This window comes from Anopheles stephensi, chromosome 2 (assembly GCF_013141755.1).
Source record: "Anopheles stephensi strain Indian chromosome 2, UCI_ANSTEP_V1.0, whole genome shotgun sequence".
Taxonomy (NCBI): Eukaryota; Metazoa; Arthropoda; class Insecta; order Diptera; family Culicidae; genus Anopheles; species Anopheles stephensi.
The window spans coordinates 30342474-30448867 of NC_050202.1; the positions used below are offsets into that span (position 1 = coordinate 30342474).

The 106394-nt window shown below is 46.1% G+C and overlaps 4 protein-coding genes and 1 pseudogene across 9 annotated transcripts; 3 read left to right on the forward strand and 2 right to left on the reverse strand.

Moving 5' to 3' along the window:
• The first annotated feature begins 9946 nt into the window (after positions 1-9946).
• On the forward strand, positions 9947-82780 carry LOC118503325 (zinc finger protein jing homolog). 5 transcript variants are annotated; one of them, XM_036036472.1, is made up of 7 exons: positions 9947-10210; positions 14500-15706; positions 69638-74389; positions 74420-75183; positions 75279-75420; positions 77397-77577; positions 77646-82780. In XM_036036472.1, the coding sequence occupies exons 3-7, from the start codon at positions 70039-70041 to the stop codon at positions 78292-78294; spliced, it is 6087 nt and encodes a 2028-aa protein (XP_035892365.1). In that variant the 5' UTR covers positions 9947-10210; positions 14500-15706; positions 69638-70038; the 3' UTR covers positions 78295-82780. The 5 variants fall into 5 exon arrangements, with proteins under 5 accessions (XP_035892365.1, XP_035892361.1, XP_035892362.1 ...); XM_036036468.1 differs by having other exon boundaries at positions 69638-75183; XM_036036469.1 differs by having other exon boundaries at positions 9947-10119; positions 69638-75183.
• Positions 82781-87202: 4422 nt separating this feature from the next.
• On the reverse strand, positions 87203-89005 carry LOC118503326 (NF-kappa-B-repressing factor-like). The gene is made up of 3 exons (XM_036036473.1): positions 88378-89005; positions 87912-88300; positions 87203-87845 (listed from the first exon to the last, which is right to left on the reverse strand). The coding sequence occupies exons 1-3, from the start codon at positions 88930-88932 to the stop codon at positions 87656-87658; spliced, it is 1134 nt and encodes a 377-aa protein (XP_035892366.1). The 5' UTR covers positions 88933-89005; the 3' UTR covers positions 87203-87655.
• Positions 89006-89134: 129 nt separating this feature from the next.
• Positions 89135-91757, forward strand: LOC118503327 (heat shock protein 75 kDa, mitochondrial). 2 transcript variants are annotated; one of them, XM_036036476.1, is made up of 3 exons: positions 89135-89480; positions 89571-91401; positions 91482-91757. In XM_036036476.1, the coding sequence occupies exons 1-3, from the start codon at positions 89360-89362 to the stop codon at positions 91654-91656; spliced, it is 2127 nt and encodes a 708-aa protein (XP_035892369.1). In that variant the 5' UTR covers positions 89135-89359; the 3' UTR covers positions 91657-91757. The 2 variants fall into 2 exon arrangements, with proteins under 2 accessions (XP_035892369.1, XP_035892367.1); XM_036036474.1 differs by having other exon boundaries at positions 89262-91401.
• A 4661-nt stretch (positions 91758-96418) lies between these two features.
• On the forward strand, positions 96419-104470 carry LOC118503330 (V-type proton ATPase 16 kDa proteolipid subunit). The gene is made up of 3 exons (XM_036036490.1): positions 96419-96759; positions 100724-100913; positions 101605-104470. Exons 1-3 carry the CDS (start codon positions 96681-96683, stop codon positions 101807-101809), a joined length of 474 nt encoding a protein of 157 aa, XP_035892383.1. The 5' UTR covers positions 96419-96680; the 3' UTR covers positions 101810-104470.
• On the reverse strand, positions 102653-103255 carry LOC118503331 (annotated as a pseudogene).
• Positions 104471-106394: the final 1924 nt, after the last annotated feature.

The window sequence follows — 106394 nt, forward strand, 5'->3', positions numbered from 1 at the left end:
CAAGCGTTAAGACATAAATTGAATATTAAATAAAAACTTTAGACTACAAAAGTGGTTTGGAATTAATAAATTTTAAAATAAAAAGTTTATATTTAACTATAAAAGAATGTTTATAATAACTTCATACAAAATGCTATTCACAGAAGAAGAGAAAAACCAAACAATGCAATATAAATTATATATTAAATAAACTTTAAACAAGTGAGATGAGACAAAAAACTTGTAATATAAAAAGTATATAGAAAAAAATTTATGAAAGTTGATAAAAACTTGAAACAAAATGCTACTTCTTTATTTAGCAGAAAAAAATAAACCAAACAATAAAACACAATAACACATGTCCGGGATAAGACAAATAACAGGGAGGAAATGCCTTGTTAATTTTTGTGAATTTGTAAAAGTCAACACATGCGGTGTTGACAATACGGCGTCAAGCCGTAATCCTAAAAATATATATAAAAATTAATAAAACACAATAACAATACAACAATAAACAATAAACAATAAAAAATAGAAAAAAGCTTAAAAAGGTGAAAAATTTGTAAAATAAAATGTATAAAAATACATAAAACAAAGTTAATAGAAACTTAATACAAAATGCAATCTCTTTTTATCAGAAGAAAATAAACCAACCAACAGCACATAAAAAGCTACTTAAACGACCATTGAAAAGGAGAGCAAAAATTTATACACTTCACAAGTGTGATACGGGACAACACTGGAGCTAATTAAAAGCACATAATCAAGCGCACCACTTTTCACTTTTCGTTCTGAGTGGAAGGGAGGGAGGGAGGGGGGGAGCGGTCTGGTGCAAAATCTTACCCCCCAAAACCCTCTTCTGTGCTCCCGATGATGATTTCTGACTGTTCCACTGCCTTAATTACACACTTCTAACGCTCGTTCCTGCTCATCGCACTGTTGTTGTCGCCCCTTCAAAAAAGCCCCAACCAATCGGTTATCTTTACTGTCGGCTCGGCTGGCTCGCCCAGTCCGTCCGTCTGTGCATTCCTCATTAAAAGGGCCGGGAAAATTGAGTCCTCCGCTGGCACCATAAAGTCGGCTGACTGTTCACGCTCCCTCCGTTTACTTGCAACTGTCCCGGACCACATGGACGAGAATGACGACGACGACGACGACAATGACGACTTATCGTTTTCATCTTCCGGCCCGGGGTTCACTAAGCCGTTGATGATGTCCAACATAATTCGATGGTTTGTCATCGGCTACCGTTGCCGTTGCTGTTGTTATCGTTATTGTTACTGTTATTATGGGTGTGAAGCCGTATTGTTATTGTTATTATTAATAAACCGTTCGCAAAGCAACACTTACGGCCGATGCCGGATCGAAGACGGTTGATCCGGCAGGGGAGAGACTCCGCTTTGGGATTTGCGTTTCGGCGTTTCGGTTGGAAGGAAGGACTCCGTCTGTGGGAAGAGGTAGGAATTTAAATATTGAATCAATCATGCTTGATTTGGGTTTAATTTTCTTTACACAACGAGATTAAGCAGCCATTTATTGGGTAGGGAAGAATTTTATCCTTGTTTAGAGAAAAAGGGGTCTTGAGAAAGTTGATATTTTAAAGCCAATCTTGAGTTTATATACATTTTTATTATTACTTTCAACATAGACATTTGAGGCGAAGGAAAATTCTTAAAATTTATAGCAAAATCTGTTGTGGTAGTTGTAGTTAACCTGTTCTTATCACGAACACTCTGTTCCTTACCAACTGACAACATTCTGGCAAACACAGGGATGCAGAGTTATAAAATTTAAAAAAGTAGCTTTAAAACCAAACATCACCACTGATGTGATTTGGTTACAGAAAACTTTAAATATGAGTTGAGTTAGTTCTTAAGAAAGCGATTTAATTACTTAAGTGGGGCGGGGTTCAGCAGTGATACAAGCTGTTTTCGGTCTGGGCCAGCTGCAGAAGTCCTTTAATCCGCTCACGATCAAACATCATTCCTTCAACTTAATTTGGTATCAGTGCGTCTTCTCTAGCCATATGAACGATCTTATTAAAAAAGGCGTTATGGATTAGGTCGTACGGTGTCAGTCTCATGATTTTTTTTTTTTTATAAAAATAGTAACATTAGGTCCACTCCTTGGTGGGACAAGGATTGCCAAGCGGCTTTCACCAAGAAGCGTGAGGCATTTAAAGCCTTCCGGGACACGGGCTCGAGGTCCTTATATGAAAAATATAAAGGACTGGAGAGAACGTGCAAAAACCTGTTGAAGGCGAAGAAAAAGGGTTATTGGCGTAGATACGTCAATAATCTAAACCCCACCACTTCACTTAATTCGCTTTGGAGAATGGCTAGAAGGATGCGAAACAGCAACAACATCAATGAGAGCGAAAGCTTTTCTGGCGAGTGGCTGTATGAATTTGCCCACAAGCTTTGCCCCGATTTCGTTCCTGCGCAAAGCTTTACACAACATGCGCCTGGTAGTGACCCTAGGATGGATTCACCGTTCACAATGGTAGAGCTATCACTTGCTCTCCTATCAAGCAAAAATTCCTCCCCGGGTCTGGATCAGATTAGTAGCAAATTGCTTCAAAATCTGCCCGACATAGGGAGGAAGCGTCTGTTAAGTATTTTCAACAATATGTTGGAGGTCAACAGCGTCCCGCAAGAGTGGAGAGAAGTGAAAGTTGTCACTATCTTGAAGCCTGGCAAACCGCCATCAAGACACGATTCGTATCGGCCAATATCGTTACTGTCGTGTCTGAGGAAACTCCTTGAAAGGATGATTCTTTTCCGGTTAGAAGAATGGTTGGAATCAAACAACCATCTCTCGAATACCCAGTTTGGTTTTCGTAAAGCCAGGGGTACTAATGACTGCTTAGCCCTTCTGGTAACAGAAATAGAGCTTGCTCGTGCACGCAAGCAGAACATGGGATCTATTTTCCTGGATATACAGGGGGCATTTGACTCAGTATCACCATACCAGCTGAGTCAAAAATTAGAAAATGTGGGGCTGGGTCCAAAGTTGAACAACTTTCTGTTCAACCTTTTGTCGGAAAAAGCTATGTATTTCAACAATGGTCATATTCAGCTAAAACGGACCAGTTTCCATGGACTAGCCCAAGGGTCCTGCTTGAGCCCCCTGCTATATAACTTCTATGTCAGTGAAATAGATTCTTGTCTAGCTCCGAACTGCAGCATTAGACAATTGGCTGACGACGGCGTCATATCTTTTGCAAGCAGGGACGCCGCCGAAATACAACTGGCTTTACAAACCACTTTGGACAATCTTACCGAGTGGTCTGAAAACCTTGGTATCAAGTTTTCTGCAACGAAAACTGAGATGGTAGTCTTTTCCCCTTTTAGCGACACGACAAAAAACAGGGAGAAAAGACTATTTGACCCGAAAATTGATGTCTTTTTGTACGGTGAAAAGATATCAACTACCGACAATTTTCGATACCTTGGTGTTTGGTTCAATTCAAGGCTAAACTGGAGTACACACATCACCCATCTGGTGCAAAAATGCAGCAAAAGAATCAACTTTCTAAGGACAGTCACAGGATTCTGGTGGGGCGCACATCCATCAGACGTCCTGCGACTGTATAAGACAACGGTACTATCCGTGTTGGAATATGGCAGCATATGTTTCCATTGGGCATCCAACACGCATATCCTCAAACTAGAGAGGCTACAGTATCGTTGTCTTAGACTCGTACTAGGGAGCATGAAATCAACACACAACATGTCCCTAGAAGTGATGACCGGAGTGATGCCGCTGAAACTACGTTTTGAAATGCTGTCGCTTCGCCTTCTAGTCCGTTCTTCAGTATCAAATCCCTTGATCGAAGAAAATTTTAAAGCGCTTCTAGAGACAGGTTCTAAGAGCAAAATCTTGAAGATCTATGAAGATTTTGTTGCCCTACAAGTGCATCCTAGCGCTCCACAGGCATTAAACCGTGCTGCCCTTCCTGAGACCTACAGTTCCCTTTTAACAACAGATTCCTCGTTGCACGAGGAAATTAAGACCATACCGAATGATCTTCGCCCGATGGTAGTTCCGGGCATTTTCAGGGATAAGTATGGTCATTTAGACCAAAGAAGCCAGTATTATACTGATGGATCATCCTCTAAGGAAGGCACCGGCTTCGGCGTTTTTAGTGAGTCCGCCGAAGCATTTTTCAAATTGCGGGAGCCGTGTAGTGTCTACACCGCAGAACTAGCCGCAATCTTGTACGCACTATTGATTATAGCAGCGAGACCTTCGGATCAGTACTTCATTTTTACAGATAGCCTTAGCGCTATCGAAGCACTAAGGTCCCCGAAGGCTGTTAAGAGTCAGGATTTCCTTGTCATTAAAATCATAGAATTGCTTGGCTCCATGTTCGACAAGGCGTTCAGGATTTCGCTAATTTGGGTACCTGCTCATTGTGGAATTCCCGGCAACGAGAAGGCAGACTCACTGGCCAAAACAGGCGTCCAACAAGGCGCATTTTACGACCGTCCGATCTCGGCCCGAGAGTTTCTTCGCCTACCACAGCAACTTTTCCTGTCTCGCTGGCAGAGCATGTGGGAGGCGGACGATCTCGGGCGATTCCTTTTCTCGATCTCTCCGCAAGTGTCCCTGCGGCCTTGGTTCGGTGGGCTCTCTGTAGACCGGGCGTTCATACGCATGATGTCTCGACTTATGTCGAATCATTTCGCGTTGAACGCTCATCTGCAGCGTATAACTCTGGCTCAGACGAAGGTGTGTGGCTGTGGTGACGGATTTCACGATGTGGCTCACCTTCTGTGGTCCTGCGTGGAGTTTGAAACTGCAAGACCCTCCTTGTTAAGCGCAATCGAGAGCATCGGCAGACGACCGGGTATAGAAATAAGGGAAATGTTGGCGACTAGAGACCTCGCCTACATGAGGCTCATCTACCGATTCGCCAGAGACAACGGTCTCATCCTTTGATTCCGCATCCCTATTATCCTTCCAATCCACATCCGCCACTCCTTTTTTGTTATTCGTTGTGTTGTCTTTGTCTTAAGTGTTAAGTTTTTTTTTGTTGTAGTGCCACGGGTGATCCGCTGACGAAGCAACAGCATCCGGGGTCAAAGACGTCACTGTCGTAAGAAGAGAGGCAGAATTTTCTGTAACAGTGTCCATCATCTCTGTCTAGCCTTGATGGAGCGAGTGCGGCCTTGCTGGCGTTGGGTTCGGAGGTGGTCGGCGGGTTCAACCTCGTAATTAGCAGAGACCCTGCTGTTACGGGATGGAACTCGCCGATAGCTTCTGAATTCGGTGCTGGCTTGATCGAGCTCGGGCTATCACTGCTGGGCAGATTGAGGTCCACTGTTCACAGGCAAATGTTTGTGCTGTCACAATTGTTGTTTTCATTCTGTTTTGTTTCAGTCCAGATCCGTTACACGGAAGGATGGAGTCCCGTGTGTACACATCTCAACCACCAACACACTCTACACAGCAATAGACCCGGACCAACAATAGAACTGGACAAACTCACCACAACCTCCACACATCTACAACCGAGCACGCCCGGGATAAGGCGAAATATCAGGGAGGAAATGCCTTGGTAATTTTTTGTGTCATTGAATTTTGTACTTCGTCAGCACATGCGGTACTGACCATACGGCGTCAAGCCGTCATAATCGAAAATAAATAAATAAATAAAATAAATCCTGTAAACTATCCTCAAATCTCAAATAGTATATCTCAATTATTTTACACTTTCCCCTTAGAAATTTAACTTTGTCCCAAATATGTACATGGTCATGGATTCGCCCCACAGTTGTTCGGCGGTTTCCCAGATAGTTTGGATTTTAAGATATTTTCTTTTTTTTAACTACTTTTATCGTTTCAGAAATCACTGCAAACAATTATTTAAGCTTAAACAAAAGTAAATTCTTCCTCAAAGTTCGTTCAAAGTCAAGTGTCAGTTAGGAATTATCCAGCTAGGTGAGAAAACATGAAAAAATATACAAAAAAAAAAATGTCTTATAATTGAATGCTCAGATTTATTTTAAAAATTTTAAAAAGCATTTATTTTAAACATGTATTTTAAACAGTGTAAAGACAAATTTAAAAATATTTGAGCAACAGTCATAAACTTTAGAATGAAACGAAGCATTGTACGCTCTCTTAGATGTTTTTGATTTACTTAATTGCTTACTTATCAGGTCTACTCCAAGAATCCTTGATACAGCTCACGGTCTAACGCCGTCGTCTGTCAATCCACTATCGCGTCATTTCTGGCATCCTCTGCCCATGTAGACGGTCTGGGTCGTTCGGTGCCATTCTCATGACATGACCAGCGCACCGGTGATGGCGAGATTACCGTACAACTCGTAGAGCTAGTCATAGAAGTGGTTCTCCCAGTGTTCGTCAACACATTGACCTCTCAATTGTTCAATTTGCGGGGCCATCATGTATTTGATATAGTCACAAGGTTTTTTAAAGGCTTCCCTTGTATTGATGTTTTCGTCGCGAAGTTTTTTGACGGCTCGGTTATGTTATTCCAGCTCTAATTTTTTAAAAATACTAGATTTGCACATCTTTTTATTATTTTTGCATTATTTTAAGAAAAAAACCATCTATTATCTCCGCAATAAAATGACTTTAAAAGGAAAACGCTGTTTAAAAAATACTATAATTTAAAAAATTATTAGAGAATTGCCAAAAAACCTCGGGACGAAACCAAAAATGTTAAAGCACTGTCAAAAAACAATGGGAAACAGTCAGAAAAACTTCGGGATTACTTATAAATTAGAATATTTTAAATGTAATAAAGAAAATGTGACTCCTCCTGGTCTGGATAGTTTCAGACAACACTGTATGAGAGCTAAAATATTATTTAAACCTATTAAAAAGACTCACAAAACAGGGGCTCAATCACCTCAAATTAAAGTAGCTAGACATAATAAATCAACGTGTAGAATGACAACACGTTGGGGATGCAACTCCTGCTTCCCGGGACAACCTCATCATCCGATGCCCTTGAACCTTGCTCACGTTAGTGTGTTGTAAATTTCGCTGAATTTGTTGTCTCGGCATACGCAGCCGCCACAGTCACCATTAGAATTCGCGGAACTTCTTACGTAGCCGGTCTACTACACGTCACCGGAACCGGAAGCCGATAGCAGCATTCGGCGAAAACAACTGTGGACCATGGCTAGATGAGCTTTCTGCTTCTGCTTATACGTTCCTAGGACGACCGACCAAAACCTCGCAGATGGATGCGTCCGATCGATTGAGCGAGGATTTCGGGAAACATCGCAAGGAAAGCAGGGGGGTACGGGAACCCAACATTATCCCGAACCGTCGTACTGGGATGCCAAAAAAAAAAACGTGCACAGAAGAATAACACAAATGTTGGTTTCACACACCACACTGTTTGGAAGGAGTGTGCTTGTGTGCGTACCATGGTTTTCATCCTCACATCCACTGGCTGTTTGAGTGTGTTGTTGTTGTTCCGGTATCGCTTTTCCACACTTTCCACAGCGGCGAGACCCCGTGCTGCAAAGGGGATGAAATATGAAAACACATCGCCCTTCGTGTTCACGCTGGCGAACCCTCTGTAAGGATGAGCGTGTGTCTGTGTATTGGTGAGCCCGATTCGTACGAGAGCGTACGGAGAGCGAACGTGACACGATCTTCCTTCTCGGGAAGGCTGGTCGATTTTCGCCTCCCGCCAATGCGTCCTCCCACAATTCCCTGCTTCAGCTTCCGGTGGTATGGTTTTTCCAGCTTTTGTGCTGCTGCTGCTGCGGACGATAGGAAGAACAAGAAGAAGAAAAAAACACACACACTCCAAAGGTTTGGCAGCTGGCACGGGACGAATCGTGATTTAATCGAACCCGAAACTTGGGAAAGATTTTTGGCCGACGAAGCACTCGATCGTGGACGGGATGGCAAACTTGAATAAACCCCTCCAATCGATTCTGAATATTATGTTGGTGTGATAAAGCCAGAGCGATGACAGAAGTTTAAGTCGTTGTAGTAATAAGCTGTCAAAGGAATAGATATGTGTGAGGGACTAACACTTCACTGTGAAATGAAACGATCAAGAGGGAATTTAACGTCTACCGTTCATTCCTCAAGTTGCCTTAGGTCCCAATAAGGAAATCCTCACTTTAGCTCACAAATATTCCTAGAGATTTGAAGAAATTAATAAGTAAAAGAGCTAATTTCCCTACTAGACATCTTGGCTCAAATGTAACTTCGAGCCTTTCCGCTACAAATCCATAATTATCCTATCAGCTTTAAGCATTAATTTTACACGATTCCAACCAGTTGACGAGCCGCGCCGCCTAGGAACAGACCGTTTATGTCGTTGTTTAAAGGTTTCCGGTTTGTATTTTTTGTTTTTTTTTTCAATATATCCGCGGTCTCTAGATACTCTGCATCCCTTTGAAAGAACCATTTAATCCGATTTCCGGCACGGTGCCAGAGCGTGCGGTGGAGAGGAACAAAATAAAAATAATAACACCACCGTAAACGGACAGGCCCCACATCGGCGTCGCGTATCGGGGCGGAAGCTGCGGGTTGTGTTTATGGTGCCGTATATCATCATCATCATCATCATCATCATCGTCCAGCACCCATCTTCAGCATGGGTTTCGCCGTCCAGATCCAGCAGTGCAGTGCTCAAACGGTATGGCCCTAAAGGTTATTCGGCTCCGCCTGTACTCCATATTGCTACGGGGAACCATGGTTCCACGGTTCCGCAGATCGATTCGGAAGAGGAGTAGCCCGTACGATACTAGCAGGCGAGCTGTGAGATGAGCTGGGTGTGAGCTGGGTGTGAGCTGGGTGAGAGCGAGAGTGAAGCTGGTGAGGTGCGGCGCAAGCACGTTAAACAATCCGGACAAAACGAGCTAATCGATGATCGGGTTTGAAGCCAAGCGTTCGGAATGTTGTTGGTTCTATTTGTGAAGCAGAGTTAATAGTGCTATCATTTTCATATGATTTTGTCCCAAATTTACCTCATATCTCACTGTCTCACCAATGCTCACTCAGGGGAGCTCATGAACTCGTGAAGCACAAAATGCTTCCAACTTTGGCCAAAAGATTTACCGATTGTTTTGCCCTTAATAAGGTTCATGTCCTCCAGAAGCAGAAAAACCAAACATGGGGTGAATGAAAAGAGAATTCCACCGATGAAATTCGTTGGACATCAGGACAATTCCTACTTCAGCTTTCATTTGCTCTACTCCATTTAGCTCACGAACTCATCCACAGTGTGCTGATAATCCAATCATTTAATTTTCATTTCCATCCAAAAACACGTTTCCGAAACGGTTTGCGAGTGATAGAGAAAAGCCGTGAAAAGTTTTTCCCCCGGTGTCAATTCCTATTCTTGGAACTGGACGTGGAAGGCTGCCCAGTGGGCGGTGAAGGGGACGGGCAGTGTGGGTTGAAAGTGCAAAAGGGCGGCTTGAATGCCTGTAGGGCGGCCGGGCGGGCGGACGAGAGGTCGTCAGCGTACGTGAGCTATCCAACGTGAGTCTCGCGTGCTGCCTGAATACTCGTGGAAGTGCTTTTTTTCTTCCTTTCCACTTTCAGTTTTCCTCTTCTTTACTATCTTCCGAAGTTGAATGATTCCCGCACTTCACGAACGGTGCGATGAGAGCGCGAGAGAGTGCCGAAAGACAAGCTGGTGGGGGAGAGAGACGGCGATACGTTGGGAGAGAGAGCCACCATTGCCTGCGAAATGGCGAATGCGGGAATGAGTGAGCAAACAGAACGTGCGGTGTGTGCGAACGAATTGCGGGAGCAAAATAACGGAAACGTTGCGAGAGAGCGAGAGCGCGATGGTGTTCCAGCGTTGCGAGAGCGAAAAGGGCTCGGCAGAATCGCTGGCGTAAATAAACAACATTTTGTACCTGTTTTTCCTAATGCACACGCACACACACATGCACACGCATGCAGTGAGCGGATCTTTCTCGTGGCCGAGCGTGCTGTGCGCTCTTTCGAAATCAGTTTGCTCAGAGTCACTGTCGGGGACGGGTCCATGCGCGTCCTTGCTCCGGTGCTCGTGTTTTCGACAGCAGGCACAACTCAGTTGCAGCAGTATTTTGGCTTGGCATCAGAGTGACAGCAGGCAAATATCAGTTAGCGAAACCTAATTGAACCGCGTTGTGGATTAAAAGCGTACGTACGTACATGCGTCTGTATGTACACTCATAAATCGTTCGAACTGTTTAAACCTAACGCAGCGCCAGAAGCATTAACAACAGAAAAGGTGTGTATTGGCCGGAGTGAGAATAGTGTGAGGTGATTCGTCCAAGGTGAAAAAACAACTCAACAAGGCATGCCCTTCGAGATTCCGGCCTACTGCGATAGCGGTAGGAACGGCGTCGTCGGCATACGATACCACAAGAGCGATGTGGTAAAATTAGATAGGAATTCTGTGCTCAGTGAATGTTCAGTAGGCTAATTTTCCTGGTTGCGATCAGCAGCGGTTTCGTCATTGGATCGCCTGTGCTTGACAGCGCGTCGTTCTTCAAACACGGTGAAGGAATATCCTAGGTTCTTCAGTGGGATGTGTTTTTGTAAAGAAAAGAAGTAAAACGAATGATGATCGATTGCCGATTCCTCGGAGTGCAATTATTGTTTGTAACTCCACTTCCCGTCGGCTTCAACGCCCGTGGGGTTTGCCTGCGCGTCGACTCCTTGCCGTCTCTTCCCCACAATCATCATCCTTCAACCCTACGGTTTACGTATGTGTGTGTGTGTTTTTTTTTCAACTGTCAAAAGTACTCGGCTTCACACACCAGAACCAAAGTGCGACTCACACACACACATAGGGTGCAAGTACAGTGGAGTGAAGAGAAGAAAAGAAGTTGACAGTTAGAAAGAGAGTGAAGCATGAAGTGTACGAGCGAGAAAGAGAGTGTACCAGCGTGAGAGAGTTCTTCTATCGTGTTCCTCTTCTCAGTTTGCCGCGCACCCTTCCTATTCGCGTGTTTAATGGATGGGAATGTAACTGTGTGTGAGTGTGCGATTCCTCGCGCTTTGCCGCACCTTCTTCGTGTTGTGGGGCGCGCTTGTTCTAGCTAGCCACCACCAACATACGATACTAGACAGAGGAGCAGCAGCTTTCTTCTGGTTACACGAGCGACTAAGCGAAAAAAAGAGATAGCGAATACTCACGGTGTGTGTGTGCGTTACGAGGGGTGGATGATGATGAGCAGTGGTGTTGTTCGGTAGCGAGATAAACCGCCTTATGAATGAGTTGTGAAGTGATAGAAGAACAGTAAGGGGAAAGCGGAGGGTGGTTGGTGCGGGTGAAAGTGAATAGGAAAATGGTCGCACGAGGCAAAAACGTGTGTGCGCGCGCGTGTGTGTTGGAAGCGCACGGAGCTCCCCTCAACCGTGTGTGTGGAGCTATTTTCTAACTCAGCAAGCCCGTGTGTGTACAATGTTTCCTACTACTACACTCCAGATCCCGGTGTGAATATTCTGTGAGCCGCGTCTACCGAAAACACGTTGCTGCAAAGTGTAATAGAGCGCTAAAAATGTACTTATCGAACGGCTACGCGAAATTGTTCTCCAAAAATTTGTTCGCTTCTTCTTCGTATGCCATCTTCCTGTGGATGAGAAATTAACCCCGTCTCGCTACCTGGATCCCAACCCAGGTAGCGTAATTTTCTCATGGTGTTGGTTTTCAACCCACCCCACAGGAGAATAGTTTACTCGGTCCGTCTCTTTCTCTCTCTCTCTCTCGCTCGCTTGCTCGTTCTGACGTTCAAGGGTGTGTGCTGCAAAGCAAAGGAAATTCAAACCATCGTGAAACGTTTTTTTTTTTTTGTGTGAGGTGTGTGCGCGCGCGAGTGTACGGAAGAGATGTTCTCAGAACTCTTTCTCCCAAAGATCAACAAACGCGCGCGACTGTGTGTGTGTGCATGGGTGTGTGGATCCGAGGGCAATCATCTCCGCCCGATACCCTGATCAAAGCCACCCTGTGTTTCGAACCCCTTTCGAGCATATCGAGCATTGAATGTGTATGTGTGTGTGTGCAAGAAACATGGTTATGCGCAGATTTGTAGTGCGCGCCGTTTGCTTGATGAACGGAAAAGCATTCTGGAAAACATTCACGAAGGAAAGAAACAGAGCTAACCCCCAACACATGTGCACCTGGAAGAAGCGTGTTGTATGTGTGCGTCGGTGTCTAAATGTGCGTTTGCTTTACAGAACGATTGCGTACAGAACCACACGCACACGAGATTTAATAGCGGCCGCCTTGGTGCAGTGTGATGCATCGGCCGCATAAAACCATTCTTCCGAACAAACACGCACACTAGCGCAAAGAAGGGATTCTCGTATCGTGCTAGGTAGAGGCACCAGACCACGATCAAACACATTCGTTTGATCATGCTTCATTTTTCTTCGTGCTGCATCTGTGTGTGTGTGTGTTTGTATGATTCTGTCGGGAAGAAAAAAAAAATGATATCGATGAGAGCGGCTAGATAAAGGTAGAACTCTTCCCCGGGAGCGTATCGAGGGAGAGCGTGTAAAGAAAAAGGGAACCAAAAAGGTTCGCCACGGCCACGGCTCTATGCTCGGCTCCTAACATCATTATGTTTTCCTCCCGGGCTGTGCGCCGCTCACTACATTTCCTCCAGCGCAGCATTGTTGTATGCGGCGAATGCTATGCTGCACGAAGCAGAGAGCGAGATGTTTCCGCCGATTATATAAACTTGCTCTGTGTGTGTGTTTGAGTGTGTGTTGTGAATTGGGAAATGAACGAACGAAATCATTTCCAAGCCCGTTGGAGTGGAATTCTGGCACAGCCGGAATGTAAGATCGTTCGTGTTGTGGAACAGGAAAAGTCTCGTCTGAACGTCAAACGCACGCTATTAGTGAACTATTTTCACTATCAATTCTACACATTAGTACGCGCGTTTTTATCTCTTATTCCCTTGCAGAGCTCTTCTTTTTCTTCTTCCCTCTTTTCTCTACCTAAATCATCGGCTTCCTTTGTTTGTGTTAACGCCAGAGCGAGAGAGCGAGCGCATCATAATGCTCACAGCAAGCGAGCGATAGCGTTTGACAGGTCGGTGTGAATGAAACAGATAGCGCTCGCGGGGAACACGGTATGTCGCGCAGGGACTGACGGGGAGGAAAAACTTCTTCCGTGAAGATTGTGTGAAAAAGAGAGGACATTTCCGAGAAAATGTGTGTTTGTGACATTGAGGCGGGGAAGGTTTCGAACAGGGATGCTGACTGAAAGCTGATTCCGGGGCGTGTTTGTGTGGATGTTTATGTGTGTGTGTGTGTGTACGCGCCTCATGAACGTGCCTCCAGGAGATGGCTCTTTTTTTTTCCTTTTTTCCTTGTGCCTGGGTGGGTTTTAATTGTACCATTTTTACCAGTTTGAACATTTAAATCACTTCTGCTGTTTAGCGATTAAATGACAGAAGAGATTCGGTCCGGCTCTCTGTGTGTGTATGTGTGTTTTCATTGTTTTCTTGAATCGTTTTTTTTTTTGCTTTTCGGTTCATGTTCGAAGATGGGAAGGAACATTTCGCGAATAGAAACACACAAACACAAACATACAGAGACTCACATTTTCTTGGGATGTATCCTGCGGGATAATGTTGGGATGATGCTGAAGTAGTCTCGCTCAAATGCATACTTGCGCGAATAGCAGGAAGAATATTCCCATCTTACTTTGCGCATTTCCTACGGGAATTCGGGAATCCACTTCAGAGGTCTTAGCTGTGAAGACTGACGGACTGACTTCTCCAGATGAATTGATTATTATATTTCACAATTCACAATTAAGATGTAAAAAATACCTGAAACATCAGGACTTAGAATTTTTGTTCATCTTTCCTATTTAGTTTAATTGTTGTCTGTAGGGTATGGTCTAAAGTCAGCACCGACAGCTACGTTATTGTAGAGATATCCACAAAGGTGTTGGCCGCCACGCGGCCATATGACAGCCGGAAGCAACTTTTCCACTCTAGTTACATGTCGTGACGGAGCAAGATGGGTATATAACTATATAGTACTTCTTCACATAGCAGGGTTCAAATCCCTTTCGGACCGTCTTTCCAGTTCCAGTGAGAACTAACTGTTTAACTATGTGGTCACACAAGTCGTTAAGCTAAGAAAAAGACACATATACACTTCAGAAACATTGACTCTGACCGCAACTGGCAAATGCCTCTTAGCCACCAGAAAGATATTCAAAAAGACCGAGCTGTGATCTCACTATCGTGAAGCTAATGAGACTTATCAGACTGAAAATATTACGGCTGGTTATGTCGTGAGAATGACACCGAACGATCCATGTATTTTTAGGCAGGGCAGAGAAGGCGTGGCCCCTGATAAGCAATTTATAGCTTTCCGTTGAGTTTAATTAATTGTAGGTTTCATTGCAGTTCTTCTATGCTTTATGCCATTTCACCCATGAAACGTTTAGATTTGATTGTCAAATGAAATGATAATAATTATTCTTTGATTCTTTTTTTTAATAACAGTGAATAATCTTATTCATATACTATTTTCTTCTCCAATCCACAGCATTTACAGCTACCCATTTCTGCCAGATAAAGCAATCCAGGGTGAAAAAAGGATTAAATAATCGATAGCGTTAAAAAGAGAGGAGGTAGAAGAAAAACCTTTAACGACGTACGCCAGCGTCCAGCTACAGTGAGACGAAAGTGTGTTCTATAAAGCTAAGCTAATTTTAATTTCCGTTTCTTCTAAAAGAAAATTATGTGCGATCGTGGCGGTTAGTGTGGTGTGCGCAGGCATGAAAGAATGAAAACCAGAGCAGAGAATCAGTGTGCGGAAAATAGTGGAAAAATTGGAAGTGAAAGAAAATTATAAAAAGTGAGAGTGTGTTTGGGCAAATGGTGGTGCAGAGAGTGTGTGAAGGAAGGCAAGCGAAAAAAGAAAGTAAAAAGTATCTAAGTAATTTGTGTGCCCAGTTTTTAAAGTATGCAAAAAGTGTACAGAAAGTAAGAGGGAAAAGCTGAAGCGAGCTGAAGGAAAACAAAACCGCGAAAAGAGGGGGAAAAAATGCAAGCAAGCATAAGTTCCTCCCGGTGCGTAACGCAGTTTTAAGTTTTTTTGTTGTTCGCCCTTTCCCGCAAGTTATTTCGTGTTGCGAGTGTGTGGAATCAGAGCAGATGACGATGTCATTCTAGTACGAGCTAAAGGGAGGAAAAAAGAGGGCTGCCCCAAGTTCACCAAATTCCTGCGTCGGCGAACCCCCACAGTATCAGTGGAGTAGTAGCTTCGTATCGATTGGGATCCTGTGTAGCAGAACGTGGCAAAAAGTGCATGAGAAAGTGAGGTCGGTGAAGGCTGCACTGGCGAGAGGAAAGCTTCTCTTTCTCTCTCCAGCTTGCAGCATAGGAAAAGCGGCAGCGAGTGGCCGCCACCCACCACCACCCAACTCCTCCCGGGGAATGGGTTGTGCTGCTCCTTCCCAAGAAGCTTCCAGCGTGCGTGCCCGGGAAAGGAAGAGAAAATTAATCTAAATTCTCGCGGCGAAGAAAAGTTCTTACCGCCAGCAGGAAGCAAGGGCCAGTATCGGCAACGTCAAACCGGCCAAAGGCATGGATTACGAGGTGTTGCTATTGCTGTTGCTAGCATAAGGAAAAGCGAGAGCTCCTGAACGCCAGAGGAGGAGTTTACCAGCGCCCCACACAGGGACGAGAGGAGGAGGGACGGCTTATTTTCCTCATCCAGACTTTCCCGACGTTCCCGAGTGTCAAAAAAGGTAGGTACGCTGTTGCTTGTTGCTATTAGGGTAGAGAATAAAACATGGAATTGGAAAATTGGAGACACGTTGGAAGACGTGGCAGGTCATAAATCATGACCCAAAAGCTATGCCTTATCGGAAGTGTTTGTTGTTGCTTTTGGGAAGTTTGAATCCTTTTTATATTTTCAAATTGTTTAAACTTAATATGGATGTATTGATTATCCTTTCTTTATCCAAGAAAATAATTAATGATTACTCTTTAATCATTGCTGATCGGAAAAACAGACTAACTTAGGAGGGAACTCTTCACTGCTTAAAATTGTGATACGATTTTCAACCTGTCATCTGTCATTCCTCTTCCTTGTAATTCGCATTGTTAATGCTCCATCGACATCTTAATCGTGCCTTCTTACAGTGAGATGCATTTAAGTGATGTCCAGTTTACGTACCGCTAGGTCCCTCTGTGTGCGGCTAAATAATTGTTGTAATGATTATGGTTATGTTTATTGCAAAACATTATGCTCCATGCCATTATGTTTGATGGCCCCAAAAGGAGACAGTGTTTTGGGATCTCTTCTTTGTTGATGTGCTCTTTGTACACCGATATTCGTTCCTTGCAAATGTTGGGTCATTTACAAAGAGTTTATTTGATATTTTATTAAAAAAATGTCTCTTTAGGACAATTCAAGTGCATGGCAGAGGTTAACAAGCTCTAGAGTTAGTTATCGAAGATTAAAAAAAACTTTTAAACAATTTTGAGGACTTTTGAGGCACAACAACTTGCACCTAAGCACCCACTGTCTTCGCAAACGAAGCAATTTCGAGTCCGACAATCATCCCGAGGACCTATCCAGAACACGCACCTAAACGTAAAATAATAGGCGGATCGATCTTAAACCGCACCAGAGCACAGGATCATGTCAAAATTCGATGCTACAAGAAACGTAACCAGGACCAGCTGACAACAAACAGAAAACAAAATACTAATTTCGGAAAACACGAAACGAGCTGCCTCTCCCTGCCCTGAAGCCTGGACAGCTCACACATGCTGGACAGGAACCGCAAAACAGGAACAAACAGCTGACTGGTTGTGTTTCAGGATGCGCCTGGAAGATAGGACAACCGGTAAAAAAGGAAAGTCATTTTTCTTGAACAACCAAATACTGACGATCGCCAAACAACCACTTGTGTGCCACATGTGCGGTTAAAACTGAAACTGATGTGTCCGGAATGGTTTTTTTTCTTTCTTCTTTCGTGTCCCCGGTGGAAGGACTATGCGATGAATGCGTCCTGTAGAATTCCTGCAGACCGCTTAATGTGGCTTCGTAGCCTATCTAGCTCTTTTGGCTCGTGTTTCTTCGTGAGTCCTTCAAATTAAAAAAAAAAATGGAAATATCGTGATAACAGTAACGTAATATTATTTTCTTCCCTGATCATATTCTCCCGACGAGCGGTTTGCTTCTTCCCTCCTGCACACAACACTCACTGCTCAGGTGTTTCTGGAAGCGCGCGCGCGCGCTGGACAACCGCCCGCGGCGACCATTGCCATCGCCTCAGTCCTGCGCTCGTCAGGGAATTCGACAGCGAAAGGTGGTCCCCGGCTGCCCGACTGGTGGTTTTCTTTCGACAGCAGGCTTCAGCAGCTGTTGTTTGCCGGGCAGGTTTCACCCGAGTTGCCCTATAATAACAAGTTGGACTTTTAATTAATGTAAATGGTTTTGATTGAAGCGTTCTGTGCTATTAGGAAGGAAGGTTTTTTTTACCCGAAAACAATGTCTCATTTGGTAGTAGGTAGCTCGGGGCGGACGGTGCAATATTACACCCAGGGGGGGTTTTAGTTATTCATTCGATCTAATTAATTTAGATTAATGAGGGCTTAATATGCTAACTAGTTTTGGGATTTTCGACGGAAGGTAACCGATCTTTGAGGGCAATTTTTTGTCTAGTATTTTAAAAGGAGAACTTTATTTTTTAAATGCTCCTTTGAACGCATTGATAACCGTGCTTTTGGATCGAAAAGCCCACGAAGTGACGTAAGAAACGTTACTGGTTTATTGAAACAGCTGTACAAACGAAGTCCTTGACGTGGATTTATTTTTAGCATCTTCATGTAGAATTGCTTCTCTCTTACAAGGCATTTTAACAGACGTGCAACTGCACTTGAAACAATACGCAACCGAAAATTATCAACTTTCTTCCAATTTTGTAGAGTAATACTCGAAGCTTTGCCACACTTCACCACTAACGACGCGTGCATGCCTACGCATAAATCATTAATGCCCGTTTGTTTTATGTTGATTCGTCCTGCGCCGCCTGTCTGATGAAGGTTGCGTTCATTCTTTAGCTTCTCCGCCTTGTGCAAATAGAAAAGCAAAGAAAAACAGAGAGAGAGAGAGAGAGGATGTAGACGTAGAAAATGCATGCATAACAGCGTAGCAATCTTTTGCAGCATCAACAATGGGAATGGCTGGAAGACCTGCGCGCAGCCAATGCATCTTCAATTTTCTCTTACGCCTAAGACGCTTATTTATTCATAAGCTTTCGGTGCTGCTGCCTACACTAGTACACTGGTTGAACAGAAGAATTGGTAAGCTCTGTTAGCCTTAGGAAGGTAACACGAGAAAGGACGCCGCTTTTGCGATGTTTTGAATTGGTTTTCTATTGCCGTTCCCTTTTTATCCTCATTTTGTTGTGTTTGTTGCACTGTTTATAAAGCTATTTTGTGATTTTTGCTGCTTATTTTTATGTTTAAAATAATGGGATGTAGAGTCACCGTTGCAAGCATTAAGTGGAATATTGCAAGCTCGTTGTGGAACTTTGATTCCATTATTCATTATTCAGTCCATAGTCAGGTTCCAGGTTTTGGTACGTTTGCTTCAATTTTTGACAGAAAACAACCAACGAAAATTCTCAGTTTGCTAACTTAAGTCATCATGGACCTCGAATGGTGGAAGCTATTTTTTGGAAACCTTATTGGTGATACTCAATAGAAAAGAACTCATTGTGAGTCATTCAATTTAATTGCTTTGGTTACTTCTTGGCCTAACGACCTCTTAGGTCATGTCTGCCATTTCTGACTTACTAGACTTGATGATACCGCATAGTTGGATAGTCAAATCCTCACTATGAGGGAAACGGCCCAGTTGAGACTTGAACCCCGGTCCTGTCGTGTGAAGACCGGCGCCGCTGTAGCCTCTACCACCGGGCGCTTTGGTTACTAATTTTGTGGTTAGTGCATTTGACGGGTCGTCTCCCTTTGTGACGTCTCACCTTTTGCTGCCTTTTGGTGGTGGTGCCATATAAATGCATAAATGGGCACATCGATAAATAATAATTATTAATATTTATCATCGTTAGCATAACTTGCGTCGCATTGTCGACGGGTCCCACTATAAATGCGTCGGAAGAAGGCGGCCGACCGGTACCGGCACTGCGTCGGTTTTTGATCGGTAGTTTGGCTTTACAGTTGTGTACAAAAATGCTGTACAGAACATTTAAATTAAACTGAGAACTAAACACGGAAAGGAACAATTCGTATCAATCAAACATTTATATATGATAAGAAAAATCAAATCCATTTCCGTGAAAGATTTACGGTTTAAAATATGTCAGTAAGCTACGTTTGCCTGTCACTGTACTACGACTGCAACCAATTGCCACCACCACCATATAATGTCGACGTATTGCTGCATCGCCCTCAAAATACGGCCAACCCTTGCACTGCAGGGGGAAAAAAGAGAGGCCCGACCGAAACATTTTCTGTACGTCACCCCCCCCCCCCCCCCCCCCCGGATGGCACATTATCGAAAATGGGTTTTATTTGCTCGATAAATGCTGTTGTCGGGGCCACATTTCAAAGCCGCTCCAATGACATGCGCGTGTGTGTGTGTGTGCGTGAGCATGATGCGACTGCCCCTGCACAGAAATACCTGCCGTACAACATAAATAAAGACTCGCCAGGGTGGGTTGGAGTTCGTCCGGCAGGCAGGGGCCCGTCTGTGCCATGGACGACGACGCTCCGGTGTGCACATTTGTTGTGCCGTGCGCCGGGAAAGCATTATTGTGTGCAATGTGTTTTCATATCATTTCGGTGTATCTTCTCAACCGCTCTGGCCACACCGTTCCCCGGCTGGAAAAGTTCCTCCCTTTCGCCCGTTCGCCTCATTACATGCGCTGCGCGATGACCAATCGATAAAACTGCTCCACCAACGGGCGTGTGATGCGACGGGGAGTTTGTGGATTTTATGTTGGTTTATTACAGATCGATCTTTGCCATTTTGTCCTTTCCGTGAGGTGGTGGAAAATGGTTTAATGGTTTGTTGATTTTTGGTTTTCGGTACCGACCACCATAATTCTTCCGACGAATGCGTGCGATTCTCCCTGTGCGCTCAGTGTCGTCCTGATGCGTTTTCCTGAGCACTTTCCTGGCGGGAAGAGATTTACGATCATGTTTGGTGCTCGGTGCACTTTATATGATTGTGAAATTCGGTTTGCGTTTTGGTAACGAGACGAAGTGAGCTTTTTGTGGTCTCATGTGGACTCACTTGGAGAGTCGTTTTGTCCTTAAACGTTCACACCCATTAGCTGTGAGTTTAAGGGATGTTACGAAGCTAGATATTTGCCAGATATCTCCTCGATTGAAGTCCTTACGAAGATGGTTTTGTAGGAATATAATCTAGCTTTGATGAATGTCATCCCACCAGAATCAAATTAAATTACAGTACAATAATGATTACTCAATCACCTTAAACTCCCGTTGATTTTGTTACCTTTTGTTTATTGGGGCTATAAACGGCGCACCAGAAAGGTTGCTTTAACTCGGCATAAATTATCTTAAAGCTGCACGCCCGGTTTTTTTTTATGATTGTCTGGCCCCAAAAACGGAACCGGTGAGCAGCCAACCTTCTGCATCCTGCTAATTTTCACAAAAATCCCACTCAAACAATGCGCACACGCGCTCAATTTCTATAAATCAAACAGATCGAAACAGCCTCTTTTTTGTGTAATAAAATTTTATTGAAACGGCAGCTGAAATTCTTCCTTCGTGAAAGAGTATATGTTTTTTTACCTCCTGACATCTTTCGGCATCTCACGTTTTCTAGCGAGCAGGATACACCGAAAGCCTATTCCCGGGGGTATTTTGTTCTTATGCTTCACATAGTTTCCCATTCCGAATGCAGTGCGCGGCACAGAAATATGGCTCCGATCGTCTCTGATGATCATCAATCTACCTTCAGTGGAGGCTTCAGAAAGCTAAAAGGATGTGTAGAGAGAGAGAGAGAGAGAGAGAGAGGTTTGGTTGAAAAATAATACTCAACGTGTGTTTTTTTCTTCCGCTCTCCTTCTCCTTGTTCCTATGAGGTTCAAGGTTTTATTGGAGCTGGCCGGTGTATCGATACGCCCGTACGCACCGCGTCCCATTCTTAGTTTCGAATTCCTCGCTTCAGCTGTTCGTTTGTTCCCTTTTTTTGTGTTGGGTAAAGGATCGGATCGGAGACTCAAAAAAGGTAGCGATCGGAGCGAAACGGCTGCAAAACTTGTTTTCGATGCGAAGGAAATAGGACTTACAAAGTTGCAGCGGCCGGGATGGGAACCTTTCGTTGCATGATTGAGCGATCTTAGTGTGAAATAGAATTTGACAAATTGAGTCTTTATATCCTTCAAGAAATACATCGTTTGGTAATATTAATATTTACAGGATTTTAGTGCATTTTCTAGGCACTGAAGTCTTGGGAAGAGTTAAAGGGAGTCCTTGATGTATTCTTCTTCTTTTTCGGTCTAACGACCACTTAAGGTCATGCCTGCCATTTCTGGCTTACTAGACACCGCATAGTTGATACCGCATAGTTCGATAGTCAGTCCTTACTATGGGGGAAACGGCCCAGATGAGATTTGAACCCCCGTCCTGGTGTATGAGGACCGGCGCTGCTGTCGCATCCACCACCGGGCTGTCCGACACCTAGTCGTCCAAAACACTTTATTGTCTATTGAATATCACTTCGAATTTAAAAACGCTCTGATTAAGGCATTCCATCGAGAAGTTCCTTGAAGTCTCGCCTAATTCAATTTCCCTGTAACACCACTGTAAGAGCTACCTCCTAAAATCCTCATAACTTCACACCACCATCAATAAGAAAAGAATCACTCTTCAAAATCTTGAAGACTTTGCCTACTCAGAGACACGACCTGCTGCTGGATGCCCTTTTTCTCACTGTTATAAACCCTTCCCCCCCCCCCCCCCCACCTTGAATGGTAGCCATTCCGCGCGACTAGAATCACCATTGTGTGGCGTTGAAGGGCATAAAAACCCCAAAGAAAATTGCTTCATAATTGAATTTATGACAGATTGCTTCTTGTCCGTGTGTGGTGGTGCAGCTGGACCAAACCCGAGCCCCAACTTCGATCTCCAATACCACGAATTTTTTTTCACTTTACCGGATTTTCTTCAGCACCGGTCAAAAGGGCCGCCAAATGTCCGGCCTCCTGGCGTTTTCGCTGTTGCTTTTGCTTTCGTCAAATATGCTTTAGCAAAGCCACCGACTCACTCTAACTTGACGACCGTCCTCTCGACAGTCAATACTCCTTCTCCCGTCGGATGGGCTTTACTTGACCCGCACTGGAGAGCTAGTCGCGTGAGCTTGCATAGTATCTGTACGGTTTTTGTTTGTCAAAAGTCGAAAAAGGGCCAACTTCCAGTCGAGGCGGAACTGTGAAGTGCGGACAGTGCGAGGGAGGCATAAAATGGTTCATTAACTTTACGACCCAGGCTCGTAAAACTACAACTTTTGATAGCAATTTTCCTCCAAGCCCCACTCACTGTATATGAGCATGATGAGGTAAGCGTATCTGTACGTGGCTATGTGTGTTGTGCGCGAGTCGCCAGTCGTCTTCATGATAACTTTGAAGTTTAAAGAAAGCGTGTCTCCCGTGTTCCGAGATTCCGCCGGGCGAAAGACGAGAGTTAATATTTGAGTTGAAGGTTTTTTTTTGTTTTTGGAGCAGAATTGTTTTCCCACGTTTTGAAGAAGGGCTTATTCTGTCCTATCTCAGGGTCTCACACTGTTCCGACTACTCGTACAAGAAGGAGCACGTTCTAATGAAATTCTATCGCCGTATGAAATTTACACCCTCCGCCTAACTGAGGGTGCTAGCAACATGATTTTGGGATCGTATTGCTTGAACACACGGACGGACACAAACGTGGTAAGCCTGGGTTATGAATCTTAATAATCCTAATTAAGTGTATGCAGCACAACACGTCCGTTTGGTTAATAAATTTGCAATAAAATCTTCACGGCTGGCATTTTTTAGTAAGTTAAAGCCAAAGGGAAAGTTGAACGTTTTAATGCCATGCCCAGCAAAAAAAAAAGGACGACAAAATTGGGGCAAACCGATGGCCATTTGCGCGTTGTTCAATTAATGTCTCCATCGTGTTGGGTGCAAATGGGGCGCGTGTGCATTTTATTAAATGGGATGTTTAATTCTGCTCCTCAAGCTAACCGGTGCAACACCTGTTTCTGTGGTCTTTTATCATCAGCTGGCGTCTTGGGTCAGCTGCTTCCTTCGACAACGGCAAACCGGGTTTCTTGCAAAAGAAAAATTAATACACAACGATTATGTTTTACGTTTATATTTATTAATATCATCATGTTTGATAGCGTGTGTCACCCATCGTCTTGTGGTGCGTCGTCGATTATGTTTTGGTTGCCGCGTTGTTTCCCCCCCGTACGGTGGTGATAATGGATCGCCCTAACGATGGCAATATGGGACATTAACACATCTGGTGTGAGGTAGTTGGCAAAAGGTTTTTCTTTTCCATTTAATCTAAAATCGATTCGATTGGAAAATGGGTGTGTAAGCGCGCCGTCCCTTTTATCTTGCAACTTTTCAATTCCTCTCTGACATTCCTTTTTTGCTTGAGCCAACGTGACGTTTGACGTGATAGATAGGCGTACGTTGTATTATTGCCTTCCGGATGCCTATATGGCCAGGAGATCGTGTGTGTGTGTGTGTTTGAGTCTTTTAGAGACTAATGCATGATTGAGGCATTTAGAAATCACCTCGAAAATGATGGATCGCGGTGGGAAAATGATAGAGCCAGCAGCACCACTGCACCTGACGCCATCTTTTGCTCAAGGTGTATGTGTTTTACTTAGACTGTAAGAGCTTAACATAAGAATAAGAAATTGGAAATCTGTTCCGGGATGGTGGTACGAAGCTGAAGAAGTCGTTTCGAATATTCTGAGCAGACTGCGCTTTTCCTCCAAACCGGCAGTAGAAAGGATGTTTTTTTTATTGAAGGAAGCAACAAAAAAAACTCCAAAATGCGCTGCCCGTGATGTGTGATGCTCGCGCATTGCGTGAACATGTGCTTCCCGTCTTAAATGCATAATAAACGGTGGCACGCGACATTGTCATTTATTGTTGATCTTGTAGTATCGGTGGATGGTTGGGGGGATTATTACGTGTGGGCCACACATGGCCGGTTTGCTGCCGGTGGTGATCTGAGTTGGCTCCATCCAACTCCCGAAACCCCCCATGCCAAGGGAGACAAGACCGCGTGTAACAAACAAAGAGAGAGAGAGAGTCGCAATGACAAGGAAGGCAGTAAAAGAGAGAGAGAGAGAGGCACACACACACACACTTTGCGGATTGTTCGAGCAGATGTGTTGATAATTGCACTGACGTGTGATTTACAGCCGGCACTTTGCTGAGGTGAACCCTGTGTCAAGAACACCGACCGACCGACCCAACCGAACATGTGCGAGCAGACGAATATCGAAGCAAAAAAAAAAACAACGGAGATCACTCACACACACACACACAATTAAGGCAGAATAAAAAAAACTGAATCATAAAATGAGCGCACATGGTGTGTGATATCGTTCGTCTCGAATGCTGGGATCCGCGGCAGAAGGAAAACGCCGCGCGTCAGAGTGCTATCGACAGCTGGTGTCGTCGTCGTCGCGTCCTTGTGGCACGAGAAGCAGGAACTGGGAAGGAACGCAAGATGAAGCTTACAGCTGAAATGTGTTATCGTTTGTTGTTTTGAAAGCTAGTTTTTTTTGCCGGCGGTTTTTTTTTCCTTCGCCAATTAATCGAGTTTATATGAAGCATCTTTAAATGAGGTGTTAATATTGCGAAAGTGAGGATAAAAGTTTAATATCTTTGCTGATTATCGTTCCAATATGGCACTCGCTTGTGAAGAGGTGTCAAACCGTTTTGGTTGTGCGTTAAGTACTTCAGATCTGGTTCTTTGTTATGTTTCAACAAAAGTTTGCTCTTAATGTGTTATTCTACTAACTAACTTATGAGAACTAAATGGTTTCAAATTAGCTGAGAAGCATTCACTCTCCAGAGAAATTACTACTTCTTTCTAGGCGGTCATAGAGGCATTATAAGGGATATTAGTTATTGTTGACTGAGGATGTATATAAGAGATGCTTGGAGGACTTGAGGTTTTTAAGAGCCTCGAGGCGAATATTTGCTACTTCGTCTTGGTCACAGACTCCCTGTGAGTCGTTGGTCACAGACTCACTTCTGAGATCATTTGGGAGCCTTGTATTCTGCTTGTCACCTGCACGTTCTGAATTCTTGTCACACGGACAACTTGGACTCATACTTGATCGACAAGTTTTGGACATTAGTGTCCATCTTGTCTAGAGTACGCTTCGCTGTTTGAGCCTCGATTTTCCTTGTTAGTTGTACAGTTGTATTTTCCCGGTTGTTAGTGTTTAGGGTAGGGAATAGTGTCCGCTACAAGTCTCCAGAAACTAAAAGTTGTTGTACAATTCGAAGCAGATATCGTCAGGATGTGTCCAACTATTTCCAATTCTCTCGCTCTTAGATTTAACTAGGCGATCAAATCCTATCCAGGTTGGCTCCCCGTACGCAGAACTGACTATCCAGCCAAACCGCGTCTCGGAGAGCCATCAATGGCAGGCCAAGACTTCTCGAGGTTTTAGAGCCGAATAAGAATAAGAAGACATAACTAACAATACAAAGTAATCCTCAATTGCAGTTCCTCGACATATTTTTATCGTAGTTGCTCTAAAACAGTTGAAAACATGGTAGGATTTTACCTGAATCTGTATCTGTACTTGTACCTGTGCCTATGGCAGTTTGACAGATCGCTAGAACTCTACCTTATTGGGTGAACGTTTCATTAAGTTTACATTTAAATCATATTGATGCGTTTCTCTAAACAAACTGCACTGATCGTAGCAAAATGGAATTAAATATCACAGATTTTGTTTACGCGACTTGCATTAATTTTATGACGCTCTCTCATGCTAATTACATTTACGGTATTGTGGTGCTTCCTAGCCATCCAGATTCTTTGCCCTCCATTTCCCAGCGGACTTCAGTCAAAATCGGTTGCTTCGATATTTTTTCCAGCGTATTGAAATTTCGATTTCCATCCTGTTTCGGTTGCAGTTCTTTTCGACTGTCACGATGCGCGACACGGTCATTGGACCGACGATTGCATTTCCAATCCATTTTCAACTGGGGGTTTTATGCACTTTTTCCGAAAAAAAAACTCTCCAATCGCCCCAATACACATACATCGAATCGATTGTTAAAGCGCGATGCTGATAAGGTATCGCAACCATACCAAACCATGCCCGTCGGTGGAAAATCAAAAGCAAATTTCCACGGACGGTTGCACCCCACCAATGGGCGGTGACCCGGATGGGAAATGCATTTGGAGTTGATGTTTGATGTTTTTTTTTTTGTGTTGCTATACATACAAAATGGAGATTAATTTTGCTGCAGTGTGCTAGGGAAAGGGCACATTTCAATATAATTGGAAAGATATTTGCCTCATGCCGGCAACGCCATCGTTATCATTGTTATTAATATGGCGAATGAAATTTGCTTTTTAATCACTAATTTGCGTAACGAAGCACCGAGCTGAAATGGAATACAATTTATTTGTAACTATTTAAAACCAACCGATTCATATTCCTGATTGAAAATATCACATTTATAGATGAACTCATCCAACGTTATATATATTAACAATGGAAGCACAATGGTTGAATTTAATTTAAATGGTAATGATTCCTCTTCCGGTAAATTAATCTCGTATCTTTGCTGCTTTATCCTTTATTTGAACGCACTTCTAACGTTTCTGCGGAGAATGTTCGAGATTTCGATAATGATTTCACCAGCACGTACTAAAAACTGCCTTTTGCCCGAAGTTCATTCGTTGCATTCCACCCGATAATTCCCTTTCAATTAATTACACTAACGTCAATCAAGTCTTGAATCGACGACTGCTCACCATGCACGGGGCTGGGATTTTCTTCTGCTTCCCTATTGTTTTGAGTTTCCTTTTCTTTTTCGCACACGACGGGGGAAACCGAATCCCCGAGACGAGGGCGGCGAAACTATATATAAAGCTCACCGGAAACAGTTGGTATGGGCACACCGCACCATCCGCACGCACTGCCACAGCTTAATTAAATGCCCTTGAAGGGGTGGACCGTAGGGTGTGAGAGGGAACTCATTTCTTGCTCGGGTTTTTATGTGTGTGAGTGAGCAGTATCGGAGGGATTGGGGGAGAAGATTTGTTTTCTGGACCTTCGGAGTTGCTCTAGGAACAGGAAAATGGGATAGTTGTTAGTTGACAGGACACATTTGAAAAGGAGTTTATGCTTCTTTAACCGGCTTTTGGATGTGTTCCTTGAAGTGTTTATAGGAGTTTTCCTGAAAAGGAGAGTACAAATTCTCATTTCAACCTAGTTCTACATTAAGAGGTTACATATCTCCGTCAAACTTGGTTCAAAGATCTATTAAAAGCCTCCACTAACTGAAATGTTATAAGAACAAACTTTCCTAGAATCTGATCCGTGTATAGCTAATAGGTATCTTCCAAATCCGTACTGATATAACTTGTCCTCTTCAATACTATCAAACGGCTATCCCATTTGATGCATCACTTCAAGCTGCGGAAGATTAGTCCTGCGGGACACGCAGGCTTGATATATGTGTTTAATGATGGTCATCCAAACGAACTGCTCCGTTCTCACACATCCGCAGACAAGGATTTATAACCATGCTAGGCGCCATTCCCGTAGCTCGTCAATATTGTGCTTTTGTGTTCCCCTTTTTTTGTTATTTGCAAAACTCAGCGAAGTGAACAGAAAAAAAAAGACAAAAAAAAAGGATTGTTATGTGAGTTTAGTTGTTTTTCTTTTTCCATCCTGCTGCACCGTTTGCCACAAACCCGTAAATCCCATTCGTCGTCCCGGTACCCGAAGAGACTTATCCATCTTCCGTTCCCGGTTGCGAGGGCCGGTTCGTTCCATAACAAGCAGAGGCCTGCCTTTTCGTTCCACGCTTTTGCCGGAAGCGCTGCCTTGCTGTGTACGCGCGTACACAAACCCGAAAGACGCCATTTTATGCGGCTCTCGGGTCGGAAACATTCTGGACCACCCGCAGCAGGCAGGCAGCAGCATCGCTGTTGGAAATGGGAATTGAAGGGAAAAATGGACTAGGAAAGCGAGAGAGAGAGAGAGAGGACGAGAGAAAATTCACTCAGCAGGAGAACAACCAATTCCCGTTGTTCCCAGGGGAAAAAAACCGGGAGGAGGGGGTCGGTGGTTTGCTTTTCATCCCGGTTTGGGCTGATGATCCTTTCGTGTCCATAGTCACCCAAAAACCTTTACACACACACACACGTGCGCAGGCAGCCCAATTGTGACATGGCGTCAATCAAATGCCCCCGACCCGACCCGGGGCGAAGGTTCGTCCATTAGCGTGGGCACGTGCATCTGTTGTGTTGTGGTGCATAGGGCCCAATGTCCCTTTACGCATCCAAGAAGGTGCAGTAAAACGGCCCTTTTCCCAGCGAGAGCAGAAAAGCGAAAAATAATATATTCTAATCAGATGTGTTATTGTGCGCGAGTGGTGTGCTCGAACAATGCAAGGCTCCGCTGACATCTGAGGACTGTTGTGCGCTTAAAGTGCATCGTCGTGTGGCGTGCAGATGCGCCTGTTTTTCCCCCAGGTTGCCCAGCAAAAAGGGGGATGCGATCTGTGTCATGTTTTTTGGGAAAGGGTGAAACGTGAGTGCGGCTTTAATTATGCAAAACTAAAATGCAAATCCGCAACACACACACACACTGTGTGTGCCCTTCGTTTCGTTGTACGGAAACTACGGTGAAAAGCTACGGTTTGAAATATTCAATAGATTAGGAAGCTTGAATTTCGCAAATTTATGTAAACAAAAGCATTATTTGTAAAATTTTCTGGTTGAACATTGCTTTTCTGAGCACCGAAACTGACATCAATTAATCACTATCAAGCTGTAAGAAACAAAAACGAAAGGAGTGAACAAGCATGAGGATGTGTGTGTGTGTGTGTGTGTGTGTGTGTGTGTGTGTGTGTGTGTGTGAGTGTGAGTGTTGCCGGAAACAGCTGGTTGTTGTGGTTATTCAGATTAGTGCCTCTAAGCTTCCCACTCCAGTTACCAAGCTGTCGTAAATCAAATGGACTTCTTTTTTGTTCTTTACACTTGTGACGTTTAATCTTAATGGATTCGATGTTCCGTTCTAGAAGCGTAATCAGTAAACATCCTGCATGTTTTAATCTAAACAAAAGTACAGTTTTTTCGTTCTTTGTTTTATTACAAAAGGAAATTGGTTTTCAGTTGATAAGCAAATGTCATCAACTCTTAAGGCAGATGGCAAATTTTAAATCCACACCAAAAGGCTTAAATCAAGTCAAGTGTGGAACTCTGTAGTATAAACTTAAGAAGTGAAAGGTACTTAAGCCAGGCTACCTGATGCGAGATGCCAAGAAGATTTCGGTTAAAAGGGGGGGGAGGATTGACGATTTTTTTTCCATCAAAATCGTCTCGGTTCATCTACTCGCGTTGTTATGCTATCTCTCTCTCTCTCTCTCTCTCTTCAACCGAAAACTATCATAGAAACGCATAGCAAGTGACAAAGAGAGAGAGGGCTAGAGAGAAGCGAAATCTTTCCGAGATTCCAGCTCGAGGAGGTGAAATCTTTTGGACGGATAGATTTCGCATTACTCTCCCCTTTTTAGCGAATTTTTTTTGACATCTGCATCATGTAGTCTAGTCTCTACAAATGTTACAAGACGGTTCGGTTCCTCAGAGAGTTTGTTATTGAAGTTACTTCTTTATACCTCCGAGTTATTCATTTGACTTGAGAATATGTGCTGTTTTGGTGTTCAAATAAGTAGTGATGATTTCATTAAAATGCATCCACGATTGCACTCCGAATCAGTTCAGTTTGACTACGGTTTCAATTCCAATTCCAAATAAATGGAATCGCCAGTTCCATCCTAAACCGTTCGGAATCGTCGGAGTCGTTAAAACCGTCGGAACCGTCAGAACTTCCCGAACCGTCCGGAATCTTAGTCGGTCGGCCAATATACAGAAAATATGAGCAATATTAATGACTAATACTTTCCGACTACGGTTCCTGATAGTTCCAATGGTTCGAATGGTTCCGACAGTTCCGGCAGTCCTGATGATTCCGACGGTTCCGACGGTTCCGACGGTTTCGGCAGTTCCGATGGTTCCGGACGGTTACCTACCCTCTGGAACTGGTTCCGATTTTTTTAAATCGTTCGGAACTAGTTCCGTTCTTTTGCTAACTATGCCTATCTCTAAAACTAAGATAGAGCTAAATTGAGCTTGTTGCAGATAGGCCACTTTTAGCATTCCATTTGATTGTTTTGACCTTCGATTTTTTACTTTAAAATCCGCCAATCTCTTCTAATGGGTGATTTATACCGATTAATTTTTTATAAATAATTTTTTCACGATAACAAGGAATGTTCACACAGACGGGTTTAAAAATCACGCCGTTTTACTTCTCTGCTCTCAACTCATGATTTGACATGATGGACGATCGATCAATATCACTTCCCATTTCTGCCAAAAGCGAGCACAATTAGCACTTATTGCTCTCATCCCTCAAATTCTCGCGGAACACATCTGTCAATCATACTTAATCTCCCGTTCCGAAACAAATGGATATATGGCTGGAAAGCTAATGTTGTACATTCACAAATCGTTCCCATTGGCTTCAAATTAACACCCATTACGTTTGTCACACTAAAAACACATGACGCGAAGGCGCGAATCTCTGTCATTTCCCGTGTCACATCTTCCGTTTGCCTTTAGGCACTGCTTGATGACTTTAAAATACACCCAGAGAGAGAGAGAAAGAGAGAGGAAAAAAACCCCAAAACAACGCAATCTTCATTCGCGAATTAGCTACGCGTTCTTCCGGCCAACACAGCACAGCAGCAACGGGATGCGCGCGAACAAGCGCAAACTAAACTCTCGATTTCGCATTCACTTTAACCCGTCTCACAAACACACTTCGCGGTTGCTGTCTTTTTTTTTTTTTTTTTGTTCGCTTCATTCACTTCCTTCCTAGACAACGGCAATCGCCTTCCGCCCGCCCCATGTGTGTTACTATTTTCGGACTGTTTGTTTTGATTATTTCGTTCGTAGAGCGTTGCAAAAAAAAAAACGCAGCAAATGCTCGCCAAAATGCCGTTGACTGTGTGTGTGTGTGTTTTTCGCGTGCCAACTAACGGACCGCAGATTAGCGGTGGATTTAGAGCTGAGGCGCCGCTCAGTGTGACACGGACGGGGAAGGAAGTTGTGCTGTCGGAGAGGGGGGTGGTGAGGTGGTTCATTGTGATGATGTGTGTCCGTTGTTTCTTTTTTGCTATTTGCACTACCGTAAAGCAGCAGCCACAGCGAAACAATAATCATGTCATGGTCGTGGGAATAAATTGCGCACACATTAAAATGGCACACGGTCGGAGACGAGCGGCGGTGGCGGGTGACGGTGAGAGTGTTTTTTTTTTTTTTAGCTGTGGAGGGAAGTTGCCAGAGTGTGGCGAATTACAGCCCCCAAAAAAGGTAAATAACTATCTGCCATTTCCCCCCCGTCGCTCGTAATTGCTGTTCGCGTGCGCAAAGTGTTGCGCGAACGGCAGGGGCGCAAGACGATGCTCATCTAAGCTTGCTTAGAATCGTTTTGTGTTGATCACAATCTTATTAATGCTTCGTCGCTAATGGGTGGCTTAGCGTCGTTAATCTTGACGCGTTGTACAAACGGAAATTGAGAGAGTGATGTTGGCTTGGGCCATTTTGAGGCACACTTTCACAGTGTAATAAGATCTGACTTATTTCCGGTGTCGTGACCAGGATAGTTAGAGGCAATGGTTATACAAATTAAACCTAAACAATATCTCTTCCATTTAAGGCATCCAGAATATCTAATGACATAGTGGGTATAGAAATTTTTCCACCATTTTACGCAATGGCTTCAGTGGTTTCTCAATATAGTAATTTCTGGTGCCGTGACCAGGATTGCTTGTGATATGCGTTATACAAATTCAACCTTATATCAGGCCTCCATTTAATGGTTAAATTTTGAATTACTTTAGAAGATATTGCCTATTTTAGATAACTAGTGACATTGGGTATACAAAACATTCTAGCAGTTAAGGCTAGCTTCAGTGTGTAATCACAATATAATAAGTTTTTGTTTAAAAACTTTCCTTGCTTCTGGTGCCATGACCAGGATAGCTAGTGACATGGCGTCCACGACTTCAAGAACCTCTCTTCTAGCAACTTTGGGTATAGGAATCTTTCTACCATTTAAGGCATGGCTTCAGTGTGTAGTAAAACAAATTTTAAGTCTTCTCATTTCTGATTCCGTGTCCAGGAAAGCTAGTGACATTGTATATACAACTTCACCATCAAATTTATCTCATCCAATCGAGACATTCCAGAGGGCGGTCCGGTGGCCGAGGCGACAGCGGTGCCGGTCTTCACACAGCAGGGCCGGGGTTCAAATCTCATTCCGACCGCCTCCCCGTACGCAAGGTTGACTACTTTTCTACGGGTAAAATAAAGTCACAGAAAGCCAGAAATGGCAGGCCGGAGACCTCTCAAGGTTGTAGTGCCAAAAAAGAAGAAGAAGAATCAAGACATAACTGTGGCACTTTACTACTTAGAATACTTTTGAGGATACTGTTTTGGTGCCGTGACCAGGATAACTGCTCACATTGCGTAATCTCAACTTCAAATCTATTTCACCCATTTAAGGCATGAGTTAAGAAGCATTTACCTTGTATAATGAGATTTATTTTGAAGTCTGCTTATTTTTGATGCCGTGTCCAAAAATATCTAGCGACATTGGGCATAAAATTCTCTCTATCTAAGGCATGGATTCAGTTCTTAAGCAATGTAAGAAGAATATGTTTGGAGACTTTCCTCATTTACGGTGCCATGATCAGGATATCTAGTGACATTACGTATACAACTTCATCTTCAAATCCATCTCATCCAATCAAGGCATAACTATAGTACTTTGACACTTGAATTAGAATTCTTTTGAAAGCACTGCCTATTTCTGGTGTCGTTACCAGGAGAACTAGTGACATTGGGTATACCTCTTCAGCTTCAAAAATATCCCTTCTTGCGACATTGGGTATACAAAAATCTTTCCCATTTAAATTATGGCTTCACTGTTTTAACAATATAAGAAGAATTTGCTTGAACACTTTCCCTATTTCAGGATTTCCCCCATGATCAGGATAACTAGTGACAATGTGTGTACAACTTCATCTTCAAATTTATCTCACTTGATTCAGCATAACTGTAATAATTACAGTACTTTTGTAAGTACTGCCTATTTATGATGTCGTGAGCATTCAACTTGGACTTTACCCATTTAAGGCATGGCTTATGTACTTTCCTAATATAATGAGATTTCTTTTGAAGTCTGCTTATTTCTGATGCCATTTCTAAAATATCTAGCGATATTGGGCATAAAATTCTCTCTTCCATTTAAGACATGGATTCAGTTCTTTAGCAATGTAAGAAGAATTGGCTCAGAGACTTTACGTATACAACTTAGTGACATTACGTATACAACTTCATCTTCAAATCCAATCTCATCCAATCAAGGCATAACTATAGTACTTTGACACTTGAATTAGAATTCTTTTGAAAGCACTGCCTATTTCTGGTGCCGTGACCAGGATACCTAGTGACATTACGCATTCAAATTCAACTTCAAATCTATCTCCCATTTAAAGCATGACTTAAGCACTTGCCCAGTATAATGAGATTTCGTTTGAAGTCTTTGCTTATTTATGATGCCGTGACCGGGATAACAAGTGTCATTGCGTATACAACCTCAACTTCAAATCTCTCGCAATCTCTCCCTCCCAATTAAAGGCATGACTGCACTTCATCTCCTTGCTGCTGAAGCACAGTTGCTGCTAATCAATAACCATCCAAATGCAACGGCACGGTTCATGAAACATTCATTAAAAATATTTGTTTGTTTTTGCATAATCTGCACGATTGAGAGTGTGAGGTCGCAAAACGGGCGCAAGCAAGCACGCGGAAGTGTGTGCCCTGAAAATGTAAACCGTCTCTCGCCTAAAGATTATTTCTTGCACCTCCCCATAATCCCACATGGTCCAGCTCCTCTCATCCATGGTGTCCAACTCGCCCCATAACTGGGTTTTGCTAATGCGGCGGCACCCTCACTGTGCAATTTTCCATCACCCATCTCATACATTTTCCAGCCCGCTGTTGTTTGTTGGCAAACTTCATCAATTTTCCATTTTTAAGTACCTTTACGAACCTTCTTTCTCGCCCCACCCTGTATACGGACGACGTGATGTTGTTGTTGAGCGAGCGTGTAGCGGCAGAGTAGGAGAAATAGGACTGTGTGAATCAAATTGCTAAATAATATAGCACCACCCCTCTTTTGCAAAACTAATGCACACGCAGCAGATGCACCACAAGATGCAACTGAACAGTGGTGGCCAAACGGGGGAGGGAGGGAGATTTAAAATTCTTCTTCTATAAAAGCGCATGATTTGCATTCCCTTCTCGAGAAGGGAGCGGTGTCTAAAGCAGGAAATTATGATGAACGCAAGGGCACGTGCCGGATGTTGCATATGTGGCAGGCAGGCAGTGGTCCCCTAGCAGCAGTAGCAGTAGCCCTAATCAGAAGTGCAAATTTTCCGCCAGAGTTTTTTGTGGCCCCCTTCTCATGCTTCAACGTTGTTTTTCTCGATACCCCGATTTTCACAGCATTTGAGGCAGTCGAGAAGTCGTCGTAGGGTTCGACTTGGGGGAGAGACTAGAAGCTGCCGCATGCAAATAGCTGCTGCTGCTGCTGCTTGCTGTCCAGGCACAAAATGCTGTTGTACTGTAACTGGATACAAGCGTCTATCGACGAAGGATCGTTTTATCGACGCGCTAGGGTGTGTGGTTGGTTCTGTCGAAGTAGCGTAGTAATGATGGTCCTCGTGTTTCATTCGCCCAGATTCTAGGAGCTCAGCAGAAAGTCAACTCCAGCCTCCAGAATGCGTACGCCCAATCTGGCCAATCCATTTCCTGACGACCAATCTTTTTCCCTCTTACATATGGCCATCCTGTTGCACTGGTCTGCTGTGGGAAAAGACACAGTTGGAAAATTTCGCTTGACCGTAACCGTAACACTTGGTCCCTTTCTCTACATAAACTTCCCCCTTGGTTTTGAATGCTTCCCATTTCGATTTCGATCGCCCCAGCATTCTGGTCAATTCTGTCCCCCTCTCCCATTCTGGATAGGAAACGGTAAGCGAGGATGACGATGGCCAAAACCAGTGTGGAAAACTATTCTCGAGGGAAAAAAGCATTTTTCCAAAGTGCATAACATACGGGGTTCGCCGGGATCGTAAATTGGCCAACCAGATTTGTCTGCTCATCGTTCAATAACGATCGAAATGCATGCGCTTTGTGATTGTGAAAGATTGATAGGGAAGAAGGGATAACGTGGAATGAAAGTGCTTTCGAGGTGCAAAGCGGCATGTTTAATATGAAATTTTCCTCGTACCATTTGAAAGTTTTTCGCTTCAGTAATGCTTACGATACGATGAACAACTATCGGCCTAATGGGAATTTGGACCATGGGTTTTGTAAAGACCGGACTGTGTTTAATGTACCGTGCAGGACATTCTTCCCGATGTATTGCATTTCCATGATAAATTACCATGTTAAATATGTGAAACTTCCCAAAATGGGACTTCTTTGGTGTCGTTTTATTAGCTCTCCACCAGCAAAAAGTGTAGAATTTAGGTTGATTGGTGGTGCCATGACCAGGATATAAGCAATATTTAGGAATTGGTTGAAGTAATCACTTGATTTAAAGATAGAATTTGAATTGAAGGGTTTGTTTTTCATATGTACAAATCATTTATCGCAATTAAGATTATCGGAAAGAACTAACGACATGCTAAGCCAGTAATAAACTGCTTCAGATCGTGCTGGAATAATTAAAACCTGTCTCCCCTTTGAAATTGGAACTCCCTTCTGGATTCTCTCTGTACGGTGAGCTTAGCTTTTAAAGTAAATTCTTTTAACCGTGAAATTTTCCTTAATGGCGATAGAGGTGTGTGTGTGTGTGTGTTTGCTAAGTTAACCAGCCAAAGTGTTTCCAGATTCTGCCACCCTTTATATGCATAACTTGCAACAACCTTTCTTGAGACGAGTTTGGGAAGAGAAAAAAAAAAGAGTTCCAAAGGGTGTCGATAATTTTATGCAGTGTGATCATAAATTGTTAAAACTCAGCAATTCTTTTTCCAAACACTCACCCGAGGACAGGAAAAAAAAATGGAAGGGTAGATCCTTTCGCATCCGAATGGAAAGGAATGGGAAACGGATAAAGACCCTTTTCTTCGTAGGTAAAGATGATCAGTGGCTAGGTTCTTTGGAATCCCCGGGTCGGTTCACCTTGACTTGGTTCCGGGCTCGCTGACTGTGAGCAGCGTGATAAATTGTGGTAGAGCATCTAAGAAAGGAGCTAAAGCAGCATGTTGTGTCAGCGATCGGATCTGTTTTTGGTCGGGAAACCCTCTCCCCTTTGAAGAACGTCGTGGCACAAATATCTGTAAAAGGGGGTCGCGTTTCCTTTTTCGCTCGGCTGCGTCAAGTAGATGTTTCGGCGCGCCCAAGTACAAGGAGGGAACTGGCACATGCTATAGAACTTGGGAAAGAGGAAACGGAAACTCAGAACTTTGGCAAAAGGGTTGATGATTTTCAACAGCGGAAGAAAAATCCATTTTCACCGACGGCCGACGGAATTTAATCGCAGACATACATATTCTGCACACGTTCCGTACAAAATGCAATTGGCAGAGGGGGGGGGGGGAGCATTTTTGCTTTGCCGATCCGGACTGACTCGGGCGGATGATTGCAATACAATTGTTGAGGCCTTTTCGCATGCTGATGTGATATGCCCCACCCGCCCGCCCGGTCGGATGGTTTTTTGCTGGTTGTGGCATGGCGTCCGACTGTGTTTTGATGACATTTGTTTTGACCACAATCCAATTCACAATATGCGTACTTGTTTGTGTGTTTTCGTATATTGAAAATCCAATCAAATATTAATCGAATTCTCGTGTTTTTTTTATTTGCAGGTACGTTTCATTTGGTGTTGCAGTATGAATTGGGTGAGCTAAATTAAATTATTCTGTGAAGTTTTTTCATAAACTACTCTTAGCTATAATCCCATTTGTCAAATCTCAAGGATCGCAGGACATCCTGTAGCCACTTCAACCGTGGCGGTTAGTTGCAAAGAAAGGGCACTTGTGAGTTTGCGGGACAATGCGGGACAATCTCCTGTGGCTTTATAGGCTGTTTTCTTCTCGAAGCGGAAAAGGGATCTCCACTTCGATTAATGATACCAGCAGAATGCTATCCACTCGAACTTCTTTCTCTGCTGGTTAGAATGACCCTGTTTGGGCGTACCGCAGAGAGCATCAAAGTTGAGCTTAATCCAATGCGGGATGAATAATGATCACTTTGATGAACAGCTGGAGGCTCCACTCCACAGCATAATATCATGCTAATGACAGGCATCATTGAGGAGGCTCGCCTGTTTGAAGAGCATTATGTCATCCAGAATCGACGTAATTAGAGGCACAACTGGACAAGATCTGAAGTGTTTTTAGCACTGCATTTTTTAAGACTCGGTGCTCATACGGCAATTCAAAAGTTTTCAACGCAAGATTCTTGCTCACATCATGGTTTCTTAGGGCTTTGTAAGCAACCTGACTGCGAATGAAGTCTTCGATAATCTTCTTTCGTGAAACCGATCTTGATATTGACATGACGTTGATGACATGGGCACCATTGGTCCCCGATCATCCATCTAATTCTTCTTGTTTGGTTCTGCATGATAGGTCTGCTTGACCTGCTATTCTGGCTTAGTGTGACTTGATTGTATCCCTTGCTGGATAGTCATTCCTGTGTGCGGGGAAGCGATCTGGATGGGATTTCAAACCCAGTCCTGTCGTGTGAAGACCGACACCGCTATGACCTCACCGCCTCACGTCCATTAAAGACACGACAGAAAACGGCTGAATTAAAAATGTGTTCTCTACGTCATTGTAATTCTCTTAAACATGGACGCTGTCACCTCATCAGTAACCTCTAGTAGTATTATATTGTACTGCATATAGCAATGTAGAGCTATAATCTTTCATGGTCAGTCACGTCACGAGAATGACACCAAACAAATTTATTCCGGTGAGACTGATATATTCAACTTTTACACAGTTTTTTTTTGTAATAGATTTTTAATGTATATCTAATTAAAAGATAATAGGAATTGATAGGAGTAATGAAGGCAAAAATGATAGTATGAATGTAGTCCATCAATCAATAATCTTTATCCAATACTTTGTCCATGCTAATGTCCCACCCGACAGTCAATGTCCACTATGAACCGAACCGAAAAATCACCCAATTCAGAGTAGTGTGTGTAGGCTGAACCAATATATGACAGTCCACTTAATCCGCTCCCCATGAAACCATATTTTATCTTCCTCGGTTAAGTAGTTGGTTTCCCATTATCTTATCCTCTCCACTCTGGTTCCCCGTGCTAATGTTGTCACCCATATGAATAAACATAACCGATGGAGGTGTGGTGTGGATGGAGCGAGGGCACTATCACTTTCCGCTAGCAACAACGTAATCGTTCGTGTGGTGACTGAGGTGACAGCGTTCTTTAGGCCAAGAAATATACGAAACTCCTCTAGTTCCGAAGACATGTGAGAGGCGTGTTACGTACGTGCTCACGTGAATATTGATCTGGGGTTGCTTGCGCGACATTAAGCGGGCACAAAAGTTTTGATTAAACGTCAGTCAACGAGAAGCCTCCGAAAGACTAGGTCTGATGGTGAAAAGCTGTCAGGAAGCGTAGTAATGGATAGAACCTATAACAATCTCATAAAATAGATGCAGAAGAACACAGGAGGGAAAGAGCGATGTGTGTGTGTGTGTGTGTGTGTGTCCACACTTTTTTGGGCGGTTAAAAAAACTGACGCTTTGGGAGCCTTTGGACGACAGTCAAAAGGCGACACTCCGGTGGTCATTTGCATATTATTCAAATTGAATAAAGTTTCTCAAAAGCATTCCCAGTTTCTTGGAGGCAAGGGACCGCTGGGATGAGATTTGAATGCTGTACGAGCTGGGAGTGTCCCCCGACGGGGGCAAGAAGAAAACTGGGCTTCAATATCGACCGGAAGTGAGAATCTACACCATCAGCATCATCCTACGCACATTCTTGCATCTCCTTTTCATCCCTGGCGGAGATCTCTCGCATCCGAATGTGTCGCTGAGATTGGAGAAGAAAATTTATAACCCAAGAAGGAAACCAAAATCTTTCCCCACGTAATGACACATCTCCACCGGTAACCGGTTTCTGTGTGAGGAAAAACCATGCTTGGGGATGACTTTTTATGTGTTATAAAGGAAACATCAAGCCTTTACCGTTTAAACAAACATGCGTACAGTAAAATACGTTCAAAGCCATGGCCGGAAAGTGCTTAATGGCTTTGATTGACTTTTCTGTTTGTGACAAAGGCAATCATGAGCGCTATTTCGTTTTTGTTAAGCAGACCAGACATTACGATCGAAATAAAACATGACAAACAACGAAACAAACAGCACAAAAAACCCACGAGCGCATTTTGTAGCGCAAAACTGTGTTTGCATGCGGATGGTAAGCAGCAAAGCAATAAAGCAGCATTATGTGTCAGCGGCAGCAGCATTAAGCGATGAAATATGCTGTCTGCCGGCAAACAAAAAAGAGCGCAACCTGTCAAAAACATCTCAGCAGAATTTCGGGTGTATCAAGTTGCTTCTACCCCGGGTGCTAGAATTACTAACGTTTGTAAGGCGTTGTTTGCAGAAGCTTATTTTAGTTTAAGTTTTAGAATGTTTTATTAGAAAGTCCAATCGTTTTAGTTATGGTTTGGTTGGGTAATTCTAGTATAGTGAAATCTCATCTAAGAGCTAGCAATTTTTGTGTATCTCCCATTACTCGGTTGCTTGAGCGGTCCGGTGGTCGAAGTGACAGCGGCGCCGGTCTTCACACAACAGAACTGAGGATCAAATCCCATCCGGGACTGTTTTCTCGTAGTTAAGGACTGGCTATCCACCTTCATGGTTTCTTCAAGTCTATTAAGGTAAAAATGACAGGCATTACCTTAAGAGACCAAACCAAGAAAAGAGAGAGAAATTATTCAGATGAAGGTTTTATCATTGAACTTCATTTTCTAGCGCTTGAAGTTTGTTTCTTTGTTCAATTGTATATTTGTTGTAAAGACATACAAGAAGAGTTTTTGTTTCTCTCTCTTCAAACTGCACACAAGATGCATCCTAAATACAACAAGGGAATTCGAATTGAAGCATCTGGTCCAATGCGTAATTCGTTAACTCCTCCTCCAGCGTTATGCTACTTGAAGCTTGTTCGGAGGAGTCCGTTTCAGCATAAATCGAATTTCGATAACTGGAAGGTTCGTTTCGATTGTTTGTTTTGTTTGTTGCTGCTCTGTCAAGTTCCCGTATTAGAAGGGCAAAGTTTCAAGTGGGGTTTGTGTGGTCTGGTTGTGAGGCTGTTGTTCAGAATTCTATGTAAATTGTGAACGGAGAGACTACACAGGAGAGAGAGTAGTTGCCATTATTAACTAAGATAAAGTGGGCGGTCCGGTGGCCGAGGCGATAACGGCGCCGGTCTTCACACGGCAGGTTTGGGGCTCAAATCCCATCCTGATCGCGCCTTCCCGTACGCAGGGCTGACTACTTTGCTGCGGGTAAAATCAAGTCACAGAAAGCCAGAAAGGGCAGGCGGGTAGGCCGCTCGGGTGTGAAGAAAGTCGGGTGTTCTTATCGTGTGTAGTAAAGCTATGATTTTGTTACTGTACCCCCGGGGTTCAAATCCCATCCGGACCGTTCCTCCCGGACTTACTATCTAACTATGTGGTATCATTGAGTCTAGTAAGCAAGAAACAGATGGCATGACTAAAGTGGTCGGTAGACCAAGAAGAAAGAGAGAGAAAAAAGAGAGCGATAGAGAGAGAGAGAGATTTTGTCTATAAACTAGTTAAACTCGCGTTACTGAACTTGTAATTAATATGTTCGTAACAATAAGTCTGAATCAAGCAATGCATATTGGCAGCTTATCCACTTCAACTTAAAAAATTAACCACTTTCAGAATCAAAACAAACAGTAACCACCATTGTGGGAGACCAACGCAAAGAATCTTCCCGTTGTAGTTGGGATTTGTTTATCCGATATCCCTTTTGCATCTCAGATTGCTGGTCGTGCGACAACACTGCTTCAAGTCGGTAAGACTTATGCTCCAACACTCTCCGGCATCAGAACGCCGGCATTGGCTGGTGATAAATTTTTTTTATTTTAAAATAAATAAATAAAAAACCCTCCCATACCGGTGAGCCACCGCGACGACAGTATTACGCAATCATCGCGTGTGAGCTTAGGTTCTGGCAACTCTTCCCGCATGGAGCCAGCCAGTCGATAAGCCGAAGGGTTCGCTTCTCTAGCAGCCAATATCACTTTCAATCTCCTGCTGCGTGTGTGCTGCTGCGTACGGGGTTTGAGGACATAACTCACGGGACCGATCGAGCGTGCCCAGGCCTAAATGTTGTGAGCCTGTTGTGAGCGTATGAGCGACGCTTCCCTATAAATCAAGTGACCGACCGACCGATGAGGTGGTGGTCGCCCTAGCACGAGTGGCTTCAGGTTGTGTGGCGTTTTTTTTTATCCACTTTAAATTTAGCCTTAGCGGGAGGGATCCCCAAAAAGACACCACTTAAGACCATTCCCCGTACGCGCTCGAAGAAGAAACATGTTGGGGGGTAATGAGCATAGAGCTGTGTGATAAATGGTTGGTTAATGTATCTTCTTCAGTCCTAAAAGGAGAAATTCAATTATAACCCTAGACCTTTTTTTCCTTGTCAGAAACGAATCGTTTTATATTTAAAAAGATACAATAATCATATTAAATATTTCGGAAGCTATATAACGCTATCTGAATCGAGATTCACACCGTTCCAACTACAAAGTAACGCAACTCAAGCATACGGTTCGCGGCGGCGCATCTCTTGTTGCCTCTTTTGCTACTGCATTACAAGATCTGCAACATTTTGTTGCGTTTGATGAGGTCGTTGTACTTGCTGGCGTGAAAGAAGTACAAAAAAGAATAAACCACAACCGAAGAAGGAACCACCAACAATTTTCAATTCACGAACGTCCTCTCCTCATGGAAAGGAAACCGCAACCGTGAACCGAGGCAGGCGTTAAAAACGAATTAATGATGACAAATTCGGCGGTGTCTGACGACGACGATGGGAGTGTGTAAGGCCGATGACATGTAGCGAAACACTTAAAGACGGAGAGACCCGCGTGATGCAGTTCACCTTCAAAATGCAGCAAAAAGAGCCACTGCAACGACCAACACCAAATCGGAGACGGTGAAGCGAAAATAAGACATTTTTAAAATGCAAACCAAAACCCACCAAAATGGATGGAATTTAAAAAAGTGTATTAATAATTTCCGCGATTAAAACGTTTGAAGTTTTGTATAATCTATTAAATAGTCGTCGCTACATGAGCAAGAGCCAGATAACCCGCAGTTGTAAGTAACTCTTTGTTCTTCTCCGTTGAACCGTTGTGACGACGTGCGTCAATGCACATTTTTGTGTCATTGCAGCTTAAGTTAGTGTTAGTAGTAGCATTAACCCCCTGTAGTGTGCGTGTGTGATTGTGTGTTCTGTTGCGCTGCACCGTGTTGTGTGACGCATCGGCCACATGGCCTTCGAAAAATCGCGGACAACGTTTGCTACGTGCGGTAGACTCGTTCTTTGTGCGATTACATTAGGGAGGTAGGGGTTAGATAGGATTGCGATTAGCATTAAATGCACTCAGAATTGGCCATAACCTTCGTGCCTTTCAAGCTCTCCCTCGCTAGTATCTCGCATCGCATTCATGCACTTTGATTTTCTTTTCGATTCGATTCTGAAACGTTTTCCGCGTGCTTTGATTCACTATCATTATTTGGTCTCCCTCGGTTTTTACGGGAACGGAATCGATCTCCCGAAAATGTGCTTCATTTCATTAGGCGCGTTTGTGATAATGATTCCCTGGCTCGGCGCCGGAGGGATGATCAGTGGGCAATTTTCTTTTCTTTTTCTCCATTGAAAATCATGGATGGGAAATTAAGTGCCATTCATTAGTAATTGATTTTAAAATGGTTGGGGCTTCTCTTCACTTCCAAGGGAACGTTTAAAGCCATAGATTCAGTGGAATGAACTGAGGAAGGTGTTAAAAAGAGTTTGTGCTTCTCCGCTCAAACCAATCGCAATGTGCAAATCACAGTGCAATATCTTTTTTTGCTGTTTTTTATCGCTCAAGCACCATTAACTCCTTCCAGTTGCTGGATATATAGAGCTAATAGAAAAACATTCTTCCGTGTGTTTATGGTCGTCATAAAAATGGAGATACTTGAAGGACTTAACCTGCATGCATATAAAGCGCCTCAGTCACTCACAACCTCAAAAAAAAGAACCTTCCCCACTCGGATAGGGAACAGTCGCAGGCAGCGTCTGAAAAAAGATGCATACACACACACACAGAGACATTGGATGGGCTATGCGAAAAAAAGTGCATCAAGACGTGATGATGATGCACCCAACCTCACCGCAAAAAGGTGGACCACCGATCCGTCCGTTTTCGTCGCCGGGGTTGAAGTTGTTGTATTTATTTTTCCTTTAACCATTAATATGGGATGCAACGAACCTTGGAGGAACGGGCAGAGACTAATGGGAATACCTTGGCATATTATACGGTGGCTGTGTTGCGTCTTTTTTTTTTTTTTGCTTGCTCGACTCTGTGTATCGTGTTCTTGGTTGGGCCACATGGCCAAGGTAAAACAGCCGTAAGCAGTTGATGGTTTCTGAGCGAGTGCATCCTCTACTGCTGTGTGCACGATGCGGATGCGATGATGATGACGATGATGGTGTAGGTTGGATTAGATGACAAGTCACGCGTGTCCTGCAATTAATCATGTGCTGTAGAAGTCGCACTCCGCGCTGTCGCCCGTTTGGCAAATCACCTAACTGGATGTAGTATAATCGGAAAATGTACATCGCTCTTCACTCATTGGAGGTGTCTTTCTTTGAATCGAAAATTAAATCTTATTGCTTCCGCGTATTTGGTGTTTGGATGCTACAATTCATTGGTAGGAGATCAAGATAAGTACCCAATCCATGTTGCTTAGTGCCATTGGCTCTCCTACTCCCACCAGTGCTTTTGGACTAGTTAAGAAGTTCTTTCAGTCTGTTGTTGAGATATTAAGGATCTGTCCAAACTCAAAAGCGCATGTTGTCCTACTTCTTGTACCGCTTCGTAATGTATATCCTCGTCTAGCTGAATTAAGTCTAAGGCTACGAAGTCTCTATACACTAATCAACTAACCAATCTTCGTACTATACGCATACGCTCGCTGCTAGATTCAGGAACCCTTGCAACATGACGTGACATAATAGGCCGTTGTTTATTTTGTACCTAAAAAACATTTACGAGCCCGAGCAGCTTGCCTGAGCATGAGCAGAAATTGTTTTTTACTCTCTACTCAGGATATCCTCTGTCCAGGAAGCAGGAACGGATCTGTATTGTGGACCAATCTAACCAGCCACACTTGTAGTGAAGATAGTTCTGGGAGGCAGCCCGGTGGTGGAGGCACCAACGACGCTGGTCTTCATAGGATAGGGCCGGGGGTTCAAATCCCATCCGTACAGATCTCACGTAGCAATGACTGACGATTACTGACTGAAGGACCTTTAAGAGGCTTTACTTATTGCTTTATTGAAGATCTTTGAGGTTAGGTCGATTCATTCGACTGCAGGAGTATCTGATTAGTAGTAATACAATCAGGTTTAGTGAATCAGTGGTGTTTCCAATACACATAGTCCTCTAACACGATGAAAAATCAATGCCACGTCCCTGATATAATTTGAAGCAAATCAAATAACCATTTGGCAAGGCAAACCTCATTTCCATTTTTGAATCTGTCGAACACCAATTGATGGCTGCCTCATGACATTATGACTTATTAGTTAACTTAGTATATTTTAGCTATCTTTTATTTTGATTAGTGGTTGCCTCAAATTCTACTTTTTTATAATATCAAAAGACATCTCGAGGAAAACCTCTCTCCAATTTATTAACTCGTCCTGTCACCCAGCCTTGTGTCTTGTCAAATTCGATGTCATCAACATGTCACTCTCTTTCCCTTTTTGCTTCATTGTGAATCAAAGATTGCACAGGTTTCATAAAAAAAATAATCCCGCGCTAATTACAATTGACCGTGGTGGTGGCGCCAGCTGTGTTTTGTGGAGTAAAACGAACCAACTCCATTTTGCATACGCACATGAATGACAGTAGGAAGAGTGTGACCTAAACGGAGGCAGATGCAAGAAAAGCAGCATCCCGGGGCAAATAAAATAAAAGCAAAATTACAAAAGCCATTACCGACATAAATGCACTCTCACATACATACGAGGGCGTAGGAAGAATGAACGGGGGAGAAAATAAAAACGAAGCGAACTGCTGTAAGTGGATATGATATGTGGAAGAAAAATGAATTGACAGCTGGGCCGGCGCGCATTACGCGTAAACGAGTGAAAATAAGATAGTCAAGTGTCAAAGAACTTGCCGCCACCGACGACGACGACCATGGTGGCAATGATGATGACGATGTTGTTGGTGACGACAGGCCAACAGAGAACGCACAGAAAAGAAGGTGTGAAAATCATAACCACTCTTGTAGAAAGCAAAGCGGCGGCGTGCAAAATGAAATCAAAATCATGCTGCCGGTGGTGTGTGATGCACTCGAGTGTGGGTTGTGTGTGAGTGGGGGGGTTGGGGTGTAAAAAAGCAAGCAAAAGAAAAAAACAAGATGCACACACACACACTTGTACGCCGCCGCTGTCTGGTGGAGACGCAATCGGTGGAGACGCAAACGCGGGCGAAATGAACATTACATAAATAAATTTCTTGTGCGCTCGGTTTCGCGACCTACGACAACAAAATAAAATTCAATGTACGTTCGCTTCGTTCGCGACGCGGTTTCTGCAGTAGAGGAGGGGTGAGCGACTGCTAGTGGAAATGGAAGGGGGCAACACACATACACAGATAGAGGCACAACGAACATCGGAAAAAAAAAATCACTAACAATCATCAACCCCCACCCTACACCCCACTTTGGATGGTTGATTTCTGTTCTGTCGCGAATCGTGCGTCTCTTTCACGCTCACACTCTCTCGCATCTGTAAGCTCTCTTTCTTTTAAGCGAGCGCGAAAAGTGAAAAAAGCACATGGGAAACAGCACGATCAAAGCCTGTTTCGATGACGTATGACAAAGCGAGTCGAGTGTCAAACGGTGCGCTTAAGTGCGTTCCGCTATGAGTAGGTGTGTGTGTGTGTGTTGGTGAGCAAGAAGAAGAGAACATTCGTGTACTTACTCGACACGCTGTTGGTGGACGCTAAAGAGAGAAGCAGAGAGACCGGTAATAGTGTGCTTTTTTTTTGTTCAAGTATACAACACAGGAAATGGGACTGATTTTTGTCTTCGAGTGACACCACGTGGAGTGACTTCCGGGAAAAAGTAAAATGAGCGTAATAATGGCGGACGTACATTTAGCTGGCCACCGGGATGCGAAAGTATGCAAACTACTTTCAGCTGAGTGTTTAGGCTATAGCTGTTGCGGAGTATTTAAATGCAAACATATTTCAACTAAAAATGAAGCAGGCCAACTTTAATGGCTGAAGAACCCTTTAATGACGAATTTGACAATCTCATATCAGGTTCTTCGGAAGGTAAATGACCTGACCATAAAGTGCAAGGGGTAAACCCATTCCGACACTTCCAAACCCCAACAGGACCCCATTTTCATAGCGTCAAAATTCCAATACGCTGCCGCGCAGAGTACTGTGTCCCGTGGACCTGCGTTCACCCTTCCCAATTTTCAGCGGCCAAGTTCCGGAAAATCAGCACCTGTATCGCATAATGGCAACAAGGAAGAGAAAAAAAAAGCGGACAAAAAAAGGTGTAGATGACGACATGCGCAAAAACAACACTCTCTTCGTTCTCGCCCTTTATGCAATGCTCCAAAATGTCCGCCCCCGGAGGACATGAACATGAAAATGCTGTGTACGTATTCCAAAAATACAGCACACCAAAACTCTGCTCCTCCCCCTGTTAACGACCGGATGTCAAAGCGATTTCCGGGAAAAGACGATTTCCGCCAGACGTCGGTAAAAACGCCGCGCGGTGTGCTACGGTCGTCGAGGTGCAGCAGAATGGCCAAGGCAGAGGACCCGCTGGTGCCCAACCCCCAAACGTGACAACAGTACAACTCTTTAAACTGTAATCAGAACTTTTTAGGGGAGCTAAAAAACTTTTTTTTCGCTTTACGCAGTAGTACTTCAGTTGGCAACTTATCAGATAGAAAGTGTGTGTGCACTACTTTTTTTTTGCTAGTTTTGGGTATCTAGACAGTTCAATGTGCAACAAAACGATATCGCTTGACACATTTTGGGCACTAAAAATAGTTGGAACATAAAATAAAACTCCAACAAAAAAAAAAAAATGCTTCAAATCATCGTGTTCGGCAATCCAGGGATTGGTGCAAAATCGGGCAGCAAACTGCAAGATTCTGATCGTACCTTCTAAACGGGTGTAGCACAAGCAGGCCGTTCGATTTAAAATCACCGTTTGACATTTCCCCATTCGCCTGGTGTGTTGTTGCTGATGTTGCTGATCGCGAAGAATGCCGGGAATGGAATGTCATGCCGTTGCTAACCCCAGAAAAGTTCGATTTTGTTCTTCCCCCTCTTGGGGTTTGCTTACACCCTTTATTTTTTGCGCGCAAAATCTAAATAATCGCTCTGCCTCTCTCTCACACACACACTTACTCTATCTCATTCGTATACAGATAGGGGAATTATTTGATTTCTTTCTTTGGTGCTTTCCACCACCAGCTTGTCGATGTCGCGAAAATGCGACACAGGTTGTTGATCTGCTCAGTAAATAGGTTCCACCACCAACAATGCGAAAAACAAGCGTTTTCCTTCCTCCCACAGGTTCCCTTTCCGTTCCTTCGGTTTACTGCTTACATTGCCGGTTTGCGTTAATTTTGCATCACTTTTAGTTTCGACACCGGGCAACCATGTCCATGTTTTTTGCACTTGCCTCACCCCCGAGTGTATGTGTGTGTGTGTGCCTCCTCTCTTGCGTCTATTGCTATTTTGGAATGAATTCTATTTGCTGTTTTCTGGTTTGGTGTGCCGCACGATCTTTCAACGCAATGTTTGTTTTTGGCCGTCAGAAATTCATCCCGTGGGGGACATCCCTCTCTAGCCCGACTTCAACCTACTTTAGCTGACCAGCAACGTGTGTACAACACGGCAGAGCGAGACGAGGCCAAGGAAGGTTGTTGACCTTCTGGGATTATATTTATTGCGTGTAGAGCATCGCTCACATCTCTCTCTCTCTCTTTTAGTGTGTGTGGAGCTGTGAATACGTTTTGACATTGCGAAATCGTCGTCATCATCGACGCTACCTCGCCAGTGTGTGTGTGTGTCTGAATTCTTGACGGACACTGCTAGATCGATGTGAAATCTCGCAATACTAGCGGGATTTCTGTTTTCATCCCCCAGCAGCAGCTATGGAACCTTGATTGGAGAGATTAACTTGTCTCGTGCAGTGAGATCGTATAGCGGAGGGGGGATTGTAAGTAGTTCACGCGGGGGGTGTGTTCCACCATTCCACCACCCACCGCATTCGTAGGTGAATGTTTATTTACCTTTACTCGCGTGAGATTTAAATAGCTTTAAATCTCTTCCGGGTGGAGAGGGTGAGTGTTGCGCCTGGTGGAGTTGCGATTTAAACCAAACGACGGCACTTTTTTGCTTGCTCCTTCCTCACTTTTGCTCGGGTTAGTCACAGTTATGGAGTGGAAAAGGGAAAACTTTATTTGTATACCGTTTGTGCGATTGATCTGATTTCCGACTCACGCTACAGAGCACAGATGATCACCGTTGATCTGTCAGATGATCGTTGCGATGCTAGAGGAGGGAAAAGGTTAATGTGTGTGGTCATCAGACGGCCCATATGAATGCTATCAATTTCAATTGAAGCTCTCGATTCACTTGGTACTGAGGAGAACCTCGACCATTTAGCACTTCGTTTGCGAGACATTATAATATATTTTGAGAAGAACTCGAATCTTTGCCAATTCCGCAAAAAGATAAGCAAATGTCTTATTACTTAATCTAAGCCGCACACTAACACACCCGAACGCGTAATCAATTTGACAGCGATGAAGTCGACGATTTGACAGTTAGTTGACACGCGTGTGGACTTACGAAACTCCTCACATGTTTACAGTGATGATGTGATGTCATCAGACCCTCCCCCGACCGGCGACGTCTTCTCACGCACAAATGAATCAGTGCCACACATACAGTGCCCGGGAGCAGCTATGAAGCAGCTATCAGTAGAGTGGTCCCTACGCACGTAAAAAGATAAATAGCCGCGCATTGGACTGGCGTAGTGGTGGTGGTGGTGTGGTGTGTATATACACACAGCAGGTGGGTTGTGTGTCCGTTGCTTCTCTACCGATCATCGCGAGCGGTAATAATGTTTACTATGGCGCTATGTGTTCTCCACTGTGTGGCGCTTTGTTTTAAGAATTTGCTCCCTCGCCGCACAAGAGTACGAGCGAGATCCATTTCCATCTCATTCTCTGCCGGCGGTGTGGTGTGTGTGTATTACCTTTTGACAGTGAGATTAACCGAAACAGCACATCAGCGTGCCTGCAATGATGAGCCCTTACTCGACAAGGCAAACGAGAAGCACCAAATAATTGCATTTATCGGAGGTTGTATGGAGGAAACAGTCTGTTTTTTCACCTCTGCCTCATCTTTGGTACCTCATGGTACCGTCTCTTTGTTTCCGATTCCAATACGTTTCTTTTTTTGGGGCCACGGTCATAACCGCGCACTGCATGCATACAATGCTCCGTGCGCGCGCGCGCGCCTGTGTGCGTGGTGCCGTGTACGGGAAAAGACGACCAGACCACTGCTCCGTAATCATCTCCGGGTCTCTACACCCGGTATTATCGCGTATCGGTCTCTAGCGTATCGCTAGTCGATCGAGATTTTTTGTGTTTCGCTGCGTACGACCAAACGTACGAACGATGGAAGGAAAAAAAACGGAGGACGACGACGACGACCCAACACACACATACACACCGATTGCAATGCGAAGGACATTGACATTGTTCGGTTCGCTTTCGACCTCTGCCCGTCCGGACTCGCCGGCACACCTCCCTCCAAGCGCCCCCTAGGCCTGTCTGGCTGACTCTGCCTGGGGTTTTGTTTTATTTTAGCGTCATGTAGCTCATTCCTGGGCCCCGCCGATGCACCAACCGGCGTATAAAATGTTGCGCGGCATCCGTCTGACGGGAATTGGCTCTCTCTCTCTGTCTCAATCAAAATTTGTGATGCATCGAGTTATAGAAAGAATAGAATAGGGGATTAGAGGGTTATAAAAATCTTCTAATTTGCTCCTTTTTTCTCACACACTTAACTGTTATACGCCGTGCTTCTTGTGTGCGAGGATCGATATGTGTTTTTTTTTTTTGTTCCTAAACTGTAAAATTTCCACGATCACATTTATTGCCTGCTATATCGATCGGGGACCCCACAAAATTTAACGAGCGATGAGTTGATCTGATCGATTTGATCGTTTTTTAACCGTCATAAATCTATTTATCGCTTCATCGAGCGATAAAGATCCTGCTGGTTTATTTGTGTGGGTTTTTCATACGTCTATCTGTCATATAAAATCTCCCATTGTTCTACTGGTGCGTCAGGTTAGGATCTGATCGGTCATAAAGATCTCGGATCGGATCTCGTTTGAATAATTTATTCCTCTTCAATCTCTCTGTGTGGCTCTGCTACTTTTTTGGGCGCTGTATTGTTCCCTTTCTTTAATCGACCACCTTTTTTTTACTTTTTTTTTCGTTTCGACCCCCCTCCCCCTCCAGAGAACCCCACTTAGCCCATGATGCATTTCCATCCAGCGGGCCTGCATCTCTGTCTCGGTGTGTTTAGAGTGTGTCAGTGGTGTGTGTTGGGTGGTGGTGTTCTTAGCTTGCGGCTAAGAACTGGTTTTTCGGTTTTTATTTCTTCAGCTTCGAGTTCTAAGACCCAACCAAAGCGGCAACCCAAGCCTGCTGGCTTTAGAAACCCGGTTCGAAGTTTCTAGCGAGCGCGCGCGCTGGTGGTGGTGGCTACTCTTTAACCTCGCTCGGGAAATGGTATAATTTATGTGCTAAATTAACGGCGATCAAATCTTGGCCGTGGTCAATAATCATCACAGCACAAATGAGGGACGGTTGTCGTAAATGTTTATTATATTTGAACAAAATTTCCATCAAGCTTCGGATCGTTTCGTTTTATGGTCTGCTCTGAACGAGAAGAATGATTTGTTGTGGGTTCTAGTGAGACGATTTTGGACGATGATCACATAAGCATAAGGAATGGTTCTGCACCGGTAAGGTTTACCCTCCAATGCATCCTTGTCCTCTGTAGTCCGGTAATGTGTCGTGCTATTTAAATATTAATTTTTATGCAAGTTTCCATATAAGCGGGGTGTGACCTATTTCTGGATTTTTTTTTTGCACACCACCTTCAACTCTCTCTCTCCCTACCTACACGGCATCAACTTCGGCTCAGTTCCAATTCCGTCATCTTAAAAGGTTTTTTGTTCTTGTTATTTATTAAACCCTCAAACGACTTTCAATGTCTGACACGGAACGGAACAGAACTGCACACTTTGGACAGCTTTAGCAGCAATAAACTTTATCCTCCTTCCTTTAACTCCTTCTTTAACTCCATATCCGGATGGCCTGGATTTCATGTTATGAGTTAATTTTGCTGCTTGCTTTGTATCCATTTGTATCTGCATTTTAAATAACATAATGAATCTAATATAGTGTTCTTTTTCTTTTTCTTTTCTCTTCAGGTGAGACCAACTTCGAAAATGGCGTGACATGTTCTTCAGCTTTACTCCAGTCTCCAAGAAACATGTAAGAATGAACCTCTTAGTGTGCATCACTTTATGACTTTGAATCCGGTGTTTATTCCATGGTTACTCAAGATGACGAAATGTCAGTTCAATATCTTTGCCTGGTCTAGGCCTGCGTTAGAAGTCCTCGATGTCCGACACGGTCTAGCACCGTTCCCTGCCAATGCAATATCCCAGTCATTCTGGAGGATGTATCAGAGCCATCCTCTGTTTATATGGACGGGCCTATAAAGGCGTTGCGGACTGGGTCGTCTGGTACCATTCTCATGACATGATCAACCCATCAAAGTCTCTGGATCTATGTTCTACTGTCATAACGTTGCAGTGGCTCCGCCATTGTTCTTCCACAAATACGGGCCCAAAAACTGATTTCTAAAAATAATTCGTCAGCGTATGTCTGGGACTGGGACTAATAATGTCCTTCATGCATCTCGACAGATAATTTTAGTGGAGAGGTATACTCTCCAAAGTAGTTGGCGACGAACATCCACGAATCTTCTTCTTCCTCGGTACTACAACCTCGAGAGGTCTCGGCCTGCCATTGCTGGCTTTTTGTGACTTGTTTTACCCGTAGTATGGTAGTCAGCCAGCCCTACTCAGGGGGAAGCGGTCAGGATGGGATTTGAACTCCGGTTATCGTCTCGGCCACAGAACCGCCCCGAAAGAGCGATCAGTCTGTGCAAACCGGCATTTGTGAGCCGAGTTGCTAGTGATGCCACCAATGTTGAAGTCCTTGCCTTGTTTATATATCGTGCTAGTTTCTTCCTTCGAACATATTGAAAGCTTAGAATACATTTGTACTTTTCGATCAAATTAGGTATTATCTCTATCCAACTGCTGCTGCTGCTGCTGCTAATGAAGTAGTGAAAGGCAATTTCACTCTGTCGCCTTCTTCTTCTTGCGGTAAGCCTTCTAAACTCTTTTCACCACAATCAGCGCTACATGGCAAACTACGTTAATCATCATTAGCAGCAGCAGCAACTGCTACGACAACAACAAAAAAACTCACACAAACCACAATCTAATCACGGTTCGGCAATCGTAGTCGTGTCCCCCCCCCCCCCTCCTTAGGATTTTCCCTTTGCTATCCACCCAGCAGCAGGCAGGCGGCATCGCAAAAGATTTCTGTGCAAAATCATCTCCCAAGGTACGTCATGCGTGCAAAACCACACCCGACCATAATACTACCGGCGGCCGATGCACTTTTAGTGTGCCGACATTTTTCCGTCTGTGTGTGTGTGTCTTTGTGGCCCCAAACACTCTTGTGACGGACGTGATTTGCGGGTTTGTTCCTACGTTCCTTTCGATGTGGGTCCTCATCTTCTCGATGAACACCACCGTTGGAAGATCGTTCAGTTCGTGGTTCTTTGTCTCTCGTTTCGAATTGCAGCACAACCCACCGTTTGCCGGATTTGTTTGTTGTTACCTTTAGTTTTTTTTTGCGTTCCATTTTCTCAAACCATTCCTTCAACCTGAAAACGGTCGTTGAGGTTGCAGTTTTCGAGGCACCAGACGGCATCGACGACGACGGCAACATCTTTTGTTCTGCTCGTTTCGCTGTGAATGCAACGGTTGCATCGAAAACGATTAACATCATGCACCCTAAAACCCTTCCTGCTTTTGTCTGCTTGCTGTTTTTTTTTTGCCTTACTTTGGCTGGTGAGGCCTTGTTTGATATTGTTTATGCGAACCCTCCCTTCCCTCCAACAGTCCCTCGAAGAGGTAATTATTGAAGTCTGGGGGGTTTTGTTTTTGTTACTTGCAAGCAAAATGAATTTTCCTCTTCCTTATTGCACCGAAACAGCAACATTTTTTTTTCTAAATACATGATGCGGCGGTAATCATTAGCTGGGAGAAACAAAAAACCTTTACAGACAAGTATATTATCGACTGGTGCAGCTAAGAACACAGCGCAAGACACTGTTCTCTGCCGGTGCAATTATTGTGTGACGAAATTATTCAATCACTTTGACTGATGCGGCGGAAGGTATTGTGTAGTTCAGATGCGCTTTGCTAGAGGCCTCTCTATCCCTTCTGATGTCATGCATTGTATTGTCATTAACGGATGGTAGAAGAAGCAGGAAAAAAGTGCATCTGTGCATGGTCGTCGCACACATTAAATAGGCATTAGTCGAAGTTTACTGGTAGATGGAGGATGATAGAATGCTTTGTAAGTTCAATATCCTCTTAGAACAGTATATTTCATGCAAGTTTTGTATTTCACTTGAACTTACTGCAAACAATATATCTTAAGAGACATGCTTCGGTTCGATCGTTCCCCGAGATCGTTCGTAGCTATTGGGGGATTTGATGATCACTACTTGAGTCTAACCTGGGATCTCTACAACCTCAAGAGTTCTTGGTCTACTACTGCCAATATTGGCATCCTTGACATAGTTTAGTCGGCCTCGTCTTCGTATTCAGGAGGAGACGGTAGTGATGGGGTTTCAATATCTTCGCCTCCGCATCACCGCGAAACCTAAGTCTTCTTTTCTTCTGCTACTTCCTTGGCACTACACGAGATTTGAACCCCGGTCGTGCCGTGTGAAGAACGACGCAGTCGCCTTGGGAAGTTGGTAAGCCCCACCCAACCTTCCTTCCTACAACGTCGAAAGGTCTCGGTCTGCCATTTCTGGCTGTCTGTGACTTGATTTTACCCGCAGCAATGTAGGCAGCCCTGCGTACGGGGAGATGGTCTGGATGGGATTTGAACCCCGTTCCCGTCGTGTGAAGACTGGCTCCGTTATAGCCTCGGCCGCTGGACCACCCCGAACTCTCTAGAAAATTATCTAGCGATATTCCCCATGTAGTTGAGTCTTACCTGGTTTTTTTTTGTTTTGGCCTGTCACTGTTATTACTGACTTCTTTGGCTTAGTTTACCTATAGCTGGATACGAGGAGATGCTGGATGCTTCCGCATCACCCGGAACCAAAATCTAGAGATAGAGATCTTAAGAACGCAGATCGAGAACTCTAGTGGTCGAGAATTTAATTTTACTGTCCTTGATGTTATACTTCTTTTCGTACAACAAAAGTTTGAAACCTACGATTGCTGGCTTCCTCGACTTGATTTTACCCCGGATATCTGGAGAGTGCCGTTTTAAAGACCGCTGCTGCTGTCACTCACTAAATTCACATGTTCAAAACACATAACGTCTCTCGGCTTCTATAATCGCTACTTCAAGAAGCATCCTGTATGTTCTATACACATAAGCTTAAACAACTGCTTTATCTGCTCCAAGCAATAGCACACACCAATAAGTTCAAAGTACATTCTCTAGCCACGAGGAAACGCACCACCAGCTTTTTGCCAATGTAAACGTAAAGCAAAACAAATCCCACCCATATGCATCATCATCATCATCATCCCCTCGCAGCCGGCATCGTCTCGTCCGTAAGCGCGACACTGCCCAAGTGTACGGCGCGCCATGAGACTTCCTTTTTTTCTTCTCGCGTTTCATTCGCGTTGCATTCGTTGCATCTGTGGTTGGTGGTGGTGGTGGTGGTGGTGCACGGCTTAGCATGTTTTTTCTGTTGTTTAATAATAAACAGAAGAACGCTTCAAAGAGAAGCGAACGAGCGAGCGAGCGAACACGCTACAAAACTGACGCGAGATTCCACCGCATAACATAAGCAAGTGAGACAGCAAACGAGTACGAGTGAGGGCGCTCTCTCTCTCTCTTTTTCTCTCTCTCTCTTCCCTCACGCATGTTGGGGTGGTGTTGTTGATGTTGAGCATGCTGCTTTGGTGTGCGAGGTAGAGGAATGGACGCAGCAAGTGCATCGAACTTTTGACTTTACGGTGAGCGAAAGAGCAAGAGCACTCTCTCTCTCTCTCTCTCTCTCTCTCGCATTCACAGCACGAGCTCGCCGTGGAGCGGAAAAAAGGCGGAAGTATAGAGTAGTAGTATGCAGTTGTGTGCGCGAGCCGCGATGTTACCATGGAAACGTCGCGTACCGTGTCTCGCGTACACACACTGTCAAAAGCGACTTCTTCTGGTATGTGTAGTGCTGGGCCAGGCGAGGAGACCCGAGGGAAGTAGAGAGCGCATTAGGCTTGGGGGATGAAAAATGTATGAGGAATGTAAAAAAGCATTAAACATAAAAGCCTCCAACGTTCGCTCTCTCTCTCTCACTCTCTCTCGTTTGCTGACCATTTAGAAGCAACGCGAAGTTTGAGCCGTGAGCAGATCTCGTGTGATCGATTATTCGCTCTTTTTAGTCGCTCTCACACAACAGCAGCAGCAGCAGCAGCAGGCCTTCCGCCAGTGAAGATAGTACGAGCCTGTGGATTATTTTTAATAGCACTGTAGGGGTGGTGGTGTTTTTTTTTTTCGTCCGCACTGTAACTCCACACTCTGCAGCCGTTCGCTCGGCTGCATACCTTAATGGTGCGTTTGTACATGTAAGAAGAAGTAGGAAAAAAAGGCACAACATTAGAGAAAAGAACCTGTCATTATGTTGGGAAAAGCGAAGGGATGATGTCTGGAAGTCAAAATGAAGGGATCGAAAAGCCAGACGCGCGAGACTGGTGATGATGTTTTCCAAGAAATGGTTGCTCCACTCGCTGTCTCGTTGTGGCGTGTCTACCGAGAGGATTCCAATGAAAAATGGGAATAAAAGTGTATTAACATCAGCAAAAGTCTATTTCGGAGAATCTTTAATCGAACCTCCGTATGATGCGTTGTGCGTGCTAAAATAAACGGCTTACAAATATCAGTCCCTTTTAAACACCATAATCAGGTGCGATTGCGATGAAGAATCCAACGAAAACTAAGTTAAAAACCAATAAACAAACAAACGGCTGCTGATGTGATGCCAATGTGCGTCCGGCCCTACAAGCCAGAAAAGAGAAGTACGGTTGGGAAAGAGTTGCCACGGTTCCGATAAGCATGCAGACCCCAAGTACCGTGTATAAGCATAAGGGGTGATAGGAAAGAGAGGCAGTGAGAGCCGGCCAACGTGTCGATATGTCACGACGTCGCCCAAGCACCCCGGCGAGAGATTAAGACCTTACGGCGTTGACACATGAATGATGTGCTTTGTTCCATGCACTACCGCAACTACTTCTACTTCTGGTGGATGGTGGATGGGGAGGCAGCTCTCTCAGTTGATAACCAAACAAGCCACATTCTTATGCTGCTAACGTGCTTTGGACCACGTAGGAGAGCAGAGTAGAAGGTTACGTTCCCCCCCCCCCCCCCCCCCCCCCCAGTCTCGAACACTTTGTTTGTCCCACATTATCACCAGCGCTCTCTGTTTCGTTTCCGTAGGGCGCCAGACGATAAGGGAATGGCTACACTTTCTGTAGGGAAAGTAAAAATAAAATAGCTTTTAGGTTCCTACATAGAGCCGTCGTATTTGTACAGCGTGTGTTGTGTGCCTCCAAACTGCAGAAGTTTCTGTGCTGGAGCATACCCCACTCTATTGGAGTAAACTCCAAGTTCCCACGGTCTCTCTGCTATGCCTGGTGACGCGATGCTAAGATGAATTTCTTGGAAAAAAATGTACGTGTGTGTGTGTGTGTGTGTGTGTGTGTGTGTGTGTGTGTGTGTTGGATGTTTGTAGAGTTATGTTCCAACGCTAAAGGCGACATGTAGATAAGAACGGTGACGAACGGTGTCCGTGGCACCGAGTTGAAGAAGCAAACCGAGATGTGAGGAAACTTTGTGCAAACAGTGTGTGTGTGAGGAAGCACCTGCCGAGTAGTTTGGGGTTCTAGGAATAGGAATTGACCAACCTGTTTTATCAGTACTTCCAAATCAACAGACCTCAACATTGCAACATGCAGTCTTGTGTGATTGGTTTTAATTTTGGTTTCAGTTATCGCGACTATTAGATAAATGCTACATAAATCAGGCAACTCTGGAACATCAAGTGCTTCGTCTAGACCAGCTTTGAGACCTCAGGAACGAAGAGGCGGTTCCTCACATTAAGCACCAACCCAATCTTTCTGTGCATCTCACCATTGATCAGAAATCGAACGAATTTCTATTCTATCTTCTATATGTCTGGTAAAGTTGCAGACATACTGGATTAACGGAGGTCTTCTAGGAGATGTTGCTGAGAAAATTCATTTCAAACTCTTCCGAACATCGTCCACCAAACGTCACAAACTTCACTTCACAGTTGTCCGGACTTGTACCGTTTCGTATGTTCGCACGGGTCTTCCTGCGTCCTTCCCATACATGCATTTGCAGTTAGAATGCGGTTCGCCTCGTTCGCATAGCTAACCCCCGTTCTTCCAGCTCTCCGTACGTTCTGCTTCGTTACTTGCACCGTTTTCACAATAGCAGCGCAACCGTAAAGCAAAAAAAAACCTTCCCCGACTGATCAACTTGAGCCCTGAGCTGCTTAAGCAGTCACCTACTACACGCCACACAGCATGAAGATGGTGCCCTTCGGCTACAACAAAAAAGGGGGGGGGCTCCATTGGTGTGTGTGTGTTTTTTTCTTCTTCCTCCGTTTTTAAGTAGCCCACCAACAAACCGGGACAATGTTAACCTTGTGCAGGTTTTGCTGGGTAACAAAATGGACAACCACACCAAGACCCACGCGGTTGCATCCGGCGGGGGACATGTGGCTGGACGCTGATGATGCACACCACCAAGAAGTCCGTGTTGGAGACCGTGGTGAAGAAACTCAAGCACGCCAAAAAAAAAAACACACGCACACACTGGCACACAACTGCAGCCTAGAAGTTGTGTTGTTGTAAACCCACACGCGCGGATATCACGGCCAACGGAACCAACCATCGAGAGCGGCTAAGACATGCATTTGAAGCAAGCGAGAAACGAGAGAAGAAGGCCCCCCGAAACTCTCCCCTTCCGCCCACTTCCCACTCGGGTGCGGGGTGGATGGTCAAAGCGCTGAGTTGCATCGGTCGAGAGCAAAACATGAAGGTGAAACTCCAGTTCGAGCGTCGAGCAGTCGAGCCCCAAAACATGATGTGCTGGTGACGGCATGAGTAGTGTGTCGTCAAGCTTAAGTCAAGGCGCTGTTCAGTTTGGGAATGCATCAGTAACTAAATAACACCATCGGCGACTCTCTCCCGCCCTCCCGACAGTTGCTTCGTTGCGTTGCGTAGGTTGAACGATTTTTAACATGCCTCGGAGGTGCTAATAGGGTCGAGTCGGCTCAGGGTGAGTGAATCAAGCTCACTGAATATGGAGGCGGAATTCCGTTGTTGCTAGGCAGGAAATGAAGCGATCCGAAACCGTTCTATCCGAGTTTGACTATCAATATTGGTCCCGATTGTTCTTCTTATGCTGTGTGTGTCATTATCATATTAAACGCATCACAACTCTACTGATGCACCACGTGCTCACTCACTGTTGAGATGCGTTCTCGATCACCTAGAGCAAACCTAAAGCAAACCTAGAGCTTGGCTTTGCCTTTCACAAGGTGTCAAACGCGACCTCCTTTGCGGGGTACACGTGTGAAGAAGAAACGATGGTTAAAAAGACGGGGCAAAGTAGCATTCGGAGCATCGTTTGATGTTTTGCCGCTTGTGAACCGGCTCCGAAAGGTACGAACACCCGCCAACCTCTAACGTTGGTGTGTGTGTGTGTGTGTGGCATTGTATGCTTAAAGGTTCGTCATCATGTTGACGAGTTCATTCGCTTCGAAACTTTGCGGGGTAAGCGTGATATGGATCAACATGATCGAACGAGACTGGGTCGGTCTCCCTTAACCCCGCCGTGCCGGAAGGGTCCTGATGTGGGGTGCGTCTAATCGCGTTCGGTGGCTTTAATTTAAGCTAATTAACTTCTTCGCTGCTAACGTACGGCTCAGTCTTGGCGGGGTGCGGTTTGCCGGTTCCGCGGTGAACTTTGCAGTCGATTTAGTTGTGTGGTTGTGTGCTGCACCTGCTAGCACTCGGACCACCACCCTTGGGGTTGGTACTCGTGGGAGAATCTTTGTGCTTATTGAAGCAAAAATAAACACCCATGCCAGGTGATTGCAGACGTGTACTACAAGTCCATAAGTCTCCCGTTCGGGGGACCCGTTCCGGGGAGGACGTATCGCATTTCACCTGAGCTTTTCATACGCATAGGGCGTTTTGTATCATCATCCCACCACAGTCATCCACTTGTTGTGCCTCCGTCGTCCGAACTTTTGCGATAATGAACGCTTCCTGAACGATTACCTAATGATACACCTTTCTCTAAACGTTTCCCTTTTTTCCACTCCGCTTTAGAATGTACTTTGCAAGCTTCCATGCTTAATTTTACTTCCGCCGTTCGAGGGAGCCGCCGCTGAGAAAAAGGCGTGTGGGTAGAGCGGCCGCCGATCCGAATGAATTATGATGGATTCATTGGAGAGGAAAAGAACAGACACGGGGCTCCCTCTTTTTTCCACAGCACACCAGCAACATCCATCGCCTAGTGTCTGCAGACGACCGGTTGGAAGAAGGGTTGTAAAGACCACTCCTCCATTATTGCTGGGGAGAGAGAGACATAGAATGGTCGGCTGAGGCGCCTCATCGTGGCGGCGGTCTACTACCCCTTCACACAAACGGAAGCAACCAATTAATGAATGGTTCTGTATAATTTATACGCCCCATCGCCGGTACCGCCGTCTACCACCTTCCTTACGAGGTGTTCCCCCTCTTTGCAGCGGCAAACCATAATGTGCACATTATTTTTAACCTCCCCCTATCACCGTCTAGGACTATGTGGGGGGGTGGTGATGGTGAGGTTGATAGTTGTAAACTCTGCAATCGGAACCCTCCTGGATGTGTTGTTATGGTGCACGAGTTTTTGTTTGATTTTCGGTGTGAACTGTTTTTGTCGGATTAATGAAAGAGCGTTCAATGCGTAGACAGACTTCGAACACAAACAGGTTTCGGTTTTTCGAGCGACGAGTGCACACTGCTTCCACGATTTATTTTGTGATATAAAGATGCATTTTGCAGTACTTTAAATGTTATAATTTGGAGCTGCAGTGAGTAGCAGTCACCGAGTTTGTGTGAGCACTTTCAATCGTAGCATTCTTGCGTGCTATTGGACATCAGGTGTTGGAATCCAGAGCATTTCAGGGTCATCTGAAAGTGACGAGAGATCCTCTGTGATCTTTCAGCGTTCAGCTAGATTGGTCCTGGCCTGCTCCACCAATCCTCGATTCGTCTGCCAATCCATTATCCTGGTCAATCGGGCGGACGCATCAACGCACTCACTCCATCTCTTTTTGAGCGTACCATGCCTCCTCTGTCCGTGTGGACGACCTTAAAGAACTTTACGGGCTGGGTCGTCCGGTGCCATTCTCATGACATATCTACCACCCCACTGGAACCTGACGATTTTAATTCGCTGCTCCATTGTCCTGCCACACATTCGGGGCTAAAAACTCTTCTGAGCATCTTCCTCTCCAACGCGGATAAGAAGGTGGTTTGATCAGTTTTGGACAGAGACCATCTCTCAGAGGCGTATGTGAGTACTGTGACTATAAACGTCTGCTTCGTCCGTTTTGAAAGGTATTATGAGGGAAGAAGTTTCCATAGGCTTTAATGTGTCCGGTTGGCAGTCGGTGGTAAAAATTAGTTTCAGTAATATTAATCACAGTGTAATCACAGTGTTTCTTTTAAATCAAAAACTTAAAATTATGATTAAATGCTCTTATTGATGGCTGCTATACCATGAAGCATCATATCCTTACGGTAGCAGTACTTCAGTATAAGTCGTCCCCGTTCGCTGGCCTGACTAAATAAAACTACGGATGTAACCAAGTCAGGGAAGCTGGGATATTGCAGGCCACAAGACCTCTCACGATTGCAGACAGAGTTGTAGAGCCTAATTAAGACAAATTGAAAGCGATTGATTTAAATTAATAACTGATGTCGAGTTCTCAAATAACTATTCTTCCACCTGAACATTCCAGAAAAGTTTCATAAGAAGGTTCCCACTTAAAGTAGCCCACACTTTCATGGCCTACTGTCATCATTCAGGTTGTGGAGCTAATCTTATCGTGACGGCCTCGGAACTATTAATAAAGTCAAACCTATTCATCTTAGTCTCAATAAGAGTATCCCTGGTCCTGGTCAATGTTCGGAACTAGTACATGGTTAAGCTCAAGAAAAAAGTTTCACAAAGCACCATTCTTACACAAAACTTGGCTGCATTGCAAGAATGAGGTGGAAAGAGCACGCACCACAGTGGCATGTAAATTTTCCTTAGTCCCTGTGCACGAATATAAAGCAATGCACTTCTTCTACACCCTGTGTGGATGATGCAAAAACTCTCTCTCACACACACACACACACCCACCCAAAACACTGTCTGACCACCTCCCGCAGTGGTAAGACCGGGAGTGTCTTGTCGGGCAACGCATTTGGAGCGGTGAATTTTGGGCGCTCGACGGACGGCGACGTATCCCCTCGCCCCCTCCCCCCTCGTGTCTCTTTCAACTCGCGCCGGTCATTGGACCGAAAACCAAGGTCATGCATTGACTGTGGAAAACCGATTCCTTTTTGCTGCTGCTGGATCTCTGGCGGGCGCGCTCGATTGTTCGCGATCGTGCCGTGTGTACAGCGGGATCTTGCTCTGTCTTATCTCACTCTCTCTCTCTCTCTCTCTCTCTCTCTCTGTCCTGGAAGTGTTTCGCGCTTAAGGCTACTCTACTCTTCGCAGCAACATGCTGCTCGTGGTGTTGTGCATATATCCTTGCGGCAGCATATTTCTCGCTCGCCACACATCTTGGAGCTCTCTTTCTATCCCACTCTGGCTGGCTGGCTGGCTGGAGTTCCTTGTACCACCACCATTCCTTGCGGTCAGGGCCATCGGAAGGTTTCTTGATGGTGGACGAAGGTGATTCCTCTACTCCTGTGTGCTGATGTGCGGATCTTCCGTTTTTCCCCCCGTGCGTTCCTCTAGTAGCATCCTCCTCACACTTCCTTGATGCTCTTCCCAAACCCAATCATTATTGTCTTCCTCATTGCCCACAACATTGCCCAATTCATTTTTTCTCATTTCGATTAACTTCATAAAATTTTCACCATTTTTTTTTTCGCCTTCCCATTCCATTTTTTCCTTTCTTTCCTTCTTTCGTTCGGCTGGTGCGTGTTGAGTGCCTGTGGTTTTTTGTTTCACATGCTGTTACTTAACATTTTGTCCATTTTACTTAATCGCCACACTTTGTTATGCCTCGTTTCTTGATTCTGTTTTCCTTTTTTTGCCTTCTTTCTCTCTCTCTCTCTCCCTTTTTACTCTTTTCATTTGTAAGTGTGTGTGTGTGTGTGTTTGTGCTTACAGGTTTTGCGTTGATTTTTTGTTCGAGTTTTGCTTTCTTTCATTTTTTGCTTCCCTCTATGCGCGCGCGTTATGTATGTTACGTCGTTCTTTTCTTTTTCTTTCCTTTTTATCCTTCACTCGAATTCGCGCCTTTGTTCATGCATGATATCGCCCATGTTCTAATCGCTAATTCCGTCATGGATGTTAGTCCGCCCGCCCGCCCGCCCCGTCCCCCCGTCCGCTCGTTCTAGCTTAGTTATGCGTTTGTTTTCGAAATTCTTCTGTCTCGTCGTTTCACGGCTAGATCGTTCGCCCGGTTGGCTAGTTAAAATTCCGCGCGCAGCGCTATCCCGGTTTGTGGCAAATATTTTAAAGCTTTATGTCACCGACAATGCCGGGCCACGGATAGTTCTCACATGGCCGGCACTAAGAAGCAGCAAACCGGCAGGAAAACGACGTGCTGGCTGGACTTGGTCGGAATATCTTATCAGTTTACCAGCTAATAGTTTGGATTGCTTTCTTTTACGTTCGTTTTATCTTGACAAATTATCGCATGCCGGCTAATCGGTCGCTTAATCTGTTTGATGAAAGTTTGCGTAATGTTCTGGGCTTTTATTGGTTCGTTGGAGGATTTTACGTGAGTTCCATACCGCTTACTAACGCTCTTAATGAATTTAAATCCTTTAAGAGTTTGGCTTTAAATATGCTCCATTTCGTTATCCATTTATATCCATCGTTACTGTCATTTGATATTCTGTGACGATTTTGTTTAAAAGTTCAAATCAATGGTCACAGATGTGTTGCCTCTTCCTGGTCTTTGGCGATAACTTGCTACACCACCTTGAGGTCCTTCGGTTTGTTCAACACAAAATTTAACGGCCGCTACTGAGGTCAGTTGAAAGTCTCCTTGGTTGATAAAGGATCCAACCAACTTGGCCAGACTGTTCTTCACTATTTACATAAATGCTCTTATATTTGGATCAGAGTTTAATAACGATGAAGACCAATAAATGACAGAATTTCGGTTCTCGTTATCGGTTTGAACTGCATTTGATAGCTACAAAACACTCAGTAGGATGTTAGGAATATATTCCGTATAAGGTGATGTCTTGTTAATTGAGAAATTGTTCTCAAATCTTTAACCAGTGGTCAGGATTAGTGATGTGTCATACGACTCTTTTCACGGATCGAGTTTGTTCATATAGGAATCGAGTTCGACCCTTAGGTCCAACGAGTTCGCGTCGACCCGATGCATTGGAACGAACTCGACGAACTCACGAGTCGACCCGAACTGATTACACCCACGGGTCAACCCAAACCTACAGGTCGAACTGGCTTATGCCTAGCTGCACTTACGGGACACGACCCGAACGATTCGGGGTCGCTTACGAGTGGCTCCGACCCGGTAGGTTCGAGTCGACCCGCCCATCACTAGTCAGGATCTTTCTTGTTGGCCTTTGTGGCCTCTCAGATCATGCCTGCTATTTCTGGTTTGATAGCCACTTATTGGAGCGGTCAGGTGGCCGAGGCGACAGCAACGCCGGTCTTGCCTCAGCAGGCCCGGGGTTCAAATCCCATCCAGACCGCCTCCCCGTACGCAGAGCTGACTACTTTGCTACGGGTAAAACCAAATCACAGAAAGCCAGAAATGGCAGGCCGAAACCTCTCGAGGTTGTAGTGCCAAGGAAGAAGAAGAAGACTCTTATTGATACCACGTGGTTGAATCTTCAGTCCTCACTATCCGGAGGGGAACGGTCCGGATGGGATTTGATCGCTGGTCCTGCCATGTGAAGATCGGTGACTCTGTCGTCTCTACATTCCAAATTTCCAATTTCTTCGTACTTAACATTACTATCTTCAAGTAGCTTCAGCAGCTGAGGCTTTTTTTTTCGGGATTTAACGCAATGATTTGTTCCACCATCGTAAACATAGTAATTGCATGTCCCCAGAACACGTTTATTCACCTCAGTCGCACTAACATATCAAATTCGATCTCAAATCAATATAACTGCACATTCATAGACTTCCGTAATTCCCTTGTGCTGTGCGTGTGTGTGTGTGTGTGCTCCCTTATGGGGATAGTTAATCAAACAAAACCGCCCGTATGCTGGAACGAATCACAAACAAAATGTCGTTCCACCGTGTGGCCCACAAACATAAGCCCACACCCCGCACCCCCCTGTACGTACATTCCGGTACATTCTTGCGTGCATGGGGAGCACTGTGTAACCAAGTCAATTGGGGAGGAGGGGGGGGGGGTATGAGAGAAGGGTATAATAATCAAGGAAAATATCAAATACGCACGCAAAATCCAAAAAGGTTTCCAACCTTACGGACACCAGCCGTAAGCTCCCGGGGTGTAGCACACCCGGTCAATTCTTCCCGTTTTGGACTCGTGTGGGTCTTTTCCCTGCTCTGATCCTCACCCTAAACAGTGTGTGGAAAAGGGGGGGGGGGGCATGTTTTTAATGGGCACGCATAAAATTAATTAAATTCATTTCCTCATAAATTCTACCACCCCCAGTAGCTCTTCCTGGTTGCCACGTCGGCTGCTGCTCCTGGCTACGATTTGTGCTGTTGGTCGGTTTAGCTCCAGAGCTCGTGTGCAGGCAGCTTTTCGCCATCCCTCCGACAACTATTACTCGAAGCTATTTTATTATGCGGGACCGTTTGCGTTCCACCTTTCACCACCGAGGCACACGGTGCGTGCATTCCCCGGGTTTCAGGCAGGACTGACTGACCCTAGGCAGCAGCGCCGTAATGGGGCAGGAATGTGAATTCCCATGACAGTTTGCGTATGGTCCGTTCCGCTTGCATAGGATTGTTGGGACTGCAACCATGCATTTCGCTAGCTGTGGATGACGAGTCACACCAAAGATTGTTGTACTGACTGTCATCGATCAGTTAGTCAATCATGAATACTCTTAAAAAGGATGAAGGAATCTCTTTAGGATGTTTTGTTTAAATAAAGTCCAATTCGGACTATTTCTAGTTAAAAGGCACATGTTCCTGTTCCCCTTCGAGGGAGGGTTGCTAATTATGCGCACGATGAAGAGGATGATAATCATTATCGCCAAGATGATGAGACGACTGGCGTTTCTGTTCAGCTTTCCCACCAGGAATCTGACTGACGCAGACTAGCAAAATCATCCTTTCGATGCGATGAAGGTTAGGGAAGGAAAGAAAAAGTACGTGCAAGATAAATAATGAACTTTTCCTAACTCATCGTGAACTCCTCCCACCAGCCAGGCCCCATCATCCGCTGCTCAACCTGGAACGATCGCATCTGGCTGACTGGCTGGCTGGCTGGCTGGTGGGGGGACAACACCCAGACGTTCCAAAATATTCTTCCGATGATAAATGGTGCTTAAGTGTTTCTCGAGCGCGTAATGAGTTTGGGCTTGAGAAGTAATGTTTGCCATCGAAATAATACACCACCACAACCACCAGGTTCCGTGTGTGTGGATGCTGTTCACCTTCCTCCGGCACACAAGCTGAAGACACCAGTGAAAAGGTAATCGTTTTTCCGTACAGTTTGTTGTCTGCTGCGGTTACGGATACATTGTTTGGTACGGTGCGTGCATGCCTTGTGTCCCGCTTTTCACCTCAAAACCCCCGGGTCGTAAGGGATGGGAACACGTTACGAAAGGGCTGAACACGACACGGTAGATTGAAGGTTGATGTACTCGACTGCTCGCCCTGCATCCAGCAAGATTGGGTTCAATTTTCGTAGATTTGATCCAAGGCGAATGAATGGATCATATGGGTAAAAGAACGCACGAGGGCGCGGCGGTGGAAAGTGTTTCGTGTGTAACATGTATTGGCTTTTGTGGGATATTCTTGAAACCCGGCCACGGTCGGTAGCCGTGGAATGCTGCATTCCTTCCGGTGTGTTGGCGGAGCAAACGGAATACTGCATGTCGTCTGGCTGTGTACGAAACGGATGAGAGTGAAATTCGTTCTAAGCTTACGAATCCACCCGCAGACAAGCGTGCAGGAATTTTCATTTCAATCTTCAACCCCACACACACACACACACACACAACAGCCCCTCACATGGATCGATCTCTGGGGTCGTCGATTGTTGAGTGTTTGGATCGGTGTTTTCTTTAGGTCAACGTTCGCTGAGGAATGCAGTAAGGGATGGTTTTATCTGCTGGTTAATTTATTCAATTATTTTCTTAAACTTCCGGCTTAAAACTTCCAACATTAGAGATTTAGGTCCTTAAAATATTCTAACAAGCAATCGCCAAGAATATAGTTCCGTAACGGTCAGAGCGCTTGGGGAAATCCTAAAATGTAATAATACAAAAAAAACAACGAAGCAAACCCTTCTTTACGCTAATCTGTTGCGTCGTCGGTCGGGAGTCCATCGATGAAATGGATCTGCAAATTAACCTTTCAAAGAACTCGAAAACTCCTCGGCTGATGTGCCCGCCAAGCCAGGGCAGCCTATTGTTGGGATGGAACAATCTTACCATCTGACGGCTTTTGACGCGGCATGTTTGACGGAGGAGAGTATTAACGACCCTCCAAGGAAGCAGCTTCCCCCCGAAAAAAGGCCACATTCCGATTTTGGGGTTTTGGATGGGGAACGCAGGTGAACCCCGCTCACGGGCAAACGGGCAAGAACGAAAGAAGATGTTGCTTCCAATCTGAAGGAGAATCCAGCCACGGCAGACTAATGAAACATCAGAGTGAAACGGGAGGGAATAAGGAAGGATCCGTCTGCTGCATACACACACACACACACACACATGGTGGTTGGCAAGTTGTGTAAGAAGATGTGGAGCCGGACTTGATCTTGCTCCAAGGTATAATTTCCGAGACCGCAAAACCCAAAACTCACACACACACACCAGTCTTGTGGTGCACGTTTGGAAGTTGTGTGTTACTTTGCCGGCGGGGTCAGTCGGAGGCCGATGGAGTTCCCGAGTTCCGGAGCATAGCATCTTGTGAAGTTATGCTGCTCTATCGAAGTCATGCGCATAAACATTGGCTACTTTCGCGCTTCGTTTCGTGCCGGTAGCGAGAGGAGTGAAGCAGAGCAAGAGCGAGCGAGCGAGCGAGCGCTTGTGTGGGGGGTATGTTTTCATGAATAAAACATTGAAATTCTACCACTATGTACGCCCTTCTCGAGTTCCCCACCATATGCACCGTTTCTGGTCGTTTCCGACAGGTATCCCACACATTTCCGGCTGGACACAGGGTTTCACGCAAACGGCCGCCGAACACTCCCGAAAAGCACCGCTCAAAACATTGCCGCGCCTCGATCATCTATCATCCTGTGCGTCGCTGATGGCTGATCTGCTTTGTACTGGGGACTTGGGCTTTCCGAACCGGAAGACGTTAAGATGCTTAATTCTCCGCGCTCCGAACTGCCTCGCCGGATAAAAGCGCTCAGGAGGTCAGCGCTACGGAGAAACGCGAAGCTCATCGTAAAGAAGGCAGCATAAGCCTGGAGGCTGCGTTGGAAGGAATAAAAGCGAAATTGATTTTCTATGGTGGGGAGGGGGGTGGGGCAGTATTGTGGCCGCGAACTTGCTCCATTAAGTGCCCGAAAGAAACCTGTTTCTTCATTTCCTCCGGACGCGCCCGGACGGTACTCGTCGCTCTGTGGTTCGCTCGGTCTGTCGGTCAGTTGGATCGATCAGCGCACCCCCAATGCTCAGGGGGAGGAGAAGAGAGTTGCACACATATACGCCACATTACAGCATGTGCAAGACTTGAACGGGTGACCCTCCCACCGAGACGAAGGACGAAACCAACCACGCGCACACTCACACACACACGCGCGCAGCTGGAGAGAGGGAAAAGAAAAAGGAAAGAAGCTATATCGAAAAAAAAAACTGTATCACGAAAAGGTCATTGAACGGCCAAATATGAGTCGCGCTCACCCCCAGCAGGGGAGGGGAGTTCCGAGAAGAGGGTTGTATACACAGCATAAGAAACTGGAACTGAATGGACGATGGACGATGGACGGATCGGTTTAAAGATGAATCTCTGCCAAACCGGATTGCCTTTTTTTGCGCGCGCTCACACCTTGCCGGTTGTTTCTTTTTCTTCTTACGCGCACTCCGGCCTGGTCCCTCGCAGCCGTTGGAGAATTTACGGCCTTTTCTAATGCATTTATACCACGTTAAACACCTTGCTAATCTTTCCCCTTTTTTTTCTTGCTATCTTTTCAGTAAGCGGTATCGGTCGGAGCGTTAGACAATTTGACTCATCCACCGCCCAAACACAGCGAGACAACGATGGTGTCGACGTCTGGCGGCTAGTAGCGGCAATCATGCATCAGCAGCAGCAGGGGCAGCACCAAGCTCAACGACGACGAGGCGATCGAGGAAGGGGAGGGTGCGTGCAGGATGGATGTCGCGTACAGTGCTGCTAGCTCGAATACTGCACCGATAGCCGTTTAGCCACAGCAATTTTGTCGAACCCCCCCCCCCCCCAATGCAGCATTATTCGGCAGGTGGGAGCCACAGATCGCAGGAGAATCGACGCAGCCGTAGACGACGCGGACGCAAAAAGGAGCAGACAGGATCGCGCTTCGTACGATCGCGGCAGATCAGCTGAACCACGTTCGAGCATGGCACCCCACACACAGACGGCCGGTGGTGTAGGGGGCATTACGATTAAGCAACCATTTCAACGGCGCCAGTGGCCGTACAACACTGTCAACACGGGCGGTACCGGTGGAGCAGCGACGAACGTTGTGTCCACCAGCACGACTAATCCCGCCACTATTGCCGGCACTACGACAGCCGCCGGCAACAGTAATAGTTTAAGTAGTAATAGTAATCATAGCACCGCCGGAACTAATGGCAGCGCTACCGGTCCTGCCCAGACGGCAGCAGCAGCAGCAGCAGCAGCAGGTGCGACAGCGTCAGATCAGCAACAACCGAACGCCACTACCATCACTGCCTTTGCGACGACGACGCCATCACAAACGGGCAGCAGCTTCTCCGCCACCAGCACCGCTACTACCAACAACACTGCCACGGCGGCAGCCGCCGTTGCCCTGCTCCGAGTCGCTTCGGGCGGCGCATCGAGCGGACTGGCCGTGAGTCCTTCGAACAAACTGAAGCGCCTGCAGCCAACGGCGTCGGCGTCAGCGACGGCAGCATCGACAGCCGCCACCGCGCCCCAGCCACAACCACCTACCACCACCGGTGTTCAAACAGACGGAACTGGAAAAAGCAATAGTAGCAACAGCAATACGGGCGGCAATCACGTCGCCGCCTCTGCCAAACGTGCCCGCCCGAGTCAGGATGGGGCCAAGATTGTGTGTAAGTCGGTCGGTACCAATACGAACGGGCCACCGGCCCTGGTTGCCGTGAACAGCGTCAGCACCACCGGCACGCAGAAAAAGCTGACTCAAATGGCCATCGTGGCAGCTAGCTCGGCGTTAAACACCGGCAACCCAAACAACCTCGCGACGATGGTGGTAAAGTCGGCCGGAGCTGGTGTACCCTTGCCAACGACGACGACTGCGTCCACCACCACTGCCACGATGCTGACCGCCGCACTGCCGACGGAGCTGGCCAAAGCGAACAAAATCACCGGGTACTTCAAGTCCCAGCTGAAAACGCCAAACACGTTCAACAGTCTGAAGAAAAGCATCAAAACTGTCGCTGGGCGTGCGTCAGCGCTGCATCAACAGAAGCGGAAGCTGCTCGGTGACGGCACGTCCGATGGCTACCCGGAACTCACGAATGCCACAAAATCACCCGATAACGGGTTGCTGACTACCGGAATCGGCAGTGTCCCGAATCCTGCCCCTCTCTCGGAGGCTGACGTGGAGAAGTATTTGAAGATGTATCAGCAGCAAGCGTTGGCTAAAATGATCCCGAACGGATCATCCTCGTCGTCGTCGTCGACGGCGACGACGACGGCCTTGGAAGCGGTTGCAGTAGCCACGTTGGCTGCATCCGAGGCAGCCGTAACTGCTGCCACTAGCAGCTCCTCCGGTATCTCCGTAGCTTCTTCCTCCAGCACAATCAACAGCAGCAGCAACAGCAACAGCGGCTCTGTCTTGTCGAAGAAGGTAGAGCGCAAAACGGCACGAATAGCTCCGACCGTGTCCGCGACACGCAAGATAAGCCATACGGTGCAGGGTGGCATCGGGGTAGGAGGCAGCGGTGGTCCAGCCGGACAGACGAAGAAACCGATCAACATTGCACCGCGTACGACGACCGTCAGCAGCACGACCGCAGTTTACCAGCACACCATCGTGGCGGCTCCGGTAGGCGGTCCGGTGGTCAGCAGCAACAATACCACTGCCAGTGTGCACCATCATCAAGCGACAACCACAACCACCACCACGCAAAAGACTGAGCAGCACCCCATGATGATGGGCAAACAAGCACAACCATCACCACCGGTACTTCTCACTGCCATACGGCTACCAGGCCCGGCGACTCAACAGCAGTCTCTTCCTAACGTTACCGCTTCTCAGCCGCAACCGGCCACCACAGTCACGCAGGCATCAGCAGCGGCTGCGGCGGCTGCGGCGGCTGTTGTGCCACAGTTTAAATCGATCGTTCCCCAGCAGCAATGCGCCGCATCCACTGTTGTCGCCGGTACGACCAAGTCAGTTGTTGGGTCTAAGCTTGGGACGGCGGTCAGTACGGCGGCCGGTACCGCCACCACGATCGCTCCGACGGCGGCCGTTTTTCAGTTCCACCATCACCACCAGCTGTCGGGAGGGGGCGCACCCGGCCAGATACCAAATCTGGTGCAGATCTCGAACCTGCTTCCTCTCGCGGCTGCCCAACAGCAAGCCAAACTAACGGGCGGCGCATCCTTGACACTTGCAACGGCCGCTAGTGCAGCGGCCATGCAGCAACACCAACAGCAGCAACAACAACAGCAACAGCAACAGCAGCAAGCCTCCTCAGCAGCGGCTGCAGCAGCATTCGCTTCAGCGCTCGGTTCCGGTACACCGACGGCCACAGCCGCCAACCTGCTAGTCAACGCAAACGGCATCAACAATGGTGCGGCTGGGCTGATTCGTAGCGGTGCATCGAATGGCACTACGACGGCAGGCCCCACACCGCAGCTCGTCATGAACGCCACCTTCATCAAGATCCACCAGATACAGCAGCAGCAAGCGGCGGCAGCCGCCGCTCAGCAAGCCGCCCAACAGCAGCAACAGCTAATGGCGGCCGCAGCCAGTTCGGTTGCGAATGCCACCCAACAGCAGCAAAGCTTCACCATGGAGGCGTCGGCCATGAACATGAACTTTAGCGGCATGTTTGCCTCGAAACCGACGACCACGGTGGTGCCGTACTCGTGTCAACCAGCGTCCGGTCGCCCGACCGCTTACCAGCCCCAAAACGGTGCTCCAACACTGTACCCGGCGACGCTCAACCCGTTCGCCGCCCAGCAGCACCACCCTCAGCAGCAACAGCTGATCATGACCCCGACCGGAGGGATATTCGTGAACGCAGCCGCCATTCCGGCAATGATCAGCTCGCAGCTGAGTGCAGCATTCACGCAGGCAACCGCCAACATTCCCGCACTACATCCACTGCAGCCGCCCCCGTTGCCACCCTCTTCGCAGGCGGGCAATACGAGCGGCAACGGTGGCACCACCGGACAGTTACCAAATATCACAGCTATCATCCAACAGAGCAATGGCGGGCAGGCTTCCGTGAATGGCAGCAATGCTGCTACCTCTCAACAACAGCAACCCCACCACCACCACCACCACCACCATCACTCGCTGCTGGCAAACATTTCGCCGGCAATCCTTTCCAACCTGCAGGTAGCGGCGGCCGCGCTCGCCTCGTCCGGCAACAACGGCACTGGTGTGAGTGCGAACAAGCTTGCCCTCGCACAGGCAACATCCTCCGCCGCGACTCAGTTTGTGCCGATCTCGGCTGCAGCACACTACGGCGCAGGAACGACGCTGTATGCAGCGGCACCCGCTGGCATGAGCGCATCGGCCCACGGTATCGTCACGTCCATGCATCACGCGCAACAACAGCAACAGCAAGCAATCGTCTCGAGCGCGGTGCAATCGCTCTCGCCGCCACCGCTCGTGGCCACGGTGCCAACGTTCACCACCACCGGCAAACCGATCATGAACGCGATGCTAAACGGCGTCTCGACGGCAGTGTCCACGCCACAGTCTGGGGCACCTTCCGCGACACTGCTAGCGGCGGCCACCAGCACTCCGAAACCGCTGATCGTCGGTGGCGAACCGCCCGGTTTGGTACCGGTTCAGCTGCCGAAGCAACAGCAGCAAGCCACATCGGCGGCGACGGCGCTCACGGTACCGCTTCCGAAGCTGGTCCGCTCCTCGGCGCTTGCGGCCCGTAGCAATGGTTCCACGCAAACGCCCGCCGTCATTATACCGCCCATTGCGCCTACCTCCCCGCCCGCTCTCAATCCACTAACGCTCGATTGTGGCAGCAGCAATGACAGCGGCATCGTGGCCAACTCGAGCGACAGCGAGGACAAGTCGCTAACGATCGATCTCTGCTCACCCGGTTCACCCTCCGACACGTCCTCGGCCAAGAAGGGCGAGGAAGGGGACGAAGACGAGGAAGACGATCACATTCACGACGACCATCATCATCATCATCATCAAAGGCGTCATCATCTGCATCATCTTCGGCACCGTGCGGCGGACAGTGTCAGCGGCAGTAAGGATGACACACGGACAGCGTCTTCGCGTTCGTCACCGCTCTCTACCTCATCTTCGGAAGATTCCGAGGATCAGCTGATCGTCGACCATTCGGTTCCGGCGACGGTGGCCGCCTCCGTGACGGTGTCCCCGTTCCCGCCTCCGCTGCGTCTTCTGTCGGATGTGGCGGTTGCGGCTGCAGAGGCCGAAGCCGCGCTCATCAACAGCAGCCAGCACAATCAGACCGTGGTGGGCCACAAACATTCGACCAACTCCACCGTGCTGGAGTTGATTCGGCAAAAGCATGAGCAACAACAGCAACAGCAGCAGCAGCAGCAGCAGCAGCAGCAGCAGCAGCAGCAACAGGATGGGGAACGTCATCCACCGATGGAGCAGGACGACGAGGATACCTCGTCCACCGTCAAGCCGGAGGAACAGTCCCAGCAATCGCCGCAGGAGGCCATGTCTACCGCGTCGTCTGCTGCGGATCTGCAGGAAGATTACAGTGCTGCACCAACTCCTCAAAGCACCAGCTCCTCCGACAGTGCCGCAGCACCGCTTCACCAGCAGCAGCACCAGGAACTGGTGGGACAGGAAGAAGGGGAACCGAAACACCCGGGTCAGCCGTCAATCGTCGTGTCACGCACCTCCAATTCTTCTCCCTCTTCCGATCAGTCCCACCTGTCGCCGCCCAGCATCGATACGGAGATGGTGCTCGCACCGGAAGCGACCTGCGCCAAGAGCCCGATCCTTTCGCAGCCGAAAACGATCCGCTTTCCGGCACCGTCCGGTACGGCTCCGCATCACAACTTTGGTCGCAAGGGTTTCCGCCGGTCGGGCGATGGCCGGCTGTACGGGGTTTGCTACTGGCGCGAGTGTGAGAGCAAGTTCGACAGCAGCTCGCAGCTGCTCGACCATCTGCAGCTAGCGCACGTCAACACGCAGAAGGATCCACCGTACGCGTGTCTGTGGGATGGCTGCAAGGTACACAACAAGGAGTGCACCAAGTTTAACTGGCTCGAAAAGCACGTCCTGTCGCATGCCTGCAGCAAACCGCACAAGTGTATTGTGGCCGGGTGTGGAATGCGCTTCGCCTCGCAGGTAAGCCATACTATTGATGCTGCCGTCCGTACACACTGCCGCAGGATTAACCGGAATTCCCCTCCCTCTGTTCTGTCCCTCCTGTCCATCCACAGCCAATGCTGCTCAAGCACGTCAACAGTCACTTCGCGAACGTGGACAGCAACAGTTCTGGCAAGCGGTCGTCCGATCCGCCCGTCCCGAAGGTGCTGCGAAAGACGGGCAAAAAACTGCGCTACCGCCGGCAACCGTGGTCAGGTAGGTGTTCCCAGCGATCGTAAATACGCGTTGTGTCTCCTGTTAAGTGTTGCGCTGCGTTCCGAGGACGATCGGAACAGTGTAAGGGGGTAGCAATATATATACATATAACCATTTCTAACGAAGGAGAGAAGCGGGACTGACTGGGTTTTGACTAATTACTGTGGAAGTGAAGTTACGGAGCGATCATGTTCAAGGATAGCACCATTAAGGCGCGGTGTGGGTAGAATTTTTAAAAGCATGTGCTATTTCGTTCTGCACGCTCGGCACTCATTTGGTTTCGAATGGCAAAATATAGCCTCAGCAAATTTCTTCCAATTGCAAACCCTTGGCATTTTGGGATTTCATGGAACCCGAATGTACAGTAACGATAACGTCCAATTGGATAACGCCAGATTTAGGCATTGAAGAGTAGTAGTAGAGCCGAATCCAAAATGGCTGACAGATTGAAAGCCACCACAAGCTCTAGTGTTTGTTTTGCGGTCAGTGTATCGTACGGGTTTAACCTTTGTTTTGTCTCAAACCCCATCGGCACATGTGCTGGACACGACTGATTTAGATTTCTAATGTAATTTCGAGCTTTCTTTATCGACTTGATAATGGATGAACCCTAGCTTTTATAATGACACTGACGTCATCGACGCTTTCATCTAGCCTATCGTTTGTGGTTGTAGTTAGTCTTGTGGAAGTGTTAGCAGCGATCACATCTTATTCTGGCAGTCTATTCTGTGTGTATTTTAGATAAACTTTCAAATATAGTACCGCGTAATATAGTACCTTTAGATATAGTGCCAGTCTTCACACGGCATGACAGGGGTTCAAAACCCCTTCCAGAACGCCACCCCGTACACAGAGCTGACTGCTTTACTACGGGTAAAATTAATTAGCCATAGCAGGCCGAGACCTCTCGAGGTTGTAGTGCCAAGGAAGAAGAAGAAGCATAGTCTCCTGACATATAGCCCTGATCCGAAAATCGTATTCAATTGAGCGTTTGGATTACTTTACATACGGAAAAATGTTTTAAAATCGGTCCGAAAACGTAAAGTAATGCTTGTTGGTGTCCAGTAGCGTGTTGTAATTTTTTGTAGCAAAATCGTTCCATTTCTAACATCAACTAGTGTCACGCGTGCTTTTTGAACTCGATAAGTTTTGTTCTCTTACAACTCTTTTTTCTTCACATCTAAGCAAACTGCTTGCTTCGTAGCTGTGGTTACATTTGAATGCTCTTGCACGGTTACTGTATGGTGGAAGGTGTCGTCTTTCCAGCATTTGCGTTGCTATGCCTTCTTACCTATCCTGTTACTGCAAAGAGTGTCTATTTAGGCTTCTATGTTTCGATAGCTATGTAACATATGTTTGTGATGTGCTTCTTCATAGCATTTGCATTTTTTTTAAATTTTATATCTCCTCGGCTTCGACATGATCGCTCGTGATTGGCTTTCGACCACCCGGCCACAGTAAGAGAGGACGGGGCGTTACGATTTTGCAACGCTCCGTGGGAGCTCCCACCACCCATGGGAGGTTTACTTTGCTTCACAGATTTTCCAGCATTTTTCCCCCCTCCCCCTCTCTCGCCCCTGATCCCTATTAATCGATGTCCTCGATGGGCTGAAGACGCTCAAAGCCGCACAACCAACACATTGAGCCGATGGAAGCGCCCGCTGCTGCCCGCGCCTAATTCCAGAGTTCATGTGACCTGTTAATGGCTATTGAAGCTGACCGCCTTCAAAAAAGGACTTCCGACTTTCCAGAGTGCAACTTATATACATACACACACAGAGAAAAAAAACGCAAGCAGAGTGCAAACCAAAAATGACATTTAACATATTATTGCGCTGAACATTCCTTACTATTAATCTTTCTATGTTAATGTGTTTTTTGTTGGTGTAATTAGTAATTAGAACTAGAGGTAGAGTTGTGTAGTTGGCCATTGCAATGTAACACTAATCGCGCGCCGCGTTTTGTTTCGTGTGCAGCCCGTCGCTTTGATTTCTTCGACTCCGGCGTAATGGAGGGTTTGCAGCATCGGTTGATACGGCTTGGTACGATCGCGAGCGGACAGGGTGGCGCAATCACGTTCCGTGGAATACAGCTTGGCCGTCGGCACGTACCCAGCGAAGGTACGGAAGTGCTCGTTCGATGGTATCCCGAAGAAATGTAAGTAAAATACCACCCGTTGCTTTTTTTTAAATTTGCTTATTTAACTGTTTCTATTCTTCATTTAGCTTGCCGGACGAATGGCTGCCGGAGCGGCCGGTAGGCGAGAAGTTTGTGAAGCAGGTCAACATTCATAGCCTCACGATCGAGCAGCGGAACGATCTGTCGGACTATTTGAAGCACGATCGGCTTAATCCAACGGCAGCCGCCATCGTGAACCCGTTCGCTGCACTGCACGAGCACGAGTTTGAGCCGGCACCCGCCGCCACCAGCGGCAGCAGCTCCAATCTGAGCAGTATCAGCAGCAACAGCAGCTGGAGTAACAACAGCTTCCCGATGCCAACGGCCGTGGCCCCTTTCAACTGTCGCACCGCACCAAAGCAGCAGCGCAAGCGATCGAAACCCTCTGCCAGCAACAGCAGCAACAGCAGCAGCAGCAGCAGCAGCAGTAGTTCGTCACAATCAATTACGTCCACCGGATTTTCGTCGCTGTTTTCAACCTCGCTAGCATCACTGTCGGGCGGTACAACAGGTAGCAACAGCAACACTGCCGTCTCATCCTGTGGTAGCAGCAGCCGCGAAGAAGGAAGCTGCGGTGCAATGCAACTGTCCTCCTCATGCTCTTCTTCGACCATCTCCTTTACCTCCTCGTCGGTTTCCTCTTCCACAACATCATCATCATCATTATCCGGTCAGGCGAAGACAGCATCATCCTGACCGTCGTCGTCGACTTCAGCGCAGATGAATACGAGGGCGCACGATCGGAGCCGCAAGTTCCCCGTCCGTGCATCAAACGATCGTACTGAGGCGGTGGTACACACAGCACAATCAGTCAGCAGCGGACATAACCACCGGTCGTTGCAGGAGGAAGCTGATCGAAAGCAGCAAGGAACAACATCTCGCAGCGTTCGAAATCGTAGCCGTCGTAGCACTATTGCTGCGGGCAACAATACAACAACCAAGCGGTAAGCCAGCCGCCATCTGAACTGTATTATAATTGCCGGGTTGTCCTCTCGATAGAGGCACCAATGTTTAATAAGAGGGGCGGTAAAACGAGGGAGCTCCACTGAACGATACAATCCATAACAAGAGCAATTGCAACGTAATAAGTATAACCACAGAATCATAGGAGGCGTACGGTTTAGAGTGAATTTAACAGCGCCAAACGCTAGCATATAGTACGCACGCTAATGTGGGACTGAGCAGGCAGTACGGTTAAGAAATTCCCCACCAAACACCACCACCACCCCTTTCCCCACGCGCACGCACAATTTCGCCATGGTGGTGTATGGGACTTCTCTCTGGAAGGTGTGCGTCGTGAAAGGATTAATATGTAGTTATAATTTTAACCAATTTACTCTCTCCGTTTGGGGTAGGGGGTACGCATTGTGGATATACAGATTTAGTTTAAGAACAGCTAGATAATTGTCGTCAACGTCGTTTGTAATGGTTTTTTTCCCCCCACTATTTTAGTTTATTTTGTCTCGAACGATGGTTTATACTCTTGGCCGGCGGCGCTCTACAACAGTGTTAGTACAACAGGGAGAGAGGGAAGTAGGGATGCATAGAGAGAGAGAGAGAGAGAGGGAGAGCGAGTGCATAAAACCGACGGTGCACCGATCATGCACAAATCAAACGATTTTTTTTTTTTCTAATGCGTTTTGATTCAAAGTTCGGTGGTAGCCTAGCTAGCAGCAATACACAACCAGCATAGCACAAGCGGCGACCGGAGGCGGTGGTGTACAAACCGGAAGGAGGGGCTTTTGAACCGGACCTCTTTTTATTATTTCTTTAGAGTGAGGAACTTTTAAACGGTGTAGCCATGGTGAAAAAGAAAATCCCGGAAACAAAATGCATACTTCAAGCGCCTCGGGAGAGGATATGAGTCGTTTAACAAAATTATTTCACAAATCCGTTGATCTCAAAAAGTAGTACTGTGTGTAGTGTATAGCGAGAAAGGGGAAGGCGAAAGCCGAAGGGGCGAACAGGCAACGTAACATTATGTGCTAGTGATTTAATGCCTAGGATAAGCAACACGCTGTGACCGTACAGCGCGGCGACTCAGCGTCCTGTGTACCCCGCGGATGAGCATCGTACTCTCCTCCCGACCCTGTGAGCACTCCTAGAACCGCACCGGCAACCCACAAGAAGGCACACACGACACAGGACAGGGCGCAAAACATATAGAGTAATCTAGCAATACTTTCAAAAACAAAACATTGCGATGGTTAAAGACTGACAAAACGTATTTTTACTAGCTTGTACAGGTAAAGGACGAACAGGCGAATGGGGGTGTGTGTGTGTGTGGCGAAGGAATTGCAATAATTGTGCAAGCCCACTTTATCACTTTTAGCTGCGGGTGTGTGAAGGGTATCCTGGGATCCCCCTGGGATCCCCCCCCCCCCACCCCGCACATAGGCAGTAACAGCAGCAGGATCATGAGGATAATCGTTGCCTTTGCAATAATGGCCCACCACCATGACAAACTATGGAGGACAGAATGTGAGTGGTGTTGCTGATAAGAATGCGATCGGAAGGCATTTAACAGGTTTCTTTCGAACATCGCAATAGTTATAGCAGAAACCAACGTTTTTTTTTTTTTGGTTCCCGTTCCTAAACATCTCTTACGTGGACACACTGTACAACCGTTGTCCGTATTGTGCTCCTCTGTTTTGCTTAGGCTCATTCTGACCTCTGAATCTTGGGTGTCTTTTGATGCTAAATTTTTGATCGATCATCGCACTTTCCTTTTTCTGCAGAATCCTTCGTCTGCTTCCTTCCAAAACTATTTTGGCTCTAGGGAACAAACCATGTAACAATTAAAAAGTAACCATGTGTTTGCGTGGTAAATGCGTGGCCTACTAATTTAACGGCCCCCAGCATGCATTTACAGAACAAAAAAAGCTTAATTCATTAGCCTCGGTATGATAAATTATGTGAGGGGGGAAAAACTAGAAGAGAGAGAGAGAGAGAGAGAGAGCAAGTAGGAGATAAGTGAAGTGCGCAAAGAAATATGATCACTGCCAAAAACTAATTCACAAACAACAAACAAACTATAACCGCGCGTGTGTGTGTGTGGGGAGGGGGGGGGGGGGGGGGAGGGTGTAACACAAAAATACTTGACTGAATTATAAAAAGGAAAACCTAATTATTAAAACGAAGAAGACAAAGCAACAAACAAAATTAAAGAAGTGAGTGCTGTGTATAGTAAACGAAAGGAATGCAAGGGAAGGGATCACCGAACAGAGGTCGAAAAACACGACGGGCAATTGCATTTATCGATAGCAACGACGGTGTGTGTGTGTGTGTGTGTGGAATGAATGCAGCTGAATTTTCCGGATCCGATCGACAAAGTCTCGTTGGACAGCAGCAACCCAACCACACACCGACTTAACATTCCGCCAAAAATGTGACAACGGGGAGTGAGTTCACCTCAACCGAACGCTCCTACTAATACGCCAAAAACTGCCAGCTTGAAGAAAACTCGATTCGAATGCGTGTGCACAAAACGACGCCTGTCTCGGGCAATACTGCCACTGCCATTTTTAATACTGCTGCCCCCCTCCCCCAGATACTTATCCCTTTCGTTCGTTCGTTCGTTAGCCACTTTCGGGGTTACGTTTGCGTGTATGTGTTTTTGAGCCTGTAAGTCGAAAGCGATAGGATAAAGTTAGTCAAGAACAATTCCTCCCCCCCTTCGGTCGGTTGTTTAGGTTATACATTTTAAGGCGAGGCGATTTGTCAAAGCGAAGGAAGCGAAACTTTACCGGAAAAGCCGTCCATCGTGCGTGCGTGCGGCTTGTAGTCCTAGGTTTAGCTTAGAGTGGGGGGGGAGGCTATCTGCTTCCCCCTGAATGCGTAATTTCCTGCGAAGGAACTTCCTGCCTATTAGTTTGATGTTTGATGTGATCCTGGAGAGGTTCTTTTTCGGAACTGGCTGAGCAAAGAATATTTCTTTAAAAATTTACGTTTCGGACTGATTTTTATAAAATAATTTACCGTTTCGTCCTAGCGCTAGGATTACGCGTGTCGTGTGCATGTGCATGTGTGTGTGTGTGTGTTTGTATCGTTTTCGTGTCGCTTTTAATATCATTTACGAGCGCGGCGCCATATCTCGAAAAAAAGAGTTAGTTTATCATGTCCTTTTCCCCTTAACTTGTGTCCTTACTCACCACGATCGAACGCCTCTGCAGGTTCTTTTTAATCGATTCTCAACAGGAGGAGGAGCTTTCTGACTGTTCCGTGCTGGTAACGTCATGCGAATGGTACCGAACGATCAATCCACCATGCACGCACACACACACGCACACATAAGTAATCAATTCAATCACTGCCCTCTTTTAACGGGATTACCGCCAGGGTTGTATTCGCTGCTCCCTTTCCCTTTGCCCACCCTGCCCCCCATGACTGATTGCGCCGTACCCAATTCTGTCGACTGGCGCTCGGTTGTGGTTTTTGTAGTGAGATTTCTTTTAGTTGATAGTGTTTCAGTTTAGTAAATTGCTGTGTTTCCTAATATATTTTCGATTCGGACACTCACAACATCGGGCGCTCGACTGTTAGTGTGTAGCATTAAAGCAAAGGGGCGCGTATTGATCTTCACGAAGGGGAGGGGTGCGTGTCATTTCTGTGTCACACCGCTCCCCCCGGCTTAGGAGTAAGTGTAGTTTAGTGTAAAATATTTGTCCACCACCATCGTGCGCGTGTTTTAGTATAATTTTTCGTCTTCGCTTACCGCAATGTGTTTATTTTTACTCTCTCCCTCCCTCTCTCTCTCTCTGTCGATCGTACGATCGTAAGCATATTTTAAAGTTTATTATTTTTAATGTAGAAACAGTTGCGTTTAACTGCAAATAGCGCTAGTGGTTAGCTAACAAACAAACGAGCAGTTGAACGACGAATGTCTCGATGCTGTGTCGAACGAACGGCACGGGCTAGCGTTAGGTTTATACGAGTGTAAGCAAATGAATGTCTCCTCCGGGATGCTTTTTCCCGCGCTAGTGTTAACAACCAACCCATACCACCTAGTACTACTACTACTACTACTACTGCCCCGACCCTGCCGTAGGTCTTGTTGATCGCGCGCGCGTTTTATTTGTAACGATCAATACAGGACGGTGGGGAGGATCACGTGCAGAGAGAGGGAGCACTTAACTTTTTTTTGTTGCGAAAAGAAAAGAAAAGCAAAGCATCTTGAATTGAACATTAGCGAGTTTCCTTTTCTTTGTTTTGTGTTGATTTTATTTAAATTTTTCTTTTCTTATTTACGAGTGTGATGACGAGGTGTTTTATTTTCAGAGGTTGTATTGCTGTTCGGTTCAAATATCACTTTTAGGTTGCATTTTTCTATTGTTTTATTACTTTTTTTTATGAAGTTTCGTTTTAGATTTTCTTTCTACAGTGCAGTGTTCCAACCAAAGAATGGCAGAACGAGACGCACGCACAGTCCGCATGGATCCCAAGCTGGCATACACACACACAACACACCTCTCACACTGCATCATTTCCATGCATTGCCCTTGTAAGAGCTACAGGATAGATTTCGTACATATAGCTGTATCATAAAGTATCGTAAGCGCGCGTGAGAGAAAGTTCGTATCAAAACCGTAGGTGATACTATATCTGTAAGCAGTACGCGGAGCCAGTGGGTGGACATAGACGTTAGTAAGATATGTCTTCATTATGCATACGAATAGTTTTTAGCAAGTCGTTCGGGAGGAGCGAGAGAAGCAGCAGATTCAACGGCATGGGAGGAGACGGAGACGACCGCATCAAAGTTAGTAATGATGTGATACACAAAACGTGGTTCTAAAGCATATACAAACCCGGGCGGACGGATCGGATGGGTGGATGGAACCAGAAAAAAAAACCTCAGGGGTTGGTTTAACGTTTGCTTTTTTTTTTTTTTGCTCCAACGGGGAAAACATGGGGAAAATAGTAATTTAGCCGACCGCCGAGTACGTTGCCATCTTAAGTCGAAGGCTTTTATTATTTTGAAACATTAAAAGGAACCGAACAAGTAGGACCGGTATGTGTGTCTGGTGGTGGGTGAGGGAGGTGATGAAGGTGGACATTTGAAAGAGTGGAAAAGGCGTACAGAAAAACTGATGGTTTCGAAGGATCAGCTAAATAGGCCCAAGCAAATGAAGTTGGTGCAAAGGGGCGCGATGATACAGCGGGGACACGATAAGCAAGCGGACACGAACTAGACAAATGATGATAACGGATGGATCAAAGGTGAGTTGGGAAATGGATTGAACACACAAAAAGAAGGATGCAAATATTGATTGTGAACGAGAGCGAGTACCCCGGGGAAAAACGGATGAAAGGTGGTGCAAACATTATTGATGGAAGGATGCAAGCTGGAAAACTGGTGGCTGAATGGATGGAGGAAATGGGGGGCTAGGGCATGACCCACTCCTCTCAGAAAGGATCGCCGCGCGCCAGGAGGAGCCTTTTTTCTCGGGAAATGGTTTAGATGAAATTGTACATAAGACAAGCGTGTCCGATATCCGGAGCAAGAGCGAGAGACAGTAGGCAGAACGCACTCACGCATGCTGGCACCGCGCTCGGTCGATAGTTTGCCAAAGCCGGATGTGTGTGGGCTCCAAAAAAAAAAAAAAAAACCCCCCTTCTCGTTCGTGCTGGGCTTCTATCGCTGGCTGGCTGGTGCTTGCACGCGTGCTGTGTGTTAGTAGATGTTGATCTTCTTAAAGTAAAGGTAATGGGGTAATGGAAAGCAAGCAAGATAATGGTAATAATCCTACAGAAACTAGTGGAATTTAGTGCAGTGCAACGGCAAACAAAACAGTAATGGAATCGTGTATCATGTGTGTGTGTGTGTGTGTAGTATCGGAAGAGTAATGGGCGAGTAATGCATTAGGCAAATGGGCAAACAGAATGGGTAACAGAATAGGTACAGTACAGTACACACAGTGTTCGTGCAGGCAGACGCTTAGTCTTACGTAGTCAAGTGTGTTTTATGATGGTAACAAACAAAGCTGATAATAATAATCGGCCTCCCAAGGCATTATGGTTCATGTTTTCCCCGTTCCGTTTCTGCTTTCCTTTTCTCTTCTCCCCCTTTTTAGTAATTTTAGTAACAAGAACAGGAAAGGACAGAAAAGAGGTATACAAACATTTGAAACAGGATGCAAAAACGAAACAAAACAAAAAAAACGGTAAAGGGAATAAAAAAGGACCACGAAACGTAAATTAAGGACATATAGTGAAACAAAGCGGTGATACGCTGTGAAGCAAGCGACAAAAAGCACAATAGAAGCGAGCAGGACACGATGAGAAGGATACAACGGAAATTTGAAAAAAGAGAAGCAAAATTACAACACACCCCCCCCCCCCCCAACTTACACCAATTTATAAAAACAAGAGGGCAAACACACACGACTAACAATCGTTGTGTGGAATGGTCAGGCAGCGGTACGATTTGAGAAGGAAGCATATTTTTCTTACAAAAGCAAACAAAACCGGGAAACAAAACAATGCAAATGACAAAATTATGAAAAAAAAAACAGGCAAATGAAAACGGAAAAACCGACATGGAAAATAGTTTTGCAGAGAGACAAAGAGACAAGAACAAAATGGAACTACCTCATTAATGTTTAGAGCACAGACAGACACCATTACAACAGAAAAAAGGAGCAGCACAAAATCAGAAAGTCGAAACGAAACATACAAGCAAAACAAAAAAACCGGAAAAGGGATAAAACAAAATAATAGTCACAAAGAAAAACCTCACAATTTGAGATGCATACAATAGTGGAAAACGAAAGGAAAGGAAAAAACGGAGCTGAGATTTGATAAAAACAAACGACTTTTGAAATTCAAATTCAAATGCCGATGAAAGGACAGGGAAGCGGCAACACTAGCATTCCTCAAGTGCAGGCCACACAGTCAGTCTCGTTCTCGTGGAAAACTGTGTTTGGTTAAGATTTTCTTTTTTTTATCGTTAAAATTATTTAGCTCATCGTTACCGTTGATTGCGCTTCGCGATTGGAACACGTGTTTGTAAATAGTGATGGGTGGACAAAATTTAGTCAGAGAATGAGTGAGTGTAAGGTACGATTGAAATCATCGCGAAGAGTTATTTCCACTCACTGGTGATTTAACTCTCCGTGCCGACTAACCACCACCACCAGCTCACTGCGTTTAAACTCACCGGTGAGAAAGTGAGATGAGTGAGACAAGACGTGGCGAGTGAGTGGCTAGTCACCACGGTAATTCGTCCTCGAGAATTACACCTGTTTACAGTTACAGTCGAATCGCTCACCGTTTGCTTCGACTCACGAGTTGCCTGCTGCGATTTGCGTGCCCACACCATCGAAAGAGCGACCCTATGGTCGAATCGCATGCCGTTACTATGGAATCACGTGCCGATATCTATGGATTTGTGAATGTTAGCACATTTCAAATTCGCCTCTTCTCTCGAAGCAATAGTTTTTTTTCTTTAACTATTTTACGCGTGTTTTACATATTGTGTCAAAGCAAAAATGAACGATACATACAAACTATTTCATGGAACTCAACGAAAAATATTGAAAAAGAAAAATTTAAACTAATGGCTTCATGAACTTTTCTAAATGTTCTTCGCCGTTCGAACCCGTTCATTTCCGCTAGTTTAATGTATAGATCACCACTAAACTCTGAAAAACTAGTCTTGTGTATCGATACTGTTCGATGTTGGTATTGTACTACACATTTTTTGCCATTTACGGTTTATTAGCCGTTTGTTCGTACAAAAATGCCGACGAAATGTTTTCTAATGGTAACAGCCTAACCGGGCTATTCATTACATCAAATGCTTCATACAGGAGCAAGCAAAAATCCATGTATATCGGAACGTGATTCCATGGTAACGGCATGTGATTCGGTCGTCATGTTGCGCGTTTGATGGAAACGGCACACAAATCAAAGCAAGCAGCTCATGAGTCGCAGCAAACGGTGAGCGATTCGACTGTAACTGTAAACAGGTGTAACTCTCAGCGGGTGAGTATAAGATGTAACTCACCATTCCCCACTCATTCACTCTGATTCACGCTGCTGAGCGGTTGTTCCCATCACTACGATTGCAACGAGAGAGAACAAAAAAAGGGTTTGGCTTATATGTGGGGGAAAGTAATTATCCAATTCGGCCGTAGTTATATTATTAAGCGCATCCGGATCACATCCGGACGGACTTTGTTCCGGCTCGGACGTCTCTTTCCCACGCATGGTTCCTTCAAATCTAAGTGCCCTCGTCCCAGGAAGCTAGTAGCTGATAGCTAGTGTCATCCCAACGCATCTCGTTCCGATTGAATAAGTTTTGGAAGTTTTCCTTACCTTTCTTGTATCAAACTTTCCCCCAACGCGAACAGGATTGCTTTTCCTCCCCCCCTCCCTGCCCTCCCCTTCATCCTTCCTTAAGGAAAACGATTTCGTACCTCGTCGAAAGTGCGAAACGTACCGCTTGTGAACGTGTATTGTGTATTGTGAGCAGGAATCTCTCTTTAAGAAAATAAGTCTCGCGCCCAGCAGAGCATGTACCAGGCTCTGCTAGCGGCTATTATAGATCGAATATTGGCATCAATGTAATATCAAAGCATTAACAAACAAACAAAAAATCGTACACACTCACACACACAAAAGCACACATCTTAATACGGCAGTATCTTAAGAAGGTATACACATATTTTGGTAGGAAGCGACAGTATCGTCCCGTGCGATTGGAAATCGAAATGACGAAATACGGAGAACGACCGCTAGTCGCCCGACACTCCGCGTGACGGGCCACCCCGGGAAGATAGGTCGTTCGGAAGGAGAACGGACGGCAACAACCAAATACCACAAACACAAGTAACAAGATGCTTATTAGAGTGTAACACACCGGAACGCAGCGTGCAAAACGACGCCCCAAAACGAGAAAGGACAAAGCATTGTATCAGTATGTTTAAACGATATGAAACTATTGAAAATATATTACCGATATGAGAACGTGTCGTCGTAACTGTGTGTGTGTGTGTGTGTGCTTTACAAATGTTGTACGGGGAACACGATCTCTCCTGTGCGCACGGCAAACGTTACCCTAAGCTAGCACCCTATCCTTCTCCGGAATACCGGCCCCCGGCGGTATCACGACATACTTGGCGCACAGATCCGAGTGTCCCTTCATGACGCCCTCCTTGATCTGCTTGATCGTTAGCGGTCGGCTCACGACCAGCTTCTTCTTGTTGTTGCCAATCATTTGGGGAAATAATCGTAACGACGTGGCAAAGCTGAAAGTACAAACAAAGGGTCACAGAGCTTCCGAGGCGATCCCGCCTTCGTCACCGCGAACTCACTTTTTCAGCTTGGCCACCTGATGCTTGGAAAACTGGGAGCTAAACACGATATCGTACAGCGCATTAACGCCGGCGTACTGTTTCAGCATCAGGTAGAACGCTTCCAGCGGTATCTTCACCTTCTCTTCCGCCGGCGTCGCTTTGTCCGGCTGTACGGCGTCCTCCGTACCGAGACCGCGCTTCCCTTTGCGCTTCTGGACCGCGATCGGTTCGAGGATACCTTCGGTCGACACACCGAGCGAGCTACCCGGGTTCCAGCCTTGCTTCTGCATCAGCTGAAACCCGACGTTCTCTTCCGAGATCTTCTTCTGACTGAGCGGCTCTTGTGCCGGCGCTTTCGATGGCCGGGTGTAGAATATTTTCCTGCGCGTGTGATACTCCTTTACGCGCTGAAATTGTGGTTGAGCGGTGAAAGTGTTACTGGCCGAAGCAATGAAATCAATGAAAGGGGAATTTCCCTACTTACCTTCACGGTGTAACAGTAGTAGCGAACGATCTGTACCAACTTTTCGCGCGCTTTCGAGTGTGCTTCGTTCTTTTCGCCCTCCGCTCGGCACATTTCCTTCGTGTTTACGAGGAAGCGAAACACGCGCGTCTGCTCATCGTAGTCGGGCGTGAGAAGCAGTCCGGCCTGCTCGAAACTTTGCTTCAGCGACAGCTGATCCCCGTTGTAGATGTATCCGATCAGTGGCTCGAGCAGTTTTATTTTGCGCTTGTCCAGCTGTGGATCGGGGATGTCGGTCGGGACCGGTTCCAGGACGGGCTGTTTCGGTAGTGTGACTTCCATTTCGTCTGCACCATCCACCGAATTTGCTGCGGTGTCGGCTTTGGGCGACACGAATACGATCGGCTTGCGGTCCGATTTTTTAATCGCCTTTTCATCGCTCGCTTTGCCAGCTTTCCCCGTTTTCTTCGCACCACCCAACTTACTGCTCTTTTCTTCCTTCCATTTGTTAAGGGCTTTTTTCTGTTTAATTTTCGGTGCCGGTAGCTTAGGTTTGTTCTTTTTTATTCCAACCATCGCGCGTAGAAATGCAACCACGAGTAGAGGAAGCGAGCGATGCACGTGCAAGTTGTTTGTGTGTTTACGTTTGAAAATGCGGCTGTGTCGAATGTCAAAGGCGCGAATGACAGTTTACCATCGGAATGCAAAACATAGATGAACGCGTGGATGACATGATGTATTTTTTTTCTAGTTTAGCGATTTTAGTGATGAGATTTGTAGCAAAGGCCGCACAAGTGTTCCACTTATTAAAAATCACAAGTAAATTCTCGTCAATTTTATCAAATTTTATCCAATTAGTGTGCAATTGAAAACATAAACATAGGCCTTCTCTTTCGTTCCTTGTCAGCGAGGATCACAGGCTGAATTGTGTCAAAAATCGCGTGTTTCGAGCCCCCCATTCGTATTCGGTGTGAATTGTTGATTGTTCGCCGGTTTGTTAACAATGAGCGTTGTTAACGGATTGCTTCGCGTGAGCAGGCTAATTCGGCCATCTACAGCACTCGCACGATGTCTGGTACCTGCCACCAGCCATCCGGCACCGGCCTCCATCAGCTTCGCTCAGGGTAAAACAAAACAGGGAGCAATCTCCAGCACATTCTACGTTGTTACGCAATTATGCCGATTGTCTTACATTGTTGTCACATTCTTTCCAGCATCCCGGTCGCTTCCGGCCTGGATCCCGACCCACAGGACACTGAGCACGAAGGTTGCCGAGGAAGGGTACCACTCGATAATACGCGACCAGGAGAAGGCGGTTGGAGCGAGCGATAAGCACGAATTTCAGGCGGAAACGCGCATGCTGCTCGACATCGTAGCGCGGTCACTGTACTCCGACAAGGAAGTGTTTGTCCGCGAGCTCGTGTCGAACGCAAGCGATGCGTTGGAAAAGTTCCGCTTTCTCATCCAAGCATCCACGGACGGAGCGAGCGGTGACTTTGCGGAAGCGGATCGTGCGCTCGAGATACACATTGGCACGAACAAGCAGGATCGTCAGCTGACGATCCAGGACACCGGTATCGGTATGACGCGTGAAGAGCTGGTGGCCAATCTGGGCACGATTGCGCGGTCCGGTTCGAAGCACTTTATCGAGCAGCTAAAGGAGAGTGGCCGTGGTACGCAGGAAAACGTGCAGAACATTATTGGCCAGTTCGGTGTTGGGTTCTACTCGGCGTTCATGGTAGCGGACCGGGTGGACGTGTACACCCGCTCGTCTCGTGCCGGTGCTCCTGGCCTAAAGTGGTCCTCGGATGGATCGGGCACGTTCGAGATTCAGGAGGCAGAAAATGTCGCTATCGGTACGAAGATTGTGATCCACTTGAAGGCGGACTGTCGTGAGTTTTCGGACGAGGACCGCATTCGGGAGGTAATCCGGCGGTACAGCAACTTTGTCGGCAGTCCCATCTTCCTGAACGGCAAACAGGCCAACCAAATACAACCGATTTGGCTGATGGAACCGAAGCAAGTGACTGCCGAGCAGCACAACGAGTTCTACCGGTTCGTGGGCAACACGTTCGACACGCCGCGGTTCACGCTCCACTACAAGACGGACGTGCCGCTGAGCATTCGGGCGCTGCTGTACTTCCCCGAAGGCAAGCCGGGCCTGTTCGAGATGTCGCGCGATGCGGACGGCGGTGTGGCGTTGTACACGCGCAAGGTACTCATCCAATCGAAGACGGAAAATCTGCTGCCGAAGTGGCTGCGCTTCCTGAAGGGCGTCGTCGACTCGGAGGACATTCCGCTCAATCTGAGCCGCGAACTGTTGCAGAACAGTGCGCTGATTCGGAAGCTCCGAACGGCGCTTACCAATCGCACGCTTCGCTTCCTGCACGACCGATCGCAAAAGGAGCCGGAAAGCTACGACAAGTTCTACAAAGATTACGGCCTATTCCTGAAGGAGGGCATCGTGACCAGCCAGGAGCAGCAGGAAAAGGAAGAGATCGCCAAGCTGTTACGCTTCGAGACGAGCAAGGAGCCCGACCGCACGGTATCGCTGCCCGAGTACTGTCAGCGGCAAGCCGAAGGTCAGAAAGATATCTACTATCTGGCCGCACCGAATCGCACGCTGGCCGAAGCGTCCCCGTACTATGAGTCGCTGAAGAAGCGTGGCATTGAGGTGCTGTTCTGCTACGAAGCGTACGACGAGCTGGTTCTCATGCAGCTGGGCATGTACCTCGGCAAAAACCTTGTCTCGGTGGAGAAGGAAATGCGCCGTTCGGATCCTGCGTCCGACAGTCCCGATGCGGACGGACTGATCGAGGGTTCGCTGCTGAAAACACAAATCGATGAACTGCTACCCTGGCTGAAGCAAAGGCTAACCGGCAAGGTTTCGAACGTGAAGACGACCGGCAAACTCGACACCCATCCGTGCGTGGTGACGGTGGAGGAAATGGCCGCCGCCCGCCACTTTATCAAAACGCAGAGCCACAACATTAGCGAGGAGAATCGCTACGCACTGTTGCAGCCGCAGTTTGAAATTAATCCAAAGTAAGTGCGCTTTTGTACCCCCACAACTGCATGCCTGCCCGTTTCCCGCATTGATTTGTTTGCTTTCGTTTTGCTTGCAGACATCCCATCATCAAGAAGCTGCACAAGCTTACGACCAGCGATCCCGAGCTGGCGGAACTGTTGGCGAAACAGCTGTTCTCGAATGCGATGGTCGGGGCCGGTCTCGTGGACGATCCACGCATGCTCCTGACGAGCATGAACGATCTGCTGCAGAAGGTACTTGATAAGCATTAGCTCAATCCTCCTTCCTTCCGCTCTTAAGCTAGGTAATATGTTTTCTGTTTAAAATAAAAGCTCTAATCTAGGGATGTTAAATAATTGCGGGCTGAAACGAGCGTTCCGGTGGTGTTGGCTGTTGTTGATTGAGAAAGCAATAGGGCGTCGCAAGTCCTGCGATTAATGTTTTATCACAATGATTTTTTTGCTAGAGATTTTATTTAAGGGTAATTGGGTGTAATTTATGGCAAGGACATTCAGCGTAGATCATCTTCGCATGAGTTAGCACTTTCTCTCTCTCTCTCTTCTTGGCCCAACGATGCCTCTTAGGTCATGCCTGCCAATTCTGGAATTACGAGAACTTAACGATACCACGTAGTTGGAAAGTCAAATCCTCATTACTGGGGAACTGTCCGGATGAGATTTGAACCCTGTTTGGCTGCTCTGAGTTTTGTTGTTCTCAAACTAGTTTTGGAACACCCAACAGGACTTACTGGTCTTTAGCACGCCTGGACCTTGTACCGAAACTCTTCCTATCTGTCTGTATTCATACCGTTGAATAGCTGTGTTCAGTGAGCCGTTGTATGGAGTTGTCCAGGGCGATCGACTGTCGCCAACTAGATGCAATTGGTATCTACAACCATAGCATGTTGTATAGATCCAAAACGAACTTGGGAAAAGGAAACGACATTTTTAGAAATCTTGGTGTAGCTCGAATCTAGTCTTCTGGGTAGTAGCTCTAATGTAAAGATAGATTACCATATGTTCCCTACCGTCTCCAGCACTTCGGCGACTGTTTGTCGCTCCAATCCAATGACGTACCTCGACTGCCCGTCTCATTGATACTCTGTCATTTTTTTAACATCTCTGTCCTGAGGAATGTAATGTTTCCTTGGTATACGTCTACGTTTTTGATGCCAGTGATGGCAGGTGCAGACATTATTTTGGTGGATTGTTTTCCGGCGATCTCCTTACGATGTCCGGTGCTTCATTCCTTGCCTGTAATCATTGGAAGGGATTCTGATCGGGTCTGGATGGGATTTGAACGCCGGCACTGGCCTGATCAGTGCCTCAGCCTCATTATTATTATTATTATTATTATTATTATTATTATTATTATTATTTATTTTAAACTGGTGACCTCGAGGGCTTTCCAGTAGCGTCAGATACAATTAAATAAATATAAAACTAAAACGTCATGAACGGGACGAAACACATTAGGACAAGGAAGACAGTACAAGGGAACGGAATGAAGCAAAGCATATGCTATGGTCAAACAAATCACCTACTGAATTGACTTCAGATAATGCGCGCGTCCAAGGGTCATTTTGAGCAAACCACGAGCGTCGCAATGGGATGAGAGGTGGAGGGCGAACGCGCAAGCGGTAGGATGGGACATAGATTGGGAATGGCTGCCAGGAGGGTAGGAGGGAGTCAATGTTGGCAAGAAGGATGTTGGCAATAAATAGTCTGCGCACTTGAAAATGACGGTCTTTTAAGCCAACCATTCCCAGCAACTGACACCGTACCGAGTATGGGGGGGAAGCAGCACTGGGGTCGTTTAGGAAGCGCCATAGCGGTGACACCTGCTGGGAACCAAACGACGCTGGCGTAGTCCAAGATAGGACGGACCGAGCAGCAATACAACGCCCTCAAGCACAATGGATCACAGACCTCAGACGCCATTCGGGTGATGAGGCCCAATAATTTGTTGGCTCGCTCGAGGACTGAGTTGATATGTGGCTCAAAAGACAGTTTGTCAACGAGCCACACACCAAGGTCCTTTACCAGGGTGACTCGTGGGAGTGGTGAGCCACCGAGCTGGTAGCCATATAGCGACTTGTTGTGAGAGCATTTTTCTACACAAAGGATGAGCCCGTTAGAGGAACACCAATCCGCATCAATGCATCGGGCTTAGCTTTGAAGGCAAAGGAAGTCTTGAGACGAGGACACAGAAAGATAGAACTCAACATCGTCAGCATACAACAGACATCCCTTGGGCGGGAGCAACTTGATGCAGTCCGAGATGAAAAGCGAAAACAGTAAACGACTTAAGACGCTGCCCTGAGGAACCCCTGACTTGCCTACGAAAGGATCGGAGAGCACACCGTCGACCCTTGCCCTGTAAGTGCGGTCCTTCAGAAAGGAACAGAGCCAGAGAGGAAGTGGCCCACCGGACCCTAAGCGTTCCAGCTTATCCAAAAGCAACCTATGAGGCAAGCAATCGAATGCAGCTTTAAAGTCCGTGTAAATAACGTCAACCTGTCTACCAGCATTCAAGTGCGGAAACAGGTCAAGCATCAGAGACATAAGATTCGACAGGGTGGAGCGTCTAGGCATGAAACCATGCTGGGATGAGGGGATAAGTGGGTGGACGATAGGAAGGATTAAAGAGTGGATAACAGACTCGGGGACTTTAGACGCGCAGCACATAGGATAGAGATGCCTCGATAAGTGGGGATGGGATAGTGCGACATCCTTTCTTGAAGATCGGAAACAAATAGCCGACTTCCAAAGCGAACTCCCATACTAACCGACATCGCGAAAAGGCGCGTCAATATATGGGACCCAACCCAACCTCTCTAGAGTCTATCATCACTGCTCTACTTGGACAGTACAGTTAACTAATTCTAACTTAATTAATTTAATTCTAGACAGAGTTGGAATGCGATCAAGATCATCAACGGATTTTTAAATCTAGAAAGCTCTAATCGAAGTCACTATAGTGTCATGATATATCTGTAGGACATATGAACCATAAGGACCTTCCGGTTCTTTTTATTAAGGGATCTTTTCCCATGTTGGTGATAGATACTTGGCAAAAAGTTTTTGGAAGTCCATAACACTTTACTATTATATTACTCTAACATATTTAAGAGGACAAAATTGAACTGTTAAAGTATCGGTTAAAGTCCTGCTGTGTTGGCCCAACAAAACCTTAAAGACATTCAAGAAGAAAATTTGATGCTGTATAGAATGTGACCGGCACTGTCCATGCACCGATCATGAACTAACGCAAGCGATACGCGTTGCTTAGGGTTGGACCGTATTACGACAGCACTCAAGACGCTAATAAGTCGCATTGTACTGCTTACAGCACGTGGTTTCGTTGGCTTGATAAAAATGATTCCAAGTGAGGGAGATGCCCGCTGATAAGCCCACCTCGCATACTTTTAATATCTCCCCCCCCGCCTCTGCTGTATATACAATGAGAAACGGTTTTAACAAAATTTTCCTTTCTTTTTTATATGTGATTACTACTGATCCCACAACAACCGTGTCAATAATGTAAAGAAATATTTTACAACTTTGGTCATCATCGTTGTTTGATGTAGTTCGTGGGAAGAAATTGTTACATAGTTTAACCTAAATTGTAAGCTTGTCTGTCTGTAAGAACTGCCCCACTCCTTACGGTATTTGTTAACGTAACACCGGCTCCTCTATCTGAGTGCTATCTGCAGTTGAACGTAACAGTCTTAATATTAATCCAGGTTATATTTAAATAGAGAGTTAGCGTACATCACATGGCTATGTACTTGCTTCTTGCTTTGTTGGCTGGATACGATGGATCTTTAATCGCATTTCTTGCTGGTACAGTAAATGAAAAAACGTAGCTCAGACCCAAAATATAATTTAATTTCATGCACTCATGTTGCATAGAACAAGGTAGAACATTTTTATGGCAAAACACACACGCCTCATAGAAGTAGAGCAGCATTCATTCGGAACTGTAATTGCAAGTGTAATCATGCAGCGATACGCAGGTCATATGATGGTGAAGCTAGCAAAGCGGAGATTTCTTCTACGTAATCGCCATGTGATGCGCGCGTATCGTTCGGGCCCACGCGGCTAGCTTACGGGGGGATTGTCTTCCCCCCTTGAAGGTCGGGATGGGCATGGGGTGGGAAAAAATTGGCAGTTTGCGTGCGCGATAGAAAAGCCGCCACACAAAAAGGGTTGGGAGGAGTTGAACGCTGGCATCATGTGGCCCCATGTAGCCATCTTCCCCAACGGAACCTAGCTGTCCAAATCGGCCATGAAATTGTTCGTGACGGCTGGGTTTTGGGCGATGACCAAAAGAGAACCTCACTTGTCCGTCTGTACCTGGGTTGGGAGATATTTGATAACTCACTAATGAGATAACGTGATGCATTCTGCCGGTCACGAATGTGAAGCAGCTGGCTTTCTTTCTAAAGTTAAGCAGTAGATTTCTTCGTCCTTTATGGCTCATTCATGTGACCTCTTGGAATCTTATAAGGTTTTGTGTTCAACTCTTGTGAGTAGAAAACACATTATAACTCCTCTAGACTTTGTCCCGTTCGGTTATCCAGGAAAATTGGAATGAATTGGTCGGAAAAGCTTCATTTCTCTTCTTTATTTTACTCTTTGTTTAAGATATTAAATTTTCTTACATCCCACTCATTTTGAAACGGAATTCGATTTCGAATACATGTTCTATATACACCTTGTAGAGATTTGAAATCGATAGTTCGAAATTCGTTCGAACATCTTTGACATCGGTTTCGTTCGAAAATTCAAAATCGTTTGTTGAAATCCGTTAAAAAAATTAAAACGTAGTAAAATTCCATTTCCGATAAGATAAAATATTTTAAAATATTTCAAAAACATGTAAATTACCAATAATTTGTAAAAAATCAAAACTCACAATCTAAAAATAGCATATTCAAAAATAATATTGATTACACCATGTTCGAAAGTGTGACGTTTCTGACGTGCGTCGATTGTCGAACGCACATCGTACAATTCGAACAGTGCGCTTCGGCTCGGACTCGGCCACGTTCGGCCCGTTCCGTTTATATATACGCGCGGGTGCGGGCAATTTTTTTTCATTCTTCCTTAACGTTTTCAGCGAGTGTGTCGTGTTGGTCATCTCTCCCGAGTGTCTCTCTCCTTGTGTGTGTGTCATCAACACCGAGTAGCAGCAGCAGCTAGAAGTGAACAGTAAAAGCTGCACTTCTAAACGACACGGTTCGGTGAAAAGCAAACGTTAGAAACAACCAGCCAAAAAACACACAGCAACAATGGCCCTGCCGGAAGAAAACCCCGTCTACTCGCCCTTCTTCGGAGTGATGGGCGCAGCAGCTGCTATCATTTTCAGCGGTAAGAGAAAACACTGTCCCTACTGCCCACATGCCATGGCCGTTGGTGTGTCCGTAACATGGATTTTCCGACGCACATTACGCCCCTCCCTCGTCTTCCCCAACATGCCCAATTGCAAACCTGGCAGGAAAACTCCGTCTTGGGAGAGAAAAATCCGTAATCTCCGTCCGTCCTTGCCAGTCGCCTTCCCGTAACAAGACCAGCGCCCGTGTCATGTGAGCCCGACCCGTGTACATGTGTGTGTATGTGTGTGCGTATTCTTTGGTGTATATGTGTGTGTATCTCTATGTATAATATAGATGTGTGCGAGTGTGTGTGTGCGCGCAAGTGCCCTCGTGACCACTTTTCGTTTTTTGCGCGAATCTTCAAGTTCCCTTTGCCTTTTTGCACAAGAGAATGGGTCGTTCGTGGAGAGAAAAAGGCACAGCCCTTAATGAAATGAACTTCAGCGGTGGAGTTTTAAGCCCAATTTATCGATATGCCCCATCCCAGCAAGAAATGAAACTGGAAAAAGTGTTTTTTGTCCGCTGAAACGTAACACCGTAGTCGTTAAGAAGAGCCTTCAATTTGCTTGAGCCCACAGAAAATAGTAGTAAAAACATTAACGATTTTCGTTAAGTTCCATTTGGTGGAAGGTTCGCTACATTCGGGTGATACGCTGTGCGAATAATGATGGTAGAAAGCGAGAGCAAGCAAGAGAAAGGGAGCAGAGAGTGCGTCCTTTTGATCAGCGCTGACAGTGTGTAGAAAGAGTAAATGTAATTTAGCAAGTGCGTGCAGAAGAAATACTACACCGCTTATACTGCACTGGCCCAAAGGAAAGCAGAGCATTCGATAGACAATCAGGAGCTTAGTATAACTAGACCAAAGCTGTGTGCAGTACAAGATGGGGAAAGTTGGCAGTGCCACTGGCCAGATAGTTTATTGCGAAGGTGTACGTGCCTCTAGCGAGAGAAAGAGAGCCTTTTTGGCGTTTGGTGGAGTTTCCTTTCGACGCTTGGATTATTATTGATTTTGGGGCCAAGGACTACTACGATGGGAGCTGCTGACTGCCTGCCACTCTGTGTGTTTCCAAGAGAAGGAACAATGTAAATCCTCTCTCAACACCGATAAGCGCACGCACAAACACACATACACCGCAACCGAGACGCTCACACAGCGTTGTGGATATTCTGGAAAACATTTTCCATTAATTATGCACACCGTGTGAAAACGGCTTTGGAAGCTGATCCCATCCACATGGATTTTGTCACATTTAGCGAGGGAACGAAACTTCCATTTGCATACTTTTTGGGGCCACAATTTTTCTTAGTGGGCTCTGCTGAACGTGCATCACGGGACGGCACCACATGACCTGCTGAAACAGCGTGTCGGTCGTCGACGACCGCCTACTATGGTTAGAGAAAAGCGCAAATTTTTCGAACTGTCCCTAGCCTACTAGAAGGGAAACCAATGCGTTAATTTTACAACAAACAAGCTCACATGACTTTTACGCTTCCGGAAGAACCATTTTTCCATCATCGGTCATTCAGCCCGGGCGCTCATTAGAGGTGATTATCTCTCTGTCACATGATCGGTTGCTCTGGAGCCACCACCTCATCTGCTTCCCATCAGCATGAGCCATTCGCGCAACATTGATGGTGGTGTAGTGGTTAGTGATGTTGTTGTTCCCCATCCGACTGCTCACGAGGTTTTCTCTAAGATAAAGCACCCCAACTGCTGCTGCTGCACCCCCGGAGACCCGGAAAGGATACGTCCGAAGCCTGTACAAAAATGGAATGCGTAGGATAGAAAGGGGGAGGATTATCGATTTTTCCTCTGACGAAGATTGCTGCCACTCGGAACGTAATCTCGCGTCTCGCATCGCCGTGTTCTCTCTGCAACACATTCTCTTCCCCAAAAAGTTTGTTAATATTCATTTGCTGTGTTTCGTTTGAGGTTTATCGAAAACATGATGCGGATTTTTGAATTGATACGAACACCGAATGGTTCCCTCCTGTTTAAAAAAGGGTACCTCGAAATGCGAAGCACGTGACGTCACTGGATCGATTGGGTACAGCTTGGTCAGCTTCCGCGAATGTAATTTGATTGGAAAGCATCCGTCAATCCTGCCCGATTTTTCCTTTTCTTTTTGACGCCTGTGTTGAAAAGCGTATCGGCCGCTGGCGCCCTTTGCAAATCCAATTCATATGATTGCATTAAGAATGTTCTTCCAAAGTTTGTTCCAAGCAGTGATGAAACTATATTGACCCTTTTGGCAGAGGCTCTATTACCACTTTTGAAGCGCCCAAGCTACATGATTCACCACCATCAGAGAGACAGTTGTCTGTCACTCGAAGTGTCTGGTGGTGTTCGCGTAGTAGTGGCTTCTCCATGCCTGGTCTGGCCGTACGCAAACATGTACATTCGGCTCCATTAGCCTTATCGATGAAACCGCCAGCCTTTAGCTGCCCGCCCGCCTGCCGTACGAGCATTTTGATATGGTGGAGGGAGTTTTCGACTGTTCGGAAGTCATATGACCGATACGATGAAAATACTGTCACACGCACGTCGCTTTTGTGTAGCAAATGATCATGTGAACGCCTTTGAGATAGTTCCTCTATCAGTGTATTTTGCCAAACACGACACCACGACCACCACAATCCGACACGACTCCGGTGTATCATTGTTTCCCAACGGTTGTAAGCGGCTGTTGCGGATTCGTTCCAAACTCACCGACCGCGGCAGGGTTATGCTCATTCGTACATTCCAACCAATAGGCCTATGCCAGTCATATTGTTGTTTTTTACACTGACTCACCTGTTGTGTGTTGGTGGTGATGATGATGCACATTTACACACGCACACACACACACACACACACACACACACACACACACACACACACACACACATTGCTACGATCTTCACGTGATCGCAGGGTTGGAAAGTGGGGTGTCCGTACACCCGTCACATCACACACACAAATACACACAACAACACGCACGCATACGCTGACAGAACCGCTGAGCCCAATGCGTAATGCTGTGGCGCGCGGAATGTCATCATGTGACCCGTGCCCAGATCATTTTTCTATGTGTCCGTCCGCGCGCCGGCTAGTCCGGCTTTGCTGTGAAAGTCCACGTCAGTACGGCTTCCGATTTAATCTTAAGCCTAAATGAAAAGCTTTATGATTTTGTGGCAAGTTGCTCCACTTGAACGAGACAAGAATGGCGTACAAGCACATCACGAAGATTATGAATGCTTTCTTCACAGATCCCTTTATCAATATAACCGAGTTCTCCGAGGTATCAGCAGAGCATCGCGTTGCTGTTCCTTGCTCAATTTAAAGGCCACACGAATGTGTGTATGACGCAAGGAAGGTATCTCAATCAGCATCTCGATGCTGCAGGTGTGTGCGGATGTTGTGTGGTGTAATGTGTAGTGGTGAAACATCACATGCTGCTTCTCCGGAGGCTTTTGCACAACTTCCCGAATGATTGTTCTGGCCAGAACACAATGCGAATCAAACTCATCACTTGCGATGCTTCTCCTCCGTCTCCCTGGTACTTTCTTCGCTGCACCGTCTTAGTACACTTCCGTTCCCATTTTAAGCTATGATCGATAGCTATCTTTCAGTGCTACAAATTGTGGTGAACGATGGGATAGAACGGCATGACATATGCTATATGTAGGTCGCCGTTTTTCTATCGAGCGCTCTCTTCTCCAGCAGCCACATCCGGAGTCGTTATTTCCGACGAAACGGCCATCACATTCATCACAAGGCTAGCAGTTAAACACGCTGTAGAAAAGTTGATATAAAACTCTACTATATTGTCAATTTCATACTCAAACTAAGAGATGTCCAGATTTACGTCATTCGGGGCAGGTTGACACAAAATTTTTTCCTCCCGTTTGAATCCTCTTTCAACCGACGACTCGTACTCATCATTATTCTTCTCTATGCTTCTAACTCTACATTCCAGCTCTCGGTGCTGCCTATGGTACGGCCAAGTCCGGTACCGGTATTGCCGCCATGTCGGTGATGCGTCCGGAGCTGATCATGAAGTCCATCATTCCCGTTGTCATGGCGGGTATCATTGCCATCTACGGTCTGGTCGTGGCTGTCCTCATCGCCGGTTCCCTGGATGAGCCATCGAAATACTCGCTGTACAAGTAAGTGTTTTGTTTGTCGTGTATGGTTGGAATTGTGCAAATGGAAAAAGGTTTTTCAGAAAGTTTCGGACACGGTCCTGAAACCAAAACGGAAGCATAATAATTACATATGGAACTTTTCCACTTGGATAACCACTCTCGGCACAGAACTCGCATATGTGCGAACATTCACTCCGATTATCCTCCGTGTAGGTAGGTAGGTCCAGGTCCTTAGGAACAGGAGAGCTCGCACGGAGCAAGAGACAAACATGCGGACGGACAGACAGAGAAAGAGCGAATCGTAGGTTGTAAAAGCGGAGTTTGCGCATTGAAGCAACACGAACGAGAGCGTGTAGAGAGTGTGAAGCAAGGAAAATTCGAAACTTTTACTAAGCACAGAAGCAGAAGAGCATTTACAACTCCATTAACAACGATCGTTACATTAATTAGTCAGATGTTAATGGCAATCCAGAGTTCCTGAATGGTCTTGTAGTACACTATTTTGAACTTCTAAACCCCGCTTTCCTAGTAGAATGATTCTCTCAATCAAGTAATATTGATTGCATACTTTGGAAGCTGTGCTATAGTACAAAAAAAAAAATTATTTGATGAAAAGTTAGACACGAGAAGAAATTACACTACTTTCGGATAGAATGCGTTAGTTTTCGCGTGACAATACTCATGTAACTCGTTTCTCGTTGCGATTTTACAGGGGCTTCATCCATCTCGGCGCTGGTTTGGCCGTCGGTTTCTCGGGATTGGCAGCCGGTTTCGCCATCGGTATCGTCGGTGACGCTGGTGTCCGTGGTACTGCCCAGCAGCCGCGACTGTTCGTCGGCATGATCCTGATCCTCATTTTCGCCGAAGTGTTGGGTCTGTACGGTCTGATCGTCGCCATCTACCTGTACACGAAATAAATTAGCACCGCCAGTGCTAATTCGTGCCACGGTGTCCCATGGTGGTTGTGGCGCCGCACCGGCAGCGGTGGACACGACCGTAGACCCCGAGCAAACGCGTAGTCCTTTGGAAGCGATGCGTAACATGCAATGCAACAACACCGTTACCACCACCACCACCATCCTCAACATCATCAGCGGCGTCGCCAATACGAAAAGGTACACTTAGGTCTACGTTCTCCACACACACATAAGAACAGCAATACCTCGTCACTACCACCGATAGAGGCAACCGGTAGCATAAGATGCCCCGCTCCGACCCATACCTTGGGACACCATTTAGACTATCAGCAAACCAGCAGCAGAGAAACCTGATGGTGTGCATTGCATAACGAAACAAAACGATGTTCAGATGAAGATCAACACCGATCGCAGCGAAAAAAAACAAACAAACACACACACAGGTGCTGAACATACAATTCCTAAAAAAAAAACACATAATTTACATCCTAGGGTAAAAGGAACAACAACAACAACACGTAAATGTGACAACCCAACCAACACTAACAGGTCTGTCTCCCGCACACTGCCGGGGGTCGAAGCCGAAGAAGATAAAGCATTCCGACATCCTTTGCATATACACATATATATTCGTCATCTTCATTTGCCTCTCTCCCCCCATGGGGTTGCGCGGAAACAGTTATTAAGCCTCAATACATACTGTACACACAGCAACGGGCTCAACCGAGATCAGCGAGCTCGTTTGCCGGGTGGGAAAATCCCCGCAACAGAGAAAACACGTTGTTGCCCCTTTTGGTCACCATCCATCTTCTGCCAAAACAGAGAAAAAGGCACGCCAGAGAGGCTGCACGCTGTTGGGGGTTGCGCGGGCATACGTTGAAATCTGAAACCAACTTCCGGAACTAAAGCAAAAGACTATTTGTATTTATGTAAAATAATGTGTATTTAATTGTAAACCTAATTTATGTACATGTAAATTCTTCACACCCAACCTCACTCTCACTTCTACACACACGCACACACGGACGCGCGAACACATTGGCACAAGTACATACACCCCAGGGACCGAGTGCGTGTAGGGTATAGCAGATTGACGACAGGGATCGCCACCACGACATCAGGGGACATACAGAGGGGCAGACAGGCACGCAGGGCATTCGGAAGGAACGTAGCACAGCGCTTGAAGGCTTACGGGTTTTGAGGTGTATTTGCTACCGTTTTCCTTTTTTGGTTTGTTGCTGTTTGTTCTGCAATGATGCACCTGAGAGAGACGGTTCCGTCTTCGCGCCCACAACGGGGGGCCGTCGAGCGAGCGTGGTTGTGTGTGTGTGTGTGTGTGCCGAATGTTTTGGAGTCTGTGATAAAAGCTTCCATCACACGGCGCGAAACATCATCAGCAACGGTAGAAGGCAACAGTAACGCAGGAAACAACACACTAAGAGGGGGGAGTACACATTAGCCACCAAACGACACGAGACAGACAGACGGATTCTGAGAGAATAAAGGTTTCCCCGTTTCTTTACGGTTTCACTGAAACACACCACACCAACCCAACGAATGGCGCGTTTAACTATCGTTTGACAAGCGATTCCATTACTGTTACGTTACGGATGTGTGATGTGGGAGTGTGGATTGGTTTGCCAGCTGTAGAGATATGTAGACGCACGTTCGGGTAAAGAGATAACCGGGGTCAAACCTTTGGGAATGCGTTTCAACCACGTTTTTGCAAGAGTATTAGCAAGTTTTTTGTTTTACGTCCCGGAACAATTTCAAACCCCCCCCCTTTAACCCGATAGAACGACTGGAAAGCCAGCGCGTGTGTGATGAGTACATCCAGTGGCAAAAGCGTATGCGAAAGAGAGAGAGAGAGTGAGAGTGTGTGAAGGAAGAGGATGAAGATAAAGGACAAGTGCATATTATTGAGCTTAATTACCAGGGTTTTACGTTTAGCGTGCAACATCAGAAGACACAACTAACAATGAATCCAAACACGGAAAAAAGGGAGCTATGCAAACAAAGCAACCGGGGAGGGTCGCAAAACAACACCAACGTTTTACAGCAGCTAAACAATTAGGGAGCATAACAACAACAAAAAACACGGGCAGAATTGGAAGGGAAAGCAAACTATACATCCATCGATGCGTTCGTTACACGAAACTCGCAGTAATGTCGATCATTTATCATCATAATTCAGTACGGGAAAGAATACAATCGCGAGACGAGACAATTTGCAAGTAAGCTATAGGGAAGAGAGAAGAACACATAACCAGCATTAACAACAGAATCAGCCCAACGAGAAGATAGGAGAGGACGGTCCGAGGGTGACGGTCGAACACAACATCCAGACCTCGCCCGGACTTCTGATTAACGTTCACTGTATGGCGCTAGGGGGGCTGTAATTGTAGGGAGGAATAGTTCTTACTTTACATCCAGATCTACCGACGGAACACACCCGAGAGTCGGTGATCCGGTTGTCGATTTTGCACAACAGAGAACAGAGATTTAGCGAAAACCGTCAGAGGAGAGAGAAGACACAACACATACGTACCGGAAGATACCACCAACATCCTTGATATCTTCTTTAGCGAGCGAGAGAGAGAGAGAGAGAGGAAGAACACACACGGTATGGATTCTCGTGATGAAGTACCGTGTCCTGAAAAACTGGTCACAATATCCACCAATATTCCCACACGAGTTGCGTGTATTTGTACATAAACTGGGAGTGACCACTTCCGGCGCGCAACATCCTGAGCCAGGAAGAACTGTTTAAAACTAAAAAGGAAAAGAGACACACACACACACCGATACAAAACGATCAAGAAGGCCAATCCGCGCACACGCTGCGACAACTAACAGCCCGACTCTCACTTAACACCTCAACCATCGAGTATATACACCCCCCCGCTTTGGGAGAGTAGTCCACGTGTGCGCGGAGTAATGTGGTGGGTAGAAGAAGCAGTGGTAGTGGACAGTGGAAATGCTGGCAAAATAGGTTCCACCGCCGATTAGCATTAAAAAGCTACGTGTTCCCAGCCGACTGAGTCCCTTCCGCGCGTTGAGATGCTGAAACGAACGGAACTGGACAGAGAGGAGGCAATACTAGAGGGAACTCCGGAAAAAAAAGTCTGTGCGTGGAATCGATTTTCCCGACCTATTTCAACTGCGTCCGCTTCTTCTTTACACCTGCCTGCCCGGGTTGGATTTGCACGGAACCGACCATCGACTGTGGCAAAACCGACCCAAGAAAAAAAGGAAGTAATTTGAATGTTTGGAGGAGCTTGTGAGCACACACACACAAACATCCTCAAGCATTGGATTGAACCTGTTGCATACACAAACCGTGTTAGTGCTTGTAAGAGGGGAAGCTTTAAACAAACGAAAGGAAGATCCTGCTACCGACCGACCTTCTTTTTTGTCCACCGTCTGCTACTACCATACATTTACTTTTACTGATAAGTTACAAAGTGAAACTACCATCGTTTTTTTTTTTTTAATTTGGTTAGACACAATCAACACGACCCTCCTCTACCTTTGTAACATCGTCCCCTCTATGTGTGCGATGGGGCGAAGGTGGGTGGGTCAGAGAAGAGCAGAGAATGAGACCACCCCCCCTGAGGTTTAAAGGTACAACATTCAACATCTGATCACTACTTAGGGGGAGGGAAGAAAGAAGTATAAAAATCTACCGAAAATAATGACAATTGCGAACATCATCATGAGAGAGGGAGAGTAAGAGAGAGAGAGAGAGAAAGCGAAACGGAGAAGTAATTCAATGAAGAAAACAAAAAATGTGAAAAATATAAGAATAAAAAAGAGAAAACAGAAGAAACGAACGAACTTTGTTGTGGCCGGACTGGAGTGAATATTGAATTTCCGAAATCCTGTTTTCTGTCATGCCATCGAGATAGGTGACATGTGGCGGTGTTATTAAATAATAGGCCATTTAAACTGGATTGAGTATCAAGATACAGTTATAAGCTGCCGGAGGCCACGACCATCGTGATGGAACTCGCCTCGGAAGCACAAGACCTCTGCAATCTAGAACGCCCCACTGACAAGAGTCCTACCAAGATGGTGGAAGACGGTAATGCACTTGCCATTTGCGGATGAAGATGCTGCTAAGCGGGACCAGGCGGCCTCCGTGGAACTCGCAAATTGGATGAACTAACAAAGAACCTTCTCCCCGAACGGCATAGTCGATGCAGCCCCATCTTCCATTCCCCTTAGAGCTTCCAAGGGGCCTGTTAATAGAGGAGAAAATTTTAATAGACCCAATATCAACAGGCACCATGCTCTGAAGGCTGTCCGATACGCTTACGGACTTACGGTAAAGTGATCAAGCACTTCGATGATCATCGTCAGCCGCTACTACCGATGCTTTGTTTGATCAACGCGATGCCAGTAGGGTTCGCCCGGATGACGAGCGATACCCGTCGCATGCTCAGACGCAGTATAAGCTGCGCACTCAGACTGTTTGGCAGGCATCCGCATTCTCGAGAAGGTAGGGATTAAACTTTACCGACATCCGCTAGTAATCCTTGGAAAAGGGAAAATGAACCCGATCCTGAAGGACACGATGGTTGAG

Bases quoted from the DNA above. Each gene is read 5' to 3' on its own strand.
- LOC118503326 (XM_036036473.1), bottom strand. From the start codon at position 88,932: ATGGTTGGAATAAAAAAGAACAAACCTAAGCTACCGGCACCGAAAATT. The intron at 88,301-88,377 runs GTAAGTAGGGAA...CCACAATTTCAG, and splicing joins ACTACTGTTACACCGTGAAG to CGCGTAAAGGAGTATCACAC. The intron at 87,846-87,911 runs GTGAGTTCGCGG...TTGTACTTTCAG, and splicing joins CAGGTGGCCAAGCTGAAAAA to CTTTGCCACGTCGTTACGAT.
- LOC118503330 (XM_036036490.1), top strand. From the start codon at position 96,681: ATGGCCCTGCCGGAAGAAAACCCCGTCTACTCGCCCTTCTTCGGAGTG. The intron at 96,760-100,723 runs GTAAGAGAAAAC...TCTACATTCCAG, and splicing joins AGCTGCTATCATTTTCAGCG to CTCTCGGTGCTGCCTATGGT. The intron at 100,914-101,604 runs GTAAGTGTTTTG...GCGATTTTACAG, and splicing joins TCGAAATACTCGCTGTACAA to GGGCTTCATCCATCTCGGCG.
- LOC118503327 (XM_036036474.1), top strand. From the start codon at position 89,360: ATGAGCGTTGTTAACGGATTGCTTCGCGTGAGCAGGCTAATTCGGCCA. The intron at 91,402-91,481 runs GTAAGTGCGCTT...TTTTGCTTGCAG, and splicing joins CAGTTTGAAATTAATCCAAA to ACATCCCATCATCAAGAAGC.
- LOC118503325 (XM_036036468.1), top strand. From the start codon at position 70,039: ATGGCACCCCACACACAGACGGCCGGTGGTGTAGGGGGCATTACGATT. The intron at 75,184-75,278 runs GTAAGCCATACT...GTCCATCCACAG, and splicing joins GAATGCGCTTCGCCTCGCAG to CCAATGCTGCTCAAGCACGT. The intron at 75,421-77,396 runs GTAGGTGTTCCC...TTTCGTGTGCAG, and splicing joins CCGCCGGCAACCGTGGTCAG to CCCGTCGCTTTGATTTCTTC.